Here is a 117,278-nt window from a genome sequence, read left to right on the forward strand (position 1 = left end):
CACACACACACACACACACACACACACACACACACACACACACACACACACACGCTCATAGTAATGAAAGGCTTGCTTGTGAATGCTAGTCACGCAACAAGTTCACACTGCTTTGGACAACGAGTCAATAAGGAAGTAAAATTAAGAAAGAGGGTGCAAGAGGGGATGACATGGACAAAAAATAATCAAGGAATGGAAAAAAATGATTGGCAGCACAGAACATAGTGCAGCCTGTACAGGGAAAGTGGTTTCAGGTGTCAGAAATGCAATGTCAGAGTAAAATACAACTTGTGACTTTTACCCCTCTGAACTCACATGCTGACCTCGCCCCAGTCACTACAGCGTGGCACAAGCAATCAGCAGCCGCTGGCCTCAAACTGACTGAAATAACCAGAGGAAAAGGGAAGTGGTGGTGTTACATTAGTTTGTCGGTCTGTCGTTCGCTTGTCTGGTCACGAGATTGAGGTGGAAGAAAGAGCTGAACTGGCTGCAGCTGTGCTCCTGTGTTGTAACACAATAAACTCCAGTTTTTCTGAGCTGGATGACGTCCGTGTGTCTTGCAGTCTGTGAAATCACGAAATGAAACATTTTTGTTGTGGATGGTGTTCGTCTGTGCTGCATTGTCTTCAGTGTGCCGCAAAATGATCAGGGTTTGTTTTAGTTTCGTGGTGTGGTCACAGTCTATATATATATTATATACATTGTGTGGGTGTGTGTGTGTGTGTGGGGGGGGGGGTGTTATGTAACTGTTGCTATATACTGAACTGTATCCTCTAAAGAAGTATGCACAAATTAAAGGAATAGTCAGACATTTTAGGGAAACTGGTATTTACTCTCTTGTAGAGAGTTAGATGAGAAGATTGATATCACTCTCATATCTGTTCAATATGAAGCTAGAGCCAGTAGCCATTTAGCTTAACATAAAGACTGGAAACAGGGGGACCTTACCTCTGGAGAGATCATGGTTACCTGTTTCCCCCTATTTCCTGTCTTTATGTTAACCTGAGCTAACTGGCTGCTGGCTCAAATGTCAAGTCAAATGTCAGAAACCAGGGGTTTGACTACATTCAAAGTCCTCACAAATAGAGTGATATAGACGTGGCTGCGTTTCCAGGTATACTGATTTGTCAAGTGATGACATCACTGGACTGACCGGTATGGCAATACTTGATGGCACCAAAGCCGACTGTGCGTTCCGTCGTCTGCATGATCAGGCTCTGACTAAGCTTGTCCACTGTATGTCTGTGTGTATGTGAGTGTGTATGCATGTGCATCTTTTGTTGTTTTTAGCTTAGTTTTCCCAGAGTGCCCTGGAGTAAAAAGCCTGCCATCCGTCTGGTGCACTATTCCACACTAAGTGGGTCAGTGGCTGGCTGAGTAAGAGGGTAAAGTCAGGCTATAGTCACCCAATGTGTGTGTGTGTGCATGTGTGTGTGCATGATTGTGGGTGGGTGGGGAACAGTCGCCTACATCCCCCATAATAAGTTCAAAGCTAGGGCAGAGTGAGACGAAGACAGAGACAAGAGAGACGAGATTTAAAAAAGGAAATAGAGAAACCCAGACAGGCAGGAATGTACTTTACCTCTTGTGGGAAGGGCTACATCTAAAACGCAACGAGTACTACTGTACGAAATGATGGGTTCCTAATAAAAGAAAACGAAGGCGGGTGTAAAAGGGCGAGATGTGTAGACAGAGAGACAGACAGACAGACATAGAAAGGGAGGGCTGAAGAGAACACAAACTGCTGCGGGGTGCTTTTAATGTGAAGTATACAGACAGACATGGCTGCAGAGGGAGTAGTAAAGTGAGGTGTACAAGACTTTATTTTGTCTGCTTTTCACAGTCTGCTTGTCTGGGTTAGACTACTATGGGCAACGCCTAGGGACCACCACTTACTGGGGGTGCTTGAGTATGCGTGTGTGTGTGTGTGTGTTTCTGTGTCTGTGTGGGAGCACTTAGGGGTAGAGTAAGCACTGTGGAAGAATTTGGGTTAGCGTGAATTATTCACTGGTGTAGCCGAGTACAGAAGCGCCGTGCAGGCTTCTCCTCGGGCGGCACACTCACTTTAAAAACTGGAATAGGACGTGTGGGGTAGCTGTGCGTATCAATGGGTTTACTGTGTCCACAAAGTCACATCCCGGCAGATATCCAAACGATCCTCTATCTAAGTCATTTGTGGTCAGTGGCTCCGTGAGGACTCCCTGTGATCAGCGTCTGAGTGAGGAGCCAGTGGCTGGGAAACCTACAGCGTAAACTGGGTAACATGAAAGGTTTGAAATAGTAGACAATCAAATCAGCGTTCCAGTCTCTTTCCCCTTTTCCTTCTTTCATGTCACAGTTTATTCTTGATAACTCTATCCTCCCTTTCCCTCTCAAACAAACAGAGAGAAAATAAATACCCTGTGCTGCTATATTCGCCATTAGTTGTCTGTTTGGATAGTGTGTGTGTGTGTGTGTGTGTGTGTGTTTGACTGACTAACACACTGTACTATTGCACTGTTGAATGCAACAGGGCACCCCATGTTAAACCATTCCCTCCCCCCACCTATGCTCCTCTGCCCTCTTCCTTCTCCTCCCCCTCGCTGCTTCAACTTCCCTTCCTCTTTTAACCTCCCTGCTTTATTCCCCCTTCCCTCTCTTGCCTCAAGTCTCTCTGGGTTTGAAAGTTGGAACGTGGCCAATTAACACAACAGCCGGTTCACCAAACCGAGGTGGTGGAGGAGGGGAACAGAGAGAGAGAGAAGGCTCACATCGCTACACACTGACCTACATACACTTCCACCCAGCTGATTGAATCTTACGTTGAGGCCTGCGGCCAATCACAAGTGGGGGTGGAGTGCCAGCCAGCCAATGGCATCGACTGCTCTCCGCGGAGCTCTTGCACTGTCTCCATACAGTTTTCAGTAATCATACAAGAGCAGAGAGAATGAGAGAGACAGAGAAAGAAAGGGTGAGCTTGACAGATGAGAGTTACAGAAAATGAGCAAAAGAAAGACAGAAGGGGCTGAGACGGAGAGACAAAAAATAGAAAGGCAAAGTGTGGAAACAGATAAAAATAAACGGTTGTTCCTTCCTCATTTGCTCTCAGCATCAGTGTCTTGTGGCGCTACAACTGCAGACAGATGAAGGCTAATACTGGCTAATGTTAAAGAGTGGATTAGTGCCCCATATTTGTCCTTGCTCCTTTCCCGGCCCGAGGCCCTGGCTAGCCTTTTCTGAGCCTGAGCAGTCTGTGCTCCACCTCCTCTCTCTAAAACAGTCCCTTATCATCATCAAGAGCCACTCATGAATATCAAAAGTGGCAGAAATTGTTGCTGTGTTTCCTGAACACCTCATGACTCAAGTCTCTGGTGGTCTGCATGTTTTTACTTGAACTTGAACTTATTTTTCTTGACCTGTTTTGTATGAAAGTCAGCCTGAACCTAAAATACATGTTAAAAATGCTGAATTCCCCAACAGTTGACTTTTTGAGGCTTTGTGGTTTTCACTCACTACCAGTTAAATGACCTGCGTTATCCATTTTTAGCAGTTATCCACCTCATGATTACTCATACAGAAGCTGCTAAACCTCATAATCCCACGATAAAGCTGGGAGCTGTTGTTGCATTAGAATTTCCGTTATTATCTGTATGTCGTTGTTATTCTTAAAAAGGTAAAAATAAATGTGGACTTTGTGCCAGATAAAAAAAAAAAATCAACAAAATTGTACAAGATTTACTGTACAGTTTATGTCTGAGAGTGACGAGAGAAGCACTGAGCTCATCTACACACAGCCTGAAGACAGCGACGCTGAGATATCTCTCAAACACACTCGCACCAAACAACACACAACGTGCACTTGCACACAAACACACACCTTTGACAGCATGATGCCACTGCAGAGAGGATGAGGGCATCCCTGGCAACAAGCGAAATGGAAAGTTCAACCTGCAGCCAACTAACTGCAGGCTCTAAGACAAAACCTTACGTAAGTGTTTATATTTACATCCAACATAGACAGTGCAGTCCTAGTCTATCCTATGTGCCATTGTTTTGCTGTGGCCGCAAAAAACGGGAAGGAAGGAAATGGATTCTGAAAAGCAAGACAATAAAAAAGCGAGGAAAAGCAAACTGAAGAAAAAAGAGGGGGCAGAGAGGCAGCGTGAGGCCCACTAACCCATATTTAAAGAGATGGAGGCTTATACAGCTCCCACAACAGAGCAAACACTCTGGAAATGATGGATTATGGGAAGGAGAGGAAAGACAAAAAGCTATAATATGGCACCCAAGAACAAGATGGGATTTGAATCATTGGGTGTGTGTGTTTAAACACACGTAAACAGGCACACACGTGCATGATAAAGTTACACCACATATAGGCAGTTACATATAGGCACATGCAAAAACGTTCTCACACACCAGATCTGTATCTGGTTCACACATCCTAGTGCACACACACACACACACACACACACTGTACATTAATCAGACTAAAAGCCTTTCAACCACACAGTGATGTCACTGCACAGCGATAATCCATCCCAGAGGATACAGTGGTCAGCACAGGTCTGTCTCACACTGGAGGTCCATACATGGCGTCCACCCCCCCTCCAACAACTGAGCCAATCAGGGGTGATGGGTTTTCATGAATAATGCACACATTGACTCAAGTGCTCATATGAAAATGGATTCCTGACCAATATTGACCCGTCTACTTGAAATGAAAAAAAAAAAGAAAGAAAGAAACGAGCAGCACTCAACTCGCTGAAGTCTTTCCAGAGTGAGGTGTCCAGGATAATTATACTGTATTGTGAAAATGAGAGGGGTGGAGGGCTGTTGTGACCCTCCAGTCTGAACGCTGCAATATTACAGATCCCTGTCATGGTGAGACAAGAGGGTGGGACCATACTAGGGCATGTTAACAGTGTTCACATGGAGTGTCTGTCACTCATCTACGTAGCTGACTTTTTGCTTGGCCTTCATATGAGGCGATTTGGAACAGATGACACTTAATGTGAACCTCAAACATACCCCCACCTTAACAGAGGATACTAAGAAGTTATCACATCCTGCAAATAAGAATAGCAGGGTCTGATGTCAGCTCATTGCGATATATTGGTATCAGTGTATATGTCTAAGTATCACAAAATTGCAGTACAGAATTGCCCAACAAGGTTTGAGGTAATATAGATTACATAGTTTGTCCACCTATATGATGTATGAGTTATAAATGAAAAGAGAGTATGCATGAACTTGTCTCTTTCAGCTGCAGGTGTATAGTATTGTAATATTGACAATAATAAGGCAGAACGAGTAGAGAGAAGGTGACCTGCTTAAAATGCAAGATGTCCTCTGGCTACAACACATCCTGTTCCACTGAGGCTCTTCTTGTTGGAAAAGTTGGTAATGTCTTTTGTCTACGATGGATATTCCACTGCATGACTATTAAAACACACAACTCAAAATTATCAGCACTAATGCTTTGACTCTGAGGGGCCAGCATCAACATTTCTAATTTTCCATGCATACCTCAAATAAATGAAATATTCTCTGCATCCAAAAAAACGTGTCCTGTTATCAACAGGATTAAGTTGAAATACACCACTAGAAGACTAAAGGCTCTCTGAGACATGAGGTATGTCAACAAAAGCTATTGTTTAAAACTGTGTCAAAGTTTCTCTGGGAAGTTTTTTTTTTTCCCATTAATCATCTTTGGTTACAGTCACCTGCAGTTTGTAGAGTCTTTTACATAGACGTTAACAGTGTAACAGGGTGGGACTGCACATACTGTCTGCTTGTTTGACTTTCCAGCCAGATCACATGAGCTCCAACACTGTACGTAACCCCCCCCCACCCCCCCACCACCACCACCACCAATATGCTGAGGGAATGACAGAAGAAATGGAGGGAGGTAGAGGAATGGGAGAAGAATGCAGAAGGCGGAGGCCCACTTTCTTTTTCTCAACTCTGTTGCTTTAAGTCCCATCACGTCACGGTGACCTGAAGGCTTCCTCCAGAAAGGAAAGCAGGAGAGAAAGTTGGCTGTGCAGGGAAAGTGAGGATCTCTCTGGGGGAAAATGTACAACAACAGCTGAGGCCAGGGCTTTCCCCTGCATTAGCCCAGCCCCCCCCCCCCTGTGTATAGTACTACACACACACGTGCCTATATATTCATAGTGAACACAAAGCCTTCACTATACCAGGGCTCCTCCGCATTCAAATTCCTGGAGCAGAGCATGGAAATAAGAAATGTGCACTAGAGAATGTCTCCATGGCATTGTGGGTGCTGTTTACAGACTGTATTACTACAGTTTTATGTGTGTAAATGCATGTTACATATATGTATGCTGGTGTATGCTTGTTTCTCTCCAAAAGTACATGCGTGTTCATTTGTGTATCCAGTATTCTGTCCTTGCCATGAAGCCATTTTGAGACCCTCCAGGTCTTGAGGTCAGAGTCTCTGGGTATCGGTTACTCTCCTCAGCAGCACAGAGGGACTAAGTGATTGATGGACAGATGGCTCACTGGTTGGGATGAAGGTCGCCGTGGGAACAGAGTGATGAGCTACAAGTTGAGAGGAATCGCACATGCATGCACCCATAATGCCTACAAACACAGCACCACACGCGGTGCAAAGAAGGGTTTAGGGAGACTGTGTGTGTGTGTTTTTATGTGTGTAAGACAGAGAGGAAGGCTCTGTGTCTGGGTAGAGCAGTGCCCAATGTGCCTTGGGGCTTTGGAGAGATTTCATGCCCCCATAAGCAATGAAACGCACAGACCCAGACACACACACACACACACACACACACATACACACACACAACTGGGCATTCTCTCTGCCCAGCTACCCGCATCAGATAAAAAAAAAAAGCATGGCACGTGGTGAGAGACGGATAGGGACAGAAGAACAAAGATAAGCAAAGACAGAAATCTGCTATAACATGCATTCACTAATGGTTGCAGCAGAGTTCTCCAACTATTCATACTGCATTTTCCTTTCAATGTTATTGGCTAAGGAGTGCATATTCAGCTTTCCTGAATCAACATGAAACAATATTTTTTTCTGAGAAAGAAAGGTAGTCAAACAGCAGCCTAAAATCATACACACACCGTCTGTCCTTAGGGGCAACCATAGTGTAAAAATGGACAGCAGGGGTGCATGTGGTTCTTTTTATACTCATCTGCAAAGACAGACAAGTTAGCACAAGTTTGTGGGTGAATATGGACATCTTCAAGTTCTAAATCCATGGATCCTTGCGGCCGCATGGATGTGGAGAGTATGATTGAGATCACATTAATAACAGTAATGGTTCCTAAGCTTAATAAAGCTCTCAAAGGACATAAAAACAAAAAAACGCACTCCAGTGCCTTGTTGATGGATATTTCCCCCAGTAGCTGTTGAGTTTTTCTCCTTTATACTGAGCTAGTCCAAAGATTTGACCTGGTGACCTTGGTCGCATTACCTTAGTGTACCACCTATGTTTTAGACCTGGACATCAAATGCAACACTCTCATGTTGAATTTCAGCAGAGCAAAATATGTGGGAGAAGGTGGAAGAGGTTCATAGCTTTCAGCAATCAGCTGCCCAATGTCAAACTGAGACTGTAGGTTTGTGGGTGAGAGGTCCAGCAGAAACCTTTCTCTGTGTTATTACTGGGCCAGCAGTCAGGTTCCGACCTTTCCCTTCGTCAGCTTAAGGTAGATATGCCCCTGCCCACGACCCCAGAGTCACATTTCACTAACTCCACAGTCTTAACCTCAGCCTTAACAGAGCTGAATTCATTTACAAGATTCTTTTGTCAGCTCTGCAGCTCTCAGATCTTTCACCAATAAAACAAACTTGTCCAAAAATTGTTTGGCCAAAGGTCAAGTCAGCTTGTGCACGGTCAGCAAAACCATAGGGGCATGCTTATTAGATTGATCCATATCTACTGCTGCTGTTGCACTCTGCAGGCGTATCTGTCGACCCTTATCAACCCCCCCCCACTCTCTCTTATAAAACCCAGGTGTGCAAACACAAAGGTTTACCTAGGCCTCATAAATGATAACAGATAAGACGAGAGGAGGGGAGAAATGAAAAGGAAGGAGGCCCAGCTCCTCAGATCCACTGTGACCTCCTAATCTGACTTGTGACTTTGCCTTTTTTTTACATCCCAATATGACAACGGGCAGCAAAACTGGAAGTTCTTGCACAGATACCAGGTAATTTATTGCCTGATCCTCTCATAAGTTGAAGATATGATTACCGTCACAGGAACCCAATCAGATAAAAGTGGTGACTGCCATCTGGTATCTAATTTGTAATAGGTAGGTCAGGCTGAAAGGGAGGACTCAAGTCATCAGCTAGTTCTCAGCACGAAATGTTGACCTGATGATGGTGCTATGAAATCTTGGTGGATCACCAAAGTGATTAAAATTCGTCCTGTGGTTAACATGAATGTGTGTACCAAATTTCATGACAATTCATCCAACAGCGGATGTGGCATTTCACTCGAAACCACAATGTCAACTTCATGGTTACGCTAGGGGAAAAAAAAAATTGTATCAATCTGTCAAGTAGATGTTGAGATATTTCACAGGATAAGTGAAAAGTATGAGAAGTGTATAAGCGAACTAAAAGATGAGAGATGACGAGTGGATGCAACAGATCTGACATTCAGCTTTCAGCTTGCAGTGCAGATGGATTCCAGCTTTTTAAAGAGCGACGTGAGAAAGAAAAATTGTCCAACTGAATTCCTATCTCTCGCGTGTTTTCTCTGTGTAGTTAGCCTCTCGTGCAAGCAGTGTAAGAAAAACAGGGAAACCTCTGACATTTTCACATTTGATACATGCGGAAAGCATAAATTACACAAAACAAACAAAAAGGGAATTTTCTCGTTTGTTCATGCATGCATCTGAACATGTTTAAAGCTTTTACATGAACACAGAGATGAGCACATGAAGACACACGCTCTTTGATGTAACTTCAGCTGCTGCTGTTAGCCTTGTCTCTCTCAGTGCTCGGTGGATAGGAGAGGTTCAACAATGGCTCGCCTTCATCCAACAGTCACCCGCCTCCACACACACATACACACACACACACAAATGCTCACATGCACAGACATACACATAATCTCTGAAGTCCAGGGCCATAGCTGTGACTTCATGAAGAGTGGGATTAGTGCTCAGAGGCTGGTGTGTGTGGGACCTTGAGGCCGACTAACACAATGGACTGACGACCGCCAGCTACAAGCAAACATCTGCACAGGCCTTGGAAGGCCAACACACACGCACACACGTGCACACACACACAGAAAAATCACCACTGGGACATTATGGGAACTATTATCAGATGCCCAGAAAGAACTGAAAACATCATTCCCTTGTTTTAATGATGCATGGAGGGTGTGGAACATTGGAGCCCAGCATATGTACAGCAACACATTGAGCTGTGTAATTCATACCAGAAACTGACACGCTTTGCATGTGTGACTCTGACCTATAGGATTTCACAGAGACAAGAGAATCCTGTGTGTTCAGATAGATAGCTTGTGGGTTGAACAGGTGGCAGGCAGGCTGGCTGCTTGATGGCACTCTCAGTCTTTGCTTATCAAATCTGGGAGTGCCATCTCTGTGGTTGGAGAGAGCTTCCACCCCTAACTCTGAGTCTACAGATTATACACAAGTGCACATTGGCTTTTTGCATGACAGAATATACTATTTGAATGAGGTTAAAATCTATGAACACTTGTTGATTTCTGCCTTTCTTTGTGTTATGTGATAGCAAAACTAAGAACTTCAGGCTTAGAATTATTGCTTGGAGAACAAAAGCAATTTCATTAACAGTTTTAAGTATTTTTTTAATGTCACCTTGGAGTCTGGGAAACGCATTTTAACTGATTAATCGATAATGTAATAAATAATTGTAGGTTTCAGTCCTAAATTCGGCATTCGCCTATTTTAGTGAGATCTTTGAGCAGTCATGATTTTAAACTACATTTCCCAGAGATCACCTGTCAATCAAGCAGTATTTCCCAGTGATGACATGCATGTTTTTTTGTTTGCCATAATGGCCATCACCTCTCATGTTCACTCCCAAATTCTTTCTGTGTACCCAAACATCCTCCTGTGTGACAGAAACATGAAATGCACCACTTCCTGTGTGGACGGACCTGACATTAGGGGTGTAGAGCGGCAACTTTAAAAGCTTTTACGATTTGGGGCCGTCCTGATGACCAAAAGGTCAAGACGCTAGCCACATGACCTCAGTGTTGCATGTTGTGCCCGCCTCTCTCATCCCATGTCTTTAAAAACACAGCCATCACAACAGAGATGGGGGTGAACAGTAGGAGGAAAGCAGATAATCTTGGGTTTAAGAGCAAGTCAGAGTAAGACTTGTGAAAGTGATTTTTTCCCATGATAATGCAGCAGCACATCACTTTCACCCCCACCCCGCGTTCGCCACCTCCTTTCTTTTTCTGTCTCCCTCCTCTGACACAGAAAGCTTTGTTGTAGTCAATTAAATGTTAATCAGGAACAGTAGCTCAGCCCATCCTTTGCAGACTCAGTGATGCCAGATAGGTGGAGTGGTGTAATTGAAAGAGACAGGCTCAGAAGAAAACAAATTAAAGTTTAAAAGCCAAGAGTCAGATTGGCGAGCCAAATTCAGAGATGATCACTTCAAATCAGCCAGGCGCAGATGACTGTTGACAGAGTTTAGATGATGATGGGGAACTGAGAAAGAGATACTCAGACCTTCACCTGCTACTCCTTCCCCAAAGATACACAAAAACATACAATTTATGTGTATCAAAAAAATACACACTATCAATGGCTTATGAAAATATGGCTGGGTGTGTGTGTGGTATGATGGTGTGTGTGGTGGTGGAGAGAGTCAATTACAGCGGAGGAGGCGGCCGAGAGGCAAGGGGCCCACTTCAGCAATGTGGTTATCGGAGAAACTGAGAAGACTGCACATACCTCCCATTCTGGCCTTGCTTGACTGTGTGTGTGTGTGTGTGTGTGTGTTCAGTGGGTCATTCTGTTATCAGCTGTCACCCAAACTGTGAGTCGTCCCCCCACCTGCTTGACAAGTTATCAGTTGCTATGGAGACAAACATGTAACAACCACCCTCCCTTGCCCTGTTGACACAATTATGCATGCCTTCCTGCATGCACATGTATGAACACACACACACACACACACACACACACACACACACACACACACACACACACACAGCAGCTTAGGGGGCAGCAGTCATTTGGATAGTCATTAACTGTATACCCCTTAAGACTCTCCTTTTCTGCCCTGTGAGACTTCCTGTGCTCCACTGCCCTTTTCCTGTATGATATAAACAAAAAATTCCTTTACTGTATTCGAGGCCACTGTTTTGTTTGCTGCATCAATGCATCAACATTTTAAATGCAAACAGTTAGAGGAGGAAAGAGACGGAGAAGATGGGGGGGAATGTAGATGACACAATTGATGTTGATGAGGTGTGTTTTTATTGTCCCACCTGAAAGACAAACACTGAATTGCATGTTTACTTAAAGGAGTAGTTTGACATTTTGGGACATGTGCTTGTTTAGTTTTCTTGCAGAGGGTTACATGAGAAGATTGACACCAGTGTCACGTCTTAATGGTAAATATGAGCTGTTTTATAAAGTGAACTATAAGATTCTGGCACCCATGATCAAATAAATTGTCCTGTACATAACCTGTAAAATCACAACTTATCTTAACTTAACTTGACTTATCTTATCTTTGGACAGAGCCAGGCTAGCTGTTTCCACTATTTATGCTAAGCTAAACTAACTTACTGCTGGCTCTAGCTACATGTTGACAGTGCATATAACAGAGCGTCATCTATCTTCTCATTCAATTCTTGGCAAGCAAGCAAATAAGCATATTTCTAAAAATTGTCAAAAGGATGCATCCAGTATAATGCCCAGCCAATTCAATTTCACCTAAATATAAACATGTGGAAAGTGGTCATGCATACTTGTTTAATAAAAACTGATTCTTTTTTTAGCACAGCTGCTTGATATATACCTGAGACAGAAATACTGAACCACTACTTCTGCAAACACTGTGTGCAGAAGTGTGAGTGTAAGTGTGTTTTTGTCCAGCAGCACTTTTGTTTTGCATATGTATATTTGCACAGGTATCTCATTTAGACAGTCCAAACGGGACTAAGGGTGAGGTGTAATTGCTGGTGTACGAGATGTTTTATTTATCTTTCCAGATGCAGACGAAATGTCTTGGAGTGACATGTCCATTGCACGATTTTCTAGTCAGACTGGTGTTTCTGTGTGCTCTCTGACATAACAAAAACTTTTCTGTGCCTTATAATTTACTGATCCTGCTAGAGAAATTTGGTCTTTGCTTAACCTTTCTCTGGAAAGGTCAAAGGTCAGAGTCAAATACAGAGCTGGAGGGAATTAAATGACTAGTTTTTAAGGACACTAGCACAGGCAAAGGTTAAACCCTTGTGCTCCAGCTAAAGACTAGTCTGTAACCACTAGACAAATAGGCATCAGCTCTACCACACTGAGCTGGTATGTTGTATGTTTGTACTAGATGTTAAAAAGAGACCTCTACTTCCTGTATATCCCCTGTCTGTTGTTTGCTTCATTACAATGCATTTCTTTCCTTCCAACCAGTATTTCCATTCATCAGCTCTTGATGAACTCTTGCAACTTCAGCCGTGTGCTTTGCTATAGTTATCAGACTGGAACACTAGTTTCTTGCACCAACAGTTAGAAAAGATCAGTGTAATCTGATGTTGTATAAACCGCTGAGCAATTGTTTTGTGTGAGGCTGCTTTGATAGCAGGATCAGAAATGTTGGTGATTCAACTGGCCCTGGAAAAATACTGAAACATGATCTTCTAGCTCTAGTTTTGTACAGCAAGGAACAAGTTTAAAGTAATTTTCTCAGAAATGTGATGACTTATAATCAGGTGAGCTCCTGAAAATTACAGCATCAGTATAACCAGTCTTTTACTATCTAACTACTATCTGCTTAATAAATATGAAGTTATAGTCAGCAGCCAGTTAGCTTAGCTTAGCCCAAAGACTGAAAAACAGGGGGAAACAGCTAGCCTGGCTCTGTCTAAAGATAACGAAATCTGCCTGCCAGCACCTCTAAAGTTAACTAATTGGGACATTATGTGTTGTTTGTTTAACCCTGCGCAAAAAGTGTAAAAATGATGGTTTTGCAGTTTTACAAGGGCACTGACTTTTGAACAGAATGGTTTCCTCTTGCATCCAGTGTTTGTGCTAAGCTAAGCTAACTGGCTGCGAGCTGTGGCATAGAAAGCAAAGAGGCATATTTTCCCAAATTTGGAATTGTTCCTTTAACTTACTGTATGTTCTGCAAGAACTCACAACTGGCAAAATGCCTGTTTAATCCCAGCCCCCACCTTTAGCATGTAATCAGCGTGTGTTTGTATGTTAGATGCAATCAAGGACTGGGCCTGTGCAGGCAGCTGGTTTCTCTTTTGCTGTGTCCGTGTCTGTTCAACACATTCAGACACACACAAAAGCCACAACATATAAATCCTGTGAGCTGTCTGCCCTGAACTATCATCGTCATGTAGAGCAATTTTAAGACTGTCTAAAATCTGCCTCGAACTCTGGGATTTCTGCACACATCTCAGCACAGCTGGCCCACATCGAGGTTTTAAGACTATTCATTTCTTTTACAACCGGCATACTTTCACAGCAACAACAACAGTGTGGCCATAATGTCTCAAGTGTCTCAAAAGATGCTGCAGAGTTGCCATGATGGCCAGAAAAAGACAAGAAGGAGTCGAGGGAGTGTGGTGTGAAACAAGCAGAGGCCCAAGATTTATCTCCATTCATTAGAGGCCACAGTGGATTTCAAGAGTTGTGCTTGAGAGGAGCAGTGGCGAGCTACAGGGGAACTGCTTGTTTTTGCTCACCACAGTGTTTTACATCCAGACAAATGAGAGAGCTGGCAGGAAAATAATGAGGGATGGCATGAGAGAAAGAGAACGGAGTGAAAAAAAAGGAGCTTGAGCGATGAAAGAGAGACAGAAACTGTGAAAGAGGGTTAGCCTATAGCCAAGAACAGGCTCTTAAAAATTAATACAGTGATCTGAATTCATCCCGCGTGCACTGAATAATTGAGAAGTGTCTTTGAGGAGAGCAGATCGAGCGGAGTGTGACATGGTTGGGATGGTGAGGACGCAAAAATCAAAATGACGAGAAACGCAATGAGAGAGACAAAAATCTGCTCTTCTTTCTTTCTTTCTTTCTTTCTTGCAAATACACAGGAGACTTAAAAACAGAGAAGTATGAAGCCTCATTCTAACTTATGGCACGAAAGCAATGAATTTTCCCTAAATGTTGAACTCTTCCTTTAAGGGAAGTTGTAGTGCTACAGCACATAATCACATGTTCTTCCAACAGTATAACAACAGTTTGGTGAAGACCCTGTCCTGTTTCAACATGGCAAAGCCCACCTGCACAAAGAGAGGTTCATGCAGAAATGGTTTTCTACGTTAGATGTGAGGGAACATGGCCTGAACCCCACCCAACATCTTTGGGATCAACCGGAGGCCTGATTGTAAGCCAGACATTATCACCCAAAACCATGGCTGACCTCAATAAAGCTCTTGTGGCTGAATGGAAGCAGATCCATGCAGCCAGGTTCTCAAGCCACAGCCTTCAAAGAAGAGTGGAGGCTTTTAAAGCAGCAGATTATTATAAATGACTTCGGATTTAGATGTTCAACAGTCACGTATAGGTGTAACGCTCATGTGTCTGCATAGTTTGGGGTAATTTTCAGATGTAAAATGTTGCAGCAAAACTCCTCAGGCGTCATAAAAAATGTGTCCATTGATTGGAAATGGAACCAGAACAGGGCCTTGGGGTTTTCCTCCATGCAGAGGTTGACTGCTCAGGGTGACACTATTCAGACTTGGAGGGGTGTCTGGAGCTGGTGGGTTCCCATAACCCGTCGCCCCTTTAGCCTCACACACCCACAAACCCCTCCATTGGGAATCACAGCCAGAGGGCAGTTGTAATACACCAATTTAGAGCAAAGCTTGTTAATTTACTCCTTCAGCTCCCCCTCCCTTCTCCTCCCTCTACTGTCTTCACACCCCCCCCGACCCCCTCCTTTCCTCTTTTTTATTGCCTTTTTGCTTCAGTTCCCCCAGCTTGGCACAGTGCCAGATCCATCTGAGAGGCCTCCAAATTGTATTCTGAGTACCTGAGTACACACACACACACACACACACACACACACACACACACACACACACACACACACACACACACACACACACACACACACACACACACACACACACACACACACACACACACACACACACACACACAAACAAATTCACATGGACATACCCTGCTTCCCATCGAACCTTTTTTCTTCAGCATTATAAGAATTTCCATAGTATCCAGTCATCTCATATAGATCTCAGATAATGTTTACAAGTTTAAATTCCAGCCACTAGTAGCCATGTATTGCAGGAATATTGATGACTGGCACCCGCGACCTTATCACCCTCATAAGGCTCACCCCCATTCTGCATTGATGGACAGCCAATGAAAGGATTAATGTCGCTTTCTTTTTTTTTGGCAGCCCCTTTCCTTTTGTAACCCCCATCCTGCTCTGATAGGAACAATAAATAATTTCAGCCCCAAAGAATCAACACATAAGCCATTAAAATGATAATCAACATGCCCGGCGGGTTTGTGAGGGTCTGTTCTCCGTACGCCTCCAGACAAAGTCAGATGGGGCAATGTACCGTTGCAGCCTCTTTGTATGTGTGTGTTTGTGAAGGGTGGATGAACCTCTGCTTTTTGGTCTCTTTGTAAAGTGGCAGATCAAATGAGAAAGGTGTATTTAACACTTGTGGTTATGACTCACTGGTTCGTGGTTTGAGCTGAGCAGTCTCATTTAAGGTGACAAGGCTTTAATGGTGACATGTATGCCTACTTACATTCATGGAACATACAGTTCTTTCTGCCTCAGATGAAGTTGACAGCTTGTGTTCTCGTGTGTGTTTCTAAACCTGCTATACATTCCCACACAGACAGACATGCTCAGACATATACTGTGTGTGTTTGTGTGTGTGTGCATTTATGCGGAGTGCCACTGTGACATAACTAGGTCTTGGCTTGTGATGGGCAGCTGCTAGGAACAGGGAGCCTGTTACAGCAGGGTTAAGTAACACTAGAGCACAAGGTTCACTGCAGCCAGGAATACTTACAGACACACACACACACACACACACACACACACACAAATACACGCCGGTGCACCTAATCTTTCGATTATGCAAAGACACGCAGGTGAAAGACACACACACACACACACACACACACACTGAGAGTGTTACAGGCGTGTTTACAGGTGCTATTTTGAGATGTGGCCCGTCACTCCCCCACCATACCAAAGCTTCTCTTAGCACACATTTCAGCAGCACCAGGCCTGAGCTTCAGACAGGACTCCCTGGTGGAAAATGCTAACACAGGCTGTGTTGGTGTGAAGTGTGGGGCTAAAAAAAGGCTCCAATATTTAAGCTGGCAAGCTTTCAATTTCATTTTTATTTTATTTATAATGACTGCCTTATCTCAGAATGTATCACTAAAAAGATTTGTTTATTTATTTTTCTTACCCAAATACAGGGTTTCCTTCAGGAAGGTGTTGAGGACATAAACCACCCATATCTGGACAAATGTTGTATTTCATAAAAGTATATTACTTTATACAATGTTAACAGAGCGCTGGTCTTTCTTCTAGGCAAGGTAGCCCACCTTTGCTCTAAAACATGGCTGGAGGCCCTGCAGTGCTGATAAATACATGTGTTTCAACACCAATACGAATCAATTTTTTTTGACACCTTATTTCTTACTTTCCATTTCACAAAAGCTGCATTCTCCATGGTGTAAAAGTAAGTAAATGACCAAACATTGTGTTATTATTAAAAGCTTGTGCAGTCGCTTTTCTTAGTTAAAGACAATCTCAGGTGATAAAAGATTTCCTAATGTTATGCTTGACTGTCTAACCTACTTTTAGCAGGGCTAATGGTTAACTGACAAAGATATGAAACAGAATGACATAAGTGGGAACCTGGGAGAGAAACCCAGGGGGATTACTAGGATTTGCTCAGCAAATCTCCTCAACAAAGGTGCCCTGACAGCATGAAACTGTAGGTGTTCAAACTGGGCTCTGTGTGGAGGTGAAACCTAAGAGTCACTGAGAGTGAAACGGAGAGTGAAAGGGCTCTGAAAAAGACCCTGTACAGAGGCAGTCCTCTGAACACCTGGCTCTGCGGGCCGTTTTTGGTTTCATGGGCTTTTCACTAAAACCTAACTGCAGCTTGTGGCGTGCTCAGGCTTTAATGCTGGGGAACCTGCTTGTCAGTTTGGAGCTGCAGAGACCCATCACCCTAAAGAAAAGTCTCTCTAAATACTGATCTTAACTGCACTTCACTGGAGATACTGTATGTTGCCACAACTCTGGCTTTACAGGGGAAACAACTGGAGTCTGTTTTGAAAAGAGTCTCTCATAAGAAAACTAAAAAAGGCAGAGAGTGTGAGCTGCAGCCGAGATTTATTGACAGACCGTGTGTAACACTAAACCACCGACAGACTGGCCCTCATGCCCGAAATTCCAGGAGTAACAGCCCTGCATGGTGACGGTGAACTCGGCCTTGACTTAGTGGTGCTACACACACAACCTCCCTCTTTGCTCTTCACTGAAGCATATCGCATAGCAAAACTTGAGAAGCCCTGAAAATATGGCCTATAGGCTCCACGCCCCCACGGGACTGGTCCTCCCGCCTCTGATGGGTGTTAATGTCTGTGCTCTGACCTTCTACGCCCACCGTCGCCTCCCCTCTTTTTATTTCCACGGGTCCCATATGCGTTTTGGGTGACCAGATAACTGCCTTTAAGAAGAAAAAAAAAAGCTCACCTAAACTCTAGGCAGCCCAGTAGTTATGTAATTCCCCATGGCAGGATCAGCAGCCCTGGCAGTTCCACACCTGACCCAAGAGACTGACAGATCCCTGCCAAGGTTTACATAACAAATGGCAAACAGGGCAATGCCACTTTGGTTACAGTAGCATGACAGAAATTTTGCCCCTTAAATATAAAAGTGTAAAACATGAGGTGGCAAAACCATAATGTCACTATAATCTCACTGTTCATATCTAGAAAGAGACTAGATGACTGTAGGTGTACCACATGGATGTTTCATAGTGGATGTTCTGCCTTTAGCAGAGGTCCTCTCAGGGCTCACACTGTTCCACACAGCATTAGTTTGTTTACATGCACTCCTTGTCCTATTACTGGATTAGCTGCTGTTCAGTAAACTGTCTTATGTAATTGTATCATTCTCTGAGGTCTTAAACGGGGTTGCATCACTCAAAATAGGCTACTGTGTTTCCAGACAAACCGGTTACAACGTTTGTGTTTGCTCTAATTCCAGCCATGTGACTGTGAGTGGGGCCTCAGAGGAATATTATGCACATAACTCATCAGAAACGTCCAATAGAAGGGACAAAGGACACGCATCTGATGCTGTCTCAGTCAAAGCTGCACAACCTCATTTGTCAATTAAATGTCTGGGAATAAGTACAAGACATCACGTTTTTTGGTCAATTTAAAAGATAATTATGAGTAGGTCACCAAACCCCACGCTGCTTAAAGAGATTAATGATCTCAAATGCCTTCCTGATGTGATTTTTTTTTCTCATTTGCTCGACGTTTTCTGACTGATCTGTAATTTCCGTTAGAATGATAATGAGAGGTATAATGACTGCCAGACTTTCCAAATAGACGCTCTTAAAAACACGACTGCGCTGGCACAATTGTGTGCGTGCCCGTGTGCCTGTGTGTGCGCGTCAGTGGGTTTACAAACCACATGCTTTTTTGTTTTTGTTTTGATGGAGGAAGGAGGGGGGCTGGGTGGGTGAGTGGGACGACTCTTACCTTCCATCCTGCAGAGCTGTTGCTGTCGCCTTTGTCTTTGAAGTAGGGGATGGATCTCACCATCCAGTCATAAATTTGGGACAGTGTCAGTCTCTTGTCCGGCGCGCTCTCAATGGCTTTGGTTATCAGGTCGGCGTAGGAGAGATTCCCCCAGGCGTTGCGGCGAGATGATGCTTTCCTCGGGGTCTGCTGTGCAGCCAGGCTGCTGGGGGTCAGCGCGCCAGAGGCGGCCGTGGGGGAGTGCGTGGAGAGCGGGGAGCCTCCGCTGTCCTGGCCGGGGGAGGAGAGCGCTCCATCGGCCACGGGGCTGTTGCTGCTGTGGTCCTCTGAGGCCACGCCAGAGCCGTTGACACTGATGGCCGTGGGGGTGGCACTATCCTCCTCATCGTCCTCTTCCTCGGGTATAATATCTGTGTCATGGCTCTCCGGTTTCACCGCGCTCGAGTCTGGTCGTGGCAGCGGCCAGGTGCAAGATCTGGGCCGCTTCTGGGGCTCGAAGTCCGGGTCGATGACCACGTCCAAGTCCGGGAGTGGGTCTGGGAGCGAAGCCTCAGCCATGATCCCCTGCCCCGGTCACAATCTCGCCCCCGCTGCCAGGCAATAAAGTTACAAGACAAGAAATGAAGAGCTGTCAAAGTCGCGTCCCATGAATGCGCGCTCCCGTCCTTTGTTGCTATTCCACACCAGCGAAGTCCCAACAGGGCCAAGAGCAACTTAGTTATTAACGCCTGTTGAGGACATAAAGGAAGAAAAAATCAACCCAACACATTCGGTTAGAGCCAAGTCAAAACACAGACTCACAGATACAACACGGCGGCTGACTGAGCAGCTTTAACCGATTTCTGTCAATGGAGCTACAATAAATGACTTCTTAGAAATAAAACAAAGATTTAAATGAAGCTATGCGCCTCTCCTCTCTGAGCCCCACTTCATTATAAAACACTACTTGCTCGTGAATTGAAGCTCTACACGAAATCCCGTCCTGGTGCAAGGGTCTGAATCCACCCACTGTGGATCCGTGGCTGAGGAGAAAGTGCTCAAACCTCATCTCTGTGGGAAATAAATCCGCTCGGAACACTTTAAATGAAATACCTTGCACGGCCAGTCACTTGCGCTCCGTGGTGCCAAAATGAAAATACCCAGAAGAGACTAGATCCCGGATTGTCCACGGCCACTTCCAGATGCCATCTTGACTCTCTCTTCTTTCACTCCTCAAGTGCGCCCTGCGATGTAAAGACTGATAGGATGTGTGCAGGGCAAGTCAGTGTCGATGTGGAATAAGACTGCCACCTCACTCCGGGTTACTACTGTATCTCGATTTGCTCTCCACACAGCGCTGCGTACACACACACACACACATACACACACACACAAATACACACACGCTCACATACACACACGCTCACACACAGACACGCGCATGCAAGTCGATCAAGGGCCAGCCCCCTGGATCCTGTGCATGGGATCGCCTTTTAAAGAGACACTGCAGTCCAACAGGACGGGGCTGTGTGTGTGTGTGTGCAGCGCAGGTGGAGGCCGGGACACGTCCTGACATGTTGGTCGGAGGCACAGAAATAGAAGGACAACACAAAGGAAACTTGTGAAGTCGATTGTATTAGTTTTGGCTTTTGGATTAATGTCATAGTCAGATAGTGTTGGCAAAGAGAGGTGTTTACATATCACACCTCTGGGTGCAGAATACAGCTTGGTGTACCTGCCACTACAGGTGTGCTGCAGGTTTATACTTTGCTAATTCTGTTTTTTTCATCTGTTGAGGGCTGCAACTAACGTTTATTTTCATTAGCAATTAATGTGTCAAGCATTTTCTTGATTAATCAATTGTTTGGACATAAATGATTAAAAAAAAAAAAAATCTCCATCATAGTTTAATCAGAGCCTAAGTTGTCATACATGAATAGCTTGTTTATCATTTAGTTTAATATCATAGAAGACAAAGAAAGCTCATTCTTGATGAACATTGGACATTTTTGCTGAGAAAAATACTCATAAGATTCACTGATCATCAAAACGGTGAGGATTTTCTGTCATACAACAAATCGTTTCACCTCCAAAGTACATTTTAACATTTAATTACAGTGCTGGGATATAAATTGTGCTTTCTAAAAGTACTACAGATACTACATCTGTAGTACAGATACTACATCTGTAGTATCTGTACTACAAAACTTTAAAGGAATAATGTGTACAATGTAATAGTGTTTTTCAATCAGTGGCGCCACCTCAGGATTTCAAGAAAACACCCTGAGGAGCATTTATGAGGTCCTTAGGATGTTTGAAACTACTCTAATATTACTCTGGTGTATAATATCACCTGACTTTTGGTCTATTTGTATTTAACTTGCAGTTTGTATGTTTATATGTTAATATGTACAAAAATAAGCGTTATATTCATGAAATTACAATGTGTTACTGATGTGATGGTTTTTCACAATAGAAACATAATTCTGATTTGATCTGTATCCATGTGTTTGTATCCACATCTCACATGGCAGCAGTGGCTGATGGCGCCTTTAATCAGCGAACTCGGGTTGTCAATCACGGCTGTCACGGCGCTGAGGCCACGCCCCCTTTCTGGAGCCCGGTCCGCCTCGTTCAGGATGACGTCATCCCGTTTATTAGCCATAGAGATAAGGGGAGAAATCCTAGATGGTCCTCCATCCTGTAAGTGATGCTCTGGACCCCCTCCTCCTCCTTGACTGGATCAAAACAGCCTCGTCCACTTCTCCTTTGTTCCATCGAGAGCTGCCTGACGTGCGAGGTGCGCGTCCAGCGGCGCGTGCTCGCGGTTTCTGTGCAGGAATGCGCGTTCACAGCTGACCATAACATGATATCACTTCAGTATTACTATATACTATGATTGCTATGCATTTATGGCGTGTATTTGGTACTTAGATGTATATATTCTTTTTGATTTGACATAACAGTAACATAATGTTATTTTAGGATATCATACTGTTTGCTTTGGGAAAGGGTAAGAATATTTATTGCATTGTAGCCTATTTACTGTTAAAAACATAACTGTGGTTACAGTGCATATTATCTTTGTGCCTGTGTTTTAAGGGGGACCTTCGTCACAGAATTCATAAATAGCAAACTGGGCATTATTGTTTAGCTGTGTTCACTGACACACTTTTAGAGACTGGTAGAGCACACACGATCATTTCCAGCAGCAGTCTGGAGTGTGTACTGTACAGGATTACAGGAGATAGTCGGTCTACACATACACACATTGTGTGATGGTTTTTGTTCCCTTCTCTTCAAAGAGAATACCTGATGCAGCAGTTTGGCTCCTGTGGAGAACTATAGAGTTAACTGCTCACTGGATGAAGCCTACAGAGAGGTTAGGATGTCACAGCCTGTGTTTGTCTGTGTGAGTGTGTGTGTGCAGAAATATAGTCAACTATATCAGATTGAGATATTGTTCCGTCTTTCAAGTACTTTATATCATTCTGAACATTTAGACTGAGTAAATTCTCAGAAAGAGAATTTTATTTTGTGATTTTGTTAGTGTGTGTTGGCTGTTTTGCTGTTGGTGACCATCCAGTAAAATGGCATTTGTCTTTTTAACCCATGATTAGAAATTGTTAAAAGTATTTTAGTGAACCTTATAAAATTGTTTGGATGTTTTATGTTTCTTTAACACTGAACTTCATTTGCTTGTAGCACACGTTTAAAATAGAAGGCCAATATTTATTTTCCAACTACCCTAATAAGGTAACTTAAACAACTGTTGATCTGTCATGTGAAACAAAATAAGTATCAGACGTATCGTCTCAACATCCTGTTACAGTGTCTCTGGCATTTCTTCAATATATTGCCCTTCTGGGTGCCTTAATAGTTGCACAAGGGCACATTCATGCACACAAGCGAACACTCACACACAACCCCAAACCATTTGTATTATTACTCTTTTTTTTTTTTTTAAATTATAGTGCACATTTAACCCAACACTTCACAACCTCGTCCAGGTTGGAGCCATGCGACATACAGTTGTTGGAGAATAATTCAGGGGCCTGAAACCTTATGAATCTAATTTTACCGCACAATTTAATGAATTTATCCATTTTGTTTGAATGTCAGGTGACCACACAAAGAGAAAGAGACAAAGGGTGAATTATTTTCTGTCCTCCCTCCGTCGGCAAGGGGTATCAAGACTGTGTTCCAGAGAGGATGGAGCCTGCGACCACCTCTCAAAGCCAGGGTGAATCATCCAATTAAGACAATCACAAAGCACGGCGGCCATCTCTGCTTGTGTCTGATGTTTCCCCCAAACAGCATAATGCTCTGATTGGATTAGGGGCCTCGGCATAGGGCGTGATTGATTTTTCTTTAATTGAGAGTTATAGTGGGATAGACTTAGGGCCTTGCTACTGACTCGAGCACTTTTTAGTGATATATAACGTGCATGCATCTGTGCGCACACCCACACACCTGCACACACACAGACTGGCCACAGGGCCACTTACTGTCGTTTGAATCTAATGAGATCATACATTGATTGTGGTGTTTTTGTACTTGAGACATGATACTGGCTGCTTGGACACTTGGTACAAACACAGTACCTTATATAATGCTCTGGGGCTGGATAGTGTAGGTGCTGCTCATTGCTCTGACTGTAGTCGTCAGGGCGGGCTGATTCAGTCCAGGCTGGAGTGGTGCACTAGGATGATCTCATCCTTAGATGGACGCAATAACAAACCTTGTGGTGATTGGTTACCCTCTACTGCCACCTACAGGCAAACAGGAAGAAGTTCCACATCAGACACACGTATTCTTATTCTTATTCTTATTCTTATTCTTTTGGAGCTGTGTGTAACAAAAAGCAATTTCCCCCTGGGGATTATTAAAGTAATTCTGATTCTGATCAGACAGTAGACATTTCTGTCTGCCCATAAAATGTAACTACCACATAGATAATAACAAGAAGGTGTTTATCCAACTAAATGAGATCATCCATTAGACAAGATGTTAGTGTCGTCATATCAATAAAATATCATAAAAACACACTACTACTACTACCACTCCAGTGTTATTTGTCCCAAACAGACAGATCAACATCTTCAGATGCAAAAAGAATGAATAATAAATACAGATGGGTGACAAATTAAAGGAAAAATCAACATAAAATGCTGCCAGAACAGCCTCAGTGCCCATTGATTTGACAAGTCTGTGAAGCTCTACCAGAGGGATGAACACCCTTCTTCCGAAAGATATTCCCTCATGTTAATGATGGTGGTGGAGAGCGCTTTCTAACATGCCGGTCTAAAATGTCACATAGGTGTCCAGATGGGTTGAGATCTGATGACTGTGAAGGTCATAGCATGTGATTCACATCATTTTCATTAAACCACTTAGTGAGCAACGGTGCCCTATGGACAGGGGCATTATCATCCTGGAAGAGACCACTCCCATCAGGATAGAAACATGTCATCGCAGGATAAAGGTGATCACTCACAACAACCCCACAGCATAACAAAGCCACTGGATCCACTCACTGTAGGGTTCCAGCATTCAGGCCTGTATTGTTCTCTCGCTGTATGCCACACATGCACTCGCCCACTTATCGAGAACACGGTGACGGATGACTCATCTAACTATAGCACTTTTCCTCTGTAGACATCTCTCTAGACCAGTGCTGATGGTTTTTGCACCACTGAACTCTCAAATGTGCATTCATCTCTGTAATGAGGAGTTTATGCACTGCAGCCCTCCTATAATATTCCTCTCTATGTAACTGTGGAAGGACTGTTCCTGCTGACAGTCTGATCACGTTATTCTCAGTCACCTGAGAAAGAGTTGTTCTTCTGTTTGTCATCAAATGTATGCTGTCGACTGCAATTTCTGACCTGATTTACTGATATTTTCCCCATAGATCTAAATACAGATATCACTTTAGTCACTGTTCCTACTGAAACAGCAGCCAGCTGAGCAGTGTTTGTGACTGAAGCTCCTGCCATGTGTGCCCCAACTATGAATCCTCCTTCAAAGTAACTTAAATATTTTCCTCTAGCCATCTTAATACAAAATCAGAATCGACCTGGCCTGCTCACTATTTTTAAACATGCCACAGAGCATGAGTAGATATTAATTGCTTAAGTGTACCATGCAGTGCATCTGCGTGGAAGCATCTATATTTGTATGTGTAAAAACTGACAGAATGCTTTTCCCCACTATTTGCCACCTTTTGGATATGAATTGTCATACTTTGCCTTTGTTTTGTGCATTTTCAAAATTCAGGTTTGACTCTTGATCTTAGCTACACACACGTGTGTCACTATGTCCTGAAAAGTCTGGTTTCAAGAGCGAAAACCCTCTACACAAGTGCTTGTCTCAACAATTTTATCACATTGAAATGTTTTATTACAGCTTACAGCTTTCAATTGGGTATACCATTTCCTTGAATAACGCAAACAAAATTTCCCTTTCCAATTGTATAGTGTTAGAAATAGCAACTGATGTCAAACCACATCAAAATCAACACCAGTTCTACTTGATTTAGAAATCCAGACCTGGGAGACATCAATGCCAGCCTATTAGCTACTGAGCTTAAGATGCATCAACAGTCTAGTCTTTTAATTTTAAATGCATTTCACACAGTTGAGGTTTCATTCAAACCTGCACAGAGACTGAAAATGTTTCATAAAAACAGGAACAGCATGAGAATACTTGACCTTTTTCACATTCACCCACTAGAGGGCGGCAGCAAACTACTCTGAGGGACACTTGGCCCTCTTCCTCTCTCTGAAGTGAGCACCTTTTTGCCTTGTGGATCACTCACTCTGGAGAGGTTTCCATATTCTTAACAATAAATAGTCCACAAGGGGGAGAGAGCACACCTCTCAGAGGAGAACCAAACAGTAAAACGGTCTAACACACATGCACAAGATGACAGGAAGTCAAATCCAAATTGAAAACAGGTATCTAGTTTTGCATAGTTCAATATTTACTATGGATGTCACGTTTTTTCTTAGATATACTAAAGTAAACTGCTGCTTGTTCCCAAACTAGACTTGATTTAACTCTAGTTCTGCTCAGTGAAATTTCTCTTATGCAGTATCTGTAGTTAGTGAGGTACTATGTTGTCTGGAGGTACATGTGTATCAGGACGTCAGCGGCGTATGTTAGGTGTTCATGTGTTTCTTGCTGTGACTGCGGTCTCCCTCCATCCAGTACGCCTCCGTTTGCATCTCCATCAGCCTAGAGACGGTCCTCCGGAAGGCAAAGATCTCCTCCTCAGCTGTGAACAGAGTCAGGTGCTCTGCTGCCTTCTAAAGAGAAGAGAAGACCCGACAGTAGGGTTAGCAGCAGATACACTCACAGCCAACTGAAATTGAAGGAGAGTGAAAGGAAAGTTTAGAGACTCAGGATCAGGACCAGATTGACTCCAGTTGGATTTATTCTTAAATTAGAAAGCTTAATGTCAAAATTACAATTTGACATTGTTTATCCAATCCAATCTAATCAAATATAAACCATATGTTGCTGCAGACCTGCATCAAATGTTAGTACAATCCTGTGCAGCCCCTTTAATAAATTTATAATCCACAAACTAATAAATAACCCACTGATCTGTATTCATTCCAATCCATTCCTTTTATTTTGTCTTATTCTGATGTATCAGAGGTGGTTTTACCCCGCTGAGGCCCAAGTCGTCCAGCAGCTGTCGGTCCCTCTCATCTTCCCCTCCAGAGCGGACAAATAGTCGGTCCACAGGAGCTGCCGCCAGCAGCACCACTCTCACCTGGGACAGGGAGGAACCGTCCAGTTTATTCATGGAGGTTTACTTCCTTTATTATTAATGATTGTGATCAATATTAAAACGACATTGGTTGACCATTCATTCATTCATTGCCTCCTGAAAAGGACAGGAAGTGTTTTATTACATCCCTTACGATTTAATCGAGTATTGACTTTCTTTTTTTTAGTTACAGAATCAAATGTCTTCTTTGACACAATGCAGAATTTACTGATGCACTAGTAATTGTTCAGTATTATTACATTTTTCAGTAACAAATTGTATTTTTACTATTTCAGTTTTAGTGGTAATGTTTCCGCCACCAACAGTCACTTCTGTAATCAAGCACAAGTACTTTATTATTTTTTTGGACTTTTTATTGTGTAACAGTAAAGAAATGGCAGGAATTGAGGGTCGATGGTGGTGAGTGACATGCGATAAAAGCCCTTCAGCCTGACGTAAAGTGGGCATGTTGTGGTTAACAGTGGGCAGTTTAAACCCGTGGCCACCAGCTTTTCTAAGCTTATCTTACGCATTTCTTTTTTTGTATTTTTCAGTAACAAGCCCAGTTTGTCAAATAAAAACCTTGTTATCGTAGAAGTTGTCTATGAGGGTGGTGAAGCGTTTGGCCTGGTCCTTCAGGGTCAGTGTCAGGATGGGAACATGGCGTATGAATACGGTGTCAAAGAGCCGTGACATTTCCAGGTAGTCACTGGCACCCAGAGGCTGGAAAACAACAGAGCAGGTTACACCCAGGAACAAAGCTCTAATCTACAGAAACACATCACCGTGCTGAGAGCAAATAGTTTCAGTGCAGCACATGTGCACAGCTGCCACAGACATGTGCACTGTGAATGTTGCCGTCTGTGTTTTTGGCTCAGGCTGATGTCATTTTAGTCCCTGTCCTTGGTTCTTTGCCATTCAGGATGATTGCTCTCAAAATTAATGTGGACGTGCCAACATATGTCAGATAGAAGAGGAGCCTTGAAGCTCAGATGCCTGCAAAAGCTCACCGCTGTCCATCAGGCTTCAGACTTTACACACACACTGCAGATTACTGTACCGCGCTGCTTTATTTGAGGCACAACGGGCTGAACTATTCACAAAATTGTCAATAGACTTGCTTTTTGACATTGAGGAGAAAATGGGACTGAGGTGGAGGGAAGGTGATTCAGTTTGAGAGCAAAGGCTTGGACAATAAGTACACAGAGGAGGGAAGAAACAGAACGCAGAGGCAATAAAGAGGCAAGAGAAGTGCTTTGAATTTGAGCAGTTTTGATTAGTGGTGAGTGGATTTTGTGTGTGAGAGTGTACTGTATGCGAGTCTAAAAGAGATTGGGGGTGTTCCAGTGTTGAGGTTGTCTACGATGCAATCTGTGTAACTGGGACATCTGTGGTTTGAGTACAGCCTGTCACTGTAAAACTGTCAAATAAAGGCAAATGTCCAAAACATAACATTAAAAAGGGAGAAGCGCTATTCTCCATTCCTGTACTGAAACTATATATTTGGACTAAATAGCTTGAGATGGCAGCTATCTTGGTATCTGTCTTTTCTTTTTAATGTTCCTTGTAACTGTAGCTGAAGATGGTGATTATCTACAGCAATAAGTGTCACTATTGGAATATATGTTGTTGTGTAACTCCTAAACTGCTGCTAGCAGAAAAGAAAACTGAGATTTGTTGGATAAAACCACTCACTCTGCCACACAGCTCATCAAAAGTACAGTTGGCAATGGAGCCACAGGTCTTTTCCAGAGTCACGTCTCTGCCCAGCACGGAGAGCAACCGAGGGCCCGTAACTATAGAAACACACACCGAACAGAATCACCGAAATTATACAGTTTAAACCATCACATTAACAGCTGAATCATTATTATAAATCAATGAAGGAATGAAGTCAATCACAGAGCACAGAAGTCAAATGCTTGGCCATTAACTTACAAAGCAGGGAGCAAAAAGTGTCAATAATGACATACATAAACAGCTGTTTAAAAATGTAGCTTTCTAAACAGTACATCTGCAATTGTTAGACAAAAACAAAGTATAGTGTTGGTAGATATACATCAATCCAAAAAAAATCTAATTAAACCTGGTGGCTGAAACAAAACCAGAAACCTTAAAAAAAAAACCTGAATTTAAAATAAAATTTAAACTTTTCTGAACTGTGTGAGGCCTTAGCGTTGGTCCTTGTCTATAAGGAAATTCTTAATTTGCTCCTGACATACTTATGTAATTTAATCCACAAGAAAGTTGTTTTCATTCTGAGGTACAGTCACAGGAGTTACTCTTACTATCGGCCCCAAATGTCCATCTTGTGAAGCTTGAAACTTGCTGCAGAGGAATTTCGATCTAGCAGAACTGTAGGTGTTTTCTAAAAACAGACTGAGGGAGCTGGAGGAAGACACATCAGGCTGCAGATACTTTGACTTCTACATGATCCTGGATATAATGACCTGACTCTGATGTTTGGTGCATTCATGCTGTGATCTGAAATCCTTTATCGTCTCTAACTCTTATATGATGTATTGTCTCAAACGTTATTTCTAACGTGCTGCTGCTCGTCTTGGCCAAGAGACTCCTGTGAAAGAGATTTTTAATCTCACTGAGTTCATTTCCTGGTTATTTCAAATCAAATGTGTGTGACCCAGAATAATACGCAACTGAGCCTGTCAGTGCTTTGTAGAAAAAGCTTTTTTCTGTCAATTTCTGCACAATATAAAACACAAGATTAGTTAGCTTCTTGAATGTTTCAAAACATCAGAAAGCTCACTTTTTGTTACTTTATTGGATTATTATTAAGAAGTATGGTGAGTGTTATCATGGTGCACATAATATGTATAATTTTGACGTCTCTTACTTTTTATAATAAACTTTAGTTTAGGGATTTTTTCGAGCAAGTCAACAAGCAGACAAATCCCCCCACAGGTTGGCATTTTCCTTTAACTTCCTTACCACTCTTTTGTCTTAAAGCCAACTCCTCAAACAGTGCATAGAAGGCGGCCTCGGCACCAGGCTCCCCTGTGCTGAACAAGACACACACAACACACACAGGCAACGAAACAGAAGAAAAAATAGGATATGAAATTAATAATGTTGAAGTGGCCACATCAAACGGTGGCAGCAAGGAGTGCGAGGGAGGGGGAGTACTTAGCTTTTCACTCCATCAGTAACAAACAGGATGTTAGGCTCTAAACACAAGCATTAGCCTGTGAATGCACGTCTAAATGAGACAGTAAAGTGTGTGTGTTTCTGTGTGTGCTTGTGTTTTAACTCCAGCAAAAGAGGTGTGACGCGCTCTATTTTACATACAGTGAAAAGACGAAAGCACTTGAAAGCTCCTATGTAGTGATGAGCAACAGCAGTGTCATTCATACCATGTTTTTCTGCGTGTGTGTGCGTTCTTAACATCGTATATGTAATGAGGAAAATAGAAAACCAGCTTTTAAAGCTCTGCCATTTTCTCATATTCTATTGATTTCTCTTTCAGTCTTTTCATGGATCTCTCGTGGTAATGTGGGTGCTTATAATCCCTGAAGTCTGCTTCTCTCATTTATCCATCTGCTTGCCTTCTCTTTCTGTCCTTGGGAGAAAAAAAAAATCTAACTCGATGATGTGCACAAACATTTCCTGCGTGTGTGACTGCTTGAATGTATGCTGTGGAGGTTAATGTTGACTCTTTATCAGACGTCTGCAAACAGAGGAGAGCATATGGGACCAATGTTAGTGTGTGTGTGTGTGTGTGTGTGTGTGTGTCTTACAGGTAGTAGAGTTTCCCTGCTGAAGCCTTGTCCAGCCTCCTGTAGTCAGTCCCAGAGTCTAGGCAGATGGTGTGGCAGCACTCCTGCACACAAACACAGATACACAATGTACAGAGGGAAAAACAAAAAAAAGAGTCAAAGGGCAGAAATTAAAAAGAAGCCTGTCTAGGTTTAAAATCAATGGTTATGACTTGTGTATAGCAATTGAGTCTCTAGTAGGAAAACTGAACACTTCCCACCTGGCAGCAGAGGTAGGTGAGTGATTGTGCACCGATGTGACGTCAGAGTCTGTTAGGTAGAGCGAGATGAAGCCCATCCTGTGCTGTGTGGAGCTGCTGAAGCAGTCTGCTATAAAATGCCTGGCGCATAATCTGGAACTGTCACAGACTTTCCTCAAAGTGAATAAATTAGAGCCAGCAGGCCCGTCATCGCAGCATTTTGGGGAAATGGAACAAGGTTTGAGGGTGCAATCATCCTAATGCTATTGCTAGCTGGCTAACTAGTGAATCATAGCTCTGTGCAGCTAGAACACTGATCAATAGGGTGGATGACATGATATTATTGGCTGAAAATGGCTGGTTCAAGCCCATGGAAGTACATGCCAGATTATGTTTTACATGTACGAATACAAGAAAGGTGTTTATATTGTTAAATGGGATATGACCTGGGACTTGATCTGAAGAGGTTAAAAGGACTTTTTAAAATTTCATTTCAGCTTTGCTGATTTCCCCACCTTGGTTTTGGTAGTCAGCTATAAACCCATTGGTTCCTACTGAAGAGATAACAGGTTACGACCTTGTATTCTCATTTTAACCCTTTGGAGTCTAGGACCGCCACACGGCGTCAGAGTCACATGTCGCACGTTTGAAAACGTAAAGCTGTGACACAAGCACGCAGGTGCTCAATTCAAAGACTGTTGGAAAGCGGACACTTCAAACTTTTTACAAGTGTTTGAATTTTGTCGATCGGCCTATTAAGACTAAATTTATGAAGAGCCGAAGTCGCGCACTACAGCTCTTCTACGAGTTAGAAGATGCTGAATCTGATTGTGAGGAAGACTCCTTTCAGAGGATGAAGTGGATGCTGCACGTGAAGACGAACGAGAGGAGGTGTCCGCGCAGACCCCCGCTCCTCCAAAGATCCAACTAGTTCCTACTCGGATTTTGTGTTTCTTTTGCACTTTTACATACAGTGTGTCCATATATTATGTCAAAATAAATAAATACTTATAGAATCACATAGGTGAGGTTGTGCTGAAAAGAAAGACACAAAGAAAGGCAAGCTAAGCAGTTTTAATGGGAAACACAAAGGTAAAATGAAAAGTAGTAAAAACCCCAAACTCTGAAGGGTTAAAAAAAGGCTGAATAATTTCATAAAACGAAAGAAATAAATGATCTTTTAATATTTAATGAAGAAACATGTTACCCAGTGCAACGGTGTGGTTCATAGATGTTTTTTAGGACAGCAATGTGACTCAATGACACAGAGGAATAAGCTACATCAGTCTCTGGTTACAGAGACAGTACTTGTTAGTAGGATTCAATGTTTTCATCTTTTCATGATATAAAATTTCTGGAAAAAAAATATAATGGTTACACTTGGTTGTGCATCATTCATAATTGACCTTAGAGCTTTTTATATTATTTTAATCTGCATTTGGATTTCAAATTCAGTTTTAGACGTTTTTCAAATGTGTCATTTTTAAGGTTTTGCTGTTGCTGTTTAATGTCAGCCTTGAAGTTAAGTTCTAAGGTTTCATTCTTATTTTTTTGTTTCTAATTAAACAAAACAAAAAAAGGAAAAGACCTGCTTTATAGATATACAGAGTTTCTCAGCTGATGAGTATGCAATAAATGGTAAATGGTCTGAATTTGTATAGCACCTTTCTAGTCATTTCAACTACTCAAAGCACTTTTACATTACATCCTCATTCACCTATTCACACAGGAGGAGACTATTCTTTCACAGGCAAGTGTTCAGTGTCTTGCCCAAGGACACTTTAACATGCTGACCCATAGGAGCTAGGGATCGAACCACCGGCCTTCTGATTGAGGGACGACCCACTTTACCTCTGAGCCACAGCCGCCTCAATAAGAAAAACACAGACTTTTACCAGACCTATACTTTGCATCCGATTCTTGCATTTTCATGTATTCATTGGAATTCATGTATTTTATTTAAGTTACCACAGAAGTACTGGAAATGTGTACCATACAAACAGAATAAACCTTAGGGAAGCTATTAGACTAGATGCCACTGATGAGATGAAATTTGTGCTGGCAAGTTGAATTCTTGTGTTTCAACATGATCCATTATTGTTTCTTTACCATGAAATGTTATATTAACAGTTTTTCTTGCTTTACTCTTCCCTACTGCTCATCTGTCATGTGAAAGGTGGACGATGAGAGCTTTTCAGCCACAGCTAACTTCTCAGCATAAATAATGGGAATAAAATTGACAAAGAGCTAATAAAGAATGAGAACAAATTCAACAACAGAGTGACAGAGCAGGCAGGAGACCTCTTACTCTCCTCTGACAGCGCTGGGATTTTGTGTCAGTTCCTCTTGGTTTTATTGAAGCTGATCTATTGTTCCTGCAGCTATTCAAGTGTGTTACAGCAGGGGTGAACTTGTGATGCAGAGTTCAAACTTTTCCAGATAGTGTAAAACGTCAACAGGATTCATGTCAGGGAGTACAGCACAAACTATAATCATCATCTCCACCATTCTATCAAAGTGAAGAAAGGAATTGCATATCATCCCATCCAAGCCATCGCCGCCTGACGGAGTATTCGACGACAGCTCCGGTAAATTATGAAATCAGTGAATTTCTGCCACTGGCCTCCTTAAGCTGCAGGATAATTAGTAATCATCACAAAGCAAGGGGATGGAAATACTCTATTCTTCTCCGCTGTCAACTTTTTATCTCCATGTCCGCTCACACAAACGAGGTTCCCACTCTGAGCCAATTGGCTGAATCAGGCTTAATAACAACCTGACAAACCCACCCTCCCCCACGCACAAAAGGGAGGTGTCATTTCATCAACCTTCGATGACCCTACCAACGGGTAAATAGTCCTTCCAAAATGAAAAAAAAAGAAAAAAAACTTGTCACTATCGCCGCCACATCATTAGAATCTCAGTTTGTCTTTTCTCCTGCCATCTCCTACCCCCTCCCTTTATGAGCCGTCTCTACCTACGGTGAAGACGGCTGGTGCGTTTCTTGACGGTGAAGTGAGGTACAAATAAGAGAGGGGAAAGAAGGAGGAACGGAAACACAATCAGTGATGATGATTCCATTGGTTATTTATAATCAGATGAGGCTGAGGCCTTGTGGGTCATTACTTGATTATCCATCTTGAGAGGATTGTCAAGTTCTCACTCCTCCAAGATTTCATCCGCCTACACATTGTGGTCTTGCCCCACCCCCCACCACCACCACCACCGAGCTCCGCTCACAGACTCCTAGTCTGCCTGCTTTGCAACTTACAGTCTCAGCTCCGACTGTCCTTTTAGATTATTCTATATATTGTGCTGTACAGTTGCAGTTGAAAGAGCAATAATCCAATATGGTCGTTTTCAGCAAACATGACAAACATTCTCTGGGTCCAGCTTTTCAAATGTGCGAATTTGCTGTGTTTCCCTGTTTCATTTTGATTATTGAGTAAATAACAAGCAATTAAAAAGGCACCAGCTTGGGTTTTTTTTTCAGATTTTCAGACACTTCATAAGCTAAACAACTGATCAAGTCATCAAGAAATTAAGGAACAGTTTAATCAATAATGAAAATGATCTTTGGTTCAAAATGTGAGATTCTGCTGCTTTTCTATGTCATTTGATTGTAAATTGAATATATTTGGGTTATGAACTGTTGATTGAACAAAACAAGATATCTGAAGATGCCACTTTGGGCTCTGGGAGGCATTTTTCATTATTCTCTGCCACTCTAAAGACTTAACTCAAAATATTTGACAGATAAAATTGATATGGAAAGATAATCATTAGTTGCAGTCCAACTTTTACTATCATCATGATACAATGTGTGATACAATATTAGCTTGTACTATGTGGTATAAATCTAGTCCCACAGCGGACTCACCGAGGAGCAGCAGCACCACAGCAAATTAAGAGTTTCACTGCTTGCACAGATGCATTCACGAACTCACAGGCACAAGAGAGGAGGGGGAGACAGAAGAGAGAGAGAGACAGAGAGAGGGAGATGACAGACATGAGAATCAGAGTCTCTTTAGAAGAAAGTCATCCAAACACATGTAGCTCCAATCATGTCATTGTCCAAGCTGTCCACTGCTCTCTCTGGACAGCCGTTTAGCATAAAAACAGAGTGGCTTTTTTTTTTGGTAGCTGCCTCTGCTCCCCTCTGCGCCCGTTCCCTGTACGGCATATCTTTCTCTATCCTTTACTCCTCAAAAAGTTGCTTTTGAGTTTTTCAAAGAGCGCGGTGCCATTGAGCTGCAACAAAAGCCAAGGATAGCTGACTATTGGGCCCTGATGAGGTCCACTCCCTCATTACCCAGCAGCAGAAAACATTTGATGCTTTTTTTGTTTGGCCCGGAGAATTGACCAGGCCTCAAAGAAATGCGGGGTGGGAAGGCTGAAAAAGAGACGAAGGGGGGAGAGAGGGGGGGGAGAGAGGGAGAGGGGAGGAGGGGAAAGGTTGTCGTTCATTCAACCATGTGTGTCTTACAGCCTTGTGTGGAGGGACAGAAGAAAAGAGGGAGGCAGGGATAGAGGGGTCGAGAGAGAGAGATGGGGGAGAAAAGAGAGAAAGCTTAAAACACTGCCTTTATGCTGGCAAGTTCTGGACGACTCTTCTGACATCAAAGTGTTTTCACTAACTGGGGAGCTGCTGTGTGTGTGCGTGTGTGTGTGTGAGAGAGAGTGAGTGGGGGGTGTATCTGGTGATTTTATTCATTCTTGGGCAGTCGGGGGGGTACATGACAATGTGAACACCCTAATTACACCTAATGATCTATTCCCTTAAAGTGTGACCGCCTTGGGCCAGCGATGGTTTGTTCTGAGAGGTCGTTCTCACAACCTCCCCCTGCCTCGGCTGCTCCTCTTGGGGAAACATCTTTTGAGTTGGAGGCCCCACCTTTCGTGATCCAGGACCCCACTGGACCCCCCACCCTCAACCCCTCTCAAGCCCTGTTGAAGCCCAAAACCGAACCGCTCCAAAACTCTACCTGCACTTGGCCGACAGAGGATCCACATGCTGGCAGGAACACAGACATTAAAAATGGTCTCCACAGCTGGGCATAACCTGCCAGTACTGAAAGCTCTGCACTGGCTTCAAAACTGTAAAAGAACTGATTTAGAAATACTGCTACTATTTCATAAATCACCAGAGTGGTTCAGAACCAAAACAGGCCAGTTGCACAGAAGTACTTGGAATGACCGCAATCTGCTAAAATGATGTGCCTGCATCATGGCAACAGTGCAAATGGAAAGTCAATTAGGATCCTTTGCCGTGGTGAACGCTGTAATTTCCTGGTTCAAAAACGTCACACAATGGGGCAGTGGTAGTCATGTGATGTTGTATAAAGAGCAACAAACTTAGATTACGTATGGAGCTTTTGTAAGGTCAGGTACTTGTGTGTTATCTACATGACCTAATCAATGTGTGTATTATAACCGACACCATGTCAGACATAACATTACATGCTTTTCACACATTACGTGCCAAATCACATGATGTGGTGTTAAGAGGTCGTTGTCATTTCACATATTTCTGTGAGATAAGGCTGGACCTAAATTCCTCTTTAATCTTTTGGTATAATATCACGATACTGTCAAAACTCTCAGTGGACAGTTTAAAAAGGAAAAGGATCAAAATAAATAGAGCAGAACGTGCAAGGTCATCTTTTTTATTCGTTGTGATAACCTGGCACCTACCGTTACCCACAATACAACTTGACTGCAGACAGTTAGGTGGGAGATTTGCGCTGCAAAGGTTATGGCTAAAGTAGCCTGGAGATGCTAGCCTCAAGCTGAGATGAGCAGCGGGCTACAGAGGCCTGGTAAGCTAACTCAAACTCCACATCCCCAGTTTTTTTTCCTCCATCTTCAAACTTGTAGTTTTTCCTCAACAAATGACATCACTTGACACAATCCATCATTCTTCGTGTAGCTTGTATAAAACCACAAAAGGCTTTATACAGTTTTTTTTTTCATATATGTAGTAGTGGTCCCCAAAGCCTGCATAATGGCTTCCCCTTTAAGATCAGCCAGCACTGGTCTAAATGCAAATACTGAGAAGCTACTACTAGTTATTATACTTCGCACACAACAAACATGTTGTTATTCATCATTAAAAACTGCTTTGAATTTCAATATGCATGTAATTAAGTAATCAATCAAGAATAGTAAACAGTAATGCCCAATAACTGGCAAAACAAAAGAAATTCAAATGCCTACCTGTTGTTCTATGGGTTTAGTAACACATAAAACAGGATGGTATATCATCTTTTGTTAGTATTACAGCAAAAAACAGCCTAAAAAGAGCCACAAGATCTAAACTAAATATGTGATCATTTCTTTTTTTTTTTGCTGTTATGTTCTTACATTTTATTTGTTTTGGTTTTACTGGTCATCTTATTCAGTTATTATACAGTTTCTCTGTATAAAGTCATCTTGCCACATGTGAACACTTACAGCATCAGCAGCATATAACTGAGATATAAAAACTGCTTCTGCGCTCAGGTAAACAAGTTAGTAACCCTCCACATCTTCATAAAAAGACCGCCTGAGAATCCATTTCAGAATTCAATTCAGAACATCTAAAAACCAGCTGTCTTTTCAGCTTCATGATGTTACGAATGTGAAAACAGGGCAGAACATCAAGAGGCGAGCGGGTTGATCAGGAGTGCAACAGAGAGCATAACAAGCGCTTTAAATGTTAGTGATGTTAGAAATGAGAGCGACATTTCTGAATTAAGCTTTGCTTTCAGATTGCAGGTGGCCTGCTTTACAAATTAATACATACAGTACAGTATAATGCACCTGTGCGCATGCATGCATGCTTGATCAAACACATCTGACACATGCGCACACTTATAATAAAACTCTGGAAAACATCAGTTAGGCAGCAGGAAATAACAAGCCAAGGTGACAGGATCAATTAAAAATGGGGCAATAAATATGGAGCCAGAATTCATTCCTCGTGTTCAAAGGGGGCAAAATCGATTTGTCCTTAGTAAATGTTCAGTTTTGGAGAAGCGAGACACTGATATGAAAGAAGTGAGGTGCGCCCTCGAGGCGTACAATGAGTGGCACTGCCCTGCCATTCAATGCTCTGGAAGACAATGACAGTCATCAAACATCAACATTTATTTGATTTGAACTGGCAGGCTGCCGGCTCTTCACAGGCAGTCCTTCCCACCAAGGTCTCCACTGGAGGACCACATCCCTCTCATTCCTCACCCCCCCCCCCCCCCCCCCCCCCCCCCCTTTTCTATCATCACATTTTTATTTTTATTTTTATATATTTATTTTTCTCTCATCACTAACTGTACAGCACGTAGCAAATTATTCACAATGACACAAAAAAAGGAGATGGGGAGTGGATCAAAAGAAGGGGTTAAAAACAGCAGGAGACCCAGAAATACTCAAAGTTGCCTCAGGGTTGTTGTCATGTTTTCTCCCCTTGGCAGCATTGTACACAACTGCAATCGAACAAGCGGAAGGAAAATAAAGTCACTATTCTGCTACCAAAATACAAAGACCTGACCTTGGGTGAGTAAAGCCAGCGAGCAGAACAGGATAGTAATAGAATAAAGAGCGGGGATAGAGGGGTAGAGAGAGGATGGGCTATGAAAAGTGGAGTGGAGAGGGAGGACAGTTTTTGAGAGTGAAAGAGTATCTTAGTTACAATACTGGCAGTGTCCATTAAAAAAAACCCTTAAACCCTGTATTTTACAGAACTCTGAGCTTTGCCATGGCTGCAAAGAAAAAGCCTAAACAACTGAATAGATTCCCTGATGGAGTCTACACAGATGCTGAAAAGGACCAGAATTTACAAATGACAGAGTGAAAAAACTAGTAAACAAAATAAAAATTTAAAGGCAGTCAGAGACTTTTAGGTTCAGTGACGTATGCTTTCTATGTCTGGCATGTAAGTCTACTTAAAACGTTATACTTGCACAATTGATTTCTCATTTCTAAGATTAGGACACTGGATGATTTGGGGGGGTGGGATGCTGAGGAAAAAGGGGTCCCAACTAATCAGAAGTCAATGGTTAAATAAAGACGTCAATCCAGGCGGACAGAGGTGGATTAACCTCTACCACTCCAGCTCAGGTGATAGGGAGGAAAGGTCAGAGGCTATTTTTTTACTTTTTAACACCCTCATTCATTCATCCTCATTCGCTATTGTTGTGCTTTAACAAGTGGTAATGTTCAATTTGGCTATCAGAAATAATTAATAATTATCAAAGATAATTAATAATTATTAAAATAAATGAACTTTGATTAAAGTCCACCTCGATTGGGGCACCACCTCGAAAAACGAGGAAAAGACAGCCGTTTTAATTGATTTAGTCTCATAAAAATACTAAACTATCAATTTGGAATTATGTTTTATAATTAATTTAATAATTACTACCAAAATTACCACATTGATAGCTAGCTGAAGGATTTTTGGAGTTCTTGACAGTGTAGAGGTTGGCAGTGTCCACAATTGTACAACATTAACGGAGACAGCAAGTATTAAAACATTTATTAAAACAGAGCAAAATTCAGGGACATCATTTGTTATGCATTAAGGACTTGTACTTCGGTTATAAGTACGGCTGAAGCAGAGTAGGTGTTAAAGACATCTGCTGTTGCAGAAACAAAATCAATCAAACAATCTAACTAAATCTCTATGACTAAACTAAAATAATATGAGTGTAAGAGTGTGTGTGTGTGTGTGTGTGTGTGTGATAAGGCTGAGGAATGTGAGATGGGTCCCACAAAGGTGGGGGAGAGAGACCAAATGGTGATGGCCAGACCCCCTGGGGTGTGGGTCAGAGGCAGACAAAGGAAAGCTAAGTGCTGTTAGCTTAGCTTTGTCCCTCAGTGGCCTGTTGCCAGACTGTGTGTGTGAGAGAGATAAAGGTGCAGGTTAAGACAGGATGGTTAGTTTGTAGGCTAACATCAACTAAACTTAATGGATGCACAGTAATCTGCAACACATCACAATAATCAAACTCACTGAACATTAAAACAAGTCAATACATTAACAAGGGTAAACCATGTATGCAGTAATGCTATGCTAATTATGCCCAGTTAGAGGTTGTTACCAGTCCTTAAAAGGGGAGACGAAGTGTCCTTGAGGGTGCTGCTTTCTCAGCTTGTTGCTGGAGGAAAGGTGTGGTTCGTGTCCGTGCTGTGTGGTTGCAGGCTGGAGGAATCCGGTCGCTCCTTTGTTCCTGTTAGTTAGCAGCTCTGTGCTAACTTGCTGGTGTGCTCCTGTTGTCGGTTCGGGTTATCAGCTGGCAGACTCTGGGTCGTGCCTGCTGGCGCTGATCTGCTTACTTCAGGCAGGACCTTGTGTCGCTACCATGAAGGAGGTGGCTGCTCTGGACAGACCACACTGAGGCAGAGCTTAGCTGAGTTGAGCTGGTCTCTCCTCTTCAGGAAAGATCAGGAGAGCTGGTCTCTCCTCTGCAGGAGGAGAGGGAGCAGGAAAGACCTGGTCTCTCCACTTCAGGAGAGACGATGAGAAAAAGAGAGAGTTCAGTGGGGGTGAACTGGTTTTGTGGGCCTGTGGTCGTAAAATCATGTGTCCCCTCCGGCCAATGGTGACAGTGGAGCTGGGCGCGGGGGTGATTTCACACCTATCTGTGAAACTGGGGGGCATTGGGGAAAGGAGCCCAATAGTTTTACAGACAAAGAAACATGCGGTTTCACTATGTGTCATTCACTGTATAGTGAAGCCCAACATCCCCCCTGCCATCAGGATGTCACCTGATGTGGGATGCTGATGGGATAATTGTGCATGTTTCGGCCATTGTTCATTTTTGTCAGTCCAGGTGAAACAAGTTGGTAACTACTGGGCAGTTTGTTATCCAACTGGGCATATGCTGAATCTATCTTGGCTAAGCTAGAACAGACATACATTACAAAACAGTTCTTCATACACAACAATGACATACTGCACCCTAATAACCTGTGTTTCTCAGTTGTTAGTGAGGGTTAGTGGGAACAGGAAATGTCAGTGTGTTATGTAGCAGAGATAGAGGCACCTAAAATGACAAAGTCATAACAGTGTGTCCTACGTGTGTTTTGTAAGATTTTACTGACAAAATATGAAGTTGGTCAAAGTGTACTTGGAAGTTGAGCAGTGGTGTTGAATCCAATCAGAATTTAGGCTTTCAGTAATGTTTGTTTTATTACTGAGTGCTCAAATGAGTTTGCTGCTGTTGCTAACAAATTCAAATTTGCCTAAATAACTGTAGTGAAGGTGAGATGCAAGATTGGGTGTCTGTCATCCGGTCAGTGCTGCCATGACCAAAAAGAGTGCGCTCTAGAGCTCTTATTCTTTCTTGGCCCAGGGCTGTAACGCTCCTGGTAGCCAGAGGGAGAGAGACATTCAGAGTCACTGTCAGTGTCTGGAAGATTATTACCATGTTCTGAGCTGCAGTCAGAGATGCTGTAGTCATCATCTGACCCGTACGCTACCTGGTCACTGTTCCTTGCCTGGATTTCTGCGTATGGCAGTCTCCTGCTCCTGTGCTTGGAGTGTCTATCCCTGGGCAGTGGACGGACCTGGCGGTTACGCTCAGTGTCCCTATGTGGTCTTTTGTCACCCCCCTTTCGTCTGTTGTGAGGGTGAACTTTTGGGGCAGCTGACCTATGTGACACCTTGGTGTGTGAGCTGGGTGGCTCACTTGTCCCCCCCCTTGCTTTGGAAGAGACAATAGTTTCCCAGACTACCTGTGTCATCTTCCGTATCTCCTGCAATGAGGGGTCACCTTCCTGTGTCCTGAGTACAACGTGAGTGCGCACACATGGGTGGAGGTTCCTCAAGAATAAGGCCTTGAAGGTGGAGCTTTCTTCTAAGCCTGGTGCATTCTTTCCCTGGAAATATGCGTGTCTCAAACGTTTGTAGTACTCTTTCGGATGCTCACGACGGGCATGCTTAATTTGTAGGGCTGCAACTATTGCTGTGGTGTCGTCAGTAGCACAGGAAAATTCTTCTGTAAGTGCTTGACGTAGCAATTTATACTCATTTCTGACACTGGGAGGTCGTGACTGTATAAACTTGTGGACCGCTTTAGAGCTGGTTTTCCACACAAGTCTAACTTTCTCCCTTTCAGTTGCATGGGGTAAGTCAATTAAGTTGTAGTCTAGCTCCCTGAAATAGTCCTCAACTTGGTGATCACAGTTATCTGGATCAAACCTGTCAATGCTTCTAGCTAGAAGCTCAAGCTCTTCAAGGCGGGGACTCTGTGAAGGCGAGACTAAGCTAGTGTCATTGATATGTAAATCATGCCCTACACTTCTCTGTGGTGGAAAAACAGGGGCTGAACAGCGGCCACTCTGACGGTGATGCAGAGAGGGGGCTGAGCAGTCCTGGACTGTTCTAGTCCCATCTTTGGAGGGACAAGCATGGAGAAATGTGTCGTGCAGTGACATGAATGAGGGACTTGGGACGGAATATCTTCTAGAAGATATGCTAGACAACTCCTCTCTGTCTGCTTCAGAGGAATGGGAAGTCAGATGGCTTTGAGCTCGGTCTCTCAGCGGAGGCTGAGGGGCTGACTTCATTCCCAAGAACTTGTGTTCAGGTGGGAATAGTTCATGTCCTCTGTTTGGGGAAAAACTGAACCTGTCACTGTTAGAAGAGTGTGAATCGGAGTAACCGGACTCACACTGGCTGATCGACTCTGGTCGGGCCAAATGTTCTGACTTAAGTCTATACATTTCTTCTTTCTGTGAACAGAGATCTAACTCTGCTGTGTGCAGGTCGTTCAAGTAGTGTAGGGCTTTCTTATTAGCCGTCTGAACCTCATGGAAGAGGCTAGCATTTTGCGCTCTAAGTACTTCTACCTCCTTCTCTACGGCTGCTCTGCTCTGAAGGGCGAGGCTGGTTTGCCTGTGAAAAGTCAAGAGTAAGCATTTTAACAAGGAGCCCTTGGATGCAGTCTGTGCATCACACCTGTCGTTGAGTAGGGAGTCTATCTCTTCTGTACACTCACTGAAATTCAATTTGTTAATGAATTCGGGGTAGCCAGGCTTTAGGCTCTGTGCTACGGAAGAAATAAACTGCTCTACACAGGGGTTCTCCATTGTTGTCTGAAAAGGGGTGAGGTAAAACAAGTTAAAATGCGATGATTTTAAAAGTGGTTGGCTGTGGTGTTGCGGTGGCAGACACCTTGAAGTGTAGCTTGGGGAATACTACTAGCCTAACACTGTGGTGGCCTACACTAGAAGGTAGCTATACACTATCTAGTGGAACTGGTGGGGATAGCAAACTACGGCCAATTAAGGTAAATGTAGATTTACACAAAATAAGTTTACTCACCAAAATTTTGACTCTCTAACTGAAATGCACGGCAGTAACAGTCAGGAATGTCTCTTTAAGTTATTCAAGCTGGAACACGTGGCAGTTGCAGCTAGGTACTAACTTCACAGGGCTGATAGCACCCTGTGGCTCTCTCTCAGGCTCTATTTCTTAATCAGGCTGAAATGCACGGCAGTAACAGCCAGGTTCAAGCTCTAAGTGCACAGGGCCGGTGGCACGCTGTGTCTTAACAAACAGGAAGCACTTTAGTTAACAGCGAATGGACAGATTGCATTGAATGTGTGACATTCAGATGCAGAACCAAAAATCTTCCTACAGGGTAGGTTTACCTGAAAGGTTAGCAGCAGTAGCAAGCTCTAAATGTAACACTATGGGGCTTTCAATGTTTGCTTTCAAACATAGGCACCAGTATTAGCATTAGCTTTAGCCTTAATTCACAGTACACTAACTCTTCAAATTGCTTTTAGCTTAATTTAGTTAGATTGATTTTCACCACAATGCACTTGAAAGTACAGCTGGAAGTACTTCTGTGACTGACTAGTGGTTAAAAAAAAAATGATAATTTTGCTCGTTTTAAAGTTTTATCAAAAATTTTGGTTTTGACCAAAATTATGCTGAAAATTAATATTGTACAAATATGAACAATTGCCAACAGTACTCTGCCTCACACGGGACGCACCATTTGTTGGAGGCACCGCTGGGATTAAAACATTTATTAAAACAGAGCAAAATTCAGGGACATCATTTGTTATGCATTAAGGACTTGTACTTCGGTTATAAGTACGGCTGAAGCAGAGTAGGTGTTAAAGACATCTGCTGTTGCAGAAACAAAATCAATCAAACAATCTAACTAAATCTCTATGACTAAACTAAAATAATATGAGTGTAAGAGTGTGTGTGTGTGTGTGTGTGTGTGTGATAAGGCTGAGGAATGTGAGATGGGTCCCACAAAGGTGGGGGAGAGAGACCAAATGGTGATGGCCAGACCCCCTGGGGTGTGGGTCAGAGGCAGACAAAGGAAAGCTAAGTGCTGTTAGCTTAGCTTTGTCCCTCAGTGGCCTGTTGCCAGACTGTGTGTGTGAGAGAGATAAAGGTGCAGGTTAAGACAGGATGGTTAGTTTGTAGGCTAACATCAACTAAACTTAATGGATGCACAGTAATCTGCAACACATCACAATAATCAAACTCACTGAACATTAAAACAAGTCAATACATTAACAAGGGTAAACCATGTATGCAGTAATGCTATGCTAATTATGCCCAGTTAGAGGTTGTTACCAGTCCTTAAAAGGGGAGACGAAGTGTCCTTGAGGGTGCTGCTTTCTCAGCTTGTTGCTGGAGGAAAGGTGTGGTTCGTGTCCGTGCTGTGTGGTTGCAGGCTGGAGGAATCCGGTCGCTCCTTTGTTCCTGTTAGTTAGCAGCTCTGTGCTAACTTGCTGGTGTGCTCCTGTTGTCGGTTCGGGTTATCAGCTGGCAGACTCTGGGTCGTGCCTGCTGGCGCTGATCTGCTTACTTCAGGCAGGACCTTGTGTCGCTACCATGAAGGAGGTGGCTGCTCTGGACAGACCACACTGAGGCAGAGCTTAGCTGAGTTGAGCTGGTCTCTCCTCTTCAGGAAAGATCAGGAGAGCTGGTCTCTCCTCTGCAGGAGGAGAGGGAGCAGGAAAGACCTGGTCTCTCCACTTCAGGAGAGACGATGAGAAAAAGAGAGAGTTCAGTGGGGGTGAACTGGTTTTGTGGGCCTGTGGTCGTAAAATCATGTGTCCCCTCCGGCCAATGGTGACAGTGGAGCTGGGCGCGGGGGTGATTTCACACCTATCTGTGAAACTGGGGGGCATTGGGGAAAGGAGCCCAATAGTTTTACAGACAAAGAAACATGCGGTTTCACTATGTGTCATTCACTGTATAGTGAAGCCCAACACTATAGAAACACACTCAGTCACACACATACAAGACTGAGCTGCATCAGGGAGGAGGACTTGCACCGCTGGTCTCTGCAAGCATTAATTAAATCTATTAAGGGTCAGCTAGTTAGCAGCGTGACCCCGCTAAAACACGCTTTAACTTTACAGAACAGGCCACTATAGAGAGCGCCTTGCACCCCCAAAAAACCCCCGACCCCGAAAACCAGATGGCCTCACAAAGGGGAACATGGGACCCTGAAAGAGAGGAGGTAGTGCGGGGCAGAGAGGGACAACAGGCATTCAGGACCCTGATGAGGGTGGATTAGAGAGGGCAAGGGTGCTGCTGGGAGAGTGGGTGGGGAGCAGGGTGACTCCAAGGCCTCCCCGGTAGTAACGCGTTTACATTTGTGTGTGCAAAGTAATCAGGTAAGACCTGAGGTGTATTAGCATATATCCCATATATTCAAATGTTTTGTGAATTCTGCCATTAAGGTAACCCCTCCTCATACTGCTGATGACGCCAAAACAGAAAACATTGAGGAATCACTCTCTCAAGTTGTGAGGCCAAGGAAATGTTATTGACCAAATGATACCAGGTCAGAATTTATGCTCCATTATGAGCAGCTGATACATGAAAGTCACACCTATTTCACCTATAGGTTATTGTACTTCATGTCCACCTAATCATGACTTGTGTGTGTGTCTATATTTTGAGATGTGAGGTGTCCTGTGTGTAAAATTAAACCTGTTTCTGTTGGTTGTTGTTTGCCTCTACTGAGAGTCTGTCATTTCTTTCTTATGAATACAAAAGAATAAGGAGTTGTGACCTAATCCAGTGCAGCTGGATATTGCTTGGCCGTTCTATTTCGACTAAATACCAATAAAAGATGCAAGAATGCTGCCCTGCTCTGTTGCAAAATGCATGACAACAAATTATTATGCAATTATTTATGATCACGATCACTCCAAACACATCAATGATCATCTGAGATGCAGGCAGGATAATGGCGCTACCTGCTTAAATTGCAAAGTAGATTTTTCGCTGGCAATGCTAACCACTGCACCTCTCCACCCCCCACCCCCCCTCCCTTCACCTCCCCCCTTACTTTAGAAATGCAAGCAGACTGGGCCAGTCACTCAGCTCGTCCGCCCATTTCTCATTCACATTACCTGTACTCACTCAAGCTCTGTCCATCTCTCCCTACCTTTCTCCCGCTCTCTCTGAGAGTCTTTCACCGTGCCCTGGTATGATCAAAGACAGCTTTGTGACACTGTGCGAGGCATCCCGGCAGCAGAAAACATCAAACCGCTAAAGAGCAACTTGCAAAAAAACAGACACAGAGGGACAGGGGCACACATGCACGTGTATGCATGCGTGCTCATGTGTGTGTGATAAACAAATGAATAAATTAACAAGACAAGAGAGAGGGATGACTTTGTCTCTACCTTCAGCACGTCGATGAAAGGTAGGAAGGTGTCCCTCTGAAGTCCGTTTTTGTACAGATCTGAAAGAGGAGGGAAGGGCCTGTATTAGAGCTGCTGTTTAGCCTCCTAATAATGTCATTCCCCCGCCGCAGATTGGCAGATAAAGTGGCTATTGATGAACTGAAGGATGGGTGGGGAGGCGCGACAAAAGGACTGGGACCAGGAGAGAAAAATGGATTTCTCTACCGGCAGCGGCAGCAACATAAAATTCATTACATTCCCAAACAATGGTGGCGAGAGAAAGGACTGTCGCCTTTTCAGCACGGACAATGTCCACGGCAGCTCGCTGAATAGAGGTTTCAATTAGCTCGGCTGGAACAAATTACATCTGAAGTAGCATCCCTGATAGACAGATAAAACAGATAGGGATGCACACACAAACACGGACAAAGACACACATGCACAGACACACATTGAGGCTTAAGCTCCGTCCAGCTGTGAACGCAAACAAGTGGTCGTTGTTGATGTTTGGGCTTAAGCTTACTACAGTAGGACCTGAACCGCAAGTAACATTTGCTTGATGACTACATTGTAACGGACTGTACTGTGTATGGGACACAACTATTGCCAAGGTTAAAAGAATAGTTCAATATTTTGGATGCACCCTTACTCGCCTTCTTTCCAATAATGTTTTCAGGAGATCGACTCCCCTCCAATGTCTGTACAGTAAATATGAAGCTGGACAACCGGAGTTCGCTTATTAGCACACTAACATTGCATTTTGTGTGTTTAATCCATAAAAAAGCTGAAGTGTAAACACGTTTTTACAGTCAACTGTATCCTGGACTATTTCTTGGCCCGGACGCAGTGAATTGGTTTTAACACACGAGATGCAACAATACTCTTAATAATAAGTTCCCTTTAGAGGCATTTGTGGATGGATTTGTTACCTTTGGAAGAGCCAGGCTATCAGTTTTCCCATTTCCAGTCTTTGTGCTAAGCTATGCTAACTGACTGCTAATGGTAGCTTCATATTTACTGTTCAGACATGAGTGGTATTGATCTCCTCACCTAACCCTCAGCAAGAAAGCAAATAAGCACATTTCCCAATCGATTAAAAACTATTTCTATAAGACAGTGATGGGTGTCATATATGCTCTGAAAAATGTGCTGGAACCAGCTACTTTTCATTTTATGAGGCATTTTTCCCATAATATTAACCAACTATAATAACTATTGATTTTTACAGGTAGATGTAACCGAGGCCACTAGCAAGGAAACGTGTTAGTGGAACATAATTGAGGCAATCAAAATAAGCTCACGCAGACTTATGTCCATTAATGTAAACTGCATGTCAGATCCAATGTACTGAGAGCGTTCCACTCCAAAAAAAAAATAAAAAAAACACCATTTATCCCCCTAACCCTCCCAAATCTCATTGAACTCCATCAGTGGATAAAAAACAACAAAACACTACTTTAGCCGTTCAGGCATAAACCTATCTCTAAACTCCCCCTCAAAACACATCTAGGGCTGTTTGATACCTGCATCTCCACATCAATAAAGATGGAAAATGTATGCCTTTCATGTCCAGTTGTCTCTTATGGCTTTCAGTGCTCCATTAACCATGTAATTAATACCAAGTAGGCGCTCTATCAAGTTTATATGGTTTGGCGCTTTGTTCTTAACAGCTAGTAAATATCAGAGACATGCGTCTTTGTCTTTGAGAGCCATCTTGCTGCCATCCACTTTGTACCCACTTAAGACTTTGAGACATCAACATCCCCCGAGAAAGAAGGACGTCATCATGCATTTATCTCCACCTTGATCACCGTCTTGCTCGTTTTTCCTCCAATCTTGCACCACTTGCAGTAAATGCAACATCAAAGCCTGTTTAAAGCACTTTTGGAGAAAAGTATTAAGTGAATAATGTAGATGTATGTAAAGTAAATGGGACAATTGTTGGTTCAAGGAGAGGAGAAGCAAACATGGATGTTACAGCAGTATTACAGATCATTCAACCTGCAGGCAGATTGAGTTGTGTTGACTGAATAGCTGAATGAAGCTTCAGGTCTAAGGCATCACAAGTGCATGACAACATTTTACAGTTAGCCTTTTGCCTCCTGAGTCCTTGAGAGCTGAGCTTTCTGTAAAGGCTAGACTTCCCTGAATAACTTGCATGCTCGCAATAAGTGGTGATGGCTGACAATTCTTGACAGTTAGTAGTTAGTAGTAGTAGTAGTTTAGAGTCATTTCGACTCACAGCGAGGTGCAGACTGTGTTGAGCCTCAGTAAACAAAATCCGAACATGTTGCAAAACTCTTCTCAAACACATCCAAAATTACTATGATTTATAAGTCACATTATCAAGGGATGTATTGTAAATCATGACAATGGCGACAACTTCAGATATCACCCTGATGAAGGCTAGATATTCAAAAATATTGAGAGGTATGGTATTTGAGAGAAGAGTTAAGTGATTCATTTAATTTTGATGAATACTTTATAGTTAATAGGATTTTTTAACAAGTCATTGATTTTTTGCTTCTGCACGTCCAAAACTGGAAAAACTGACCCAGTAAAGTTCTCTTGTGCAAGGCACTTTTTTTTTTTGCACATTCAGTATAACTGAATATGGCCTAAATGTCAGAGCATGCACTCTGAGCAAAAGGGGAAGTTTCCAGCTGTTTCAATATCTTTTGTTTTTTTTCTATTTTCACTTCCTTATCAAGAATTTGTCAGCACTACAAATGGGTAGCGCATCCCAGTAGGAACTGCAGCTCTTTGCAATAAAAGAGTTACTTGTGATGTTAAGTTACGAGATACAGCATTACTGGGGATGGTATGGTTCAAAACTACCCTATTTGTTTGCAAGATTCACAGTAAGAAAATCTTGTAGCATTCAGATACATGATATGATTTAAAATCATGTACCATTATGTAAAAGTATTGTGTGGTCCTACAATATTAGTAGAATTAAGTATTTGTTGTTATACTGTATACGTTATAATACTTTGGTTATTTTTGCTGGTATTACTGTTAGATGCTATAGATTTTGCTAAGCTGTACGTCAGTTTTAACAGTAAACCTTTAATACATTGTTATTGGTTTCTGATGATTTGTTTGCCTTAGGCTTCATGCTTTACATTGACTGGCTATAGTGCAGGTTTCTAGTACAGGGCTACCTACCATCCTACCTATTAACTGAACTGTGTGTTTAATGACAACAACATAATTAATGAGCAATAACTAAAACACACACACATAAACAAGTGCAACATGTATGTGCTCAGACACTGTTCGTCGTACCATCAGGGGCTCTGTTGGAGGTGGCCACCACCACCACTCCGGTCTTGAACAGCGTTTCAAACAGCTGCTTCAGGATCATGGCATCAGCAATGTCGGTCACCTGACAGAATGGAGCCACAGAGGGAGAGAGACACACATTCATGTACTGTATAATTTACCTTTTCTTGCCACACCAGATGTGTGTGTGTGTGCCTGAGGTCAAACCATGCCATCAACACTCCATGTTGATTAGTGTCATTCAGGTGTTCTCATTCAGTCCTTTGTGTCTGGTCATGGCCATTCACACTCCATCCACGCGCACACACGCACACACACACACACACACACACCTAAACCACTTGAACTGACTGCAAATGGTCACGAAGCGGGCGGCTTTCTGCTGAGGACAAGTTACTCAGGCAAGGCAGCGGTCCCGAGCTAATCAAATGTGCAGACGTGAGAATGACTGAACGCGAGCGAGGAAACAAGAGGAAGAAAAGAATGATAAAAATGGAGCAATGAGAATCCAAACTGGGGTCACAACGGCAGACAAAGCTTCTTTCCAAGATGGCCATATAAAGGTGTGTCTGTGTTGTATGAACTAGAAACAAGGCTATGAGGTTATAATACAGAAAATTCAATTCATCTGTTCGCTTAGTTTTTCATCTACATCATTTCCATTTGTCTACAATAAACAAAGGTCGATGACAACACTGAAGCAAGGACATTTATGAGTTGCTAGCTGCTAACTGAAGAGCTCTGACCTTTCTATTACTAATCCAGCGCTCTCACTTTTGTTCTTATTCTCTCATCTCTCCCTCTTTCACCTCTGTTGTTCTTTTGAAGGGAGAAATCACGTTCCCCCGTGATGCACCGTAGACAAAGCAGCACGTATAGAACTCACCTCATTAAACATGAAAAATTGTAAAAAGAAAACTAATGATTTATGGTTTCTGTAGTTGCTCAACGTCACCAGTCTCACTTACATTAAGCAGAATTATTGCAGTAAAGAGACAGACATCATTTCCTCAGTGCACAATCCACATCTTAAACACAGGATGGCACATTTTGGAATGAAACCTTTTTAAGATCTAGGATGTCTTGAATAAAAGAAAGCCTGTCCCGCCCTCTCCTCTGACTCCCTCTTACCTACTTTCCTGTATATAACAGCCACTTCTGACGGCCATACCCACAGCATATGCCTCCTTTCATACTCTGGAGAGTCTTCTGCTTTTGCATATTAGCCTCACTGCCCTTGCCAATACTTGATTAACATTTGTGTTAAAGCCTTGATTTCGCTAAGGAGAGGTGGCTAGGGGCATCAAATTAGTGTGTGTGTGTGTGTGATTGTGTGCGCCAGTAATGAGAATCAACAGAAAGCCAAGGCTCTGTGTCTCTCTGAAGGGGCCCCCATTTCCTCCAACCACAGGATTTTATTTTCATTTCAAAAGAATCATTTAAAAATGACCTTTTATACAACCTGGATTTGTTTATTCATGTGCCCTCAACATGGGCATAGTATGAGGGGCAATATTGATTGCTGAATGAGTAGGGGGAGAGGGGAAGAGGGGGAGAGAATGGGTACCCACAGAACGAGAAAGGTGGAGGGGACTGATGCAGCACTTGTGGAGCACAAAAATAATGGTGCAATCTCTGTCAGCCAATGCCGATATTTAAATGAGCATCCAATTACTCAAGCGGCTGTCAGTTTACAGCGAGGCGCACGGGTGCCAAATTAAAGCTCTTTTGATGTTACACCTCTTTATGTACACAACCTATGAGCGATTTCACTGGGGCTGCACAGTGACTGAGGCCCTGAGACAATGGCGCTCAAGCGTTTTCTTCTCACTCTTCTTCTGCCTTTCTTGCTCTCTCCCCATCTTTCCATCTCAGACCTCTCAATGGCGAGTATTCATTAGGGGAGCCGGGTGGGGGCCGTCAAAGGAGGGAGGGGGGCTACAAATTACTGATAATGGCACGGCGCTAATGAAGAGAATGGAGAAATGTCATTAGCATTTAAGAGGATAAGATCCATCTGACCCGCCGCCGCCAGTCGCTTTCTAGCTCCACTCACTTAAGGAAGCAGGAGAGTGCGACTGATACCCAGAGCCTCATTTACATGGCTGAGTGGAAGAGGATGCTGATTGGTATAGACCCCCCCCCTCCACACACACACACACACACACACACCCTCGCCCCCAACTCTCCCAACCTCGCAACCTCTTGTTTATGCATCACAAACAACGCGCACATGTCTGCTTGTTTCCCCTCCATTCACCGGTAGCAACAGTCGACAAGCGAAAACAGCAAAGCTGGCGACGGCAAACAAAACAAATCAATGAGAATGCACAAACAGCGCCGCAGTTTATAATGTGAAAGACGAGCGGATGAAAGGAGCAGCTCTTGATCCTCGCAGATGCATAGAGAGTGATTAGAGAGAGTAAGCGCACCTTGCGTGACCTTTGACCTGCTGGCATTAACTGTAATAATATCAGTAAGGGCTGCTCACAGATGTGCTTGGCTGACTAATGATAAAGACAGGAGCACATGTCTTTCTCTGCTGCAGTGAATGACTAACTACCTCACAGAGAATACAGAGAGCTTCAGTAGTGGCTCTTTCCTCTGACACCAAAGGGTGAAATAATGAGAAGTGCTGCAACACTAATGGCTGTAGAAAAACTATGGCTGTAGTGATTTAGAAGCAAACTAAACAAATAAGCAACAACAGAGCAGATCCGCTGTCTGCTACAGCAGTTGTATGAAATGTTATACTTGGCCACTGTGATGTGAGATTGGATTACACAATTTTATTACTAGTGCAGTTGTAAATTATTACGTAGTAAAAGGAGAAAGAATGTTTCAATGTTACTGGATGTCATTTTAACAGTTGTGCTATATGTAAAAAGGCCACTAGGTGTCCCCAGTCCTGTTTTTGTGGGGAGAAGATCAGAGGCATCCAGTTGTCGAAACAGGAAAGACAGCAGCTGTGCTTGAACACTTCACATTTCATTAAGCAAGAATGAAGGATAAACCATAAAGATGATGATACTAAACACAAAGCAAACAAAAACAGTCAACAAATCTGTTTCCGTTCTCTTAAGATTTGAAGATTTCTGATCCTGTTTATGCCAATGTCTCATGCCTTTCTACTGACTCTGACTTTAACATGTTCTGGGATATAGCAACAGCATTTCCCTGTGATACTGAATACACCACAAGCTACACATATAAAGAAATGTATGCAGCAGGAGTCAGAATAAAGTACTAATAATTATTTCAGCGTGTCAAAACTGAAACACAACTACCATTGGTCAAACTTCTGCTTCACTAGATCGACTAAGTCAGATGAATAAAAAACGCATTTTATCTGAAACTTCTGGAGCACTATTTGACATATTACATTTTAAACATAAGCACTGCACAGTATCATGGATGTTTAAACTTGTTTATACCCTTGAAATTATCTTCAAAAACACACACACACACACACACACACACACACACACACACACACACACACACACACACACACACACACACACACACACACACACACACACACACACACACACACACACACACACACACACACACACACACACACACACACACACACACACACACACACACACACACACACAAAATGCCCCAAAAGACAGGTTTACCCGTTCTTCTAATCTTTGGAGGACTTTATGGGTAATTATCTAAACATACCTAAGCATCAGCATGCCATTATTATATATAGTTTTACTAGCAGTATATGTACCAGTTCCACCCATTATTTAGTACCAACGTCAAAGACATTGTTTTAAGCAAATGTACGCAGTTGATTTATGGAGAATAAAACCATATCACAGGATCAGTGTTGTCTAGTTTGCAATGTTCAAGCAGGTTTTAAGAGCAGACACACACACACACAGAGCCTGTAACACACTTGCTCACCTGAAACTCGTCAAAACACAGGAGGCAGGTTTCATCGCTGATCTCCATGGCAACCGGTGATATGGGGTCATAGGTGAACATTTTCCCTAGCCTTCGTTTTGGCAGGCTTTGTTTCCTCCGATGGATCCCTTTAAGCAGTACACAAACGTCAGATACAACTTAAGGCACACCTGCATCGCCAACCCAAACCCAATGACAATACTGAATAAAGCGCTATAATTTCACCTGTATGCATAATGGTAGACAATTAGCACGAGGACTTCGGGACAAACAGAGAGATAAATATAGGATCTCTATCGCATGAGGAGTCAGAAGATTTCCATAAAGTCATGCGAGCCAACCTTCAGTGGTTAGCGCTGCAGAGCGGAGGGGGATTATACTAACTTTTGTGGATGTCCAACATGAAGCCATTGAAGTGGACTCTCTTCTTCTGTGCGTTTTCCACACGGGAGTAAAACATATCCATGAGCATGGTCTTCCCTGTGCCTGAAAGCGAGATGGATTAAAGAAAAAGCAATTATTCTAGACGTCTGGTAGAGATTCAGCACCACAAAAAAAATGCCATGATGATGTTTATATCTATGATAAAAAAAATGTTTCTATTAGTGATCTTACCAACATCTCCATAGATATAGAAGCCTCTGGGTGGTGGTGGTGTGGGTTCCTTCTCCTTTGGGGGTAAAAGAGGAAAAATGAGGAAATGACTGTAGTTTGTTTGTTTTCTGTGAAATCTTTGAACAGCTGCTTGTCGTCGTAAACAATAATGCATAACGGTTAATCATACATCAATAGGATTATCAAAAATGAATGCATAGATTAATTTATAGTTGAAATCACAAAACGCTATAGCTGGTGACCTAAATAAACTTATATTCATTACCATATACGACCGAATCATCGTTCAATAAACAAAGTATGCTGAGGCATTAAGCCACCACTACAGTGTGAGGTTTCACATTCTCCAGACTGGCCCACTGCAGGGGAGGAAGACAAAGGGGATCTAATCAACAAGACAAGCCAGGGTTCCCACGAAAGAAAAGCATCATCAGAGGAACAATGGGGGGATTTGTCAGACAAAACGGAGAGGACTGGATGAGGCTCCATACGAGATGGAGTGGACTTGTCTGTGCAGCCTGTTTAGCGCTGCTAATTGTGATACGGTACTGTTGCATTGAGGTGCTGCTGGAAGTCATTGTGCTGCCTGCCTCCTATCATCAAAAGGTCCCTGCTTCAAAAAAAACGTCTTCTGTGTGACCAAGCTGAGAATATCGAGTAAAGCCAAATATCTCTAAAGAGGGCCCAAGCCCAGTAAACAACTATGTCATCAGTTCAACCATGACATGGAATGATAACTTGAAGCACATTTGTATATAGGAGGACAAATGATGGATGTTATAGGTAAGGTTTAACAACAGTGTGGTTGAGGATTGTCCGTCTCTGTAACCTGGCAACGCCAAATAGCTTTGGAATTAACTCAGCACTAACACGAAAGGTCTGTCCTCCTAAAATTTAATTTAGCAACTATTTCATGGAGACGGCACTCGGCGTCCACTGCACTTGGTGTCCACCACACAAGGAGCACTTGACTCTGGTAAATCCAGACAATGGCCAATTGAAAACTAAACGAAATAACAAACTTGTTACCCATCCTCTCTCTCTGCCCTCTCCCCGCTCCTCCCCTCTACCCCCTTCATCCCTCTGTCCCTGCCTGTGCTGTGCTGGAGTGAAACACTGGAAGAGCAACAAGCCTTTCCTGTCTGCTCTGGCGTAACAGTGTGTGACTTCTCCCTGACTTCCCAAGCTGCCCTCTGGCATGGTGGGGTGATTGTCAGTGGTGGCTGGAACCCATTCTGCCACGGCAGAGTGGAGAAGGACAAGGATGTCCCTCAGCAACTCTGTCTAGCTGAGCTCTGTGGCCTTGTCTCACCTCCAGATGGACGATATAGACTGGCACATGAGTGGAAAGTTCACATGCAGGACATTGCCTGACTTTGGCTTTGACATGACTTTAGGAAAACTGCTTCTGAACATGTTTATCTTCAGCCACAGATGTCGTGCCTCTCACTTACAAGGTTAGTGGAGGGATTGTGGGAGTCTCACTCAGGTTTAACTAGTACAACCGTCCCGCTGGAGACCTACAGTGTACAGGTCTGACTTGAAGAGGGTGGTTCCCTCTAAACAATAGCCCATTGTTAGCCGACCATCCGCAAAACCACGCCACATTGGGTCAATATTAAGTCAAGTGTACTCTCCTCACAGACTTGGTCAGTTAGTGAAGACAATGGCGGCACTTTCACAGAGAGAACAGACACCAAAAGGACAGTGGTGTGACCTGATTCAAACCAGAATAATTGCATAAGTACTCCAGTCAGTGTGTGTGTGTGTGTGTGAGAGAGAGGCAGAGCAAGAAATAAGGTGCAAAAGGAGAGGGGGGCGGTGGTGTTGATAGCCTAACACCAAAGTATTTGTCAGAGTCCCGAATCAAAAGCAAAAAGGACAAGAATGGCTCAGACAATAGGGATCCCCTCATTACTGCATGGGGACGGTGAGAGAGTGAGAGGGGTGCCGGGACGGGCCCAGCGGGAGGTCTGCCCTGCTGCCTTCCAAAATCTCTGCCTAACCCTATGTGTCTGTGCCAGCCAACCAACAAAAAAAACTCCCACCACCAAATACTAGACAGTCAGCTCCCCTGACCTAAAAACAACAACAGCCCCCTACATTATGCCGTTCCAAAACTCACATGCACAATACACTTCCCAGACCCCTACCCTCCCTCTGACCTGAGCCCACCGGCCACCATCAGTGATACAACTGGAGTGCAGTGCAGTGGGCTCTGTCAAGTCCCTCCATATGTTAGATGTCAATGGGGCTTTATTACAGAATGAGTCCAGATGCCTCACCGTAAAAGGCTTTAATGAAATCCATGCTGTCGTAAACTGCCAACTGTGTCCAAAATCACTATTTTCACTTTCCAACATTTTATTCCAGTGCTAAAACTCTTTGAAATGTGTGCACATATTTAGTCCTTCAAAGTTAACACAAAGCAAAGAAACAAACTCTCCTCAGCATGCACACTAACCATTAACCCTGTTGCTTAGAGTCAAGTTTTAGCGCAAAGTGACAACTATTTAGCGAGTCCAAACGTCCCCCTAGTGTTTATTATGTACAGAATGGTGAATGAGTGATTTCAGACATTGTACCAGTCTTGAGCATGAAGGTTGATCCTTCAGCTGGAAATAGTGGCTTGACGACACAAAACCCCACTCAAAAGGTCAAGTTACTAGCTTTTTCCAGAGCTTTCAACTGTATGATATGGTCTTCAGTGAACTGGATCTGCAAACTCCACCCCCTGATGAAGACCACGACATACGGTTGAACCACCACAAAAAGCTAGTCAAAGCTTCATCCAAGCAAGTCTTGATTAAATAGGCCTGGCAGCCTTGTATTCATTGATGCAGTCTGCAAACTGAACATACAAATGCCAAATTCTCCTGCATGAACGATTACTGTGTTTATGCTTGGTGCTTGTGGCACGCAACAGATCACCTTTACAAGTCAGAGACAAGTCATTCATGTGGCAGCTTGTTGCTCTGGGAAAATTGGAGAGGGTGCGCTCAGAATGTTGTGTTTATGCACATGTTTCATTCTGGTCAGTGCAGGCGATAAAATGTAGTTAAATTAGAGTGACACATCAGGACTTGGCTTCGTGTCAGTGTGGTTAGATCTGAGGTGGTTTTGATCAGCTGTTTTTTTATTGATTTGGAGACGAATTACATGTAAAAAATGTTAAGAGTTATGAATAACCTAAATTACAAGGACAGTCACAACACGAAGAACACATGGTGTTCGACTGAAGATACCATGTATTATTATATAATACGTCCTTTACCTTGGCAGTGGATCCATCATCTTTGTGTTCAGCTTTAGTCATGTGGAGGTCTTTCTCCTGTAGATGTTCACTGTTGTCATCTTGTGAGTTTAGCCTCGGTGGAGGTGGGTTCAAATACACACTGTTACTGTAGTTCTTCAGGGTGTGCTGCAGCTGAGCCAGCTGCTGGAGGACACCTCTCTGTTGAGCGTCTTTCCTCAGGGAGCCACACTGGACGAGGCGATCGTAGTGTCCAACAGTGTCACTGAAGCCACGACTGTCTGCTGCTGGAGGCTCAGAGGAGCAGGATGATGCAGATAAACAGAATGTCCTCCAACTAGCGTAGCCTTGAAGAATCATCACAAAAATCATCTGTGTTAATTGTTAATCAACCCCTGCAAAAATGCACTGATTCTGTAAAATGAGATGAAGCCGTGATGGAACAGAGAAGGCGCTACTGTGTAATCCAGAGGTTGTGGGTAATCGAGGCTAGCCAGCAAAGTTACCAAACATGCATCAGCTGAGAGGACAGGCTGTGACACACTAAATCTGAATAGCATGAACTACAACATGACAACACTCACCCTTCCCAGTGCAGCCTGCTAATAGACGACACATTTTCTTTGAGGTCAGAACAGTGTCTTTACGTAAAAATGTTGTTGAGAATCTGACAGCTGCATGCATAGTGTAAGCCGCCATGATGGTTCAAATCGGGAAAACTTTATTGACATTCTTGGACACGTTATAAAACCGCTCTACACAATCATGTAGGTGTTTTTTTGTGTAGGTGTTTTTTTTAAACTAAGACAGGTTGAACACATTTCATCAGATTTAACAAATGCCTTGATTAAGTATTTAGATTGTAAATAATGAAAACAAACTAGGCTCAGGCAAGCTTTGGGACAATATAAATCCCTGTTTTTTTATGACTGGCTGACACATAATTGTTCATTAATAAAATTAAATATTCCAATTTTTGAAACATTTTTAAATAACTACTGTTATTTTGAGCATCAAATCCTGACTCAAGACCGTCGGACCAGACGGTTTTTTTTTTTTTTTTTTTACGTTTTTACAGTAATCACCTCACATTGCGACGTGCGATTGATCTGGATCATACAAGTAAAATGATTAAAATCATTTATATCGTTTACAGATTTTATTACTGCCAATGTATCCTCTGGCGGGCTGTAAACAAACCGAGCAGCAGGTGGCCGAGTAGTGTCAGCTGAATCTCAGCTGATCGGAAGTGCAGCCCGCTGACCTCTCAAGTTAGCGACTGTGATAGCTAGAGCGATACCGGAATCTAAACTATTTCCCTTCAACATAAAAGCCACAATTAGACTTTATAACCGTGTCAAAGAGAGAGTCGCTTGGAAAAGAATAAATATCGATATGCAGCATTATTAGATGTATAAAATTCCCGAAAACAGTGCGTCTTTTTGGAGTAGTTTTTAACGATGTGGTTCCAACGTTCACTGATTATTTTATTTTGAAGTGTAAGAAAGGAACGTAAATGTTTGAATTCTGGCCAACTTGATACTATCACTGGCTGCTAGAAGGACAGGAGAGAAATGGCTGATACCATAGCTGATACAAGAAGGCTCTTCTCAAAGCCTCAGAACTTAAATGACGCATATGGACCCCCGAGTAATTTCCTAGAGATTGATGTGAGCAACCCTGAGACCATCGGGGTCGGCAGGGGCAGATACACCACGTATGAAGTCAGACTGAAGGTGAGCCTGCAGTAACAAGTGCTAATGACGGTAGCTCTTACACTAGCTATCTAAGCTAGCAAACGTCTTTCCTGCAGTAAAAGTAAGTTATGAATCCTTGACATCAGGATTGCGACAGTCAAAAAAGACGTGCATACAATTACAGGGTCGATATTTAAATGTGTGAATGACTATCTGGGAACAGCAAGGCGTCATTTGTGATACGAGTTCATGTTAGCGAGTGCTAGCTAGCAGGCTAGCAACAAAACTAGCTAACATTGGTTAGCTAGCGTTAGCTGATCACTGACATTAAACTGCCATGTTAACGCTAGTGAATGATTCAGTTATTTCATTAGACATTATTTGATAAGTCATGGGTAAATTGTGACAACAACGTTAACAAGTACAGTTAAGTTACTACAGTTTGCTTTAAAGGCAATAGGCACGATGCTATCGCTCTGCTAGAGAAGATAATTTGTTTACATTAGCCTCAAGTGTTTTTTCCCGTTTGGCGTAACAGATGAGCTGTTTTACTAATTCACACACGTCATATTGTCTGCAAATAAGATGGATTATGTAACCTCAGCAGTAAGATAGTTAAACTATGATCAGAGAACTCCTTCAAAGAGTTAAAGCCTTCCAAGACAGTTCAGAGTTTAACTGTAGCCACACCCCATTTTCTAACTGTAAAGAACAGGCAACAGCATTGGTTAACAGACCTGACATAATTACAGGCCTGTATAACCAAATGCTCAGCTCTGTCTTTCCATGTAAGCATCATACTAATATTACTTTAGTGGGGTATGTTGTTTGGCTTAAGAGTGCCTCAGTTTGTAGCTGCCCTGCCTTGACTGATTACTCATTTCTCAAAGTAGTATACCCCAGTACTGGGCCTAAGGGGAACCTAACTCAGCGAGTCAGCTTCTCTGGAGCTGCAGACAGGATACAGGTCACTGCCTGTTCCTCTCCATTCTCACCCACCCCCACTGGACACATTTCCTTCCTCCTACTCTACTAAAGGAGTAGTTGAGATCGGGTGCTTTTCTTCTTCGAGAGACTCCTGTCACCCATTGGTAAACTAGATGATAGTTGGTCAAAATGGTTGTCTGAAGTAACGTTTTTTGTTTTTTCTAAATGCCTGTGAAATGTGGCATGTTAGACTACTGGCTTACACTGTCCAGAAGCTTGACATTGTTGTGCAATCAGTGAGTAAAGCAATGGTTAGCCAATCCTAGCTACTGCAGAATATAGATCCTGTATCATGTGTATTTTTCTCTGTTACAAACACACACACACACACATACACACACCTTCAAAGTCAAGGCCCACTCATCTTAAAAATATTAGACCACATGAATTAACACGTGGCAAATGACGATCATACTAAATTATTCAACCACTTACTCACTTGTTCTGGAGCTTTCTTATGAATCACACAATCTTCATCAGCAGATGGAGCCGTCATCGAAATATAGCTGTTCAGGCACAAGAGAACTTAGAGGTGCTCAGAACTAGGGAGGAGAATTGATAGGCTTTGATTGATGCCTTTATCGAATCTGCTTATCGGTCAGATTCTTTTTTGGTTCCCCTATTGAGTCCTCATCAATTTTCATTGTGGGGGAGAAAAGTAGGATTACTCAGGTTTTCCGTAATAGCACAACTGTTTTATTATATCTGAATGTCTGCCTAATAACATTCAAACACGTTAAAATAAATTCTAATGCTCCTCTTCTTAAAATTATATAACTTTGAAAACAAAATATAATATGAAAAGCCGCATTTACCTTTTCTTCGTCTCCCGCTTGACTCCCTCTTGTTGTCACCTGCAGCATAGACACGTGACTGACATTGTTGTTTTGAAATGCGTAAATTCCAGAAAAAACATGCCAAAGTAAAATGGAATTGATCCACTCAGGGCATACGATTCCAAAGGATCGCACAATCAGGAACCAGCTCATACTTGGAAGTACAGTTCAATGACAACATGGCAAATTCAATGTGCTGATGAAGACTTTGTGACACGGTTGAAAGCTCCAGAACATGCGGCTTAGAGGACCTTGGCTTCAGAGAGTTTTTTTTTATTCAGCTGCTGTTTTTAAGGGCAAGTTTAAATTAGGCATTGTTTCAGTTCAATGATCAGAAATAAGAGTCTTCATCCTATATGAAGCAGACACACACAAGTTGTATTAGTTTTCTGTAAAATATGATAAATAAATGAATAAATAAGAAATTATTTTCAGCATTTCACCAAAGCTTTGTGCGTTTTTAATGCGCAGGCTCTGTTGAGAGTCTGAAATTGTCAGGCATTAACTTGGCTCGTCTGATTGCCTCATTTTTCATCTTTCATTCATTCATTTCAGTTTACTGACACCCCTGTAGTTAGTGGTCTGGAGTATTTAGATTATCGAGCAGCCCCAAAGTATTTATAGTTTCCCTTTACCTTAAAGAAATGGGTTGAGGGAAGAGAAGCCGTCTCCAGGCATTAGCGTTGAATATAAGGCTACTGTACTTGATTAGCGTGTAATAATTAGCATATGCGTGTAATCAGCATTATTGTGCACCTCATAGCCCTGTGTGACCCTGCTTTGCATAAGACCACAGAATAAGTGGCGCATCCCTCACTTCTCAACAAACGTGGTGTCAACTTTGCTTTGCTTCCCTCATTCTCCTTTCTTCAGCTTTCTTTAGAAGCATTTTACTCCATCTTCAGCATGTTAAGAGCGTTAGCAACAATGCCTCAGCCAGGAATGCATAGCATATGCTTTGCTCTGTTTGTTTCTAACTTACGTATAGTGTTTAGAACTACTTTAATTTTTATCATCTAATTATGGTATACTGTTTCTGTTTATAACCCGTTCCCTTGTCTGCTGTTCTCACTGCTGTCCCGCTATCCATCTGAAATCGAGAGAGCCCTTGTGACCGCACTGAGAGAGTCTGCCTAATCCCTTCATTGAGAGAAGAGAAGAATGAAACAGGCCAGGGTGTGGGGGGAAGCTGGAGCGTTTATTCCCCATCCTTACCCCCCACCCCCCACCCATGGGAGGGCAGAAAGCCACCCCCTCACCAGCCTTCACCCCATTGCCCACTTATCCCATTTCACTCCCAGCTGTTTGCAGTCAGTTCATAGAGCAGTTGATGAAGTCCCTGTGATAACTATATATGGTTTACTGTATATTTTAAACACCAGAGCAAGAGCCTGTTGTTTGTATGGAATTGTAATGTTTCCCATGACTTTGATTTAGTGACAGCCAGCTTATGCATTTGTCCTGTGACTCACCGGTAGTGTGTGAGTGTTCATCGAGTCAGCGGTGAAGCAAATTGTCTAAAGATTGGATTATCGTTTGAGAAGCCAACTGGTCGCAGTGGCTGTGAGGCAGGTTACACAGTCACTTGTTGACAACCAGGCCTGCATTTTGTGTTTAAAATCAATGGGATCAATCCACTTCTTTTCAGTCAGGTTTTTAAAGAGGTGGAAGCTAAGTTCATAGTGAAAGGAAGCGGATATCTCATTTTGCCTGAGCAGACTTGTAATGTCCAGGGTCGTGTTGAAACAATGGATTTTTGTTCTCATCTAAATCCCTTCGTTTTAAGTGTAGTTTAATGGCGTAAAGGCTACAGGAAGCTGGGTAGGTTTGGTGTTTTTCTTTTCTGCTTCTGCGCATTTTTAATGTCCCTAATGGACAGTGTTATTCTGTATAGCCCTATCATATCACGCTAATGTTTTTTTTTGGTTGTTGCAGATTTGAGAGTACCCCCTCAAGCAGCATGGAATATTTGTTTGAACCCTCAGCAAACAGGGAGTTGGAGTTGGGGTGTGTGTGTGTGTGAGGGGGGGGAGGAGGAGGAGTTGTTGGGTATTATCAAAATTTCTTGTCTTTAGTTGGTTCCCATCTCATCCAGAGAGCACATTCAGGGGAGCGAACTTTGGGATCTCACTTTGTTTATGGATAGGACTACATAAAAGGCCTCTTATAGCTCTGTCGCTCACTCTCACTCAGTCTTCTACCCCTCCTCTTCTCTACTCCCATAGCTTCTCCCTCTCTCTTTCTTTCTCTTTTCCATTTGGGCAGTGGGGCGGGGGCCTTTTGGTCATTAATAAAATGGGGAGAGATGGGGAGTGGGTGTGCGTGTGCGGGGGGGGCTTGTCAGGCACAGTCAAGTGTAATCCAAAGTCTACAGCATCCTCTTCGACAACTATTTTAATGGAAATAGGGAACATATTGTATCAAGGCTACCATATCCTACTTGAAATGACAGTATCAAAAGTGGGAGTTGATACTATGGCAACAAAGCAGCTTTTTGCCAGCTAGGCGAGTTGGAGAGAGGGTAGGCTGTCAGGCCGCAGGGGCCGGCAAGCGAGAGAACGACTGTGAGAGTACATGGAGATCCGAGAGTAAAAGACCTATAGCCCCAACGCTTTTGTTCCCCGTCTTTTTTTTTTCCCCATTTTGCAATATGATGCAATGAGATGGTATTATGTTGCCATTTTTATGCTATTATTCTGAAAGGAGAGTATATGGGAGGGGTAAGAAGGGGGCATGGGGGAGGTTTAGGATGCGCACTCTCAAACTTGACTTAATCCATCCTGCTAAAAGCTAATGCATGGTGGCCTTGAACTACTCTCTCAGGAGATGAGTGATCTTTGTCCCCTCTCTCCCTCTTTCTCTGTCTTGCTGTTTTTAAGGGTTCTGCCTCTTTTCAACCCATTTTCAATGAGTCTAAGGTATTGTGTCCCACACATTATGAATTACATGCTCTTCCTATGGAGCGTAGATTGCACCTTGCACATCCATAATGGAAACTGAATCCAGGAGGTCTACTTTGAAGGAGGTATATCTAGCTTTGTGCACCCTCTTTTATAGACACAGCATTTTGTGTTTCTCGCCTGCTATTAATATGAGCATCAATTCTTTATTTGGCTTTCTCTGTGTTTGGAGATTTCATATTCGACCCTAGTTTTTTTTTTTCTCTCCTTCCTGTCCTTCCTCTTTTCTTTCATTCTATTCCTTAGAAAGTGACAGAGGCAAAGTGTGCCTTTTTTTTTTTTTTTTTTAGACAATTAATGAAATGCTAAGACCTGACTGGGTGTGGGCTGGTCCCATGTCCCAATCACTGCAGGGGCCAGTAAGTTGAGACACCCAGGCCCTAACCTCTAACCAGCCGTGAAGAGAACAGAGGCCAGGGAAACCTGATCTTTGACTTGTAGAGCTCTCACGCACCGCCTCTTTCTGTATGTGTGTGAGTGAAAGAGACAGAGAGAGAGAGAGTGAGTGAGACCTCTCATTTTTCAGTTTTGTCGTTTTCATTCCTCCCCTTGTCCTGCAAGGCCAATCTCTTAATCACAGGGTTTGAGAGGGCAAGAGGATTGAAAGGCCAGGTGACTTTCTTTCCTTACACTCACTGCTTGCTTCATTGTGTGAAAATGAGCGGTCCGGGGCCAACTGTGTGTGTACAAACAGGCTTGAATGCTTTGGGCTATTATATTTACGTTGTTAACTGTGTGACTGGTCAGATATACTTAACACCTGTGCGTGCATGCTTCATGTACTTCAGTATGTGCTTGCGCGTGGTTGAATGTTTTCTGTGTGTGTGTGTGTGTGTGTGTGTGTGTGTGTGTGTGTGTGTGTGTGTGTGTGTGTGTGTGTGTGTGTGCATGATGGGATTAGAGTCACGGCGGTGGCAGATTACCTGTAACTGTGATCTGTTGTGGTGGGGATTAACTTTGCGGCGCTCCATGCTGTGAGGTAACATGACGCAGCAGGGACAGACCACGGTGAGGGGAGAGTGGAGTTAATGCTAGAGCACCGGGGTGATAAAACTAAGATAATCCACTTCTCCTGTGACCTGAGAAAGAGGAGGAGTGAGGGGCTCATTGACGCCTTCACCTGGAGAGAACCTAAAATTAAGTGTGAAAGGCAAGTTTTCAGGGCCGGTGGGTCACATAAAAACATGGTGGGAAACGGGGAGTGGCAACAACTCAGCCGTTTGATTATAACCAGAGTAAGGAAATACTCCTTTTATGGCAACTGTCATCTTAATCTGGTTATTTCACTGACGTTAAGGTTCCCATCAAAGGAAATGTGACCTTATTAAAAAGAGCTATAGTCGTCAGAGGTCTTATGACTTATTTTTTGTATGTGCAAAGTCTAGTTTCCGTCTGTGTGTTGATTCTGTGCGTAGATCACAAAGGTTACAGAAAGAACTGGATACAAAATGGTTTGTTTGTTTTAAAAGAAAAAAAAAAAAAAAGGGCTGCAAGGCTAGTGGTGTTAGAAAAACAAATCTCGTGTCATGGGGTGAGAGTAGTCATTGCTAACACAGAAGTTCTGGCCTAATTAACTAAGAGTAACAGATTTTGAAAGCAGGTAGTTTCACACGTGAGGATAATGTAATTATCAGCTGTTAAAACGCAAACAAACAAAGCACAAGGAAAGAAAATAACAGTACAACACAGGTGTTATTAAAGATATGACATAACATTATCTTTTCAGTGCTTCACGCTTCATTGGTAGTAGGTTTCTCTCTGGCACACACTCACACTCACGGTATCTGTTTCTCACACACACACACACACACACTTACGAATGCATCTCACTTTTAAGCTTTCTCTGCCTTTCTTTACCTGCACAGTTGAAGACATGGCTGTCTAAGCTGTTTTAGCTCCAGCAGACGTCCTTTGAATTCATTCATGTTTCAGCTTCTTGGTTGCCATTTAGTTAAGTTTGCTCTTTCTCCCCTTATTATATATTTTGTCAATTGCTCAACCACTCACTGTGGTGATGATCAGTCAAGATCCGGTTGTGAAATTTAAGACGGACCATGTGCAATATTAAACATAGGCCTAGTTATTGCTATTTGATATGTGTTGAAGCATATTTAACCTGAGCAAATTAATAATAATAATTACTCATAATAATAATATGAGTATAAGAAATCTGAGCCTACCATGATAGTGTTTGTGCTAAAATGCACTAAATTTCAATACTGAATTCACCAAAGAATTTCCTGCCATTTTTCTTATTTTAGATTGGACCTGTTTTGTGGACATAAATTGTCAATTTCTAAACTAGGATTATTGGGATGGTGGGTTACACCTAATCACCTGAAACAAGCTATGTCAGCAAAATGATCTTATAAGATAATAAAGAACAGTCTGCTGCTTGGAAAAACTAACTCAAAGTGTCAAACCAATTCATAAATACTTCAACTCAAGTAAAACATTGTATTTTTACACAGTGTTTTACTTGTTGAAACTACAAGTTTCCACTTTATTAGGTACACCTAGCTGAAACTAATGCAGTCCAATACAGTAGTTGAATACAGATGATTCTTTTTCTCCTTTATTTTCTGTCCTTGCGACTGAAGTAGCCCCTGTTTTAGTGACACACTCCATGTTGTGTCTTGGCTGGTCTAAGTCCTTCTCCTGTTCAGAGTTGCCCTGCTCTGTGTCACATTCACTCTCCTCCATGTTTGTTTTCGGTGCCTTGATGCAAATTTCCTGCCTGCATCTGCTTATATTTGTTTATACTGCACTAGTGTTAGCTAGGTGTTCCTAATAACATGGCAGATGAGTGTATATTGCGATTAGTCTTTTAATGATTTCCCTTTTAATTATTTGTTTTAAACATGAAATCACACTTATGTCAGCTGACCAGCATTATCGTCGTTATCAAGATTTTGTCAAACGAGTTTGCGCCTTCCCTCCAAATGTGGAAGCGATCGATAATTTTGAAGACGAAGGAGGACAGAGCCTGCGTTTTCCCCATTGAAACTCACGAGGAGTCTCAAGGGCAGAAAATCTGACTTATTATCGCAGAGCAGGGGAAATAAAGAGGGAAAAGACTGAAAGGGAGAACCCATGAGAGCGAAAAGACCACTCCTGCTCTCCCTCCTCTTCAATTAGTCCTGCACAGACCAGATGAAGCCCCCATCCTCTCTAGTTTTTCCGCTCTTCCTTCATGACCACTTACACCCCCTCCTTTCTCTTTTGTTCAGCCATTTACTCAGCCTTCTAGTTAACTCTCCATCCCCTTTACTGCACACACAGTCAGTCATTTGCTCATCGATCAGTTTGCTGCTCACACTGTATACATGGTGCACCTACTTGCTCAATTGCTTTGCTGACCTTCTGTGAATGTGGCCTGCCATTGAAATGCTCATTCACTCCCTCCTTATTTGTACATTGTCATGGGATGGCCATGTGCTGTCAGGAATAGTGAAGAGGTTTGGCATTGTGCTGTAATGTGCTGTTTGCTCAATGTTCTCTGTCAATGTCAAAACATCTGCTCTTTTTAATATGAAATTCACTCTCAAGTGCTTGTCAACAGCAACTTGGAATTATGCAGACATCTGTGCATTGCCGTACACGAACTCACATACACAAAAATGGCAAAACATCCTGAGTGCAATAGACCTTGGGGAGCAAAACATAAGTGAACTTTTCTTTTTTGCCTGGAGGCCAGTTTAAAATTTTCTATTCAGTTTGGTTTATTTTAAAGGAGGAGAGTTAGTTTTATTTGTTCTGTCTCCTCCTTTTTTCCTTTATTTAAGTCACAGTAGATGACACATGGCTGTGCCCTAAACCAATGCGATCTGCAACCTGTTCACTCTTTTTTTTTTTTTGTTAGCTATTTGTGCTCTTCCCACAGGAACTATAACCCCTGATTTGTTGGTAGTTGTATGTTATAAGTCTGCAGCTCAAATTTGCTTTTAAATCTTGCTCAAGGTGTTTTAACTTAACCGTCGCAACAATACTCAGACATTATTGGTTAAGTCTCTGGTGAAATTAACCGTATTGGTGGTAATACTGATTACCCAAAACTAACTTTATTTTAGTAGCTCAAGTTGTTTGTGCTAATACATGCCAAAGTATGATTCTTTTCTGAATCCATCTTTCAATCGTTTGCTTAGAAAATAGCACCCATCACAATTTCCCATGGCCCAAGGTTACGTGTCTAAATTGCGTGTTTTGTCTAACAACAACAATTGATGTTTTTCAATTTTGATTTAGAAAAAATATTGATTATCAAAGTAGTCTCTGATTAATTTTCTGTTGATGGAAGAATCGATTAGTTGTTTCATCTCTAACTGGAAGTATCTATGCTAAATTGTTTTCATTCTGGTGTATTATCACTTCCATAAAATGGCCATCATGCGTTAAAAGAAAACATTGCAATGCAAGAAAAAACTACGCTGTATACATATCATTCAAGGATACAAACGCATATATGTCGAATGAACAGAGCTACCTGAAGTCTGGGGGCAAAATGCAACAGTGTAATATCATATAAACGTGTGACAAAGGCCTGTGATACATGCATGAATAAATAGGATCAGATCAATAAGAGATGGACAAATAACATGAATCCAGTGTTTGGGAGTTAACTGCATGATGCTGGGTTATGCCCTCAGTGTGTAAGGGATAATGTACAGTGAGCTGGTCATTATTGCAAAATGAACCCCGACGGGGTGATGAACAACAATTGCTGTACATTATTCCCGATATTACTTGTTTTTGCACTACAGAAATCAATAATTTGACATAAAATATTGATTCAAAAATGATTTTATTGATTTAAAAATGATTGTATTGCTTTCAATATCAGAACTGCGTCTGTAGAAACGTTCTGTTACACTGAAATAACAGACCGTAGAATGCCTTAATTGACCAATCAGAGTCGAGTACTCAACAAAGCTGTGTAATAACCAACAATATTCTCTCCTGAAAACACGCTCAGGCTGCCCAAGACATGGCGTACCTGCCCAGAGGAGTGTACAACTAAATGAGATTAATGGGCTAGCGAGATACGTTGAGCCTTAAGAGTTTTAAAAGAGTGTTCAACGTCTTTAGTGTCGCTCTTGTAACCTAGCTTGATTGCTGTGGTAACTTGTGATGTAGTTGAACTTCTCATCTGAGAATTACGTAGATGATTGGTTGCTCTTTCTGCTAACATTGGATCGTGAGAGTTAGCATAGCTTGTCAAAAGATGGCGTGACCACAGTAACGCAGCTGAGTCAGTGCGATGGAATTTTGGAATCTCGCATTCATTTGTTTAAAGTAAAGTCTTCTCCGATTCGATATCATCATCAGAGTGCAATAATGTTTCCTAAAAAGATATAAAACACATAACCTACAGAGCTAAGGATTTTGAAAGTTGAAACCTTTCAAAATACCTGCTGCTCAAAATGAGCCGCACAGTGCAGGGTGAGAGTGGCGTGTTCACAGACAGACTGCCTCTCTCTCTCTCTCTCTCTCTCTCTCTCTCTCTGTTATATCATTGGGAATTAAATGCGTTTGTGTTTTAGAGTTTCTCAGACAAAACCAGAAATTACAAAAACGCCAACTTGGGCTCATAGAAAATGTGACTAGCTAGCTTAATTAATAAATTATTAATAGATTCAGTCCCACATACACTTCAGTACATGAACAAACAACTGACTGGATTTTAAAGCACTTCCTACATGTTTGTTCACAGAAACGAGGATAATGTCTGCCATTTCATTCTTCCATTTGCGTTACAACTGCAAGGTTTAAGGAAAATTGTTCAGTAAATCAAGGCAACAGTAAGAAGTGACCCTGTAACTATTTGTTTTGTGTGTGTGTCCACAGACCAACCTACCTATCTTCAAGCTGAAGGAGTCGTGTGTACGGAGGCGGTACAGCGACTTTGAGTGGCTCAGAGCGGAGCTGGAGAGGGAGAGCAAGGTGAGCTGTTTAGGTGAACTCAACACAAAGGCTCTTGAGTACTTTGGTTTATCAAACCAGCATAAAACATCAGCCACATCTGCAGTGGTTCTGTATGGGAGAGAAAGTTGTTTAAAAAAAATCTTTCTTGCCTTCGCAGTATGTTACAGATTTGGCATCTAAAAATGTTTATCATACAGCTCACAGTCACTGCAGGATTTTGTGAGCTGGGTGAATTGTATGTACTGAAATTCTCATTAAAAACTTATTTATGCCTGTTTAATTGCTGCTGTATGATTTTCTGTGGGCGCTCTTTCATGTCAGGTGGTAGTCCCACCTCTCCCAGGAAAAGCTCTTATCCGGCAGCTTCCGTTTCGAGGGGATGATGGGATATTTGATGACTCTTTCATCGAGGAGCGGAGACAGGGTCTGGAGCAGTTTCTTAACAAGTAAGCCTTTCCGCACCTTCTCAGTCTTTCTCCGTTCCTCCACCACTTTGAGGTTAAAACAATTTATTCTTTACAATTCATACATTCTTCTTTGTGGACACAGTTGTTTGCAGCTTCTTCCTTTGTAAGGTATTATTTTAACGGTGGAGAGCAATGACACACACTGTGCAATAAGTAGATTCAACTTTTTCACTTCTCTTCATATTGTTAACAAAGTGAACCGGGAGAGGCAGAAGGGTCTTTTTCTCACTATCCTTCTTAATTCTCTTTCATAATTACCTCGCAAAGGACACGCACAACTAAAGAGGACTCAAGTGCGCACCCCCACAACATAATTTTTCCCACATTTGTTTTATTGTTGATGTGTAATTTATGATAATTGCAGCTCAAATTACAGCACGTGGTTCGGTGGGATGGTGTGTGCACCTCTGCTTATTTTTGATCCAGCATGTCCCCATTTTCAGCTGTGGAACAATAAAAGTTACAGTGTGATTGTAATTATTTGCTTTGATTGCAGACTTGGCCATTATCTTTGTTTCATGTGCAAATGCATCAATGTTTCCTGTTGGAATATTAAGTGCGCAAAGACAGTTGAGAAAATTAAAATCCATAAATATGTTGGTTTTTTTTTTTTTAACAAAGATGAGAATGTGTTTGCAATTAAGATTTTTTCCCCCCTTGCTTCCTATGAATGAAACGCCGCTGTTGATCATATCATTGTTCAGACTTAATACTGGACGACGTGGCTGGCATTGTTTAATCTGTGATTGAGAGCATTGTGAAGAGGAAATCTTTTGGAACGGTAAACGTGATTGTCGCTGTGAAACAAGTGAGAAGGAGGAGAGAAGATAACCGTCACTTTTTGATTAGGCTAGTCAAATAATTCATGCGCCCAGTAAAGAAGAAGGGCTTACATCCCCACTTCAGAAAGCAGATTTTAACCTTGTCCCAAGCGTCAACATTTCCAAAACCTATTAAACACAGTTTGTTGAAGACAGGCTTGACCTCTCCAGTGATTGCCCTAGTATTTGACCTGTGAATGCCTCCCGGGCGGCTTAATTTGTCTAAAATATTTCCCGTTAGAGGTTAAGTTGTACTGATATGCACATGTTGATCTGATCTAAGAGAAATTTAGCGTTTGAAAAATTGGATGTTTTAGGGTCTCAGGTGCACCGGCTCATTCTAGTTAAGTTCCTTTGTGTCATCTGAGGGGAAGTCAGAGAAGCTTGATGTCAGAGTGGCTTTAACAGAGCAAAACACAGTCCTCAGTACAGACCTATTTAAGTAAATCATACAGAATATATGTTAATGAGAAAACACGTTCACCAAAAAAAGAAAAACCTTATATACCTTTACTCGTGTGCTTTTAATAGAACTTTCCCACCTGCTCCCCCAAACCGGCATTTCACATGTTAATGGAGCTGCATAGTCAAGAAGTTGGACAAAAGAAACTTCTGTATCTTTTATTCTGGGTTTTAATTGACACTCATTAAGTCAGTCTACTGCTGTAAATTAAGAAGAGCTTGTGACCACAAGCACACATCCACAAACCAATGTGTGTAAATGTTGCATAAATGCACCATAGTTACGTGGCCAATGTAAAGAGTGATGGCCATCGCTGTTGGTGAAACCTGCAGTGGTCCCTCTACCAGTAGTCTGTACGTATGGTCAGTTTTCAAAATGTCATGAAGCCTCTTCATCAGTGACTCTTCTGAGACCATCATACAGACGGAGTTTTATCCTTATCATCATTAAATAGGTTTATTAGTGGGATATTGATTACCGATTATTGACACTTTTTGCAGAGCTTGTTAAAGCCTGCCGGTTAAGATGAATACAATGTGATCGACGTCCAATCGGAGACCTTTTGTGCACAACATCTCCCCACATTTCCTGTTTATCGATGGGTCCCAAATCCAAAAAACATACTCTAAACAAGTCTATGTGCATACTAAAAACCCCACAGGTTTATTTTCATTTAGCAGTTTGTGCCTTCGCTATAGAGACCGTAGAGAGGTGACAGGAATTTAGAGGAGACAGAGATGCAACGAAGGTCCGCAACTGGACTCCAACAGCGCTTTAAACCCCTAGGATAACAGGATGCTGCAAACCCTTTATTTTTGAGTGTGTGGTTCATGGACATTACTCTCACACGGTACTTTGTGTAAAGAAAATGGAGAAGATTAAGACAAATTTGGTGAATTTTAGAAACTCCTGAGAAAATAAAAATCACCAATTTTTTTTGGGAGAAACATTAATTGGTGTTCTAGAGTCCCAGTTTGATTGATGTCTGAGTTTTGTATAATTTTCGGTTAATGTAAAACACTTACATGTGTTCATTTATTGTGTACTAACTGCAAAAACAGCACTATAATGACGCATATGAAGTACATACTAAACATTTAGTGTGTAATATGGGAGTAGGACATAGAAAATATCTAGACTGTCAGCTGTTAAATAAAAGTGAACAAGCCAAAAATAAAGATTATCTTTTTAAGGGCCTAAAACACTGAAAATGTTAACTGACCTCTTGCCTCACCTCTGACCCATAACAAATGGTTCTTAAACTTCCAGTTAACTACCAGTTCGGCTCAAACCTTTCAGTTTGTCAATCTCTGCCCGTTCTGTCTGTCCATGTGTGTCCTTCTGTGCAAAGGTACACTCATGTCTCTGTCATTTCCTTGTCATGGAGCTTTGTCTTTGAACAGCTGCGGGTTTTAAAGCTGCCTTTTGCTCTTGTGTGTTTCAGAGTGGCAGGTCACCCTCTAGCTCAGAACGAACGATGCCTGCACATGTTTCTACAGGACGAGTCTGTGGACAAGAGCTACACCCCATCCAAAATCAGACAAGCCTAAAAAGCCCCGCTTGGCCCGACAACCCAAAGCTCTCTTCACTGCTCCAGGTTTCTCTCAGACGATAAACATTTCAATGACAACTTCCCTTCCCTGCGCCCCCCCAAAGTAATATTGTTCACTGCCTCTTTTAGTTTAATTAGTGACCCTGATCGGTGTTTGTTTTCACCTTCTAATTGGAGTCAAGAATGTTCGACACATAACTGTGGTTGAAAGTAATTTATAGTAATTTCTCTATGTCTGGAAATGCCACTAACATGGATATATTATGTATTTATCATTTAGCTATGTCATGAATATATTCATTTATATAGTAACACTGAATGAGCGTTCTATGTATGCAAAGCTCTTGTAAAAAAAACCACAGCATTTCCCATCATATATATCCAATATTGGCATGTTGGTCACCATAACTAGCAACTAAACACACACACACATGCACACACACACACACATGCACATATATTTGATGGGCCTTGACTTTCAAACCACGCTTAGTTGGTCCTCTCTTGAAGAGGAAGCGAGTGTGTGTGTGTGTGTCTACCAACCAGCACCTGCCCAGTTATCACAGTGATTTTCTAGCAAGAAAGAAGTAATTTACACAGAGGGAACTGCAGTATTTCTACTGGCTATATGCATTTTGAGATTTGTATACTGCTGTGCCATTTTTGTTTATTTTGAAGATTTTCCAATAAAATAGGTGAAATGTCTTCACGCATAATTACATTTGTTGATTTGGACTGTTGACCCGTCGAACACTCCTCATCTGATAGTCTGCTAGGTGCTGCAAGCAGCCACGACCTTTACAGCTACCTCACATGTATAATTACATTTATTATTCAATAAATACATAATCTATCATCTTCATTACAAAACAGAGTAGGCCTATGGCTAAGCAGAGGTTTATAACAGTCCTGAGGTTTTATTTCGAATAGAACATTTCTAAAGGGAAACCGTTAACGCTTCAAATATGGGTGAAAAACACAAGTTTAACTAATGCATAACTTGTGATCATTTAATGATTTAACGCAGGATGTATCATGATCAAATCGCTATGAGTTCATGTGATTCATGGATCACCAATAAATGATCATACATTCATTCACTTAGATTGCCATTGAATGACCTTGAATGCAGTTAAATAGCATTACCTGTGCATTTGATCATTCACTCTGAAAGCACAGCGGTTCTTCTTTATACTCTGAATTTGCATCAATTCGCGTCATTTCTGAATTGGTGTCACATGACTTTACATGAGAGGGCACATCCAGGTAACCTGTAAGAAACTGTGACGTCACACTTAGTGTGCTAGGCCTGTGGCCCCTCTGTTGGCCTTAACATGTGCGTCCATTGTACTAAAGCTTGTACATGTGACACAGAGCAGGAAAAGTTTGCATCCAACTACCAGTTTGATGACTTCAGTTTGAGAACAGCTGCTGTTCAGCTTTCAGAGAGACTCATCAAATTGGCCTTTTTTTAGGCCAATTTTTTAGGTATATAAATGAATATACGCACCAATCTTAAATGAGCAGTGGTTATTTGATGCATTGTTAGCAAATGGAGAAGTCATGATATATCCCACCTTAAATCATCCTGAGTCTTACATTAGTTATTAATCGCTTAGGCAACTGTTTTGTACCCTTATCATACAGTGTTACTGTAAAATCTTCTGTAATTGTACTAAACATTGACAACAAAATTAGATCTGAGAAAAGCATCACTGTTATTGTCAATGATGTGTAGTATGAACAAGTTTGAAAACTGCAGCTGAAAGCTTTACACCTACTTTATCTGAAAGCAGTTTAATTCAATGTCTTTTATTCTCTCGGTTACAACTCTAAATAGTTATAACTCCAAATATTTACAACAGAATAAAAGCATCACAGGCCACAAAAAAAAAAAACATTTTTCCAAGTGCTGAATATTATTTTATCCAGTGTTAGTGTCTAACTTCACAAAGTCGACCTAAACTTTTAAACTTTTGATGCTGCGCCTCGAACAGGACACACCAACACGAACAGGACAGTAACCACTTAGATACAAACACCAACTTCAGATGAATGTAGTTTTACAGTCAGGAGGCAATGCAAGCACGTCCTTTAAAAGGACTCTTCCTCTTCCTCGTTGCCCCGTGCGTTTGGTTTCAGCACCGGATCGAGGGACAGCGATTCACATCCCCCATCAGGCTTGCGTCATCTTTTTTTTGGTTTCCTCCGTTGGGGTTGAACACGGCAAGAAAAGACTGAATTGGTCGTCAAGCTCATTGGTCTCACAGACACTCAAGAAAAAAACTTCTTAATATATAACATCTCTTTGTCAGACATACTTGGCAGGTGCTCTGCAGAGTCCTTTAAACACTGTGGCTGTCACACCAGAGATCTGCAGTCTTTCATTATCATACAGGTAAATCTATAATGAACGTTACAGGCTAATCCTCAACTAGAGCGACTGTTAACAGGCTACTTGGTGAATTCCGGCTGTGTTGCAGTCTTTGCTTCAATAGAGGCCTATTTCATAAGTCAGCCTAAGAGATTTCGTGCTCAGCAAAAACTCAACCCGTGGTTACAGCTGCAGTGATTTGACATTCTGTGGACTGCTGGCGGGGATCGGGCCTCCGGACCCTTCGGATCAAGTCTTTTTCGTGCACCTGGACAGGTGGCGGGGAGTCATATATCGCTGGACTTGTACATGTCGGAGAGGAGCCTGGTGATGGGCACGTTGCCGATGGTCTTCTTGAAGAACACCTCCTCTATGGTGGTCGGGCCGACCGAGCGCAGCGCCGGCAGGAGCAGGAGCAGCTTCCCGAAGCGACACGGCTGAGTTGGGTACCTGAAACACATCACCAGGGGGTGGAGGTCAAAAACAAGTCTCTCTCTCTCTCTCTCTCTCTCTCTCTCTCTCTCTCTCTCTCTCTCTCTCTCTCTCTCTCTCTCTCTCTCTCTCTCTCTCTCTCTCTCTCTCTCTCTCTCTCTCCAGCGCAGTCCAATTAAGCACGCTATGCTGTCCAATTAACATACATACAACACGAATAGGTGCTGTTTAAAAACCAGGCTCATTGCCTCATTAACTTTATAATGAATCAGGATGCTAATATTACCTGCAGGGGGTGGTGCAGCATGCATGGATCTATGATAAACAGATGGTGTGAATAAGTGACTGATTTAGTTAAGTCTCACCTGGTGTGTATGTAGCTGTTGAGGGTGAGCTGTGCCTCGTCTTGTAGTGCGGCGATGGCGCTGGCGTTGCGGAAACTTCTCAACTCAGTGTTGCCATGCGTAGGAACTATAAGACATAAGTAATGACTTAATATTACTGAGCCACCAGAATAACTTTTTCTTTCATTCCCCTTTCCAGAATTGGGTTTAAGGCGCAGAGAGGCGTCAGTTGGCACTCAGCAGAAATAATGTCTTCGGTTCAACATCCTTGATGGTTACATGAGGTTTACTGCTAAACACCCGGTGAGGGGACAGTACTCACCAGCTTTGAATGTCACGATGCATTTCAAACAGGCGAACTCCGTCGCGTCAAGACGCATCTGTCTGAACCTGGTGACCACCTCTTGGAGCGCTTGTATCTCAGACATGATCTTATTCATCCGCTGAGACTCCGTGTTTTCAGTGTTCATCCCTGTTGAGAAACGTGGAGAGAAGACGTCACCATGGATGGATAAAGAGCCATCATCTGGGGCCCACTAGGCCCGTCAGCGGCCTGTATTCAGATGAGCTGTCTGAGTGCCTTTTACGCACCGGAAACAGCGAGAAGAGTGGTGGAGTCCACAGGAATGGCCCACTGCGCGATGCCCAGAACAAATAATTCCCTCCACGCGTCCTCCAGCAGAATCAGCTGTGAAGAGGAATTGTTTCAGTGTTAAACTGTGCGCTATGGATCAGTTACAAAGTACCAGTGCAATAATAATTTGTGCGTAAAACGTGCTGAATGTTTTTCCACGTGTTACATACAGGGAGTTCATGTGGTAAGGCCTTTCAACTGAAATTATAGCAAGTAAAACCCTGGACCAGTATAACATTTAAGCCTCTTGTTTAAAATCATAAATCTGTCCACAGTGTACCTGGTCTGACAGGGGCAGGGTGGAGAACGCGGGGACACTTTTGGCCCACTTGATGCTCATGAAAAGGAGGCGCGCCGCCGACTCGCACACAGACTCCGTCGCCACTTCATAGAGGTACATGGGGGTGCCGTTGACTTCGTGGGGATACTGGAGGAGGCGAAGCACACAAGATCGTCACACTCGTGTATCAGTTTATGTCACAATGAAACACAGCTGAGAGCCTGGTGAACAACAAAGGTCAAATTCCAAGCCCCAGCGCCTGGTTTTATAATCATTAGCGTTGCCTGTGGAGGATTTACAGTGAGAAATCTAATAGGCGGATTTGTGGCTCTTACAGGCTGCTAAAGCGGGACAAGAATTTCAACTTCTCACCCTTAAGAAAAAAAAAACTGTAATCCTATAATAACATTTGGGAAGGCTACATTACAGATATTCACAGAACATCATAAAAATAATTGCATATTCTGATTTAAGAAGTAGCAGTGTTCTGGTTATTGTAGATTTAAAAGCGGTATTTAATGCTACAAAGTAAAAACTCCAGTATAAATCGTGAACACTAATTGCTTACCTTCGGGGTGGGCTGTGCCAGGCCCACGATGGCCTGTCTCTCCGGTGTGGTGGCCACTGCGCTCATCTCCAGGTTGTGAGGCTCCAGTTGCGTGACTGTGGTGAAGAAGGGGGGGCCGGGCAGAGAGGATCCCGGGAAATGGGTCGATGATCCGTTCACCTCTTTGTGGCCCCGGAAATATAGGGCGACCTGTTTGCGGATTGTGGACGTCCGAGGCCCCCTCTCGTGTTGAACGGCTGTGAAACGGGACATAGAGGAAAGGAATGATCTCTGAGGGACCAAATGGCTTATTTATCTATATTTAGATTTGTTTATCACCAGTTAAATTTTACTGAACTAAACTATAACCGTTCCTAAAAAAAACTAAGGGGTCAAAATAGGCATTTTGTTTGTTGTTGAAAAAAACAATTGGCTCTAATGGGCCGTAATCTATTAATTCCCCCATATGTTATAAATATCATTCCCTTTAAAATAAACTTAAAAATAGTCATTATCAAACTGTTAGTTCTTTCGAGCCTCGATTAAAAGCCTTAAAACACTTTACCATCTGGCCCACCTCGAGCCCAAACGCCACTGCATGGCGTGTCTATAGCCAAAGTGATAATTCAATTAAGCCCATTTACCGTCTTTATTCATGTTCACTTCCAGACACTTTTTCAAACGGCACGCTCGGCACTGGTTTCTGTGAGTCTTGTCGACGGGACAGCCACCCTGTACACAGAGAGAAAGAGTGAGTGACATCCTTCAGTTGAATTTCTCAGTTTGCACGACAGAGGGCTTCTTGCTTTTATCTTCCTGGGAGGCCAATCTCCAGGTGAAAGATCGTGCTGTTATCGTGTAGTTATCAACCTGTTCCCCTGCGGCCTCATCCCGCAGGATAATCCCGCCCTCTGCTGCCTAAATCCCCGCTTTAGAGTCATCACATCAGATTGGATTACACCTGGTATGTTATAGCAGCGCGGTGTTTAGCCCAATACTTAATGGTAGAGGCATGACACAATTAGGCTCATCAAGGGAGATTTAACACGGCGAGAAGGAGGGAAAAGCAAATAGAATCTGCGCGTAAAATGCGCACTCCGTGCGTAAAGCTGGTAATGGTCTTTGGATAAGGACCAGCTGCGTCGTGTCACTTAAATCCAGTTTCTGATAACACTTACAACACAAAGCTTCATGGGACAAGTGCAAAAACTGTGGCTTACTAATACGATATTATTAAATCACCCTGAATCGATTCGCTTTACGTTAAATTTCTCCTGATTAGTTATGTCTCCAACTTGGTTGATTCTCCAAAAAATGATACAAAAAGACATGATACAAATTTACTACCTCGCAGATACTCGCACATTGGTCACGGCCAATTCAGGCCTTTAAGAAATGAGGGCTAAAAGGCGCCTATAGGACTTAAAAGAGGATATATAAGAAGTAAGGAGGAGGCCTCACCTGAGAGCCAGATTTACAGACGTACGTCCTGTTTCTGCGGATGCTCCTCTTGAAGAATCCCGAGCAGCCGTCACAGGCGTAAACACCATAGTGTTTCCCTGAGCTGCGGTCGCCGCACACTTTGCATGGGATGTCCAGAATCCGACCTGGGAAAGGCCCAAATTTCAATTAGATACCATTCACGGAATCATCTGCCCATCACTTTGCCCAATTTTAAAAGAATAAAATGTCGTAGAAAAATACGCCTGGTGAAGTCATGGATATTGAAGATCGTGATAAACTGCGAGAGGAATTTCAATAGTTGACACAAACCCTGTAGTTGCTTTGGAGTTGTGCAGTCTGTAATTCAGTGAAGTGAATTTCTGCTTGATTTCACGTGAATTGACTGTGCAGTAAATGCCAGAAATGAACTCGTTTTAGGCTTTTAAAACTATGGAGCTAAGGCCAAATCGTCCTACAATTTACTTGTATTTGTCCGACAGCCCAACAACACTAACACACACACACACACACATAGACACACACACACACACATAGACACACACACACACACACACACACACACACACTGGACAGCGCCCCGCACCTCGTCCGACCATCCATGGGAATCCACGGCGCGCATTTCAAGAATAAAGTCCGGTGGGAAGCGTCATATCTGAGCTCTCTAAGACAATGGCCTGAGAGCGCACAATGGAGACATTAGGGGAAAGTGTTAACTTAATGATTTTCCCCCATTGAACCTCGTCTGACTGCCTGGATCTCGACAAGCTGCCAACTCCCCTTCATAATGGGACTCGACAGCTGCTTTATCCCGCAGGTCTATAGGCCCCAGGATTAGGGAGTGACACTGCACCATGAGAATAATGCGCACCAACTCGTTTCACCAACTCAAATGAAGTGTATGTAAATCGACCCCGGTGTAGATGAAAAAATGTGATTTTTTTGTGTGAAGATTTTGTATTCAAATCTATAGAAGTATATTTGTATGCATATGAGGGAGTCTCTCTTTCATTCTGGAGGGAAAAGCCGTCTATGTAATTACACTGACGTTTTGCCACCTGCTCATTGATTCGCCAGTGACCCGTCAAAAAGGGTAGCATGGGAATAACTACTGAGCAGCAAAAACAATGACTTCAGGAGAGAGTTATCGGGCCTCAATTGGCAGATTATTAAGAATCAGAGGGCCGTGTAGGCTATTTAACTGCTGGTCACAGCCGTATAATTGCCATAAGATAGAGACAACCAACTTTTTATTTGCCATTTATGTCTGTGAAGAGTTTCTGTATAAGCACGAGTTAGCCTGTTGTAAGTTATCTTGTCATCACGAGGGTAATTTAAAAACAATTATCCTGCTGTATAATAAGTTATTTCCTGATTCTTAGTTGTCTGCATGCCGGGTAGAAACTAGAGTTTATTTTTTATCAATAATTTAAAAAATGACTGTGGTCACTGGAGTCGTTAACAGATATTTAATAATCCAAATAAAAGCAAGTCAAGTTCATTTGCGCACCCCAAAAATAAAAGTTTTAAGGCCACTTCAATTATGGATGAACGAAAGTGAGCTCGAACAAATATATAAAACTGTAGATTGCTGAGAGTCAATTAAATAAAATGACAAATTTTGTTGTGAAGGGAGGAAATGTATTTAACTTCCCGCTGTGGGGGTCCAATTCGCCCCCATTGTGTGCAGTAATTGCTTGAAGATATATGGCATATTCTATTAACGTAATCACCATCAAGGCGAAAACCTGCTAGAAGAACTGGAAATTAAGTTTCACTGAGTGCAGGAAATGTCTCTCTGACCACCCATAATGTGGGCACGAGCTTGAATGAGAGCAGATGAAATGTTGCAGCGTGGATTGTTTTATTCTAATCAAAACATATTGATTATCTGCAGCAATCTGAATGCATTCGAGCACCCGAGAATAAATAATCTGGCAGACGTTTTTGATGAATAACGTATATTTGGAAATGGTTAAGGATACTGAAAGGAAACACAGAGATAATTGTAAATTTAACAAAAAAAAAAATCCTTTCCTATACAACAGAACTAAAGCATATTTTAGGCCTGTATTATAATCCAAGTGTAATTTATTCTGAGGCCTTACACAGGGATAATAGTTTAAAATGTTAAGAAAAAAAGACACCCAATTCAATTTAATCTAAACCTTTAAACCACTGGAAAATCTTAATTCCTACAAGAAAAAATTACCAGTTTAACTTAAAATCACTGAAAACACCCCTGATTTATTATATAGACAACATGTTTTGTACAGTAGTACAGAGACGCGCGCACGCAGACACATAAAGACAGCTTATAGCTGATTGTCTAAAAGAGCAAACTAGCAGCACAGTAAATGAAAAATCTCTTCTTTAGCTTTAAAGTCATTTCTCAGTGATCAATTATCTCTGTTTATCCCATTATGACTGACAGAGAAAATTAAATTACGGGCAACAAGTGGCATCAAGTGGGACGCGAGAGGAATGTGGGGAGGAAGGATCCACATTATTATTATTACTTTACATCTTAACTTAACAGAAATATATATTTCATAAGAGATGTTCTTCCAAACTCACTCGCTTTAATTATCAGCTATGCACTTTTACGCACTCGGGAAAAGCCCCGGACTGCAGCTTCTCCCCACGGATCATTGCTCATGTTTGTGTGAGTCCACGAGGAATGAGCTGGATGGACTTCATTGCTTCGGTGAAGCTCTGATGACATGAGAAATATCAAGTAGTGTAAGTAGCCCCCGCGTTAACTTTCACGTTTTACTGAGAGGCCTGTAGCGGAGGACTCCTGTTAACACACCGGGCTGCTCTGTTTTCACCAGGGAGGAGAGAGGCGACACTTACTTGATTTGACATTCAGAATATCCAGACAGCCACTTGTTGAGCCGGCGGGTTTGCTCATCATGGATGCTCGACTTCAAAAAAAATAAAGTCAAGGAAGAAAATTGTCCTCTTTCTCTTCTTATTCTTGCTGACAAAAACAACAAGATTGGTGAAACCGCAGCACTTCCTTTAAGTCTTCACCAGCAGCGGTTAGATCGGCAAGTCGATGTCCCGAGTTGCCCTACTTGACAGAGTGGATCTCCGAATTAAGACGCCCGATTGCACATTGTATCAGACAGTCTTCGCCTCCGATATGTAGGGTTGCAGAACCGGACTGCAGCCCCGGGACAGCGACCGGTGAACGGCGTCAGCAGCCCTCCAGCTCGGGGAGCAACAGCGGGTGCATAAAGTTGGAGTTGGAAAAACGCAGCCTGGAGCGCATCCGACGGAGCCAGACCGGTGGGAAAAAGAGAAAAATAAATTTTCGGATATTCTGACAGGTGAAAGCTTGTTAAAACCAGGACACGATGTGACTTTGTGGTGCGAGTTCCTCAAATAAGCCTTGGTAATATTTATGAGAAGTGTCAGGGGGAGGCTGGAGGGTGGAGATCTCCACTTCCTTCATCCACTTGGCTTTCTACTCCAAACTCCAGCCTGACGTCACTGGCGTGTGAGGGAGTGTGTGTGTGTGAGTGTGTGAGTGTGTGTGACTGGTCGTGTGGATGTGTGTGGGAGTGATGTGTGCAAGTGCCTTGCTCATGGATCAAGAGGCATTGCAAACAAAAAACACGTGTTGCATGTATGTTTTCTGCAAGATTTCACCTCGTTAAGCTGCAGGTTCATTTATTTAAGCAACAATTATCACAATAACCAGCTAAAAGACGTGTAGGAATCCCACGATGAACATTATCTCAATCACAATTCAAGATATCACATATTTAAAGATTAATACAACAAAAAAAAATCCCACATCTCTCCATAATCTCTCTAAGGATCACTGTTAACAGCAGCAGCAGTGCTGACGTGTGTTGTCAGACCACGAACAGGTTATGCCGGACGGCTCAGACATTAAACGGTGTCATGCTCCTCGTTTCCTTCACACACAAGCACAAAAACTTTAGTGTCTTGCTGCATGCAGCCCTCATGCTTCAAGGATACGTGCCTGGACCCCAGCGTAGACCGATCCTCTGATTTCTGCACCAGTGATTCACTGGATATTTGTCGTATACATCCAGACTGTAACATAGTTCAAGTGTCGCTTTTTTCTCAGATCGTTGCACTGAGTAAGCTGCAAGCTTTTATGCTTATTTTAAAGTCATTTTGAGCGTCATTGATCACAGCGTTTTTCAACCTGTTGCAGGCTGTTATTTTGGCTCCAGAGCCCATTCAGAGGATTTGTCATCACTGATCAATATGTTCAATCTGAAGTTAGAGCAGCGGATAGTAATATGGGGTGCAAACAGAGTATTGGCTCCCTGTGCTGTGAGACAAATGAATGAGATATGATGATTAATAAATAAAAAAAGCTGTGTACTGTGGCTAGTTTTAATCAAATATAGTGAATAAAAACAATCTATGAAGACATGTGAAAACTGAAAGTGATGACTCGCACTTTCACTCCTGCATTTTAAACACCGTGGCTTATATAAAAGCACATTGGATGAATAAAATATAAATCTAATCTAAATGAATCGAAATAAAAAATAATAATAGTAATAATAACTTTTTACTAAATTGCTGCACTTTTGTTTTGTGACCACACAGGTTCATACAAACATCACCACCAAACATTCTGATTTAAATTATTTCAATTTTAGTTGTTAATTTCTTACAAAACGTCAACTTACAAAACAACTGTCACACTCAAGAATATTCACTCTTATAATAAGATGCCTAATAGTAACTGAATAATAAGGTCTGATGTTTCTTTCACCCTCCTGTGGCTCAATGCCTTTGATTTAATGAGTTGATTAATGAACTGTCTTTAACCAGTGGTTTAAGGCTGGCTTTGCTGTGATGCTGCCCACCTCCCATCGCCCCCTGCAGTCAGACAGTCCTCGGACACCGGGGTACAAACTGTCCGGAGGGCTGCAGGGCCCGCTCACTGACACCCTGACCTTGACAGCTTGCTGTGCTTTCACCGGGTAACTCCAGAAATCCATATTCTGTCTTTAATTGTGTCCATTCCCACGGTACACTGAAGGCCATATGGACTCACAACGTGTCGATTTAAGCGGACAGGGGCGAGGCGGAGAGGCATAGTTAATTGCAATTAGCCATTGTTGTGTCTTTCAACCTGCCCTTTAGCTGAACGGCCGAGGCTGGAGACTAACAAGCCCGAGGAGAAATCACTATAATATTCCTTTGATTTTCCTGCAGGGACACCTAGAAAGCCTGTGGTCCTCAATAGGAAGTTTATAGCCTCATATTGTGTTTTTATCTCATATAAATGCTCCCCCGTAATAAAGGCTACAATACACCTTTATAATGGGCACCCCTTTCTTGAATTCTCCCATTTTTAAAGGATTACATAGGATTCTTTGTCATATAACGACTTGTTTTATTGGTGATTAATTTACTAAATAAAAAAAATAGAATTGACGTCTCTAAAATTGAGACACTGGAAAACACGTTGCCATTCTCACAGATCAATAACATTTTGTATTTCTAAGTGCGCGTGTGTGCATGTGTGTGTGTGTGTGCGTGTGTGCATGTGTGTGTGTGTGTGTGTGAGGGTGGGTGGCTGCCGGGGTGGGTGAATGGTGAATGTGTGACATAATCTCCTTAACTCGTCTTAATCCTCGTCATTCACTGATAGCCTTTACACAAATATAACCAACATCATGGTTGCCGGGGTTGCCTTCTTTCACTTTTTTGTATTAGTGACTCTCTTCTCCTCCAACAGTCAATGAAATGACGCTAACAAAGGGCGCAGTGGATTGTGTATCTGTTTTCTGGGAGCTCGGCATCAGTATGCGGATACTTGACATACTATAGGATAGACTTCAACAACGAGAAACGAGTGAGTGTCCAACAGAAGTCAGCACAAAACAATGCAGAGAGATCATGCGTGTGTTCTGAATGTCTTGACACCCTTTATAATGTTTTTTAACGACGGGAAAACTCCTCAAAACGCAGGTCAGCTGTAAATATTACATTGTCATATATTCAGTTTACGCACCTGTTGATTTTGGGGGGGTTTTCAGCTCAGACAGACATTTTAATGATGTGAGGATCATAATAATAACAGCACTCATTCAATATAACAGATTTAACATGACGACAATGACTGTTTTTGCCATTTTTAGTATATTTCTGGCTATTCCTATAGATAATCCCCGACCGTTGGCCATAGTTTAACCATCTCTTTACGCACTGCTATCACTGTGCAGGCCCCTAACCGACCAGGCGTAAACCAATTGGCTTTAGGGAGAAGTCACAAAGCTCCAGAGAGCAAATAATGAGGAGGATTCAAGCCGACCAAAGACCCACGCAGCCGTGCATCCTTTAAAACTGACCGGGGAGATCATAGCCAGGGATCTCAGCCCGCAGACACCTCAGCTCAGGAGGGGATTGTCTTAACGTGGAGGAATCAGCTACAGTCATAAAGATGTGCGCACATAACCGTAAAAGTCTTGCTCAATAACACTAAAAAAAAAAATAAATAAATAAAAACAGCAGAACAGCAAAAATGGCTATTTTCTATTATATCAACACGTAATTGGCTTAAATATGATCAAACTTTACAAATAAGCGCTAAATATGCAGCTTGAGTTCAGCACCACGGACAGTTCTTCACCAGGAGTCACTAAACACATGCAGCTTACCTGTCCGCGTGCCTGCTGCTAACTTAAAGGGACCCAGCTTCCCAATTCACAAGTATTCAGAGATCTTTGATTACTATACATACACATGTTTATTATGTTGCAGTGAGTTAGAATGTAAAATGTATTTGAATTATTGTTCTGCTGTCAGCAGGTCAGATCTGGGTGTGATCTCCAGCTCCCACATCCAGCATCTACTGGGATCCAGTCAATCGAGCACACCTGTGACTTCAGCCAATCAGGATCCAGCATTATGACTGTTCTCCCATGAGGCCTAGTTAACCTTTGGCTGTATGTGGAAACATCAAACAAACAAAACTGTCACATAAACGGGCTTCTCACACTCAGAAATCAGAGCCTTTAAGTTGGAGGCTAAATCAAAGGTTAAATGATATTGAACACAAACTAATCTGCAGGATTTCAAATGGGAACTGATCATCAGACTGCTCTGATGTCCTGTGCTTTAGCTGACTTGTTGTTTTCTTGTTTTATTCTACCCTGCGTGGACAGCAGGGTTGACTGGGTCGACTATTCCTGTGAAATAAAGTCAACTGACAGGAATTGAACCCAACAAGACAGAGAGAAATGGATCAATACATATATTTATTTTTCATTTCCCCTCATGCCACTGAGTCTGTTTGATCCTGTGCCACTACTTAGATGAAGTGGACATTTTATTGTAGCGTTTGGCCTGGTACTTTTTTTTTTAATCTTTAGTGGATAAAGTTGGTCTTTATTTCCCCCAACATGTTAACAAACCTCCTGGAAGATGACATACAGGTACAGTCGCATGTTTCTCTTGCTGAGTGGCGTTTATTTAAATCAACAAGGGGGTATATTTGTTCTGATGTCCAGTGGTGGAATGTGAGTAATGTAATCTGAGGCACTGGTACTTTACCTGAGTATTTTTTTTCATGCTACTTTCTACCAGGAAACATTGTGCTTCTTGCTCCGCTGCAGTAATATGATAGCTTCTCTTACTAGTTACTTTACAAATTAGGATTTTTGGATACAAACAGAAGAAGTGCTTGTAAAATGTGATGAATTTTTGAAATGAAAGCACCCAAGAGTACAAACAAGTAAAGCTGAAACAAACAGTTTATTGACAGGAAATTAACTGGATAATTGTTTTTCATGCAAAAGTCCAAACATTTAATGATTCTAGATACTCAAATGTGAGGATTTGCTGAGTTTCCTTTTAATCATTTGAAGAACTCTCATGTATTTTCAATCATTTTGAGGCTTGGACTATTAGCTGGACAAAACAAGCAATGCGAGGGTTTCACCCTGGGTTCTGGGTTAATCAAATAATATTCAGCTGAACATTCATAATCATTAGTTGGAGGTCAGTACAAACTATAAGAATCAGCTCCATTCCAACAACAGCACTGAAATCCTGCTTTTATATTAACACACGATGACAATCTATTGATTTAATATATCATGGTATAAAACTCACAGGGGAGGTTTTTCTACATTCGTATACATTTGATACTTTAAGTAAATTTTCATACTTCCATGCTTTGACTGGAGAAAGACTTTGAACGCAGAACTTTTACTTATGATAGAGTATTTTTACAGTGTGACATCAGTACTTTTACTTAAGTAAAGGATCTGAGTACCTCTCTGCAGTGGGTGTCGAGTGTTTCACTGGCAGGGGTTGAAAACAAGTGTCAGGATTTCTCAGCAGTTACAGTAAACCCTCCAGACCCTCAGCAGTAGCACACCAGAGGCCTCACACAGTCCCACCATCTCCTCCACCTCTGCATGCACGCTTACACATTTACACACACGCCAAAGGCCTCACCATGGAGGAGTCCCCCCCAGAGCACACAGACCCAGAACCCAAACCCAGAAACCCACAAGTCGGTGCGGTGCAGTTGGACGCTCTGACAAATCTATTTGGGGCAAATTGTCAGTGAGAAACTTCCGCTCGAACTGCCTTGGACAAAACTGGCTGTTGGGGAGAGCAAATCCCGCTCCATGAGGGTGGGGGACAATGGGGGGCGAATGTGTTGATGTGCGGCCGGTGGCTGGGGAGGGACAATGGACGGATTAGTCAGTCCTCTGGCTGACTGATTTGAGATGGCTCCTCTCAGCCTCTCACTGTGGGGAGTCCCATTGTCCCGCTTCTGATTCCCACTTCTCACAAACTCCAAACAAAAGTCAATCTCTTTCTCAAGGGAGGGGGGGAAATATCGGCCCGTGTTTCAGCTGGGGAAAGTGACTCAAAAACGTATTTGCGAGAAATGGCTGACTCTCTAACTCCCCGTCCACTCTTTATGTCTTTTTTCCCTCCTCTCTGCCTTCATCCTCCTCATTTGCAGTCTTCATTGCCCCGTGGTGGTGGTAGATAGTGGGATGTTGAATGATCCCGGTTTTTCAGACTCGAGTGGGGCTGGGGCACCTGTTGGAGGCTTAGAGGCGGCTTTGCGGCCGGGGTCATTAATATTAAAATATACAGAGATGCCATCACGGGCTGGTCTGAAATCGGTCTGATGTCGCCCCTGGGTTCCCTCTCTGGATGGACCTCTGCTTTCAGTCACTCGTGAAGAGCCTTCTTTTCTTTTTTTCTGTCTTCTCTTTTTCTTTTTTCCCTCCCTGAAAAGACTCGTTAACAAATTATGACAGCTGAGTAGAGGGGCTTAGTCTGTTCACACTGCAAAGACAAACATGTGAGAGCCGAGGAGCCCGAGATGTGATCAGTGTATCTACAGTTCATTTGATATTCAGCCTGCATGTGGTGTGTGTGTGAAAGTGGCTGGATTTTCTGGAGTTGGAAAAAACAGATTTCAGTCATCCAGAGGTGATTGTGTTGACTAGATTTGTCTATTAAATTTATGTAAAAGCTCTCATTTCATTAAAGTCATCATATATGTGATTGACAAAAACAAGATTTACATTGAGGAGTCAGGTTAGAGCTTATTTATGGAGATTTTCACTTGAGCTATCTTTTTCTCAATGTGTTTCGGTGTATTGATGCGGCTATTTGATTTGTTTCAGTGTTGGGTATGAGAATATTCTTTAATTTCATGTTGCATGTTTTATGTTTTTTCACGTCTGGGGAGCATGTTAGAGAGAGAAGAGTTCAGCCTTAAACATGAGATGTTTTAGTGGAACAACAATCAGATCAAAAGAAAAAAACATGCAAATAACAGTTTCTACCACACCCAACCCCACTCATCTCATCCAGTTGTTCACTAATAATGATAATAATATCTAACAACATTCATTATTACAACTTAAATAACAAAGGAGTTAATAAGTCAACATACCCAGACTACACTCATTCACCCTGTAGTGTGAACTGAAGTATCCTGTGAAAGACAAAAAAACAATTGGATAAACTTTGTAAGAGCAGCTGTAACTCCATTTTACAACTGTTGCATTGCTTTATTCAAACTACTTATTACTTTTTTATGTTTGCATGCATGCTGTGATATATGATTTATACATGTTCAGTAGCGCATTCGGTTCATTTCTTGTTCAGAGTGTCACTGTTGGACTAACTCTGATATCAAAACCTTGACACAGAGACATCACATCTTACGGAAACTTATTCTTTTTCCTTTGACAATGTAATGTAATGTATTCTGGAACATATGAAATACTTTTAATACATTTATTCAGCTTTATCTGTTGTTTTTTAAGGTAAACATACTCATTTATTATATTTACATATCACGTTGTTGATTAGTTGCTGATGACACATTCATGTGACCATAGAGTTACATTATTTAAAGATCCCCTTCAGACATGTTTTAAGACATGTAAAAATACTTTGCTTGGAAAGGTTAACTTAATAACTTTTAATTAATTAACTTTTTTTTAAATGACACCTTCTCTTCCCTCATTGGAAAATACAGAATCTATGAATGTGAAAATATCTTTCATTTCAAAAGCCTATTCAGCGTGTTTCAAGTTTTCACATCACTCTTATGAAAGTTGCATGTTGTTCAATGTTTGGCTCCAACCTCACTGTGATGTCACAAAGTCATGGTCGGCGCGCACAGAGAAACTTTCCCTCCTTCAGTGGATGAATGAACCAAACTCTGCACACACATCTTTCTGCACACACACTTTTCTGCCAAACATGCATGTGGAAAAAACAACAAGCAAAACACAGTTTTGTGTGGAAGGGGCCTTTAGTTTCAGTTTCATGTATATGTGCCCGCCATGCTCGCACATAGCTTCTTTAAAAACACAGCCGCAGTGTGAACAGTGGTCGCGGCCGTCAGACAGATTAAGCACAGAATGGCTGTCAGCAGCTCCCTCCACAGCGGCAGTTCACCTGGAGTCACTCTGACAGTCATTCTGCTGTTTATCCTGCTCTGTTCAGCAGTCAGTCTTGCTTCTCCTGATGTTATCCTGCTGGCTCCACAGGTCAGGTTCAGTGGTCACGGTCTGGGGTCACAGTTTCCACTCATCATTAACCCTGGGGGACCCTGCAGCACAGGAGCTGTCATCAGGAGCCTCACACTCACCTCGAGGGTCTTAATACACACCCAGACACCCAGACACAGGGGACTGGTGATTCATTGAGGGAATCAGGGCATGTGACCTTCCCTGTATTCAGACTGGGGTATAATGTGTGTGATGAGGCTGTGTGGGGAGCAGATCTAGGTCAGAGTACGAGTGTGTGTCAGGTGACATGATGAGAATATTGATGAACATTACTTTGTGTATATAGTCCCTCAAACCGGACTGCACCTGTAACAACCTGATGTCTCAAAGGCAATAGTGATAATTTCCCTTTATTTCTTATTCAATTTAATTCAATTATTACCTTTTTTCTTTCTTTTTATTTCTTTCCTTCTTTCTTACTTGTCACGTATTGCTTAAAATATCCAATAACATCACACAACAATACCAACAAAATGGCACGGAAAAATGCAGCAAACCTTTTTATTTATAGTCTAAACAAATTTGCAGTGCTCTTAAAATAAGCCTTTACACAAATACGCTAAATAACATATATATGTTTATATTGCTGTTATCTGACAGAGCGTTCATTCATTGAATTACAGATGTAATGAGGGGGCCAGACATTGCTGCAAGAACTCTCATGTGTAACTTAATGTTGCCTTTATAAAGTAGTTTCTACTGGCAAATTACTCTGAAGCATGGCTGCAATAAAGTGTTGAATAGTTGTCCTCCTGAGTTACAGACTGTCACTGTTTATTTGTAAGGAATATTTCATTGACAATTTCATTTCATTGCTACCATTCACACACAGACATGGGAAATAAAAATCAGTCACAGAATAAAAATAATAATATATGTAGAAACCTGAACCACTTCCTACTACTTGCAGCTTAAGCCACACTTGTAAGTAACAAATGAAACACTCAAATTTAAATTATTGCTTATAATGAATAATGACAGTTCAGTTCATGTTTTGTCTGTTTGTGTGTGTGTTCAGCTTTAAGTCGTGAAAGGCAGCAACAAGACTGTGTATTATGTGAAGGCCTCTCAGATATAGTTTGTTTCTGTAGGACTTTTTTTTTTAACTTTGAAAGATAAAGATGAGTAGTGATGAAAGCAGCTGGGAGACATGGGGTCCTTTAGAAACACCCAAACAATGATGAGGGCAAAGAGGCACTTGTTTTTTTTCTCATATTCACCACATTTTCTCAATCATCCATCCCACCACCCCGCAGCTCATTGCTTTCCCATCCTCAAATTCCCTCAAAGTTTCAGATGCTCACAATTCCACAATGCCCAGATGCTGTCCTTTGGCCCTTTACCCCCCTCAACCCAGAGCTATCATTCATAACCTTTCTGTGGAGCTGGGAGTGAAAGAGGTGGGATAAGGGAGAAAGAGGGGGAGCGGAGAGCAACATGGCAGCTTATTTAGAAGACTTCCTTTATTGGAACATGTGCAAGCAGTTCACTCACAAAGGACTTAAATAGGATATTTTCTGTTCCCTATAGTTGCTTTCCCCTTTTAAGTGCCGAGGCAAAAAAAGTAAGTTTACAACTCCCTCCTCAATGGGGGCTCTTCACTCTCAGGTTGCGGGGACCTGAGTGACCTAGGAAAGTTAATTAGGAGGCGAACAAAGAGCGAGCTGGAGCAGAATGCCTAGCCTCTCCTCCAGCCAAAGATGTCATCCATTAATTAGGAAAATCTTTAAGGTGGCCTTATTGAATTTACAGAAAGCCCTGTGGTTGGCGGGCAACAGTTTTTTGATCAAGCCCTGACTCAAACAATGCCTTTCTGGGGGTTAAAAAAGAAGAAGAAGGGAGGAGATTGGTGGTAGAAGAAGAGAGGGAGAAGGGGGGAGAGAAAGAAACGTATGGGTTTGCAGCGCAGTACAGTTTAATGGGGGGTGGGGGGGTGGCTGCCGATTGTGACAGCTCAGATTCACATGGGTATGGGGGGCATAGTTTGGGGATGATGTCATCCAAAGGCAACCTGGGGGCTTGGGAAGTAAGAAGGAGGGGGTTCTGAGCTTGAGCCACAGGGGCCACTCAAAGTTAACATCGCTGCCTGCATCTGGGCCAAATCCTTTTCTTCTGGCCCAGGAGAGGCTTTCCTGAACACCGAGCCCTCCACCACTCCTCCCACTCCCTCGTTCACAAATCAGGGCTTGCTTTTAAAGCTAACCCCTTGCTAACTGACTAGCTAACTGCCTTTTCTTTCCAGTCTGACTGCCTATTCATCCCAGGCCCACTATGAATAATATAGCTGGATAAGTCTACAGACTTTGCCTATTTAATCAGCCTTTACTTTTTCTAGTTTTATTATTGAGAGGGAACTAACAATTGTAACAAATTACATTTATTACACTTAAACCTTTATTGACATTTTTTGGACGTTTTTGGAAAAAAAAAAAAAAAAGCTTTTTCACATTGAATCACATCAGTCTGTCTACTTCTACTTCAGGGTTTTGTTGTCTTATTGTCTTATATTAAATACTTTGTGTGTTACTTTATTGTAACTTTAGGTGCCAGTGTCTTTTCAGTAGCCTCATTTTGGTGGAGCACTTTCACTTTTCAGCATGGATGACCGCATCAGGCGCTCCACTTTACCATTTAAGTTTTTTTCCCCAGTTGTTATAACGAATAAATTGCAATTTTAAGAAATTGTATAGATTCACTCACTGTTAAAGCTATTGTGTGGAGATTTTGCCCACCAGTGGTGCTGCAGAGTTGTATTGTTTATCTCGTCATGCACATGAAAGCACATTTATATTGAGAGCACGGACGCGATGCAGTGCACATGTCTGCATTTCAACAGGTTGTAGAAATAATGTGCACAAGTCAGCAATGCACCAATAAAAGATGAGTAGAAGAAGAACAAGCTGGGACCGTTTCCAACCAAAAAAAGAGTCTTGTTTGTTGAATGGATCAAATGTACTTCAATTAAAACACCATAGGTTACCTTTAAATTCATGTAATGGGTCACATTTAACAGCTTTTCCATATAGTGACGTAAATATTAATATTGTCTCCAATACTAAACCTGCTTTACAGTGAAAAAAATATTCTCAGTGGCCTCAACAAGTCTCAACAAGAAACTTAGTGTTGCTGCAGAAATATTGTTTTGAAAGAAAAAGTTAACTTATGTGTTTACTTTCAGTGCAATTTAAATTTCAAAGAAATTGACAAAAGAATATTCTATCAAATCTTTTATGACAGTTACTTAACAGGGAGATAATTTTACATGAAGGTGATTTAAAAAGGAGAAAAGCTTTCCAGTGATTTATTAAAATTTTATTATATCATGATTATAAACAGTTTAGTTATAGGGGACAATGTTTACCCTCCTTTCAAAGCAGGTGATAAAACTTTATGCCATTAATTCATACCACTTATACAACATTAGTCTGACATAAGGAGCCTTTTAAGGTGGAAAACAGAGATCAACCAGGCTTAGTTTGCAGTGGTTGTCGAACTGTAGATCACAGTGACCCACTTTAATATAAATCACTGGGATCAGTAAGGAGCAGAGAGAAAACACCAGTGCAGGCTGGCTTACATACTGACAGACACAAGCATGTTCATGCTATATGCTGGCATGCTGTCCGGTCCATGCGTCTCCTGGGACGTGAACCCCTCACCCCACCCCCCCGGGGGGACTAATTTGAGGGGAGGGACGATGTGTTTTGTTGCTTGTCAGAAACAATCACTCCCGGCCCATTACATTTACAGCACGTCGTGCTCTCATAGCCCTGGGAGGGGGGAGGTGGCTCCCAGAGGACCATGGACAGAAATCATATTTACTCATCAGGGACATGAAAAGTTAACGACCATCCAAAACATTAAAAATGCAAATATCATCCAGTTGATCCTTGGGAACAGGAGAAATCAGTTTTCACCAAAAGTTGCTTTGGTGTGTCGCACCCCCACCCACCCCGCCACGCTAAAGATGTGAGATTAAAGTGAATAACAACTTTATTTAGTGTGCCCTGTGCCGCCCCCACCCCTCTCTTGTCCTCTGTCCCGGCCCACCCGTCCTCTCCCTGTTCTGTTTGGGCACTGGAGGTTGTCAGTCGGGGTTTATGTCCAGTTCACTGGAGCTGAAAGAAGTCAGTTTCATGTCTTGTTATGGAACAAGACGTCTCTGCCTCTCAGGAGTGATGAGAAGTGGTCTGGGTGAGCAGGGTGAGCAGGGAGCGGGACTGTCCCCTGGAGGCGACCAGCAGTGAGGAAGTCAAAGCGGCTTTTGTGTAGCTGCTGTCGGCTGCGTGTTTGGTAATTATCCCCCTCTATATGAGCACAGACCGGGCTTTCCAGGAGAGATCCCAAACCAACCGGCCCACGGAAGAGTGCACAGCACACCGTCAACAAAGATTAACTTCTCACAGTGCCGCAGAGATGCCTGATCGGGGAGACGCAGCAACTGCATGAAACCCTCTGCGACGTGATTGTGATGAGCAGATCTGCAGAGTCAGACTGTTTCCAACTGTTGCAGAGCTTAGATGGTGACACCTGTAGAGCTGAGAGACCCCAGGACCCCGTTCAACACATGCACTTTTACTTTTAAACAGTGCTGGATTCATATTCAGATCCTTTACATAAGTGCAAAATACTAAGGAAAAGTAAATAAATTGGCAGTTATAAGCTAAATGTGCTCAAGTAAAAGTGCTCATTCAGCAGAAAATGCTCCTTGTGTGTGATATATTGTTATAAATGACATTATTGGATTACTGATATATCAGAGTGTAAGCAGCATTATACTGATGTAACTGGAGGCGTTGTTAGTTTTTAATAGCAGTTAGTTTAGCAGTCACAAGATAAATCTGAGAGGTTGTGAGTTTATTAATGGGGTAGGAAAGAAGGAAAAGTTTTGTGACACATTTTCTGAAATGTTGGTGCATTTTACTTCATTGGTGCTGGAACAGATGTTGAACTGAGACCATCTGTGAAGTTAAGAGGGGAAATCTACTGTTGGTGGAACTACATGACATGGAGCCACTACCAGACACAAAGTTTAGAAACCACTAGTCTCACTTTATAACTTAAGCCAAAAAGTACCAAGTATCTATTGGACAACTTTTAACAAATGCAGCAGAGTGAAAGGAACAATATTCCCACTGATATATAGTGGAGTTGAGTATGAAGTAAATGAAACTTAATATGATTTATGTACTTTGTACTTTCCACCACTGCTGTAATCCTCATCTATTTATCATGCATACATACTGATCTATGTACATATAAATATTACATACACAAAATATACTGCGTCTATTAGCTCACTTTCATCTGAAATCCTGCTGTCAGATCCGAGCAGGCTGTATGTACTGAACCCAGATGTGTATTCATACACACACCACACACTGTATGAATGTAAAGTAACTTACATTACCCACATGACATCTATCTATAGTTTATCTTTCCTTGAGGCTCTTCGACAGCTACTGGAAACCAGAGTATGTAAAAACATAACTGACCGATAAAGCAGATTCTGATGTCATCTTCAGCATCATGCTCCTCATCCCCCTCATTAATCATAATCACTATCATTATCAGAATTTTTTTTCACTCCTGATAATTTTCATAGTCTTCGTCATCCTCATCATCAACATCTCTATACTTACTCTCATCATCATCGTCATCACCACCATCACCTTCATTCAAATCATAATAACCGGATCATATCATCATCTTCATCACCATTATCACCATCACTGCCATCATCCTACATATTATACTTAACCGTCATTGCCCACTTATCCCCCTTGACATCACAATCATCCACAGCTTCATCATCATCCTCTAACCTCACTACAGACATCGTCATCATCATCATGCAGTCTGTAGGTCTGTATCTACAGCGGTCAACATAAAATGAAAATAAACATCCACTATTATATCACATTTTTGAATCAATACCACCCCCAAAACCCCCAAAAATCTAGCAATTAATTTGTGGGAACCAAACTGAGGAGCATCCGTTTCTTCAATCAAAACTCCTTCATTTTAACCCGACTCAGCTCGGTCCTTTTCAAAGGCGCAGAATAGGACTGCCTTGATCTGCATCAATTGTCATCCTGGGGCTCAGGGGCACTTCGGCGGCCAGTATAGCGGGCGAAGTCAGGGCTAATCCCTGGAAAAGGGGAGAATCACGGGAGAGGAGAAAAGCAACAATAACCAAGTCAAGCGTATAAAATGAAAGCGAAATCTCTATTATCACTCCCCGCAATTCCCAGCAAAGTGGTGAAAATCAGGGTTAGTTTGTGATTCGAGTCAGACGCGGAGGGAAGAATCTGGGGGTCCCTGCGGGTTGGGAGACTCACACGACGAAAAGGGCAATATTCTGGAGAAAAGGGGAAGAAGAAAGCCCCTCTCCCATCCCGACATAACCATTAAATGCAGTCTGACTTTATGTTGTATAGAGAGGGGGGAACAAGAAAGGAGGCACAGTTCTCCGATGAAAGAATGAGGTTTTTGGCGGATTAGGGACGGCCCGAAGGATGAAGAATAACTTCTGCATAACTTTACAGCTATTTTCTCTCCCCACGCCAAGAGCCAAGTTTAAGGCTGAACCGGTCTGAGTTAACCCCTTTGTGATTGTCCAGTTAGAGGCTTTCACAAGGAGGGAAAGAACTCAAAGCAAAAGTTCGCATCCACAAACTGGGCGATCATGCAGATTGTCTTAAGGTGACATTACAGGTGCAGAGCTGCTAAACTCAATTTTTAAGGATTTGAAATGATTTTCCCTCTAAACCTTTCAAATTATTTCATTTGCATTATCAATCTGATGCTAAAGTGCACCATGTCATAAATAAAAGCAAAGGTTGGATAAAAGTCGCCCAAAAATGAATGCAAATTTGTGCAGCAGAACTTCATTTTTTTCCCTCTCTCCCATTAATCCTCTCAGGACCCAACAGGTTTAGCTTGTGTCCCACTGGAGGGGGCCCAACCCTCATGTTGGGAACCACTGGACTGAACAGTTCCAACAGTCAGATTTGACATTAATGAATCAGTATTAACAGTCACATAATGTCACATGTTATAATACACCCCTCAAAGGCACCATATTTCTACACCAGCGCTTTTACTTTTGAAGTAGCCGATAATATTCCTGTACATTTTTATCTTCAAATGGATTTTGAATGCAGTATCTTTACTTCTATTTTACATTGTCTTATCAGTGCTTTTACTTAAATAAAGGATCAGCATTCCTCTTACTTTTAGAGCCGCAAACAGCTTTCCTCTGTGGTCTTTTTTACCCAGATGATCAGTTATCAGGTACCTTCCTCTGACCAGTGTGTTCCCTGCATCGTTATGCTGAAGGGGCCAAATCATGAGGATCTTCTTGGTGTGAGTCTTGCCATCGCTCCTGAAGGGCTCTCATCATCACCATCATCTAATTTATGGGCCTAATTAGTGATTTTTGTCCTCTTGGTTTCTCTATCTATCACATGCTAATGAAGGCATTTTCTGCCATCTAACAATAACGGTCATCTCACATAGTAATGATATGCCGATTTTACTTGGTGCTCTGCTGATTGGCCCGCAGAGGAAAGACATGCAAAACTTAGTGAATAATGTGATCAGTGCAGGCTGGGACTCACCTATAGGCATATATGCATTCATTATTGATGCACACATTACTATTATCAATAATACTATGAAAGCTGTGTGGTTTTATTCTTTTTATTTGTGAAACATTTTTTTACAAGTTAAGGTGCGACCATAAAAGTCCACAAAAAAGCAGAATCATAGAGTCTTTGGGTTGTAATCATGTCTTCTTTCCTTGTGCCAAAACTAGATAATAACAAAGGACTGAAAACATCTGAACAATTAGGTGAACTCCGGTCAGGAGAAGAAGAGTTAATGAGCGGAGTAACACCGGCGCCATGTGCAGTGAGAGGAGCATTAGAGGCCAGAATCCATATTTACCGCTGGAGTTGCGCGCGGGCATCAGAATAGGCCGCTAATGCTGCGCGCACTCTCTCCCCCCTTATTTTCATTAGGCTCTGATGACTGCGGAATTGATGCGGCCTGCAAGTTATCAAGAGCCACTAATTTCACATTAACGACCATTGACTGCGGTTGCTTGATTCGAGGGGGTTTTTGACAATTATCACAATCAGGATTGGAGCCCAAATCGTTTACCTTGACTCCGTAATTATTTGCTCCGAGCCGAGCGCACATTGCAAAATTGTATGGTGTCAAAAACCCGTAAATAATGAGGAGACCAGCAGAAGCGGCTATCTCTTTCCAACACGCACACACATGCACACGCTCACACCTCCCCCGTCACAAAAACTGTGGGCAGTGATTTAGATAGATAGATAGATAGATAGATAGATAGATAGATACCATACTAGATATTTTCGCTTTAAAAATAATAATTGATCCTGATTTTACACTCACTTAAATCTGATTTTAACACTAAGATGACTAGTTTTATTATTATTGTTATTATTATTATTATTATTATTATTATTTCGGAACAGGGTGCACTGTTATTGATTCCACCCCAATAAAAGTCTCAAAAATACTACAAATTGTAGGTTTATATCGACTTTAACGGTAAAAGTTGATTTTTATTTTTGATATTTTAGTTATAATACTAAAGTCCACAATGAGTATAACCTCAAAAGTTATATTTTGTTCTTAAAATGTGCCTCCAATAGTTAAATGTTCGCCCTGTGCTGTTTTATAATGTAACTCATCCACAGTACACGTCCACTCGTGTGATGAGCTAAGACTGTGTAATAATAGCCTGGTCAGATATCGCGAGATTTCCTGCAGTCATGTGATCACGTTGGGCGAAAAGCAGGAAATCATGGGTTGTTTGGAGTGAAAGAAGAGGAACAGATGCTTAAATCCCAGCTTTCGACCATGGCTTTCAGCAAAAACAGCTCGTTTTGGGTTTTATTAGTGTTAAATATTTACGCTCTCGTTTCTAGCGACGGAGTAAACCTCACCGTTTCAGATTTAGCGGACAAACAGAAACAACTCCCGCCCGTGAACCCTGCTGCTGTTGCTGTTGCTGACATTGTGGCGAACTCGCCCGTGTTTAAACCCGCTGTGAACTCCGTCTTCTCCCTCAATCTGCTCTCTTCCTTCCCCGAGGACCTGGAGATCAGTGACTACTGCAGCGAGCTGCTCCACGTCTTCGGACAGCGGTACGTCGCCTATGTGAACTGCTTGGTGCCTGCTGCTCGACCTGTGAAGGTCTGCCAGAACTGTTTCTCCAGGTATGGCAGCCTCATCGACACCTACAACAACATCTCATCGGACCAGGTACGTGCCACACACCAAGCCATTTTACTGTGTTTCAGCTGACAGTGACGCTGCAGTCTGCCTGCACAAAGCAGACAGGCCTTGTTGATGCGCTGTTGTCTCGTGATCACGAGTCTTGTGATGTGACTGACTGGTGGTGATGCATTTGAGGAAGCACTAATTCATCTGCTTTAGTTGCTATAAACAACAATCTGATCCGTCAGTCAAAATGGAATCCAAACACCTGTAACACACGTGCAGACAGGAGGTCAGTGAGTGTGTCTGTGTGTCCTCAGGTGGGTCCTGGTAATGAGAGCTGCAGGGACAGCCTTCTGCGCAGTGATCGGCTCATGCTGGTTTATCTGCTGTACAGCAACGTGGAAGTCGTCTGGAGGAAATCAGACTGTGACAGTAAGTGCCCTGCAGGAATTCAAAGCCCTCAATGGTTTCTGAAGTAGACACATCTGAATTACAGGGACTCTGTCTGTCTTTGTTTGAGCTTGTGACTCACACACACGTGGACAAGCGTTTGACCGCAGGGGTCAGAGTGCAGGGTCAAGAAGAAGAAGCAGCAGCATTTGGTTTAGTTCCATGTTTTGTGTAGGTCACTTCAATTAGACAGGCAGTGGACACACGGGATGTTGCAGAGGTCACGTATGTGACTTTCGTTTTATTGGGCAGAGTCTTCAGCACTATGAGTAGCCAGTTTGAATCAGTTTGTGACTTTCTGAGATAACTGCATTAGATTTAGTAGATTTCCACACTATTTTCTACTAATGACTAATGACTCAAATAATTTGCTTTCTACATCCAGCACACCATAATGTAAAGATATTCAGTTTACTGTCACACAAGACTAAGACGTGCAACAAATCCTCACAATTGAGAAGGTGGAACGCTCTCATTTTAAATGTCTCTCATCTTAAACAGTAATCATCCAAACTGCAGTCGAATTTCCTATCAGTGAAATGATGAATTTAGCGACTAACTGCTTTAGCTCTAGTTTGTTTGAGCATCCGCCTTTTCGCTGACATTGAACAGTAAGCAAGAGCTGATGTAACGATGGTTAAATTACTGAAAGCTGTCTCTGATCATGGATCAAATGTGGGAAGTTATCTATTGTGAATCTTGATTTCATTCATCCTCTCTCATTGAATAAATAGGCCAAACTGATGGTTGTTTTTACTTCCTGTTGTGCAGATTGCATCAGTAAAGGATTCCATAGCCTGACCAATGACACGCTGAACTTCATGACCATCCTCAACCAAACTCTTTCCTGCTTTGAGAAGTATCAACAGGTGCGCCACAAAGAACACAATAATGTCTCAATCTTTCTATTATGAATTTGTGTTCAGAATATAACTCTTTTTCTCCATTTGTCGTTTCAGGGGAACCATTCAGAGCTGTGCAAAAACTGTAAGAACACATACAGAGATGTGAATCTGCTGTACGGCAGCATGGAGAAGAATCATACTCTGTGCATTGACATAGAAGACGCGGTATGTACTGTATGTCAGGAGCAGAGATATAAACAACTCCTCTTTTAATATGGGAAGAGAGAACGCTGCACCCCCTAGAGGAATCTGTAGACACTAAAGGACGATTAGACGAGTCCTCACTCACTTTAAGTTGTCTTATGGCCTCCCTCAACAGATGGATTTCAAATAGTGTTCCAACTTTCTTTTCGTTTTTTTGTCAAAACACTTCAATAATATTTCATATTAATATTTTTGTAAATTGAATTCTTGCAGCTCTGGATGGCCAGTCAGTGGTCTGTGGGTCTGTGCGGAGACAGGGAGGGTGATTTTTTCGTTATGGCCTTTTTGCTGTCATAAGTGGATATTTAGCCTGGTGAATTAATAGTACCAGTGTTCTGTAACTGTGGTCAGCTGAAGCTTATGTTGCATTTTGGCACTTTTCGTTTCAGATGAATATGACCCGCAAACTGTGGAGTAAGAATTTCAATTGTTCCTTCCCCCGCGAGGAGACGGTGCCTGTCATCGCTGTGTCCAGCTTCATGCTCTTTCTGCCCATCATCTTCTACTTGAGCAGCTTCCTTCACTCCGAACAAAAGAAACGCAAGCTCATACACCGTGAGTAACCAGCTTAATTCGCCCATTGTCACACGGAGAGATTTTTTGACGGGGTTTGGGGGTCTTTGTGGAGGGGAGGGGGGTGGGTTTCGGCTGACTGTGATATTGGGGTTTGGTTGGGATGGAGGAAGGGGCGGTGGGTGTTCTAGGTTGTTCTAAAGCATAGTGGGGTTGCCTCCTGCAAACCTCTGGATCATAGACAAAGGTGGAGGATTTTTTTTTTCTTTGTGTATGTTGGTTGCCTTGAAGGATCGGGCAGTGTTTCCCAGGACTGAGGAAAATAGGAACTTTTATTATTATATTTATTTATTTTTAGCTGTCAGGGTATATGGTGGAGGGGGGGATAGCTGTTTAGTACAACACAATGGCTTGTGATGTTTGAAGACACATTAGGGCTTCTGCAGGAGCCACTTGTACGACCAGATTTGTTTGTAGGTAGCATGTAAGAGTGGTTTAACAGAATTTTTCACGTTCTTGTAGTGAGAATTTTCTTAAAATGTTTGAGGGGTTCAGACCTGCCTCGTGAGTTATGTGCAGATAATCTGCGGTTCTCCACATGGGGGGAAACACTTATTCCACTTGAGAATTACAGTGACTAATCCGAATGAATTTGGAGTGTAAATATTTGAGAAACAAGCAAAATAAAGATAAACAACTCAAATAAACATCTATGAAATTAATATTCTGTTGATCGTATTATCATTATGGTTTGCTGATTTACTGAGACTCATCTAAGAGTAGAATTAAGACAGACAAACTGACCATAACATCACAAGGCCATTAACTTTCTCATCAAGTATCTCCATGAGTGTCACACCCCCTCAGTTTTTTATCTTCTGACGTCTTGTTGGGTCATTCTCATTTTATTTCTGTCACTGTACATCACTGCTCTGAATACACATCTGCAGTTGTACTATTAATATGTATATTTTTTCGGGTTCCCTAATACAAGTAAATGTGTTTTAATTCTGAAAAAGGAGATTCAGGGTAAGAAACTGCAAATGTTATTTCCTTCAAGAGTGTGCATTTATCATGGCCATCTTGGCTCGTCTCTGAAGACCATTCATGCACTCATTTAAAGCTCTTCAACAAACATCTCGTAGTTAAGCTACCAGAATATTTAAAGAATAAAACCACAGCAGTAATTTAACTCCTCAAGTAAGACTTTTTAATGTAAATTCTGTGTCTTTACAGCCAAACGGGCAAAGTCTTACACCACTCTGATGAACATCCAGGACAAACTGAGCTGAGGAGGGACGGGTGATGACTAAAATGAAGGACGGCATCCTTTTATCGCAAGTTCTAACCTGGAAGAAGATTTTGACTCCTCAGCATCTCGTGCCTGAGTTTTGACTGACCATGAATGTAAAGGACCCAACAGCAGCGTCCCCTGTTTCTTTTCAGGAGGCTGTGATATCCATCAGTATTCAGAGGACTTCAAGGATCTAGATAAATGAAGCTGAGAGCGAAATGGGTGCATTCAACATTTGCTTCTTTAAGACCTTCTTCTCAAAATGTAGTAAATGGTGTCGGAACACATGAAACAAAAACTCACAAAATTCATATTTTCTTGAGCCTTTCTTACTTTTGCACAAATGGTTTGAGTCTTTGATCAGCTTTACTTGGTGAAATATTGTGACATTTTGGATTTCTACTAAGTGGCACCTGTTTTGGAGTGTTTCTAACTGTAGAAAGTACTAATCAGATGGTTGTTCATGTTGCTGCGCAGTACGCTAGTAAATCCTCATTCAGATCCTGGCCTCTCCTTCCTTTCTACTCATTCACAATCTTCAGGTTGTTCAGCTCATCCTGCAGTCTGAGACACACAGCTGTCGCTAGAGAGAGTGAGTGGCTTGAATGCAGTGTGAGCGTGCATGCATGCATGCGTGTGTGCAAGTGAGCTAATGTGTGTATGTGCTCTATTTATGGGTTGAGAAATGGGTTTTTTGGCTCTAATGTATGTCCCGAAGAGAGCTACAAAAAGGAAGCACTTGATGTCCATTAGTGGTGACATGTATCTGCTGGAAGAAGAGGGGGTGCACATCAGTGGGGTGCGGTGGGTGTGGGAGTAAATAAAGACACAATACACATAATGCAAGAGCTCTCCAAAAGTACCACACTGTGATGTTACCTGTTTTCCAGTCAGAGTTTTTTTTTTTTTTTTTTTTTTTTTTTTGTGATTGCATAAAGCTTTTAATGTGCTCTGTTGTCATTTTCCGCCGATGTTTAACTTCATTTGTTAAGGGTTCCTGACTGCTCATGACAGTGAAGTCTCCTTTATGAGGTATGAATGGTGCACTGATGAGTTTTGCCTATTAGAAATGCATTTGCAGTGAAGTAATGTAAACCTTGATTTTATATGCGTGAGCCCTAATAAATATTTGTATGGCAGAGACAACCTGCAGATGCATGTACGGTCATTTAACCACTGCTTAGTTTATTCTGAGAGGAGCAACTAGTGGTGGAAAGTACATTTAATGAAGGACTAATATGCAATATTACATGAATATCTACTTCACTCTATTTCAGATGGAAATATTGTGCTTTTTGCTGCTAGTCACATTCAACTTTAACATTTGCATACACAGTCTATCATGATCTAGTAAAAGATGCACCTTTATCATTAAAATCTGCCAAACAGTGTGTGAGCTAGTTATAATGGGCCCCACATCAATCTACAACTAATACAACACTCAAAGGCGCTAATCACGAAAAATGAAAAATAAAAATAAAATATTAAGACCTGCCTACTTTGAATGCAGATGTTTTATTGGAAGTGTTTTTCTGTTGTTGAATTGGCACCATAAGGGTCTAAATACTCCAGCAGAGTGGCTGCAGCTACATTGTGCCTAATGAGTGCATGTTGTATTGTGGTTAAATCTGTTTCTCCACACAGGAATGGCCCTTGTTCTCAGGTTACGTGTCCTTGCGTTTCTTGCAACGAGGTTTTTTCCCCCCCTCCGTCATTAGCAGCTAATCTAAATGTGGGATAAAGATACTTGGCCGAATAATCGCAGCAACACATCCGTTAAACTCCTTTGGCTTTTTGGTCTTGTGGAGCGCAGCCACCGCGGGCCATCAGCAGGTCTAAGAGCTTTACGGATATGCAGAGTCATATGATCCGGTTGCGGCCAGCAGAGCCGCTAAAAACACGGGCTTTTGCTTCATCCGCGCTCCCGCACGGTGGAGGCTGTTGAGCGGCCCGCAGCTCAAGAATGACAGATTTGATTCCCGTTAAGCCTCGCTGCTTTTCTGAGGCACATCGGCTCTCTAAGCGGGGCTGAAAGTCACGAAAAACGCCCGGTAAAATGAGCCGGAGGCCGCCACGTGAATGACAGAGCCGGTGGAAAAGCTGGAGATTTACCCCAATAAAAGTAGTGAGACAGCAAAATAAAAGAAGGGGAAGTTTGCTTTAGTAAAAGTCTGGGCCATTTCTAGCAGAATGAATGGAGCTGCTCCCAGAGTTCTTTCTTTCTGTTTTTATTCTTGGATTATTATCACAGATGCGTTAACATGTCGGCACAATTATGATGTGGTAGGTGGAGCTCATTTTGCACGCTGGAGGTGTTTGAGCTGCACAATGACGTGTGTGTGTGTGTGTGTGTGTGTGTGTGTGTGCAGTTTGTTTCCACACATCTGCTGAAGCTCTTACAAGTTTGTCACATCACAGCTGGTTTGTAAGCAAACTATAGACCCACATGCAGCCAATCAAAGTGTGATGTGGAAACCTGAAGAGAGAGAAGGACACATCTTGGGTTGTAGTTTAACTTTTGAAATGAACCATAATTGCATATTTATAGATTTTGGAGATTTTTCATTAAGGATCAGGAGTAGATATAATTTTAAGTTTTAAATTTAAGTTTTTTTTTTTTGTTTTTTTTTTACGAATAAACCATATCTGACAAATCTGAGAAGGCTAGTTTTACACATCTGAAAACACTTTTTGGAATATTTTGATAATTAATCCAAGTGAGAGGGGCAATGCCTCACTAATAAGTAAAAATGGAGAATGTTACTTATTCATAATGCACAGAAAGTAGCTCATCAAAAAAAAAAAAAGAAAATCCTCATTATGGACAGCAGGATGGGCCTAATCAGTGTATTATCATTATCATTATATTATGGCTGGTTGAGGTGGAGCTCATTTTATCTATATTTAGTAGTTAAATCTAAAACAGTGCAGCATATTTGATTAAGTGATGTCTCATATGTCCTATTTTATTCTGAAAAGTAAGCAGTAACTCCAGTTTATGGGAATGAAATGTAATGGAATAAAAAAATTAGAATATTTCCCCATGAAATGCAGTTGAGTAGAAGTATAAAGTAGCAGAGTTCAAGTACCTCCATACTATACTTAAGTACAGTACTGGAGTAACTAGCCTAGTAGCCTATATAACAAATTAACTCATTATAGTCGATGGATTGCTTTAAATTCTCACATTTACACCTGAGAGCTTCACATCTGGCTAAAACAAATGCACCAGCTGAGCAGCTGGGGGGCTGTACAGTGAGTGAGTCATACCGAGGATCTTCATCTTTCATAGGCCAGTTTTGGTTTTTGGTCCCTCCTCTGTCAGCTGGACAGTATTTTTGTGATGTGAGTGTTAACAGGCTGAATTTCCTAATCTTTAGCTGAAAACTGTGGCTCTGATTTTTTTGTAGTTTACTGCAACAAGAGCATATTTAATTTTAACTGATGTGTCAAGTGTGCACACTTTTACATGTCTGAGTAGCACTAGAGCTACATGTATTGTTTTGTATGGGCTACATAATATATGTGTGTGTGTGTGTGTTTGGCAGCTTATTTAACTTCTCACTGACTCGACTGCAGTGCAGCAACAAAAAAAAAAAAAAAATACAATCCACCAGTAATCATGGCCTAATGCCACATATAATTATTGTACACCTAATCCACTCACAAGTGCTTTGATAAGAAAAATGACTTTGAGAATAATTCTACTGTAAGTGTGACAGTTTATGTGGAAGAAATTAACATGATTTTGTAAACGGACTCGTGTCCTGATCTCCGTGCCTGCTCCACTTCTCAGCTGGATTAATGTGGGAATAAAATGTGCTGAGGTTTGTATTGAAAGTTTAGTAGAAAACAATTCAAATCTCACTCACTGTAAGACAAATGGACAGTTGATACACTTACAAAAGAAATAATTATCACAGTTATTGCATATCAATATACATCCAAACTGTCATAAATGTGTTGGTGCAATAATCCATTAACATTAGTACACTAGCAGTGCTCAGGGACTTAACTAACCCACATATATATATGTATATATATGTGGGTTAGTTAGTATAGTTATAACTGTAATTTCATAGTAAATGCCGGAGAATTATAGCAAAAAGACTCTAAAAAGCAACGTTTTACTCCTAAACTGGATTCCAACAGTTTGAATAAATACAACTTTTTTTAATCAATTAATTGCTAGAATGTAAGTAGAGTTAACATGTTGACCAAATAATCAATTATGTGTAACATTTGTCACTAAAATTAAAAAGTATTTCTCTTGAATGGGCTGTAAAAACTGACACACAGACACTAAAATCATGCAGCCGTTCATTCTTTCTGCTGTGTGTGATGTGTGAACTGGTTAGTTGACTTCCTTGAAGCTGACGAGGGAGAGCAGCAGGAACGGCTGAAGCTGAACTGACGATTGTTGATGTTTTTTTAGTGGCTAAATGGCGACGCAAACTTTCCCTCAGGCCGTTCCTGATGAGCACTGAGGACTGTGAGAGGCTGACAAGTGGCCTCCACTGCATGGACCTTGAGATCATTTTATTTTCTGCAACAATTATTGAGGCAACATATGAATGGATTCTTATTTTTTCCCCGTCGTAGCCTCTTTGTCTTTCTCAATCTGTGTTTGTCAGTATCCCTCACTCTCTCTTAATATTTAAAAGTTTAGAGGTAACAGGGTAATATTGGCAAAGAAAACCTTGGAAAATCAGAAAAAAACAGGTGTGCCTGTTTGCAATAGATGGCGAAAACATACTTCTCTTTGCAGACGTTACCTTAACACAAGGCCAGGTTATTTCATATTTCATTCATGTTGTTTCTGATCTGGCCTTCAGTTTGCTTTTATTAAATCTAATTCTTGTTAAATGACTGTTTTGTTCTTTGACAAGGTCTCGGCCTCCTCTAGACTAAATACCTTTGAATTTTCTGCTGTCCTCTACAATCACCCTCCACTCTCCTACAGTCTGTGAAGTGCATCCCGTGTTACGAACCAGCGAATGTCTCCTTCGTTATGGCAATATTAAGAAACTGTTAGTCAGGGCTTAAGTTGTTATGCAAACCCCACCACCACCAACACTCTAAGCTGTCAGTTAGTTAACTGGCTGAAGGTCAGGCTTAGATTATGCACCTCTCAACCCCCGAGCCATGAATATGATGCTTTGTTGAACAAGGAGTAAACATATGCCCCTGGGGGTAGGACTTAGCAGACACACACACACGCTGCCTCTCTCTCAGAGCATATGCAGAGTGAATGGGGCTTATTATACACCTGCGAGTGGGGTCAAAGTCTGTCAATCCCAAGCTTATGGTATTATGATAGATTATAGAATCACTCTCTAATGGCAGTCATTCAGTTTGTAATCTCAGCAGCTTGATGCAAAAGCACTCAGCGTTCCAGCAAAGGGTCTGTTGAAAATAAGGCCTTCTCCTCATTCATCCCTCACTTCCCCCCTTTCACAAAGGTCTTATGACAAGTCAGCTGTTGGTGACATCACAGATGCTGGATCATATGTCAGAAACCTTTGCTGGCTGACTTACATCCATTGTGGCTCAGCAGCAACTGAGGCCACTTGAGGCCAAAAGAGCGGCGAGGTGCCCCCAGGAGGGGGGGGGCGCGAGCATGAGAGCTGCCAACAGGCAGGAAAGTGGGGTGGGAAGGTCGGTGGGGGGGCGCTCCTTAGGGCAAGAACATCTGACCCACGTGTGGGTTTGTTTGTGAGGCCAGCCAGAGAGTGCCCATCTTGCCATCAGCTTGAGAAGACATTTATCATTTGTGTTGAGTGTGTGTGCGTGAATTAGGAAGTGTGCATGTGAGTGAGCCACTGGATTATTTATTTTTTTTATTTTTTTAACAGCACACATGAGAGACAGACAGACACAAAGAGAGAGAGAGAGAGAGAGTGATAGTTGCTGAATCTGCATGTGAGTAAAACATGCTGCCTCTCAAAAATGAAACACTTCATGGATGTTAGTTTGTGGAACATGAGGAAGGTTTCGATCACATGACAGTAGCGCCACCTAAAGTCAGCTTCTGAACATAACATATAATTAAAGGCACATAATCATGTAGAGAACATTAAAACTTGCAGATCCAACTGAGTTTACTGTTTAATTCTCCACTTTAAACCTTTGCAATCAATATATCAGTTGCTTAGACTAACGGTTGCTGTTTATCTTATCTTCTATCAATTATCATAATTTCTGCAGACAGTAAGTTTCCCTTGAAGTATTACATTTTCTTGGATCTATTTTGTTCTCAAGTTCTGTTATCCCTCACATAAAGTCTTTGAAAGTAGCCCGGCAGACCTTATTTGTAGCTGCCAGTTACTCTACTCTACTCTTGGCATTCAACCTAATATGAAGGACTTTATTTGTGGAATTTTGCATTTATGATAAAGTCATTTCAAGTAAATTTCCACTTAATGTTGACATAACTTAATCCAACCACTGGAACAACTGGATTTATAGCTCAGGTTGTCTTTGAACATGAACTCTCCAGTTAAAAAGTGTCACTCTAGAAAATGGTATTTTTGAAGACAAAAGACATCTATTGATAATATTGGTGCTGTGTAGACCCAAACCTGCCAGGAGGTGCGGAGCTTTATCATAACCAGGGTTTCTGCCACTAGATGGCATCACAAAGTCATATATGATAAGATCAATGATCCAATAGTGTTTCTCTGTCTCTGCATTGCTGCTGCTGCACTGTTGACACTTTGACATTGACATGGTGCATCTGATCTGTATTAGTGACTCAGCATCTGCTCATGGACAGCCAAACTATGCCTCATGACCTTAGTATTTAAAATAATAATCACAATCACAACCAGAATCAGAATTCCTTTAATAATGCCCAGGGGGAAATTGCTTTTTGTTACACACAGCTCCAAAAGAATAAGAATAAACTTCAAACACAAAAGTAATAATAATGATAATAATAATAATAATGATACAAATAATACCACTACTACTACTAATAATATATAACACATTCAGAGTGAGGAGATGTATTATATAATACTAATAATACTACTACCACCAACAATAACATATAACAACATGTACACTCAGAGTGAGGAGCTGTATTATATAATTGTAATAATAATAACAATAATAATATTGTTATTATTATTATAATTATATAACTATGCCTCATGACCTTAGTATTTAAATTAATAATCATAAAAAGACTAATTATTATTATCATTATTAGATTATGCTAGTACAAAAAGATAGATAGATAGATAGATAGATAGATAGATAGATAGATAGATAGATAGATAGATAGATAGATAGATAGATAGATAGATAGATAGATAGATAGATGGATGTGTTAAGAAAAAACATTGTTGCCCTGTCCCTATTTTCCGACTTCACTAAGGTGTCAGTGAAGGCATCAGAAGGCTCTGTCGCCATAGCAACGTTTACCAAACACAGTGCTGCAACCTGCTAATGGTAGTTTTTGCAAACGGTAGTTTTTGCTAACGGTAGTTTTTCTATCTTTATCACTAAAGTATTTAACAATTTCTGTCAGTAACTTTTACACAACATACTGCTGACATGGAGGAAGTTGACAAGGAGCCAAAGGAAAAGGAGGCGTCTATGTAAGAGCTGCTAACTCCTTACTGTCAATACTGAGAAACACGAGCTACCGAAGCACTAGCAAAAGTGGTTACTCTAATATATGTCTCATTCTGCATGGACTCCTACTTATTATTTGTAATAATAACCGGGTTAATAAAATGCACACACTTCAGTTTTTATGATTTATCGTGCTTTGGTTTGGTTTTCGTCTAAATACACCTGCTAAACCTAGTGTACATCCTCAGGGTCTCCACACAGGATCCCAGCCAGCCTCAGGAGGAGGAGGGGGAACAGAGGGAGAGTGGAGAGGTTTGTTAAGTTTCCAAAACTTTCTGTGTCCTTTTTCTCTCTGGTTTCATTAGTCAGTGTTTGACAAAAGTCACCATTTTAATCAGTGGGGACCCAGTATACATATATAGAACCCAGCTACAAAAGGATGTCAGTGATTACTCAGTGAGGTCTGAGACTCATCAGTATTCCACTGTGATCTTTGTCCAGAAAACAAGGCAGCATATATTACTAACCACTCAACACAATGAATAATAATGATATCATCAACAAAATCATTCAAAATCAAACACACAAAACACACAGAATAAGAATAATACGCTTACACTTACAAGGTTCCCATAAGTCATATTTTGACCTTTTAAAACAGCGTGGTTACTTAAAATATGTATTTTAAAAACCCTGACTTTGTTGGTCTGAAAACTTTTCCCCAGACCTTCAAACTTTAGTACCTGATAATAACTGTTAGTTATCGTCTGTTATATCAGTTGAAAATAGCCTCTGATGATATTATTGCTATTATAGTGAGCTACTATTTTACCTGGACACATTTTACCTGGACTTCCACTCACCTGTAGATAAGATCAACCTAATGTTGTGCCACAGCATGAATAGAAGCTGTCATCTCTTACGTTAGCTGATCACTCCACAGAGAATAATCAACCTGCAGAGAGATCTGCAGACATTAGTGACCAACATCCAAACTGCAGTTGACGCCAAAGAGTCGATGAGGAGGACGGACTTGGAGGAAGCTTGCAGATTTCGGTAATTTTCTACTTTTATCACCTTTAACACTACCTTACCTTTGTCCTAAACCAGGGGAAAAACCCATAAGGGGCAGTTTTACTTGTGACATCCCCCACACCATCCTTCCCCTTTTGTCTTCCTTCCCTCATGCTTGCCACCTTGTTTGTCCCTCTTGGTTCAGATTGGAGCGGCTGGAGACTGATGTAAAATCCAGCCAGGAAAAATTTGAGGAGATCTCCAAAGGGTGGTCCATAGCTAAGCAGAAGGTGATCCCTCAGGAGCTGCAGGAGGCCTTGAACAACCAGCAGAAGTTATGCACTGCTCTCATAGACGACAAGAAGCAGCTCATAAATGACCTACAACAGGTAAACCTATCATATACTCTCAGGAAAAGCTTCTGAGGGCCTCGTCCATTCATTTCACCGGCTGTCTGAACAGGAGCTGAAGGTCGGAGATGATCGCTATGTTAAGGACTTGAGGAGGCAGGCAGAGGAGCTGGACCTGATGATGGAGAGGATGGAGGAGCAGATGAAAACCCTGACAAAGGCCTACAGGGAGGAGCTGGCCCAGATGGAGGTAGGACCAGATCGGGATCAAGAAGCAGCTTTAAATGTGTAGTAATTACAACACGCTGAACTATGGTGGTGAACATGTAAACATTATACCTGCCAAACATCAGCGTGTCAACGTGCTGAAGTTAGCATTTAACTCAAAGCACCACGGTCCCTTAGTATAACCTCAGAGCATGGATGTAGATGTCACTGATTCTAATGGCTGCACTTGTTGTTGGTAGAGAGTTTATCAGGAGGAAACTGAAGTCTTACTCACAAGAGACAAGACCGATTGGGACAAATACATGAAGGAACTTTGGGACAAAGAGGTCAGGATACCAACACACACACACACACGCAGGCCACGTATACCAACCCTCTGTCTAAACATATGGAACCTGTTTCCAGCTGGTGTGGCTGACGGAGAGGCAGAAGAAAGTGAAGGAGTATGAAGCAACCATTCACAGTCTGATGTTGGATACTAACGAAAAGTTCAGCTACATGCAGACAGACAAGAATTCAAAGTTACAGGTTTGCACAAATATCACGATATCATCGTTTGAGTGAAGCTTTTCTGCCATGAGTTCATTTTAATAAAAACCCAGAATCTTCCTTTGATGTTAATTTGAATTTGATTGATGGAGAAAGAATAATAAGAAATATAGAAGATTGTGATTGTGATTACGTTTCAAATGGCTCACTATTTGACAAACAAAAGTCCCGTGTTGAGAGGCTTTAAGTCCCAGTCTCGTGTCTGCAGGCTCTGGTGAGGGAGCATCAGCAGCTAAAGGCCACCACCATGATCACGAACCTGAAACTAATCAAACCAAAAAATGACTCAGAAAGACACACCCTCAACCTGGACCAGATGAAGAGCAGGATCTATAAGTAGTGCACACTTTCTCTCTCGCTCTCTCTCTCTCACACACACACACACACACACGCGCATTTTTATATTCAATTGACTCTCTGGTTCTTGTGACGGCTTTGTGTTTCAGCCTGAGCACGGAGGTGAATGACCTGTTGATTAAGATTAAAACTCAAAAGAAACAGATGGCAAAGTCAAGTCAGTCTTTCTACGACAATTACCAACGCAGCATCCTGCAATATGAAGACATACAGAAGAAAATGAAGTGAGTCGTCCCATCAGTTTAAAGTCACACTGACATGCTGCACCATTACTTACCTCTTCTTCTTCCTCCCTTTTCCTTCCACCCCCTCCCCTCCTTCCCTTCTCACAGGCACTCTGCAGTCGCCGATGCCAGGAAGATTGAGAAGATGTGGCTCATGGTTGAAGCAGAGGTGAAGCAGCTAGTGGAGAAGGCTTTGCTCACTGACTCGCTGATCTGCAGGCAGCCCCTCGGCGTAGCCTGGAAGTGCCCTCCTGCGGCGTTCATGGGTCTCTCCAGTCCCATCCAGCCCCAGAAACGCAGCTGCCAGGACGCCTCCCAGTTGTTTCAAACCGGACAGTGCAGTCAGAAGATGGCGGACGGCTCAGTTGGGCCCGGGATGGAGACAGACGACGAGAGCACGGATGGGGAAAGCAGCCAGGAGGGGGCCGCAGCGCAGAGTGAGGACGGTGCAGAGGTGGATGATGGGAAGTTGACGGTGGAGATACAGAAGGCAGTGATGGAGTTGCTGTGTGATGAGGCGGTGAGAGACACGTTCAAGATCCATGTTTATCACAGTAAGAGTTTCTTAAGCACAGGTTTGTACAGAAAAGGACGAGGGAATGGGCCTGTTAATAAATGTTTTAGAAGTGCTGATTGGTGGATTTTGTGGCTTTTCTTTCAGAATTCTAATGTTACAGTATGATTATTGAGTATTAGTCACAGCAGCTTGAAAAAATCCAATATTATGAAATTATGTGACGAGCATCTTCAGCCAATTGTTTCTCTCCCATCTCAGGTCTTCCTGATGGAGGATGAACTCCTGACCACGCTGGCTCCCCTGGAGAGGGAGGAGCAGTATGTGGTGAAGCTCGGCTTCCTCCTTGATGTGAGTTCATGCAGTGGAACACCTCAGTGTGTTGTTAGACTGCGTGGAGCAAACACTGAACAACCGGACATGTTTTCTCTTCCAGTCTTTTGGCATTGAGGCGGAGGATTTGCCCAAGTTGGCTAATTTCTTATATGAGTATAACCAACGTCAGCAGAGAGAGCAGGTGAGGGGGGAGCTTCCAGCTCAGTTTGTGTACAGTTTCTGTTCCTACATCTTTATCGGTGTTCTGTGTGGCTGCAGGCTCTTGGTGCTTCAGGGGAATCCAGTGAGAAGGACGAGGACGAAAACACAGACTCTATGACCTTTGAACGCATTGATCCCATTTATATTATCCCCGCTCTGAAAATCTTCCTCGAGCAGCTCATGAGGTCCAAGTAAGACCAGCACTCATTTAAACCACTTATGTATGAGCATCGTGTCACTCTTCGCTATGTGTTTCCATGCCAACGAAGGCAGATATATGGTCTGTGTGATCTGAACATGAAATTATTTGATGCACTAGTTGAGGTCGTGTGTCGCCTCAGTGAAAATGACCCTAACGTGCTCCTGGTGCTTTCTAAGGCAGAGCTCAGCCCGCCAGCGTTTTCAGCATATTTTAAGCCGGGATACTTCAGAGGATGAAGTCTACTGGAACAGAATGGGCAACATCATCTCTGAGGACAGAGTGAAACTGTGGGATGCTGCGGAGATCACACTGAAGCAGTACCAGTGAGTAAAAACCACACACACACACACACACACATGCACAAAGCAAACATCCCTCTGTAGCTGAATGAGCGCTTGGCTTCTTGTCTGTGTTTGCAGTGCCGTCCTGACGGAGATCACTGAGCTCCTCCCTGAGACTCAGAGTCTGCAGCAGCAGAACACAGAGCTGCGGAGGCTGCTGCAACAGTCGATCAACTCAGGAGTCTGAGCGCGTTAGTGTTTGTGTCTTTGCTTTTCTCATATGCGTCACAGTTTTACAGACATTCAGTGAGGGTGGGGGCGGTAGTATAGAAAAATAGTTACACAGTAAGCTAATTTGCACAACACAGCAGTTTAATAGCATTTACATTGTTCGTTTCTTGTTCCAGTTTCATAAACATGAAGATTTTCTGCTTTTCTTTGTCACATTTTAGTGGTAAATTGAACATCTTTGGGTTCTGGACTTTCGGGCAACGACAGCTGGAGGTGTGGGAACCTGTGATGTACATTTTATAGACCAAAAGACGAATCAGTGATTGAGAAAATTATTGGCCGTTTATACAGTAAACCAGTGTTTCCCAAACCAGGTCCTGAGGACTCCCTGCCTGCCGTGCATGCTTTAGACGTTTCCTAATCAGGTGTGTTGGAGCAGGGACACGACTAAAACATGCAGAGCAGCGGGCCCAGGACCAGGACCCGAATAATTCTTAGTAGCTGTCCTAATCAGCAGAGCTGGGACAGCTTGCGTATGTGAAACCACCAGAGTATGTGCAAAAGGATTTAAATTCTCTGTCAAATAAAGCATTCATTAAATCATGTCGTGGTTGCAGCTTTTTATTTTTACAGACACAGAAGAAAATAAACAGGAGGAAAAACCGAGTGCAACATCAGTGAGACGTACAACAGTGCAGAAACGTCCAGTGTTTTCATCCAGCCATGTTGAAGAGCTTGTGGCTGAGCTCTGAGGGCAGAGAGAAGAAGAGCAGAGCCAGGAAGAGCAGCCCCAGCACAGCAGCCAGCAGCAGGGCACAGTGCAGCCTGTAGTGCCTCCAGGTCAGGATACACACCGTCCTCAATGGGCTCAGCAGCCACAACATGCTGTCACTGGGACGGCTGCACAGAGAGAGTCACAGGTTAGACAGCAGCCGCCCACTGTTTCCATGTTCACAGCTCTGAATGATATTTCACTTCAGGGAGGAGAAACTGATAATCTCTCCCTGAGTCTCACACTCTGAGACCTTCAACCTGCAACCATGTTTTTGGCCACCAGGGGGTGACACAACACTGATACATCACCTCTGAGGTTGATAGAGCAAACTTGTTGGTACACTCATGGTTGTAGTGTCCATGAGCAAGGTGAACATCCAGTTTGGAGCAGTGGTGTGTGAAACAGGCTCACTGTTGTCTCTGTGCTCAGCTGATAAATCCTCCATGACGCTCACACACTAGTCGCTCCCTGTTTCTGCCAGTGATGCTTTGGGTTTGTACAGTTTGTTGACCAGCTGCAGTAGAAAACGACGCCATGAAAGTGAACCAGAACACTACAGTGAAGCTGGTTTTTCGTTAGATGCATGACAGGCAGTCTCTCTGGACCTGGACCCGGTCAGCTCACCTCCCTTTAACCGCTGGAGGTCGATTAAGGGACCAGCAGTAATTACTGTTAATGTACACAAAACAGGGTTGTTTAAATAGCCTCATTCTGACCAGACAATATTAGTAAAAATTATAACAAAAAACTTGAAAACTTATACTGAATTGATTTCATGTAGAACATTTCTTCTGAACGTTTAATATATTTATTCTACATAACATACACAAAATAAATTAAATCAATTTCTATTCAATAGTTTCCATATAAAGTGACCCAGTAACTCCATATCAGTACCAGAACTTAGTACTACACTGGACAAACAGGACAAACCTCTTCATATTGGATTTTAGTACTTTACACTCTAAATAGTCTAAATAATTACTTTAAAATTTTTTTTAAATAGCCTAAGTATTATGATCCAATAGAAGAGGTGTGTCCTGCGTGTGGTAATATTTTCTGGTATTGATTCAGAATCACATTACATGGAGACTATTGAAAGTCATGACAGCAGTGAAATCCATTATGAAGAGCTGTGTCCTGTATGATCTATGCAGTAATTATTTCTGGTATTGATTTAGAACCACTGCCACATTACAAGGCAACTATTTGAAAAAAGAAACACATTTTCCATTCAAATATTTATATGATGACACAAGAAGCACTAAAATAAAATATGAAGACAAGTATCCTGTGTAGTTTCTGGTACTGATTTAGAGACGTCACATCACATGAGAGCTACTGAAGAGAAACGTGTTTTGTAATCATAATGTTTCAAGTGAGCATGAAAAAAACATTGTTTCTGTGCCAATGAAACAGTAACTTGTTTATTCTCCCTCAGTCAGTCTGCAGCGGTTACGCCTGAGGTCTCTAGAGACGAGCTGACCGTCCTACTGCAGCAGACACAGGAGGGAGACTGAGTGAAAACTTCACTGCGGTAGACCAAAACAT

General features: G+C 42.2%; 6 protein-coding genes across 7 annotated transcripts in view; 3 read left to right on the top strand and 3 right to left on the bottom strand.

The window, feature by feature from the left end:
• foxo3b (forkhead box O3b) overlaps positions 1 to 20,246 on the bottom strand; it is a 43,337-nt gene extending 23,091 nt beyond the window's left edge. The window contains exons 1-2 of one of the 2 annotated variants that reach the window (XM_070849656.1): positions 20,044 to 20,246; positions 18,952 to 19,541 (exon numbers count right to left, since the gene is read on the bottom strand). In XM_070849656.1, coding sequence (XP_070705757.1) covers positions 18,952 to 19,509 — 558 coding nt within the window. In that variant the 5' untranslated portion in view covers positions 19,510 to 19,541; positions 20,044 to 20,246. Of the gene's footprint in view, positions 1 to 18,951; positions 19,680 to 20,043 lie in introns of both variants that reach the window. The other variant, XM_070849655.1, reaches the window with a different exon arrangement.
• Positions 20,247 to 25,344: 5,098 nt separating this feature from the next.
• On the bottom strand, positions 25,345 to 58,116 carry afg1lb (AFG1 like ATPase b). The gene is made up of 13 exons (XM_070849448.1): positions 58,002 to 58,116; positions 57,439 to 57,764; positions 54,165 to 54,219; positions 53,934 to 54,035; positions 53,550 to 53,677; positions 49,629 to 49,728; positions 46,341 to 46,399; positions 30,466 to 30,548; positions 29,660 to 29,730; positions 28,406 to 28,506; positions 27,293 to 27,433; positions 26,606 to 26,713; positions 25,345 to 26,240 (listed from the first exon to the last, which is right to left on the bottom strand). Exons 1-13 carry the CDS (start codon positions 58,114 to 58,116, stop codon positions 26,094 to 26,096), a joined length of 1,536 nt encoding a protein of 511 aa, XP_070705549.1. The 3' UTR covers positions 25,345 to 26,093.
• An 845-nt stretch (positions 58,117 to 58,961) lies between these two features.
• snx3 (sorting nexin 3) lies at positions 58,962 to 73,827 on the top strand. Its single transcript, XM_070849116.1, has 4 exons — positions 58,962 to 59,153; positions 69,742 to 69,837; positions 70,141 to 70,265; positions 73,015 to 73,827. The coding sequence occupies exons 1-4, from the start codon at positions 58,992 to 58,994 to the stop codon at positions 73,118 to 73,120; spliced, it is 489 nt and encodes a 162-aa protein (XP_070705217.1). The 5' UTR covers positions 58,962 to 58,991; the 3' UTR covers positions 73,121 to 73,827.
• Positions 73,828 to 75,783: 1,956 nt separating this feature from the next.
• Positions 75,784 to 82,111, bottom strand: nr2e1 (nuclear receptor subfamily 2, group E, member 1). The gene is made up of 9 exons (XM_070849686.1): positions 82,051 to 82,111; positions 79,195 to 79,340; positions 78,378 to 78,465; positions 77,755 to 77,990; positions 77,187 to 77,333; positions 76,864 to 76,960; positions 76,595 to 76,744; positions 76,294 to 76,399; positions 75,784 to 75,946 (listed from the first exon to the last, which is right to left on the bottom strand). The coding sequence occupies exons 1-9, from the start codon at positions 82,109 to 82,111 to the stop codon at positions 75,784 to 75,786; spliced, it is 1,194 nt and encodes a 397-aa protein (XP_070705787.1).
• A 16,972-nt stretch (positions 82,112 to 99,083) lies between these two features.
• On the top strand, positions 99,084 to 104,347 carry ostm1 (osteoclastogenesis associated transmembrane protein 1). Its single transcript, XM_070849150.1, has 6 exons — positions 99,084 to 99,560; positions 99,836 to 99,950; positions 100,740 to 100,837; positions 100,928 to 101,038; positions 101,467 to 101,632; positions 102,827 to 104,347. The coding sequence occupies exons 1-6, from the start codon at positions 99,132 to 99,134 to the stop codon at positions 102,880 to 102,882; spliced, it is 975 nt and encodes a 324-aa protein (XP_070705251.1). The 5' UTR covers positions 99,084 to 99,131; the 3' UTR covers positions 102,883 to 104,347.
• A 6,134-nt stretch (positions 104,348 to 110,481) lies between these two features.
• Positions 110,482 to 115,555, top strand: drc1 (dynein regulatory complex subunit 1 homolog (Chlamydomonas)). Its single transcript, XM_070849890.1, has 16 exons — positions 110,482 to 110,488; positions 110,714 to 110,777; positions 111,409 to 111,521; positions 111,685 to 111,868; positions 111,942 to 112,079; positions 112,297 to 112,383; positions 112,463 to 112,585; positions 112,815 to 112,942; positions 113,053 to 113,187; positions 113,296 to 113,707; positions 113,963 to 114,052; positions 114,138 to 114,218; positions 114,296 to 114,429; positions 114,617 to 114,763; positions 114,860 to 114,972; positions 115,174 to 115,555. Coding segments are annotated over exons 1-15 (1,947 nt in total). The 5' UTR covers positions 110,482 to 110,486; the 3' UTR covers positions 114,969 to 114,972; positions 115,174 to 115,555.
• Positions 115,556 to 117,278: the final 1,723 nt, after the last annotated feature.

The sequence above is a fragment of the Pempheris klunzingeri genome, chromosome 18 (genome assembly GCF_042242105.1).
Source record: "Pempheris klunzingeri isolate RE-2024b chromosome 18, fPemKlu1.hap1, whole genome shotgun sequence".
NCBI classification, from domain to species: Eukaryota; Metazoa; Chordata; class Actinopteri; order Acropomatiformes; family Pempheridae; genus Pempheris; species Pempheris klunzingeri.

What these genes read in the sequence shown, in the direction of transcription:
- afg1lb (XM_070849448.1), bottom strand. Translation starts at nt 58,116, where the DNA reads ATGGCGGCTTACACTATGCATGCAGCTGTCAGATTCTCAACAACATTT. An exon ending in CTCCAACAGAGCCCCTGATG is followed by an intron (nt 46,400 to 49,628) that starts GTACGACGAACA and finishes CTCCTCTTTCAG; the next exon opens with ATCTGTACAAAAACGGACTT. An exon ending in ACAACTTCTACGATAACAAG is followed by an intron (nt 26,714 to 27,292) that starts GTTTTTATTTGA and finishes TCCCTGTCCCAG; the next exon opens with GTGAGAGTGGTGCTGCTGGC.
- snx3 (XM_070849116.1), top strand. Translation starts at nt 58,992, where the DNA reads ATGGCTGATACCATAGCTGATACAAGAAGGCTCTTCTCAAAGCCTCAG. An exon ending in CGTATGAAGTCAGACTGAAG is followed by an intron (nt 59,154 to 69,741) that starts GTGAGCCTGCAG and finishes GTGTGTCCACAG; the next exon opens with ACCAACCTACCTATCTTCAA. An exon ending in CTGGAGCAGTTTCTTAACAA is followed by an intron (nt 70,266 to 73,014) that starts GTAAGCCTTTCC and finishes TGTGTGTTTCAG; the next exon opens with AGTGGCAGGTCACCCTCTAG.
- nr2e1 (XM_070849686.1), bottom strand. Translation starts at nt 82,111, where the DNA reads ATGATGAGCAAACCCGCCGGCTCAACAAGTGGCTGTCTGGATATTCTG. An exon ending in TCTGTAAATCTGGCTCTCAG is followed by an intron (nt 78,466 to 79,194) that starts GTGAGGCCTCCT and finishes CTCTGTGTACAG; the next exon opens with GGTGGCTGTCCCGTCGACAA. An exon ending in TGGCACAGCCCACCCCGAAG is followed by an intron (nt 77,334 to 77,754) that starts GTAAGCAATTAG and finishes CGCCTCCTCCAG; the next exon opens with TATCCCCACGAAGTCAACGG.
- ostm1 (XM_070849150.1), top strand. Translation starts at nt 99,132, where the DNA reads ATGCTTAAATCCCAGCTTTCGACCATGGCTTTCAGCAAAAACAGCTCG. An exon ending in GAGGAAATCAGACTGTGACA is followed by an intron (nt 99,951 to 100,739) that starts GTAAGTGCCCTG and finishes CCTGTTGTGCAG; the next exon opens with ATTGCATCAGTAAAGGATTC. An exon ending in GCTTTGAGAAGTATCAACAG is followed by an intron (nt 100,838 to 100,927) that starts GTGCGCCACAAA and finishes TTGTCGTTTCAG; the next exon opens with GGGAACCATTCAGAGCTGTG.
- drc1 (XM_070849890.1), top strand. An exon ending in AGTTGCTGTGTGATGAGGCG is followed by an intron (nt 113,708 to 113,962) that starts GTGAGAGACACG and finishes CTCCCATCTCAG; the next exon opens with GTCTTCCTGATGGAGGATGA. An exon ending in AACGTCAGCAGAGAGAGCAG is followed by an intron (nt 114,219 to 114,295) that starts GTGAGGGGGGAG and finishes GTGTGGCTGCAG; the next exon opens with GCTCTTGGTGCTTCAGGGGA.